Source organism: Hypomesus nipponensis, chromosome 3, assembly GCF_054491055.1.
Source record: "Hypomesus nipponensis isolate SF chromosome 3, ASM5449105v1, whole genome shotgun sequence".
NCBI lineage: Eukaryota > Metazoa > Chordata > Actinopteri > Osmeriformes > Osmeridae > Hypomesus > Hypomesus nipponensis.
Genome location: NC_140363.1, coordinates 14251990 through 14358642, shown reverse-complemented (window position 1 = coordinate 14358642; position 106653 = coordinate 14251990). Strand labels below are relative to the sequence as shown.

The 106653-nt window shown below is 46.4% G+C and overlaps 8 protein-coding genes across 15 annotated transcripts in view; 4 read left to right on the top strand and 4 right to left on the bottom strand.

The window, feature by feature from the left end:
* The first annotated feature begins 4321 nt into the window (after positions 1-4321).
* eml1 (EMAP like 1) lies at positions 4322-39775 on the top strand. Of its 5 annotated transcripts, none has more exons than XM_084677813.1 (23): positions 4322-4477; positions 21449-21631; positions 22944-23076; positions 25767-25898; positions 26402-26430; positions 27251-27277; positions 29872-30001; positions 30490-30639; positions 32605-32674; positions 32955-33065; positions 33266-33361; positions 33484-33618; positions 34239-34338; positions 34655-34806; positions 34957-35082; positions 35199-35330; positions 35850-35917; positions 36085-36173; positions 36326-36423; positions 36684-36771; positions 36892-36987; positions 37131-37261; positions 37437-39775. In XM_084677813.1, exons 1-23 carry the CDS (start codon positions 4450-4452, stop codon positions 37560-37562), a joined length of 2430 nt encoding a protein of 809 aa, XP_084533939.1. In that variant the 5' UTR covers positions 4322-4449; the 3' UTR covers positions 37563-39775. The 5 variants fall into 5 exon arrangements, with proteins under 5 accessions (XP_084533939.1, XP_084533919.1, XP_084533912.1 ...); XM_084677793.1 differs by lacking the exon at positions 4322-4477 and adding an exon at positions 10634-11193 and having other exon boundaries at positions 32958-33065; XM_084677786.1 differs by lacking the exon at positions 4322-4477 and adding an exon at positions 10634-11193.
* A 286-nt stretch (positions 39776-40061) lies between these two features.
* Positions 40062-63479, top strand: evla (Enah/Vasp-like a). Of its 2 annotated transcripts, XM_084677832.1 has the most exons (14): positions 40062-40393; positions 51579-51747; positions 52159-52339; positions 57473-57530; positions 58038-58102; positions 58928-59809; positions 60044-60321; positions 60655-60773; positions 60905-60932; positions 61080-61116; positions 61254-61314; positions 61519-61576; positions 61710-61767; positions 62269-63479. In XM_084677832.1, exons 1-14 carry the CDS (start codon positions 40389-40391, stop codon positions 62304-62306), a joined length of 2037 nt encoding a protein of 678 aa, XP_084533958.1. In that variant the 5' UTR covers positions 40062-40388; the 3' UTR covers positions 62307-63479. The 2 variants fall into 2 exon arrangements, with proteins under 2 accessions (XP_084533958.1, XP_084533967.1); XM_084677841.1 differs by lacking the exons at positions 40062-40393; positions 51579-51747; positions 52159-52339 and adding an exon at positions 53121-53563.
* degs2 (delta(4)-desaturase, sphingolipid 2) lies at positions 62865-69130 on the bottom strand. The gene is made up of 3 exons (XM_084678028.1): positions 68401-69130; positions 65127-65869; positions 62865-64555 (listed from the first exon to the last, which is right to left on the bottom strand). Exons 1-3 carry the CDS (start codon positions 68480-68482, stop codon positions 64415-64417), a joined length of 966 nt encoding a protein of 321 aa, XP_084534154.1. The 5' UTR covers positions 68483-69130; the 3' UTR covers positions 62865-64414.
* A 1066-nt stretch (positions 69131-70196) lies between these two features.
* yy1a (YY1 transcription factor a) lies at positions 70197-74872 on the top strand. Its single transcript, XM_084678016.1, has 5 exons — positions 70197-70807; positions 72052-72202; positions 72484-72544; positions 73189-73347; positions 73601-74872. Exons 1-5 carry the CDS (start codon positions 70309-70311, stop codon positions 73781-73783), a joined length of 1053 nt encoding a protein of 350 aa, XP_084534142.1. The 5' UTR covers positions 70197-70308; the 3' UTR covers positions 73784-74872.
* Positions 74873-75081: 209 nt separating this feature from the next.
* Positions 75082-80962, bottom strand: tpp1 (tripeptidyl peptidase I). Its single transcript, XM_084677908.1, has 13 exons — positions 80641-80962; positions 80212-80283; positions 79825-79964; positions 79577-79727; positions 79238-79359; positions 78774-78952; positions 78330-78528; positions 78036-78224; positions 77399-77471; positions 77115-77235; positions 76736-76894; positions 76300-76425; positions 75082-76104 (listed from the first exon to the last, which is right to left on the bottom strand). Exons 1-13 carry the CDS (start codon positions 80652-80654, stop codon positions 75964-75966), a joined length of 1686 nt encoding a protein of 561 aa, XP_084534034.1. The 5' UTR covers positions 80655-80962; the 3' UTR covers positions 75082-75963.
* Positions 80963-81095: 133 nt separating this feature from the next.
* On the bottom strand, positions 81096-88220 carry mis18bp1 (MIS18 binding protein 1). 2 transcript variants are annotated; one of them, XM_084677740.1, is made up of 17 exons: positions 88101-88220; positions 86802-87816; positions 86519-86656; positions 85837-86144; positions 85660-85733; positions 85360-85481; positions 85100-85190; positions 84862-84968; positions 84564-84733; positions 84318-84390; positions 83049-84228; positions 82793-82965; positions 82418-82554; positions 82050-82195; positions 81793-81877; positions 81429-81483; positions 81096-81343 (listed from the first exon to the last, which is right to left on the bottom strand). In XM_084677740.1, the coding sequence occupies exons 2-17, from the start codon at positions 87694-87696 to the stop codon at positions 81246-81248; spliced, it is 3852 nt and encodes a 1283-aa protein (XP_084533866.1). In that variant the 5' UTR covers positions 87697-87816; positions 88101-88220; the 3' UTR covers positions 81096-81245. The 2 variants fall into 2 exon arrangements, with proteins under 2 accessions (XP_084533866.1, XP_084533874.1); XM_084677748.1 differs by having other exon boundaries at positions 86802-87925; positions 88101-88117.
* On the top strand, positions 88174-91209 carry LOC146299926 (uncharacterized). Of its 2 annotated transcripts, none has more exons than XM_084677971.1 (4): positions 88174-88988; positions 89151-89357; positions 90082-90301; positions 90626-91209. In XM_084677971.1, the coding sequence occupies exons 1-4, from the start codon at positions 88325-88327 to the stop codon at positions 90831-90833; spliced, it is 1299 nt and encodes a 432-aa protein (XP_084534097.1). In that variant the 5' UTR covers positions 88174-88324; the 3' UTR covers positions 90834-91209. The 2 variants fall into 2 exon arrangements, with proteins under 2 accessions (XP_084534097.1, XP_084534090.1); XM_084677964.1 differs by having other exon boundaries at positions 89148-89357.
* Positions 91210-100540: 9331 nt separating this feature from the next.
* Positions 100541-106653, bottom strand: part of mdga2a (MAM domain containing glycosylphosphatidylinositol anchor 2a) — a 51892-nt gene continuing 45779 nt past the window's right edge. The window contains exons 12-17 of the mRNA XM_084678053.1: positions 105550-105570; positions 104965-105120; positions 104180-104344; positions 103161-103291; positions 102611-102710; positions 100541-102525 (exon numbers count right to left, since the gene is read on the bottom strand). Of these exons, the coding sequence (XP_084534179.1) occupies positions 102437-102525; positions 102611-102710; positions 103161-103291; positions 104180-104344; positions 104965-105120; positions 105550-105570 (662 nt within the window). The 3' untranslated portion in view covers positions 100541-102436. The remainder of the gene's footprint in view (positions 102526-102610; positions 102711-103160; positions 103292-104179; positions 104345-104964; positions 105121-105549; positions 105571-106653) is intronic.

Below are 106653 nucleotides of genomic sequence, written 5' to 3'. Positions count from 1 at the left end.
TTCACTAACCCCTTATGGAAAAGCAGATTTGAGGGGGGGGATGAAGTTAAATAGGACCTCCTCTTGTTTGGCGGGGGGGGGGGGGGAGAGAGGGTTGGTCAAAGGTTGAAGGAGAGAGACGGAGCAAGGAGAAGTGAGAGAGTGGGCGGTTGAGGAGGACTAGGGTGTAAGAGAGGATGACAGACACCTCTGAAAATGAGGGGGAGGGTTGTTAATATGCATGATCCCCCCCACCCCCACCCCGCCCCCAGCTCATACCTCCTATCTCCATCTCCATCTCTGTTTCTTTAGTTTCTAGTTTCACTTCACTTGTCTCCAGTGTTGGGATTTCTGACCTCCATCTGGAAGGGATCTGTTCAGGAAAACAAGCCCTCTGCAGTTTAGGACCAGCGTGGAAGGGCAGCTATGGACCCGCAGAGAGGGGCGACTGGGGGCATGGCAGCCCACTGTTTGGCTACATTACAGTAACGAAGATTGACGTTATGTGTTGGTGTGTAAGGCTTGGTTACATTGTACATTACAATACTACAGCATTGTGGTGAACCTGCAGTGAGGTTCTATTTGTTAAAAGTCCTGTATATAACCTCAACTTAAAGGTTTACACCTCCTAGTCTCTCTCTCCCTCTCTTTCTCACATATGGTTAAAAGCTAACAGTTGACCTTTGTCATGGCTGTCCACTCAAGTCATGCCCACATCCCTCTGTTACGAGATCCCCACATGCTCTCTCTCATTCTCTCTCTCACGCACACACATCAGAGTCTCAGCTGGATCAGCTTTCCTTTTGAAGCTTCCCCCCCCCCCAACACTGACTCCCCAACCCCACCACAATCCATCATACTGGGGCTCCGTCAGTCCAGCCCCCTCCACACCATGGCCTTCCACCGCTCTCCTGTCTCCACTTCTTTCCCCTTTTTCTCCACTCTGGTCCCATATCAGACACGCGTGCACACACACTCACACACACACATTCACACACACACGTATACACACACACACACTCACACACAGAGTTCTTGTAAATCATGCTGATCCTCCTGCTCTTTTTACTGGCCAGGTCCTGGGGGTAAGGCTGGGCTGGGGAGGGGGGGAGAGGGGGACGAGAGAGAGAGAAAGTGTGTGGTGTGTGTCTGCAGGGTTGAGGGGGACTAGGTTACCTCTGTAGTAGTTCAAATCAAAGACACAGCCTTTTGTTGTGGCTTCAAGTCTCCAGGGTGCTTTCTGGTTAAACCCGCCCCCCCCTCCCCCACCCGCCTATCCCTTCTCTCCAGTCCCCTCCTCCCTCCCTCCCTCCGTCCCTCCCTCCCCCCTCCCTCCGTCCCTCCCCCCTCCCTGCCTGGGGACAGTCAGCAGGGAGGCAGCCTGGCCCCTGTGTGTAACAGCCCCTCTGCTCCCTGCCTCTTCATCTGTGTTTGCCTCATCTGGAGATGTCCTGACCTGGCTCTGACCTTTGACTGCCACGGACTGTGTTTCATCTCAGGCACCCACGATGCCAAGTAACACCTGGAGCCCCAAACGCAAGCTGCAAAGCATTGCAACATCCCCTGAGTTCAGCCCCATTCACTCGTGTTGTGCTTTCCGTTGCTTTCTATTTGACTGTTTTGCACTCACACGCACACATACACAGCAACGTGCAGTTATGTGTTTATTTGGCTTGTTCTAAGGCTTGTTAAAGCTATTAACCGGGGGAGCTGTGAAACGACTCTCTTCTTGTCCCTAATGAGGGGTTTGCCTCAGAGGTAGTAAAACAGTTATGGCCTCATTCTGGGGCTGTTGGTTTGTGCTCCATTAGTACTTCATTATGTCCACATACAGGGGGCGGCTGCCAGGGTCATTACCATAGACCCAGTGACCCACTGCTGCTGTGGTGAGATGGTGGTAGGTCAACTAGATGGCCCGGTTTGGTATCTACAGGCAGGGTGGTGCTACCTACTTAGAGCTACTAATCGATTCCCACAAAAACAAGGATGAAACACATAGTGTTGTAGAACTTACATTTATTAATTTAGCAGACGCTTTTATCCAAAGCGACTTCCAAAAGAGAGTTTACAAAAGTGCATAGGTCACTGATCATAACAACGAGATATCCCCAAACATTGCGGGTAGCCAAAACATGAAGCATACATTGTGAAAACTAAATAAGTCCAAAAGGGAAGAGCATGTAGTTGAACAAGTTACAATTAAACAATTTAACAACATGAACCTAAAAAGTGCAAGGGTGTACCTGTGGGGGAAAAAAAGCAAGCAACAAAAATATATTACTCAGCAAGTACAATAGTTTTAAGTCAGTTACAACTAACCAACAAGAGCAACAAGACTTGAAACCTGCATGCCTGTTAGAGATTTTGGCCAGCATATTTCTTGTATACAAAGACAATTACTGCTATTCTGTGTTAGGTACATTTAATTGTTTTGCTGGCTGGGTTGCTCCAGCAGAAACAACCTCCTCGTTTAATTTGCACTGCATCATCTAATAACTGGGATATTTGGTTTTATGAGCAAATTCTGCCTAAATAAGGGTACTGGTTTGGGTTTAGGACTCCATTACCTCAGAGAGGAGAAATCTCTTGCGATCTGGTCCAAATGTTTGAGTCAGCAGAGAAGTCTGGGAGTACCTGTACTAGGCTGTTAAGAGTGGGAGTCATTAAAACGGCATCTCCTTCTCGCCTCTCATCCATCTTGCCCCACTTTTCTCTTCTTCAATCTCTCCACTACCCTCCTTCCACCTCCCCCACCACCCTCCCCCCTTTTCTCCACTCCCCTATCCTCTTTTCCTCTCAACTATCCAACTCCATAAAGCCTTCACTCCCCCCCGGTGTGTATATGTGGTCTGTGGTCTGAGAAACAGGTCGAAAAATATGCGTTGAGAAGACCTGCAGGGTGACAGGTATAAGTTACAGAAATACAAGCAACTCACAAGCAAAAGCAGAAGAGACTATAGTCTCAGACTATACACTTTTATATAAACTCTTTCAGGATCACTGTAAATGACTAAAGATGATTACGTAGTTATTTATCGAATAATATAGATGTCTTCACGTTGGCAAATGTGTATTGGTCGATTTCTGGCACTTTTACAAAACACATTTTAGTGAGATCAACAGTCTTTTAATTGTAACTTCTCAGTAACTCTTTACTTTGATTTGTTTAAAACTGCACTGCTCATCAATACATCTGGGGGGTCAGATGGCTGAGCAGTTAGGCAGTCGGGCTATCAATCAGAAGGTTGTTGGTTCGATTTCCAGCCTTGCAAAATGTTGTCGTGTCCTTGGGCAAGGCACTTCACCTTACTTGTTTTGGGGAGAATGTCCCTGTATTTACTGTAAGTCTGCTAAATGACTAAATGTCAATGTAATCTCTGTAAGATACACATCTTTTTGACAGCCTTCAGAGGACACCAATGCAGTAAACACTTTGGAGCCATGTCATGACCTACCTTAGCAACGCACAACCACACTTTGCTTCTAAATCACTGCTACAAATGTAGCTTTGTCGCCCTCTTCAGGGTAAAAGTTGAAAACAGTGAAACTGTCATGACTCCAAATAAGAAAAGTGTCCAGATTCGTGTGAAGGGATGACATCAGTACTCAAAACAATATTTTGAAGTTTAACTCCTTAATTAAGCAGGTACAGTGGGGTCACATGTTCTGACGGCTGCTACTTGTCAGATATGTGACCTCTGTGGTACTGGCTCTGTGATGACTCCAAATAAGAAAACGTGTCCAGATTAAGAAAATGTTTCTGAAAGGTTGAAAAAAAAGGTTGATGTTTTTATTATTATGTATTTTTAGTTTGTGCTTTTTTTCACACAATAAATCACTTGCTCGGCCCTTAGGTAGGTAAAATAGGCTTAAACCTAAAAGTATGGGAGGGCTATCAACAAATATACCCCCCAATTACCATCTGTTTCTGTTTGATTGGCATACTCAGTGTCCTGTTGGATAAGAGAGCCTGACCCACTGGCAGCCTCATGGTGTCCATTCCTCAGTCTGACAGAGAGAGAGAGACAGAGAGAGAGAGAGAGGGGGGGGGGGAGACATAGGCAGACAGAGAGAGAGAGAGAGAGAGAGAGAGAGGGGGGGGAGACATAGGCAGAGAGAGAGAGAGGGGGGGAGACATAGGTAGAGAGAGAGAGAGAGAGGCGGGGGGGAGAGAGAGAGAGAGAGAGGGAGACAGAGAGAGATAGGCAGAGAGAGAGAGAGAGACAGAGAGAGAGAGGGAGAGAGAGAGAGAGAGAGAGATAGATAGAGAGAGAGAGAGAGAGAGAGAGAGAGAGAGAGAGAAGGAGAGAGAGAGAGAGAGAGAGAGAGAGAGAGAGAGAGAGAGAGAGAGAGAGAGAGAGAGTTGTGAGTAAGAGGAGCTGCACATTCACACTCTGACAGGGAGAGAAGAAGAGAAGAAGCTGCGGCCAGTTTGTCTGCTGAGGAATCTTCAGCCCCTCTACCCTGACCATGTCGGACTGTGAGGGGATGCCCATGGGTAAGTGTGTTTTGTGTGAGTGTGTGTGTGTGTCAGAGAGGGACTCTTTATGCATCCAATTATTTCCCAAGTCGTCTGGGACAGCTCAGCCTGCAAGTCTCCAGACTGAGAGAAGGGCTCCTTGTGGCCTTATATGGACACTTCGTTGTTTGAGAAACTTTGTTGTTTGAGAAACTAGACCTAGACATTTTTCATATTTAAATAGTTGTATGATATGTATGCGAATGTGTGTTCATGAGTGAAAGAAAGAGAGAGAGAGGAGTGGGGGGTGGCAGAGATACTAGTTGAAAGTACATATGCATGGCTGTGTGTGATTGAATTGATGTTGGATTTGGTTTCACTCTAGGAGGATATGGTTTCACTAACCGGAGATCAGCGACAACTTACAATCAGCTCTTCACTGTTACGAATGTTACATTGCTGTGTGTGTGTGTGTGTTTACTTGTGTAAGTATGTGCAGGGTTATTTCCCACCAGTGGAGCCAAGTCCAAAGAAGAGCTGAAACACCAACAATCAGATATAAATAGCTCCATTCCCTTCTCACTCAGTTGCAGGACTGTAGTGCAGAGTAGCCTGAGGCTGGGTCAGGCTCTCCCCTGACCATCTGTACTCAAGGAGGACCATCCAGTTAGCCCACAGTCAGCCTGTCTCCACACAGCCTCCAGTCTCTCATAGTCTACTCTCTGGTCTCTCCATATACCCCACAGTCTGCAGTCTCTCATAGTCTACTCTCTGGTCTCTCCATATACCCCACAGTCTGCAGTCTCTCATAGTCTACTCTCTGGTCTCTCCATATACCCCACAGTCTGCAGTCTCTCATAGTCTACTCTCTGGTCTCTCCATATACCCCACAGTCTGCAGTCTCTCATAGTCTACTCTCTGGTCTCTCCATATACCCCACAGTCTGCAGTCTCTCATAGTCTACTCTCTGGTCTCTCCATATACCCCACAGTCTGCAGTCTCTCATAGTCTACTCTCTGGTCTCTCCATATACCCCACAGTCTGCAGTCTCTCATAGTCTACTCTCTGGTCTCTCCATATACCCCACAGTCTGCAGTCTCTCATAGTCTACTCTCTGGTCTCTCCATATAGCCCAGTCTTTAGTTTCTCCACACAGCCCACACTGCATTCTGTTGTCTGCTATGCGTAGCTCATGGCATGGCAGAGGGGTCATAGTGTTGAGAATTTCTATTCTGAATCCCCATAGACACAAGTGACAGTGACAGGAGCTGTATTCTCTGCAGGCCACAGACAAACAGACCGACAGACCGACAGACCGGCAGGGCAATTTTCTAAATAGTTGTTTTATAAAGAGAATAAATCGATTTTTAAACAGTGTAAAAGATCGATATGATATATATTTTTTACAAATCCCAAGAGGATCGTTTATGTGTCAACATGGAGATCCCAACTGTTTGGTCTCAAACATGTGCAACCACTCCAGACCACCAGATGTCAGCATTGATCTATGTTCATCTAACTCAGCCCCATCCCCTATTGAGGGAGGTGGCTTATGTGTGGCCTCATTGTCGGAATGTGAGAGGTTAAAGATGTGCATCTCCAAAGTCTAAGTCGAGCTGACATCAGAATGAGGCCACAGGGCAGGTCATGAGGAAGAGGTGGAGGAGGCAGAGGAGAGGGAGTTGTGGGAAAAGGGCGGTCAAGTTTCTGTAGAAAGAATGGAGGGCAAGAAAGAAGAGGAGGGAGATTAAGGGAAGAAAAGAAGAAGGGTAGGAGAAGGTGGACTGTTGGTTGTCAGGAGAGGGAGAGGGTTGCATCCAGAGTGAAGGGATGAGGACGGGAGGAAGATTAAGATTTGAAACAGGAGGAGGAGGGTGGGTGAGATAGAAATGGAGTTCAGCTCGATGGTGATCTGTCAGCTGTAACTAAGATGTATGATGTGTTTGATAAGAGCTGGCAGTCCTGACAATGTCACAGATAGACATTTGTAAAGCCATGCACACACACACACACACACCCACACACACACATAATAATAATAATACAGCCGAGCCCAATACTAAGAGGGTAAAAATGTGGCGTCACTCAGAACAGAATATTGACCACATGACGGCTGCATGATTGGAGCTGTCATGCCCTCCATGGTGGATATGGAGGTGCCATGAGGACTGAGTCACCGTGACTCTACAGATCAGCCAGACTGCGATTTGCATGTTGGGGGATGTGAAGTGTGTTGTATAAGACATGTATGTGTGTATGATCACGTGTGTGCACGCGTTTGAAATATGTAGGTAACGCGCGCCTGTGTGTGTGTGCAACCGTGTAGATAATACGAAATGTAGTGTGTGAAGTTCAGTGGAGCAGTCAGTTGTGATTAATGTGGTTGTGGGTTGGAAGACTGGGAAACATGGCAGCTTGTTCTGCTTCAGGAAGCCCAGGCACTCTCATGCCTACATCAGCACACACTGTGATGGATTCTACTCATTATACACCGTATGTAGAACATCCACTCTTCAGAACCTCCTTCCAGGTGAATAGATTGTGTGCTGGTCAGGTGTACTGTAGGTGGGGGCTAGGTAGGGAGACTGATTGTCGAATAGTATCTAAACTCTCCTCATCCACGTGAGAGAGTGTGTGTTTGAGCATGTGTGTGAGCTTGCATATGTTCAACTCCCAGCTGCAGCTCAGGTTGGCTTAGGAGAGCTAATCCACACCCAGGTGACCTCATCAGGACCAGGGATGAAGGGGTACATCCACAGGCTTGTTTCAGGAGCCTTTCATGAGCAGTATTCCAGGTCTGAGCGTGGAGATCTGGTCTGCTGCCACAGTAGGTGATGTAAACCCAAGCAGCTCTGAGTTTCTGTCTGTGAACTCAAGTTCAAGAAGAGAAGCAGCCCAATGCTTCTGCTGGCTGGTAATGAGCCTATTTGTCGTGCTGCCACCACAGGATTACAGCTATTCTTATCTCTCTCTCTCTCTCTCTCTCTCTCTCTCTCTCTCTCTCTCTCTCTCTCTCTCTCTCTCTCTCTCTCTCTCTCTCTCTCTCTCTCTCTCTCTCTCTCTCTCTCTCTCTCTCTCTCTCTGTCTTTCTCTCTCTCTCTCTCTCTCTCTCTCTCTCTCTCTCTCTCTCTCTCTCTCTCTCTCTCAGACCTGACAAGTGTTTGATGGTTGTGTAATAAGAGCAATGAATGTTTCTGTAACTCTGATTCACTTAACCTTGAATTATTATGAAAGAACAATGTACTAGCTGTACCTCAATGTGTTTTATGACACGCACACACACACACACTAAGCCTGGCGGTGGTTTCATTCCCACGTAATGCTATTACAGACCATGACGGGAGACCCAACCAAAACACGGAGGGTGACCCAGATTCATAAAGCAGAGAAAACCTGCTGTGGTTCTACCATGAGCTGTGACTCAAACTATCAAACATTAGCGTACAGACCTACCATAGTTAGACTGCCAGGCAGCAGCATACAGACCTACCATAGTCAGACTGCCAAACAATAATGTTCAGATCTACCATACTTAGACCAGCAGGCAGTAAAAGAGGAACGACTGTTTATAGCTGTCAAGAATGCCTTGGTGATTTCATTGTCTACCAAGGTTTTGATAGGTTTCCTCCTGACAGACTTACAAATGTTCTGTTTGAGTTGTGGACCATAGCCAGTAACTGCTTGAATCATACGGAAGCCCAGACAACCCAGAACAACAGCCCCGGTCCAGCCAAGCCAATGTCAGATCATAGAGGATTAGATCCAGTTAGACAGCGAGGTCTCTCTACTTTGAATTGAGTTCAGGCCTCAGATGGGGTCTATTTCCGCCAGGCTGGACAGTGGTGCGTGGGGACTGGAGTGTGAGGAGGGCCAGAGGGATATCCTTAGACCAGCATGGACCCACCCTCTGTGTCAGGTTCCCCTCTGATGTGTGAGTGTGTGTGTGAGTGTGTGTGTGTGTGTGAGTGTGTGTGTGTGTGTGAGTGTGTGTGTCTGTGTGAGTGTGTGTGTGTGTGTCTGTGTGAGTGTGTGTGTGTGTGTGTGTGCTGGACCGCAGCCAGGGGTGACAGAGAACAATAGGGAGACTAATGGGGTTTTGGGGGGAGAGGGGAGGGTGGGAGGGGGGAGGGGGGAGGGGGGAGGGGGAGAGGGGAGGGTGGGAGGGGGGAGGGGGGAGGGGGAGAGGGGTGAAGGGAGAGGGGAGAAGGGAGAGGGGAGAGGGGAGAGGGGAGAGGGGAGAGGGGAGAGGGGAGAGGGGAGAGGGGAGAGGGGAGAGGGGAGAGGGGAGAGGGGAGAGGGGAGAGGGGAGAGGGGAGAGGGGAGAGGGAGTCGGGGGGGGGGTGGGGGGGAGTAGAGGGAGGGGTTAAAGTCCTCCCAGCTGCCACCCGTCGAGGGCTAGATGACGAGGGGTAGTAGGACACACATGCAAATATATACCCATGGACACACACACACACTCTCCCTCCCTTCCTCCTCTTCTTCTCCAGCCCAATCTAGATCACCAATCTGCCTCCACAGAGGACTAAGTTTACAATAGCCTCTAATCTGAGCCGAGATAGACAATCCACTGTTATGACTGCTATGCATGCACCCAGAGAAACAGTCAATAACACCTCTGATGTTTAACTCTAACATTCCTGTTCAGAACCGAAACATTTATTTTCACAGCCAATACGTTGCGGGAACAACAACACGTCGGTGCACATTTTGATCATATTTGCAATAGTTAGGCTACATAACTGGAAGGATAAGACCTGAGATGGGTTTTAAATAGCTCATCGCTGTCTCTCTGCCCCGCATTCTGTCTGAGAGAGAGAAAGGGAGGGAGGGAGGGAGGAAAAGAGAGAACGAGAACTCCACCAATCTTTAGTCACCTATTAGGAGGATGCTCAGACACACTGACTGACAGACAACACCGGCCTTGATGAATGACAAAGCGCATGAATGAATGAATGAATGAACAAATGAATGAATGAATGAGGACCCTACTACAGATTAGGCAGGCAATGTCTTCATGTTTACAGACATAGGAGGATCTCTCCTCCTTCTGTGTTGGAACCGGCATCATTAGAGCTCGTCTTTGTCTGGGGCTCTCAGTACATTTCCTTTTGTCAGAGGGTAGCAAGGGAGCAGACAGACGAGTGTGTGGATGTGAAGAACAGAGATGTGTGTGTGTGTGTGTGTGTGTTGGGGGGATAGTGTGTATGGCCCATGTTGTATGCATTTTATTTTTCCGTGCCAGCCACAGTCATGAATAATGTATGCATGTTCTCCCCTCTGACGTCGGCCCCAGACCCACAGACACATTTAGAGATCCACACCCCTTTATCTCTCTCCATCCCATCCCACTCCCTCCCTCACTTTCTCTTACTCTCTCTCCCCGTCCCTCCCCCAACTTCATGCTCAGCACTCTCCCTCTCTCTGTCTTTCTTCCTTCCTCCATCCCCTCCCCCTCGTTCCATATGAACATCCCTCTTCCTCCCTCCTCTTTCTCTCTTTTTCTTTACCACCCTCCTCCTTCCCTCCCCTCGATTTTTTCTTTCTCTCTTGCAATGTTGCCCCTCCATCCCTCTCTCAGTCTCTCCCTCCCTCAGGTTGTAGCAGTGTGCTGTAGGACAGATAAGACAGAGAATAATTATGTTGAGTTTCAGCACCTCTGCTTCCCCTGCTTCCAGCCCTAATGTGGAGCTGTGTATACATACACCCCGACCTTCTCTCTTTCTCTCCCCCCCCCCTGCTATCTCTCTATTCCCCCATTCCTTCTCTCTGTCTTTCTAATATGTTAGCCTTCTCCCTTTCAGCTTGAACAAGTTCCGCTATCTTCTTTCCATAGTCTTTCATCTTTCCATTTTCGTTGACATTTATAAAACATTTTGTAACCAGTCTGAGCCTCCCCTGCCTCTTGTTTTCCTCTCTCAAACTCTCTCTCTTTTCTGGGCGATCTGAGTGCCTTGTTTTTATCCCCTCTTCCCACTCCTCCTCCTCTCCTCTCTTGGCAGGCGAGGGAAATGGGGAGGATCTGTGTATAGAAACAAGCCCCACCCCCTAATCTCTCATTGGTCCAGAAGTAGTGACAGGGAGGGGCTGGGGTATGCTAGGCTGTCCTAGGCATTATCCAAACACTCACATGCATACACCCTCACCGCCGCCACACACACACACACACACGTAGAAAAACACACAGACTCTCTGTGACGGAGCTGCTCTTCACACTCAAGCCTGTAAAGCTGTTTTGCTGGGGGAGATCAGGGCGGTTTAACGCTGCACAGCTGCCACTGAGCACATAGACGAGCCACAGAGAGGACAGACAGAGGAAGAGAGGGATCAAAAAGGAGGAGAAAGAAGGAGGAGGAGGAGGAATACCGTCCACAGAACTTCTCCCAGCGCCCCTCATCCCAATTCTTTCTTTCTTTTGTGCTTTTTTTTTCTTTTTGTCAGTTCATTCCACCGGACTTGAGGCTCATTTAAACAGGAGAGGGGGGGCCCCGGGTTCACATGACGGAATGGGAGTGCGTGGGTTGTCATGGTAACTGACACCGTGGGTCTGACCCGCGAACGGGGGAGCGCCTCTTCCGTGTAGCGAGAAACGAAAGTAACGGGGGAGCCACGGGAGCGAGAGAAAGAGGGAGAGAAGGAAAGGAGGAGCAAAGGAGTGGAGGGGAGAAGCGTGGCGGAGTGGAGAGCGAGGATGGAGGACGGCTTCTCCAGCTACAGCAGCCTCTATGATACCTCCTCGCTGCTGCAGTTCTGTAACGGTAAACTCCTCTTCATCTTCATCATCGTCATCGGCATCATCATCCTCACACAGTGTATGTGGGCTTGACATGTCATCGTAGCTGTCTGGTTAAACTTTGAATCAAGTAGTTGTAGCTGCTTCTTGGGATTAGTGTGTGTGTATGTTGCTCTAGAATAAGTGAATTTTGTGTCTGACTCAGAGGATTGAGCTAATGCAGCTCAAAGGTCTCAGGGAGAAAATCACATTCCATCTGAACAGTTCAACGGATTCAGTATAGTTCATAACATTTAGCTTCAGTACAGGATGGTATAGAGTTAACTCTGCCCCCAGCTATCTGTAAAGGTGGATCACATTCAGCTGGTTGAGCCGGGCTATATTTGTGTATTTGTCTCTCTCAGGAGATGAGGGATAACATCAGTGTAGGATGGTGGTAGGGTAAATGATGGTGGAGGAGTAAAGGAGGGTGCTTAAAAGTGTGTGAGTGTTCCTCAGAGCATGCAGAGAAGACGTGACAGAGCAGAATCTGGGTCAGAACGTGTCAGCGCTGTAGGGAGAGGCTCCAGCCAGCAGGACGGATGACAAACACACAGAGATGCAGGATAAACACTCTGCACTGCTGGGCTCGGCTTTAGAATGGAGTCCAGCTTTAATGTTTATATGGTTTTGTCCTTGTGTGTGTGTGTGTGTGTGTGTGTGAGAGAGAGGTGTGTGTGTTTCCTGTAAAACATGTTTTTGTGGAACATCCTGATGGTTATCAGCTAAAGGGAGGCCTGAAGACTGGAGAGACAGGCTGGGATCCTGGAGAGACTAGAGAGAGAGAGAGAGAGAGAGAGACTAGAGAGAGAGAGAGAGAGAGAGAGGGGGGAGAGAGAGAGAGAGAGAGAGAGAGAGGGGGAGAGAGAGACAGAAAGAAATAGAGAGAGAGGGAGAGAGACGAGAGAGAGAGAGAGAGAGAGGGGGGGGAGAGAGAGAGAGAGAGAGAGGGGGGGGGGGAGAGAGAGACAGAAAGAAATAGAGAGAGAGGGAGAGAGACGAGAGAGAGAGAGAGAGAGAGAGAGAGAGAGAGAGAGAGAGAGAGAGAGAGAGAGAGAGAGAGAGAGAGAGAGAGAGAGAGAGAGAGAGAGAGAGAGAGAGAGAGAGAGAGAGAGAGAGAGAGGGAGAGAGAGAGAGAGAGAGAGTGACTAAAGAAAGAGTGAGAGGAATAGGGAAGAGAAGAAGAGAGGGACAGGGAGTGGGAGAAAGCAAGATACGAGAAAGGGATGGATGACGAATCACTGTCCAACTCTATCAATCAACATCTCATATCAGCAGCCCCTGATGTTTGCCAGGATAGGGGGACAGCATCCTGATCCCCCCCCCAGCTCCTCTCACACCACTGGCAGCACTACAGAAAACACAGTTATACTATTAACATATTATTATTAGTAGTACTATAATATTAACATGAATATGAGATCCACACTGGTTATCTGTGTCTGTCCTGAGAGGTCAACAGATGTTCAGTTAAAATGAGTCCGGTGACTTGGTAGCATGATGGAGGGCTAGCCAAGTACTTAACATGCATGGCTTACTGACTGCTGCAGCCGGTCTGCTGTCAAGTTAGGTAAGGTAAAGGTGAGGTTCGGTGAGGCTTGGTAAAGTTAGCTGAGCTTAGGTAAACTTGACCAGACCCTCTGTCTCCTTCGCTTCTCTGTAGCCGTGGTGCTTTGAGGGCGGTGAGGGACCTGGAGTCAAGGTCGTACATCTTTAGTGGCTCCAGTATCTGATTCAGGAAGTGTCACTTGCTGTTAAAGCTGCTCAATCAAATAGCTGAATGTCTCTGATGGTAAGGGTTGAGGGCTGTGTGGAGGCTGGAGAGCCAAGGTGGGGCTTGTAAATCAGTCTGGTAATGTTACTCCAGGCTGACCTGGGATGATGTAAGAGTTGTTGATGTTTCCTCCAACAAGGCAGCCGGTGAAACAAGACAAACTAGACTGGAACTGTCCTGTTGCCTGGGACTCTCCATTTCTTTCTCTCTGACACACATTCACACACACACACACACACACACACACACGCACGCACACACACACACACACACACACACACACACACACACACACACACACACACACACACACACACACACACACACACACGCACGCACACACACACACACAACACAGACAGATTGGTTTAAATGAAGGGGCATGCACAGAGTAGGCTGATTGTTCCGATAGAGTTGCTAACTGGGTGAGGGTTAGTTAGTGTTCTGACTGTGGGCCACTATGACATCATCAGCCCGCTGCCACGGCTGCACGCGCCCAGATGAGCGGAACACTCCTGCAGGCTGAGATGATGTCATGCGTTTCAGAAGGCTGTGTGTGTATGTGTGTGTGTTTGTATGTGTGTGTGTGTGTGTATAGTCAGCCAGGCAAACTAATGGAGAAAGAGTGGGTCAGCTGCAGTACTAGCCCTGGCCTGTCCCTCAGGAGACAAGCTATTAGACCTCACTGATAACATCACTATGGGAAAGGAAGCTCTTTCCAGCTGAATTGGTTTAACTGTGTTTTAACATCCCAGGACCTCTTCAGAGATCCTCCTAATGAAGACTGATTATTGAGGCATATTTGGCTACGCCTAAGATGATGTCATCCTGATGGTGTCAGTTATAGCTTTTTACTAAGAGGAAAATAGCCAATATAGGAATCTGTATCGTTTTAACACATAGCCCATTGATCATTTACCAGCAGATTTAGACCGTTAATGTTGTTATCCATCAATAGACACATTAGGTTTACAGAGCAGTATTACAGGCCTGCAGAACAGTGCAGCGTACCAAGACCGCTGACTCAGTGTTGGGGATCTCAGTAGTACTCTGACTGAAAGAGGAGCAGCCCCTTTCAGCCTGATAGCCCCTGGCAGACGCCCGCCAGTTAACCTGACACGTTACAGAGGTGCCCCTGGATTGAACCAGACAGTCTGCTCATCCGCCCTCCCCACAGCCCTGCCCTCTGATGGGGCTGGTGGCACCAGGCTCTCCCCTGTGCCTTCTCATCCCCCAGCCACCGCCGCCACTACCGCCACCGCCACCGCCACCACTGCCTCCGAAACCCTAGCCCACACCTCTAACACCCTCCGCCTCCCTCTCCCCTCCTCCCTCCTCCCTCCCACCTGACCAACCCTTGTTGCTTTGTTAACTTCAACTCTCACTGCACCCCCCCCCCCACCCCCCCGGTATCCCGTGCCAGGAAAAGGGGGGAGAGTTGTGGGTTTTGTCCGTGTTAGGATGCCGGGGAGGGGAGCGCCTCTCCCTCCCCCACGGCGGTTTCTAAAGCCTTATTAATGAAGGCACATGCAGAGGGATTAGGATTAAAGCCCTGCTCACGTTACCCACTCAAAACAAACTAACACAGGAGGGAGGGGGGTGGGAATGGAGGGGGCTAGTGTGCCTTCCTGTGTGTGCGCACTGGGCAGGCCCGTGTCTGGGCCCGGCTTCTGCTGTGGGTGCCGTGTGACCCGGCGTGCTCTCTGGCGTCTGAGCCGTCACGTTGCTGCACCGCTCTCTGGGCCGGGCGAGCTGGGGGCAACAGGAAATGGAGCCCCAGACCACTGCGTTCCCAGCAAGCTTCCCTCATTACTCCGGCTAGCCGTAGCTAATAAAACCCACATTGATGCCGACCTGCTTGACAGCAGTAGAAGATCGTTTCCCCCCCGTGCCCCACTCTTCCTCCTCTCCTCCACATCTTTTCCCCTCTTCTCCGTTGCGCTCCTCCTCTCCTCTAACCCACCCCCCTCCCTGCCCCCAGCTGTTCCAGTAACAGTAATTGTTGTGTGTTTGTGCATGCTTACTGTGTGTCTCTGTGTGTGTGTGTGTCACCCATCGATCTGGTGTGATAACTCATCTGACACTGCTGATTCATTTAGAAGATCTCATTGATTTCCTTTTGGTTGTGTTTGACTGTGAGCACGACCCCTCCCTGTATCTTTCTCTCTCTCATTCTCATTCTCTCGTTGTATCATTCATTCGGACACAGACAGGCAGACACAGGCAGACACAAGCAGACACAGGCAGACACAGACAGGCAAACAGGCAGACAGGCAGACAGGCAGACAGACACAGACGGACAGACGGACAGACGGACAGACGGACAGACGGACAGACGGACAGACGGACAGACGGACAGACGGACAGACGGACAGACGGACAGACAGACAGACAGATAGGCGGACGGACAGACGGACTCGGCCTCGGACACAGACAGACAGCCTCGGACGAATAGGCAGACGTACGGTGCGTAGCCACGGTGGCTGTTATGCTTCCCTGTCATGGTGTCCTTCCTTATCCTCTCTGCTCTTGTGCTGCTTCGCTGATAAGTCCTCCTCATCATTCCTGTTCTCTCGTTCCATTGTGGTGAACACAGTCTGACAGCCTTCAACCCTCCTGGGGACTTCAAGACTTTCTGTGTGTGTGTGTCTGTGTGTGTTTGTGTGTCTTTGTGTGTCTGTGTGTGTTTGTGTGTCTGTGTGTGTGTGTGTTTGTGTGTCTGTGTGTGTGTTTGTGTATATGTGTGTGTGTTTGTGTATATGTGTACTGTGATGTCCACAGCTATAAGGCTTCACCATCAGAGAGTGTCCTTGTGAATGCTCTTATGTAATTACTTTGGTTCAGTCAGATGAGTTTCCAGCCTTGCACACTACGAAATTATTGAGCATGTATCAGCTGTAGCTAGTTACATAATCTAACGGGGTTATTCCATCACTGTGTGCAACAACTTTGACACAGATGCACTGTTTGGAACTATGCTGGTGTCACAGCTTGGCAACAAGGCTGAAGTTTTTTATTCCACTGGTGACAGAGACGCTTTGCTGTGGTTAGCAATGACTTAGTAAATATTGACCCTTTCGCTACACATTGATTCTGAATCCAAATTGCGATGTTTTCGACCATAAAGGTGATGTGTTTGTACCTAGACAGTCATTCAAGTGGACTGATGGGTTGAGGTCTGTCATTGCGTGTTCCATATTACATTATTTAGCAGCAGCTATGAACTGGAAGGAAGTGTGTTCCTCTTTCTCGTCTCTCTCTCTCTCTCTCTCTCTCTCTCTCTCTCTCTCTCTCTGTCTCTCTCTCTTCTCTCTCGACTGGCACAGATTCAGCCTCATCACATGACCCACAAACACAGTCAGCCATGCAGAGCCCCGGAAGTCCTGAGCTAAATATATCTGAATATATGTCTGAAATACATAGCAAATACTTGTTTGGAGACAAATGTGTGTTTGTGTGTGTGTGTATGAATGTATTTGTGTGTGTGTTAGCCTTTAGGGTGTGTGTGACAGTGTGTGAGGTAGAGATAGGAAGGTCAAGCGAAACAAGCAGGGAGGAATTCAGCTGCATGGATCCTTGAACAGGCTTGTGTGTGTGTGTGCTGGAGCTGTGAGGTTCACTAGGGTAAGAGGAAAGGGTCATAAATCATGAAACTCAGCTGGGTTGTGAAGAGTCTGTTGTTGTTATGGAGTTAACCTTGAGGAAGAATTCTGAATTCCTCAAGAGGCCTCTGAATATCAGAGCATTAATTCTCCGAAGTAGAGAACCAGATCCCTTTTAATGAGAACAAGAGACACAGAGCTGACAGGATGAATCAAATGCAGTGTTTGAAATTCAAACATGCGAATGCCTTAAGGGTGACCAGTTAGTGAATATCCACGTTTTAAGCCAATTTTTTTTACAATTAATTTAACCGCATGACAAGGTGATCAGTGTGTGTAGTGATCTGTTCTCATAATGTTACTCTAACTCATTAATGTTTTAACATGTTCTCTTTCTTGGAGAAATGATTGTATAGATCTGACAGAAATAGATGGTTTTGTTAGATTGTCGATCAAAGGAGGGAAAGCAGGGGTTTCCGAGCGGGGAAGTAGAGCGCCCTGGTGGGATGTCATGAATTCTCTGGAGTCCTGGAGATCAGGCAGGCAGGAGCTTAATTGGGTGGTTTCAACTTCACCTCCTGGACTACAGCTGGAGGAGGAGGAGCGAATAGGATGACAGCCTGGCTAATCAGATGGAGGGAGAATGAGAGGGAATTCCCTCCAGGTGTTTGAGATAAAACTAACCTAAGTAAAGAAAGAGCTTCATCTCATTATGTGGCTCATATATTTATTTATTTATTTATTCATGTATGTATGTATTATTGACAAATATATTTATGTAGGATTTTCGTTGTCTATGTATTTATTGGCAGCAAAAGGAATGTCTAGAAGCATTGTTCTGGCATTGTTCTGTGAACAGGGTTAGTTTGATGCTGATGGGGTCATGAGAACATATTAACCCAGGTGCCGTTCCCATCGTTGCATCAGCAAAACACTGGCATTGCTACATCCGCACAAACAAACACTGTGAATAGGTTTGTAATGTTGTGTAAAATGTGAATGAAGAGAGATTTTGCACTGGAAAGGTGTTTATATAAGCAGCTCCATCTGAGATCATGTTGACTCAGGTTGACTTCGATGTACGCCCATGTTCAGCAAGAAACGGATATGAAATGATGAGAATGTCTGTTGAAGCTGGCAGTGGTGGTCCAGTTCTGCACAGCTGGATACACAGCTGTGTCCACGGTCACATGGCCTCAGCCGGTCCCCAGTATCTGCCTGCAACATTGGGACAGTCTGGTATTCATATCCAGGTCTACGAAGCTGTGTATCATGGAGGCTCACACAGACCAGTCTCTGTGAACAAAGCTGCAATCATCAGTTCAGTTTTTTCTTCTTCCTGTTTTCCAGATGTATGACATCTGATCTGGCCCGTGTGTACAGCTGGCCTCATCCACTCTGGGTTCAGAACAGAATTTCTGCTATTGTTCTGTGTATCACACTGAGCCGGGTCCCATGCTATGTAAATCACACTAACAACAACACCAGGACTGGCTGGAACAAGCGTCCCGCCCCTTTTTCCTTCAGGCCCGTTATTGGTAGACAAAGCCTGGTTCTGTTAGGAGAAAAGGTTACTATTGGTGGACAAAGGCTGGTATTGTGAGGAGAAAGGTTGCCATTGGTGGACAAAGCCTGGTATTGTGAGGGGAAAGGTCTGTGTGGCTTTGTGTCTAAGAAAAGGGACTGGAGCCAACATCTGTGAGTTACGGTTGCTGTGTTCTTTTCTTCTGAGGAGGCAAGGCAGTTTGTGTCCCTTGCCGCCCTGCACCACCAGGGTGGTGTTGGTGTGATGGTCTGCACGACCCGTTCCCCTCCCACACAGATAAGTGGTGAGTCAGCGGAAAGCTTCAGCCCCTGCTCAGCTGTTAGGGCGAGGCTCGTGGAGAGGGAGGGAATCAGCTCCCTGGGAGGGGATGGAGGGAGGAGGATGAAGAGGAGGGAGGGAGGGAAGGAGGGGATGGAGAGGAGAGAGAGGAGGGAGGGAGGGAGGGAGGGAGGGAGGGAGGGAGGGAGGGAGGGAGGGAGGGAGGGAGGGAGGGAGGGAGGGAGGGAGGGAGGGAGGGAGGGAGGGAGGGAGGGAGGGAGGGAGGGAGGGAGGGAGGGAGGGAGGGAGGGAGGGGGGAGGTTGATGTGGCCGCAGGCCTCATTGTCAGTGTGAGGAATAAGCTCTGGAGAGCTCTCGGCTGGACTGTCAGAGGGTGAGGCTCAGAGAGAGAGAGGGAGAAAGAGAGAGAGTGGGTGTGTGATTCTGTGTGGCTATAACTGGTTGACCCCTCACTGACCTCAGGAAGGATGAAACTGACAATGTCAGTTTTTTTAAATCTCATTGCTTCTCCTCTCCTCTCCTCTCCTCCTGTCTTCTCTTCTCTCTCTTTACCCACCACACACACCTCAGCTGTAGGGGTACGCCGAGGCAGAGTGAGTCAGCTAGACAGCGGCTCTGTGGAGTTAGAGAGCGTTTCATGTGTTATTCATGAGGTGGCAGGGAGGCACAAAGACATAAAGAGAGTCTCCTGTGCTTTGATCATGAAGCTGCCACATGCTGCATGCTTTCATCCCAGCCCTGCCACTGTCCTGCACCCGGAGAACAGAGGGGGAGGGTATGTGTGCATGTTTGTGAGTGTTGGTGAGCGTGTTTGTGTGTGTGAGTGTTCATTATACATATGTGTGGTAATGAGCTTGTAAAAGGGGGCAAAGGGTGTGTGGAGGGGTTAGGAGGAGAAAGCCTCATCTTCTTGTGTCTAGATAGGAATCTGACAAGACAGCCTTTTGTGATTGGCTGGCTGTCCGCTGAATCATGAGTCCATCTGGAGATTCGACAGGCCTTCTGGGAGAGACCTCCATCAGTGAAGATGAACAGAGAGACATGGAGGTGGAACAGGAGGCCGGGGAGATACCCTGTGGTGACAGGGTGAGGCAGGATATGATGACGGACGTGCTGTCAAAGAAGCACAAACACTTCCTGTTGACTTCCTGGAACTGAGGGGGCTGTTTGATAGGATTCCAGGAGTAACCACAGTAGAAGTATGCTTTGCAAAGCCTACACTCCTACACCTCGACTAGAATACGGGTGTCCATCTCTTTTGCTGTATCCAGGGGAGATGTCGGCCTTGTGATAGTGTTTTCAATTCTAGTGTTAGTGCTGTCTCTCGGTAGTCTGGTTGGAGAGCAGGGTTCCAGGCTCCATCCAGCAGCTTCTGTCTCAGACGTGTCAGGGCCTTTGTCTCCAGACAGCAGCTTCCTGTCTCCCTGACCTCCACGACCCCGGGCCAAGCAGCTTCTAAAGATCCAGAAGCTCCTCTTCACCTATAGTCTAACAGGAGTCCTAACTCGTATAGCGGTATCCTAACTCCGACCCATGGCCTCTAACGAAGTTCTTTGCTGAGCCTTGTGTGTGGCAGAAAGGTGGGGAGGATGAACGCCCCTCCCCCCTCGCCCCAACCCCCCGCCCCAGTAGAGCACTGGGCAGTAAGCCCCCCTCTGGTCTCCAGTGGAGCGTTGGTCTCTAGGGTACAGTAATGGCTGTAATCATTAACGGAGGATGCCAGATGAATATAAATCAGCGTGGAGGCCACGGGAACTCTCTAGGATTGTGTGTGTGTGAGTGTGTGTGTGTGAGAGAGAGAGAGAGATAGGAAGAGAGAAAGAGAGAGAGAATGGAGAGAGAGAGAGAGAGAGAGAGAGAGAGAGAGAGAGAGGGAGGGAGAGAGAGAGAGAGAGAGAGATAGAGAGAGAGAGAGAGAGAGAGAGAGAGAGAGAGAGAGAGAGAGAGAGAGAGAGAGAGAGAGAGAGAGAGAGAGAGAGAGAGAGAGAGGGGGGAGAGAGAGAGAGAGATAGATATAGAGAGAGAGAGAGAGAGAGAGAGAGAGAGAGAGAGAGAGAGAGAGAGAGAGAGAGAGAGAGAGAGAGAGAGAGAGAGAGAGAGAGAGAGAGAGAGAGAGAGAGAGAGAGAGGGAGAGAGAGAGACAGAGAGAGAGAGTGAAAGGGAGAGAGAGAGACAGAGAGAGAGAGTGCTGTCCCAGCCTCCCCTGGAACCTACTAGTGTGCTGTTTCTCACATTAACACATCCCCTCTCCAGCTTCTCCCAATATTCTCCTAATTATCCTTCTGCCTTTATTTACTCTATTTAATAACTTACTTTTAGCAGTTTCATTTCGGTGTTCATTTTGTCTGTGAAATTTAAATTAATGGAGATCACACATGATGCTGTTAAGTTTCCTCTCCAGACTCCAGAGCTTATCCCAGCTTAACCTTTACCAGGCTGTCTTGAATGAGGCTGGAACCTACATGATACAAACACTCATGTGGTTTTCCTTCATTAACAGCTGCATCCCCCCTAGACCCTCTCCTTACCCCTTTGAACACACACACACACACGCTGCATAATTCATCAGGCAGTTATTACAGGTCTCCAGAGAAACACAAAAGTAATTTGCATGCATATTTCATCATCCTTATCATGGTCATCACCAGGCGCGTGCCTCTGACATGACGTCGTGTGTGGGTCAGACCCTGGAGCTGACACACCGTAGCGGAAGCTTCCAGACTCCAGGACTGACGGGCAGAATATTACCATGATGAGACAAGCTCATAAATATAGAGCTGCATATAAACAGACACACAGACATAATAGTGAACAGATTTAACATATTGGGCTCATTGTTTCGGCGTGTGATGTGTGATGTGTGTATGTGTGTGAGTGAGCACATGTGTGTATCTAGATGACGGTGTCGTTTAGGCCTACGTAGCTGCTTTGCACCAGTAGAGCAGAGGGTCAGAATGATCCCTGTGTCCAAGTGTGTATGTGTGTATGTGGATGTTATTGAGTGTAAATCAATTTATGCGGCGTGTGTGTGTGTGTGCAGATGACAGCGCGTCTGCTACCAGCAGCATGGAGGTGACGGACCGCCTGGCCTCTCTGGAGCAGAGGGTTCAGATGCAGGAGGATGAGATCCAGCTGCTCAAGTCAGCCCTGGCCGACGTGGTGCGGAGGCTCAACACCTCAGAGGAGCAGCAGAACCTGCAGACACGCAGAGGGCCCACCAAAGGTAACACACACACACATGCTCACATACACGCACACAAGAACCCGGGACACACACAGACACACACATCTCTTTCTGGTCCTTTTTTTTGCCTTTCTCCTCTCTTTATCTCCCTCTGTCTCTGACTGTGTCTCCTACTGAACTCTCAGCTTCCTGGAGATGCCTCCACCTGGTCTCGTCTCTCCTCGTTCAGCCTCGTAACATAGATCTCCTCTCCTCTTTTACCTCATCCTTTTCCTCCTACTGCCCTCCTCCTCATCTTCTCCTCCTCCTCTTCCTCCTGACCTCCTCTTCTCCTCTTCTCCCTCTCCTGTCCTCCTCTCATGTGTTGGGTACGTGTGTGCGCTAGAGGTGGCAGGGATGAGAAAGTCCCCCTCAGCAGACGGCAATGCTGGGAAGACAGGTAGGCCACTTGACACAGGCTTCCTGCAAACACTCAACACTGAGCCTGGCCTGATCACTGCACCGTGGGGCGGCTGTGGCTCAGGGTCGTCGAGAGGGTCGTCCACCAATCGCAAGGTTGGAGGTTCGATCCTCGACTCCTTCAGGCCATGTGTCAAAGGGTCCCGAGCAAGACACTGCACCCCAAGTTGCTCCCGATGGGCAGGCTGGTGCCTCGCATGGCAGCTCTGCCCGCCCGCCGTCGCTGTGTGTCTGGTCCCTCTGTCATTGGCCTGAACCCTCACGTGTTGTCACACTTACACTCACTTTTGAGTGCACTGTAATCACTGCTGTTTCCTGTTCCTCTCCTCCACTCTTCCTCACCTTCTGGGCTTTTCTCCTCTGTGCCCTGCCTCTCTTCCCCTCTGCTCCTCCTTTGGTTCTTCTGTCAGTGCTGTCACATGTTTAGTCTCACTCAGCCCCTGGGAGACAGAGGCTGACTCATATTCTGTCTTGACACACACACACACACACACACAGACTCAGAATTCTCTCTGCACCACACTGTTTGATCTAATACTGCTGGGTCGTCTCCCGGTCGGTCCTGCCAAGATGCTGTAGTGTTTAGCCACAAACACACGCACACATACGCCTGCCAGCCAGCCAGCTAGCCAGCCAGGCAGCCAGGCAGCCAAGCTACGCCAGCTACTCAAACCATAACAGAACCTTGTCGCTTCATCTGCAGTAATAAATATTTCATGGCTGCTGTTTCTCCAGTTGCACATACAGGCCTCCTGTGCATCCCCAGGGCTGCTCTGCTGGCATCTGCTGCAGACGTCACCAACCACGTCGCAGCCAGCCGACTCGAGCTGCATTTCCGTGCATGTGCCAGACTCTCATGGTGCATCTTTGTGTGTGTGTTTGTGTCCTACAGCCAGACCAATGATACCTGCACTGCCCTTACGACCGACAGTCAACAATGGCACAGTCCTGCCAAAGAAAGGAGGCGGGACTCTGCCATCGCCCTCTGGTGGACGGAAGGACTCTGGCCCACCGTCCAATAAAAGGTGACGCTCCCTTAAAGCCCCTCCTCTCCGCAATGTCATCCTCTTCTCTCGTCAATGAACCACGGCTCACCTGACCTTTGCTTGTGTCAAGTCTCATTGTCGATAAATATGTGCGTCGACTCAGTTGAAGGGCCTCACGGGGCACAGCAGCAGTGTGGTTGTGGCTGCGTTCCCTCCTCCTCGACCTCCTTCATGACTGCCCCTGCACAGACAGAGCCTAGGCTGTTCAGAACATGCTGGAGCAACAACAGGACAGCACTGTCACACTGTCTCTGCTCTTCTGCTCTGGCATTTAGACTGGGGAGGCAGGGAGGGTTGTGTGTGTGTGTGTGTTGTAATGAGGGAAGCGCAGGTGATCCATCTTCTCTGTCAGAAGGACAATAGTAACCCATATCTGGTCACGGCCGGAATGGCATTATCATAATCAGACAGAGAGATGAGCTTATAGACTTTCTGAGAGAGCATGTGTGTGTGTGTATGTGTAGGGAGGTTAATAGTGAATACCTCCCTCTAGGCTGAATCAATATATGCAAGCTGATCCTTAGCAGACCCAAGGGCCAGGCTATCTTAGGGGCTGTGTCAATAGGAGTGCTCCTGACAGGAGATCACTATAGAGTCTGTATCCAACTCTCAAAATGCAAATAGCAGCTACTGCCTTCCCCATCTGCCACACCAAGCCTTCTTGCACTGGCTGTTGGACTGACTCGTGGCCGCTATTGAACAGACACTTGACCTCCCCCTCCTGCCTGTGTTACTGTCAGTGTAATCCTTCAAGAAGAGGACGTCTCCAGGGGTTTAAGGAAGCATCGGTACGTCTCTGTTGACCTTGGCAGCGGTTGTTTGTCTCTTTGGCTCTCATGTTGACCTCCTCTTGTTGGTCTTTCTCTCTCTCTCTCTCTCTCTCTCTCTCTCTCTCTCTCTCTGTCTCTCTCTCTCTCTCCCTCTCTCTCTTTTCCTTTGTCTCTGACCGTGTCTCCTGCACTCGACACAGAAAAACGTTTTCAGCTCTGCAAGGTTCTGTTTTGAATCGTAAATGGTTCTTTCCGACCTCAAACAGGATCCATATGGAGCTGTGAACATTTCCAGGGGGCTCCTCTTGTGTACACAGGCAGAGGGAATTCACATGTGTGTCACTTGTCCTGTATTTGTATGTCTATCCTTCCTTCTGTCCTGACTCACTCCTCTGCCTGGCTTTCTCCTGTTCCTGCCATCCTGTCTTCTGTCCCGTGTCTGTCCCGACGTCTGTTCTTGTCCAGTCTGTCCAGTCTGTCCTCCATGTCTGGCTCCACCAGACTTCTCTACGTCCCCCTCAGGTGAGAACAGCTGTGGTAAAGGTCAAAGCATGACATCCTCCTCTGTTTCCTCCTCTGTTTCCTCCTTCTCCCGCGTCCTCCCCTGAGTGAAAACTAAGTCATCCAGTCGTCAGTCAGCTCCTTCTCCTCCTCAGGCTCTGTGAGAGAACACACCCTGCAGGTCTCTGCTCCCTGCAGACCCCCACGCTGCAGGCCCCACTCCCTGCAGGTCTCTGCTCCCTGCAGACCCCCACGCTGCAGGCCCCACACCCTGCAGGCCCCACACCCTGCAGGTCTCTGCTCCCTGCAGACCCCCACGCTGCAGGCCCCACTCCCTGCAGGCCCCACACCCTGCAGGTCTCTGCTCCCTGCAGGCCTCCACACCCTGCAGGCCTCCACACCCTGCAGGTCTCCACACACTGCAGGCCCCACACCCTGCAGGCCCCGCACCCTGCAGGCCCCGCACCCTGCTGTCACTTGGTTTATTACGAAACTCATCAGCTCCTTCAGCAGTAACATGAGTGGCAGAGGAAGTATAAATCAATTTCTCTGGCGATACACAACAAACAACAATGTTGTTTTGTGTTTTGCTGTGAGGATTAGAGTCCCATCCGCATTAGCTTCTTAGTCATGTTTATTTACGCTGGGTTTATTTACTCTTGAGAACCAGTTCTTATTTACCACAACGGGCTGACAGAACACAGGTCCCCCCTGTGGTCCAGGGCCTACAACCTACAGTCATTGTCCACAGAGGTGCAGCTTAGCCTGGCATACCCCGATAAACAGCACCCCCCCCCCCCCCACACACACACATACATACACACCCACTCCCACAAACGCTTGTTTCAGGGGGATAGACAGAGAGAGTCAGGTCTGAATGGGCTCTGCTCACGTGGAAAGGATTAGACCTGAGCCTGCGAGCCAATGAAGTGCTGACGGGGGCCTTTCCTTTGTGGCAGGCATCTGACTGGGCAGCCCGTCCCCCCGTCCCCCCTAACGCTGCCACAGAGATGAGCACACCCCTCGCAGCAGGGGCACGAGATGAGATATGTTGCTCTATTCAAGTGTCTCTCTCACTCCATCCACGTTCTTTTTTAGTTTTCTCCCTCTGCCTCTCTTCCCTTTTCTGTCACTCTCATTTCTCTCTCGTCACCAATTTCTCGCCCTCCAACTGTGTATCTCGTCATTGGATTATAAGGATGGTCCAAACAGTGATATTGACTCAGTGACCTTGGAGACCGTGGGTGAAGTGAAAACGAGAGTGTTTTAACAAATAAAAGACTGTATGAAGGGATCTTTCTGTGGGGACAGTCCTCCAGCACATGCTGTATAGTTCCGTATGGAGGTTGCTCGGACATTGTGTGACGCTGTGTGATGCTGTGTTTCCCGCCTGCACAGCACCGTGCGGAGAGCCAACTCCAATGAGCACGTCGGTACGGGTACACGGAAGGACAACGGCGATGGCAAGAACAACCGGACACGTGCTGGATCCACTGGGAGCAACTCCAGCGGCAAGCGAGCCAGTGAAAGGTACAGTAACTCTGCTACCATGACAGACTGAGGTAGACTAACTCTGCAACCATGACAGACTGAGGTAGACTAACTCTGCTACCATAACAGACTGAGGTAGACTAACTCTGCTACCATAACAGACTGAGGTAGACTAACTCTGCTACCATAACAGACTGAGGTAGACTAACTCTGCTACTACGGCAGAGATGGAGAGGAGTATGGAGAGAGAGAGCATTAAGCTCACCTACATTTACATTTAGTCATTTAGCAGACGCTCTTATCCAGACCAACTTACAGTAAGTACAGGAACATTCCCCCGAGGCAAGTAGGGTGAAGTGCTTTGCCCAAGGACACAACATAATTTTTACTGCCGGGAATCGAACCAGCAACCTTCTGATGACTATCCCAATTCCCCAACCGCTCAGCCATCTGACCGCTCACCTAGGGTGCAGTATGTGATGATTGGTGCCAGACTGGACTGTCTGAAACACTGTTGACTCTCCATTCTCTGTCCCCTGCAGTAAGCCGAAGGAGCCAGTCTTCAGTACAGGTAAGCCAGTGTACTCTGTATTCATCCCAGTGTATTGCTGAAACAGGGCAATGCTCTTCCTGGTGCTGTGGTGTGCTTGACAACAGGTGGTGGCGTCATCACATGATAATGTTCCATCAACTTTGATCCTGTAGCCAATAACCAGCCACCCCTTCTTAGTTAACCAATCAGCATTGTCCTTCACCTTCTCACTGTCTTCCGTCATTCATCAACCATCCACTAAACCTTTTCTCATGATGATTCCAGTTTGAATATTTATTTTAAGTTTATTTCATTTTCTGTCTTATGTTTTGAATTGTTATTTTTTAAAGGAACATTGAGGGGCAGTTATCTAAAATTATCCAAGCTTGCTCCTCCTCCACACCCCCTGCCTGTGTCAGGGACTGTGTCAGTGACTGTGTCAGGGACTGTGGCAGGGCCTGTGGCAGACAGCAGGGGAGGTCACGATGTGAACCCGCCACAACTGTGACCAACAAGGTCCTACTAACATGTGACTCCACCACAGTGTGGTTCAGTTCGGTTCCTAGAACCAACACTGCCAGGGGGGAAGATGCACATATCCATGGCCGTATTTGGACACATTTACGTCTTATCGTATACATAATAGTGTATTCGATCACCTCAGACATCTCTCATGGTTTTTCTAAAGAGGAGATTACTAACAGGGACATACACTAGCCTGCGCCCCCTTCCCGCACTCCCACTACGGTAGATTCAATATGACACACCTGGAGAAAGTAGGGAGAAGTTCCATATCAGGGTGACCAGGAACGTATGTCCATGCTCACCTGGGCCTTCTGTCTCTCTCTCATCCGACAAGGGATGCGACGTGTCACCCACTGCAAAGGTAGGCTCCTGTCCCCTTGTCCCCTAACCCCCTCGCCTGGACAGCTCTCTGGACATGGTACCACTAATAGGCCTTAAACTGGTCCATATTCTGTCCTTCACTGCCCTCTATGGGCAAAAAGTAGTATCATAGTGCCACAAGTGAAAGATACACAGTAGTATGCAGATACACAGGACTGGTCCGAATTAGGATCTACACCTGGAGTCTATGGACCTCTGTTAGTTATCTTAGTTGTCCTGTGTAAATATCTGACATGGCCTTAGTGAACACAAATCCTATGCACAGAGAGCTGTTCTTTGACAAGGGTTGGAGTAGGGTGGACAAACCTGACTGTGTTCGTAACTCTACCCGGAACGCTAGACATTTGCACAAGTCGACTAACACACATACACACTCATACACACAGGCACACACACACACACTCATAAATACACACACACACACACATTTACACACACACACACACACACATTCCAAAACACTTTGAAAGGCTCTAATCCACACTGAGTGGCCTGGCCTGATTGTGCGTGTAGTTATTGATTGCAGTGTTGCTAGCCTACCTCAGCTTAAGCCCAAATTGCCACTCTCTCGTGTGTGTGTGTGTGTGTGTTTTTGTGTGCGTGTGTCTGTGTCTGTTTGTGTGTGTGTGTGCTTGTTTGCTAAGCCACAGCCCACTGCACCCAGCGCTTGGTCTCAGTCACCATAGAAACCACATAAAAGGTTTTCAATCCTTCCTCTTGTGTTCTTAGCGGCCTCCCTTCAGAACACCCAGATAGTTCTGACGAGGCTCTGATCCTCTAATCTCACTGGACCATTTGCACTACAAGGCTTCCTTATTTCCTAATTTTCAGCCTTCACAAGTGTCATCTGGAGAAACTATAAAAGATCCTTGTTTGGGAAAGAGTTTAAATCCATAGTAGTTTAACCTCAAAGTCCAGACTTTGTCCCCCCTACAGGGTCTTGAGGATGATAAAACCGGATAGATTGGGGTTGTTCATCTATTAAACTTTTGCGCAGCTTTTGCATTAGCCTGAGCACAGAGCCGTGGCGTGTTTTAACTTTGTGAAGCAACTGTGTTGAATATTTACGTCACAAAAGATTATGGAGCTGTTAAAATATCGATACTATAATTTGAATTTTTGATATTCAAATTAATAATTTAAAAAAAAATCTGTTTGTTATATACCAAAATCTTACTGACACCAAAAACTAATCATAAAACAGACAACAAAGACCTGGATTCAGTTCAAATCCCACCTGAACCCCCCTAGCCTGCAGCTTCTCTAGATGGCTCGTTTGGTGACTGTCTTTGCCTTGTTTCTACGTGGTAGTGCTGATAGCCGATGCAGCAGATGGTTTGTTTATTCCAGACATCTAACGTCAGTAACTCTGTTCTGCCAACCCCTTCTCCTTTCACCCATATGGCCCTCTCCAACTCCTCCTACTGTGTTCCTCTCCAGTCACAGTCCAGATCTATCTCAGTCGCCCCTCCAAGCGGGCAGGACCAGCAGACACGCCCAAATCATGCACTGTCACCGTTTCTGGCCGCCCCGCCCTTCCGACTCCGCCCGTGTCCAAAGCGGCCCCTTTGTCAGAAAAGGGCGGGGCTAAGGCACCAGTGAGGAAGCCTCCCACCTTCACCCTCCCCCTGAAGAAGTCTGCCAGCCAATCATCATATTCCCCTCTAGACACGCCCAGCTACCGTAGTCCAATCAAATCACCCAGCCAGTACTTCCAGATTTGCTACTGAGGCAAAGAGTCAGGACCAGCTAGATGGCAGATCAGGGGGGTATTCCATAAAGCAGGTTATGTGACATACCCGGGTAAGTTATCTCCCCAGCTGACAACCAGCATTGTAGCAACATTGCCAGTAGGTTGTTGCAACATTGTGAATCAGCTGGTGGGTTAACTTACCCGGATATGTTGCATAACCTGCTTTCTGGAATACCCCTCTGATTTCTGCTGTAATGCTTGGTGCTGTTTTGAAATGTGTCCAGGGAAGTCAGGATGAGACAGAGTTCTCTCCGTCAGCTGGGCCCTTCCCAACCTCTGTGCACTGTGGACTCTTCTAGCTAGGAATGTAAAAACACTTCTTCTTTACTTTTTGTCTCACGTTATCTTGTGTTTTTGGCATGTTTTGCTTGACAAACATCGGCATGTTACTTTTTAGTGATGTTGTTTATTGTTTGACTGTTTGATTGTTTTGTTCTTTCTCTTCTGCTGAACTTTACCATCCGTCAAGTCCTGTCTGTTCAAGCTCCGCAAAGCTTCTCAATAACACAGACTTCTCTTTGTTTTTCACTGTCATCAGAATGTATTTGAAATAACTAATAAAAAGCCTTTCCAAAGCTAATATTTCTTGACTGATCATCCTTTCATAACATCTCTTTTTTTGATGACTCCACATCCTGTTTTTCGTACTCTCTCATTCTTACTCATTCCTCTGCATCACCACTCACCGCTCTGTAAACCCCATTGTCTTCATCATTTCATACCTCGCACACAGAACTGAGCACTTTGAGAAGAGCCTGTTGGTGTTCATTAGGAGCCTGTACGCTTGGCTGTACTCTGAACGTGTGTTGTTATTCTTCTAGAGGAGGGTTATGTGAAAATGTACTTGAAGGGGCGCCCCATCACCATGTACCTGCCCAAGGATCAGCTGGACTCATACTGCCTGGAGGCCAAGGCTGAACTGCCGAGCAGGAAACTCAAACTGGACTGGGTGTATCCTTCCATACTGACTTGCAGCACGTGTGTGTGTGTGTGTGTGTGTGTGTGTCAGAGTGTGTGTGTCAGAGTGTGTGTGTGTCAGAGAGTTTGTGGGAGTGTGTGTCTGGGAGACCTGCATAGAATAAGGAAGTGAATGTTAACGTGCTTGCCAGTAAGTGAATGAATGTACACCATCATAGACATCAGAGCTACAGTTGTTCTGTTGTATGGTATTCTATTGAATGATTTGAGGAATATGGTCAATTGTCAAAGAAGTTTATTTATTTCAATCTATCTTTGTTAGTTATGTTGGTGTGGTCAGTGTGGTCAAATAAGTTACATTAAAGTATGATAGATACAGTATCAACATAGGAATGTACAGCATTGTTAACAGTGAACAGTTGGGATACAGTATACCGGCACATTTAGTAAATCCCGTATGGATGTATGTCCAGTCCATGTCCTTTGGTAGGAAAGTCTTTTCCTGAGCGTGGCGTGTTCAGGTATGGTTACCGTGGTCGCGACTGTCGTTCCAACCTGTACCTGCTGCCCACGGGGGAGACGGTTTACTTCATCGCCTCTGTGGTCGTCCTCTACAACGTGGACGAGCAGCTGCAGAGACACTACACCGCACACACCGATGACATCAAGTGGTGAGACACACACACACCTGTGACATCAAGTGGTGAGACACCACACTGCACACAGTGATGACATCAAGTGGTGAGACACACACACCTGTGACATCGACATCAAGTGGTGAGACAATCACAGGTTTCAGTGGATTAATCGTGATTAATTACATAGGCTATTACCGATTTTCCGAAATGAGTGTGCGTCTTTGGTTTTACGGTAGGCCGACCTTGATGCTCAAGTCACCCGTTGCCACTCGCAAAACTTTGGTGAACCCCTCGTCCTCAACAATATCCATCGGTCTACAGCTTTTTGCAATACATTCGGCAACTGTGCTAGTCACCTTGTCACAGGCAGACTTGGCCCTACGCTGTTCAGTGAGGGTGGTTTGGTGCATTGTACTTGAACTCCCCTCGCCGACCAACGCATGCTTCGCGTTGAGGTATAGATTCCTTTAGGCTGGTATTGCTTCGGTGAAACGATAACATTCGGTAATTTAGCATTCAGTCATTTAGCAGACGCTCTTATCCAGAGCGATAACGTCTTCCGAGAGTGTGAATATCACATTGGATGTTCCATCTTAGTTTTTTTGGAACACGAACTTCTCATCCAGAAGTTGCAGATTGGGTGGAATTGTGGTTATATTACGTTAAATGCAAAAAACAAAAATAACGAATTAATCGTGTAATTTAATCATAACGCGTTTACGCGTTATTTTTCACAGCCCTTGTAAAAATATAAATCTGAATCAGAATTCGGTTTATTTGCCATGTATGTTATACAAACACGGAATTTACTGTGGCAGGGAGGTACAAACACTAAACATATACAAATCTTAAATTAAGTAAAAGTACAAAAGTTTAACTATTCCTAAGAACTAAACAATCTAAGAATAAAACAATTTAAATATAAAATAAAATATATATACAAATAAGAATAAATATGAGCAGCATGAGTGGTTAACATAGTGCAATAGTGCAATCAGATACTGGGTTAAATAATGAAAACATGTTTGGGTCCAGGCCAATCAGTCTGGATTCCAACAGACTGCATTGTGAATGTGTCTACTGACAGTACAAGTGATACACACAATATTAAGATAATAGCCACTTAGTATATCATGATAGATCATAGCGCTGGTTTCTTACAGACAGGCTTTAAGTCAGACAAACAGTCAACTGGATACCAATTGACTTCTTGGTACGAGCATGCCCCTAACATCACACATAAATCACTGATCCGAAATGGAGGTACCCAGTATGTGGTGTTCAGATGATTTCCATCCACCCACATCCACCCTCTACTAGTTTTTTCCAGACCAATCCATGCAGGTTTGTCACATCTAATACGGCTGTTGATGAAGTCATTTTCCTCTGGGCTGTTTATGATCACCAGGTCTCCCCCTTCCCTCTGACAATACTCCTTGCCACTATTCCAGTTGCTACGCAATGGGCCCATATAGTAACAGCTGGAGCGAAACCTTTGCCATCCCTCAGGGCACGACGTCTTGGATCCCTGGATATCGTTAGATGGATCTCTGTTGTGGCTCAGACGCAGGATAATGTTGAGAGAAGCCTGGAGGATGCAGAGGACTACCAGGGTCCCTGCCACCATCCTGTACACTCTCCTCCCTGAGTGACGGGAAGACTCCCCTGGCTTCTGGCTGTCTGTCCTATGGTCAGGGACGTTTACATAGTCACCCATCTCTACGGCTGAAGCTCCAATCATAACTCTGTGTGGTTGTACAAGTCCCATTGAAGGTCTGGTCTAACTGCTGAAAAGGTTTTTCTTTTAAGTGCGCTTCTTTGAGAATTAAACTGTCATGAGCATTATGGTCATGATGACTCATGGTGAGTCATGGTGACTATCCAGCAAAGATGTCGTCATTTTGTCAGGTGTAATGTTTGTGTAATAGTGTAAAAATAATATGTCTCTCTCTATCTCTAATTTACTCTCTCTCTTTCAACCTGTTTCACAATCTCCAGCCTGGCTGTCCATCCTGATAAGATTACCATAGCAACAGGACAGGTGGCAGGTACCTCCTCTGAAGGCAAAGTAAGAATAATGTTCTGCATCTGTTCCTGTCTAAGACTCTCTTAAACTCTACCTCTCTAATACTCTACCTTTGTAATACTCTTCATACTCCATCTTTTGTCCTTACCTGTCTAATACCCTTCCTTTTGTCCTCCTGCGATCAATGCTTCCAGTTTTTTAACTGGTATTTCCTTAAAATGTATTTTGATGTCAGCATATAATTTACTGATGTTTTATTTCAATACTAACTTTAATAGACAGTAGAGTGTCCTCCCTGCTTACAGTGTGTGTGTCCGGTTAGCAGCTGCCTCCTCATGTACGTGTGTGGGACTCTGTGAGCCTGAATACCCTGCATGTGCTGGGGACAGGATTCTTCGACAGGGCCCTGGTCTGTCTGGCCTTCTCCAAGTCGGTACGCTACACATCCACACAGTCACACATTCACACAGTCACACATCCACACAGTCACACATCCACACAGTCACACATCCACACAGTCACACATTCACACAGTCACACATTCACACAGACAACCTTCAGTCCATCAAGCTAAGGACACCATTGATATGTTTCCGGATTGATCTTTATGTCTGTCTGTCTATCTGTCTGTAGAATGGAGGGAACAGCTTGTGTGTAGTAGATGACTCCAATGACCATGTGCTCTCTGTCTGGGATTGGCAGAGAGAGGAGCGGCAGGCCGAGGTCAAGGTAGGGCAACCTGAACCTAATATCAAGAAAAAAAAAGGGCTGATGAAATTTCCAGAAAACCTTACAATGTGTGTGTCAAATGAACATGACTCATGTATGCGTGTGCGTGCTTCCGGTCCTAGTGCTCCAACGAGGCAGTGTTTGCTGCAGACTTCCACCCCACGGACAGCAGCCTCCTGGTCACCTGTGGCAAGTCCCACCTGTGCTTCTGGACCCTGGAGAAAGGCAGCCTGGGGAAGAAGCAGGGCCTATTCGAGGTACGGCTCCCCTGCTCTCGTCTCACCACACCTGGGGTCTCATTTCTAAAACAGTGTGTGAGATTCATACTATAAAAGAATACGTTCGCACAAACGTATAAATGAGGCCCCCTGGTCATGTAGTCAGGAAATGGATGAGGAAGGAAGCGTCAGAAAGCACATTATTCTAGATTTTCCTGAACTTTCCCAAACTATTGGTGAATGAGCCAGAGATCCACTGAGGAAATCTGTGTGTTCTCACAGAATACGTGTGCCATCTGATTCTTCCAGCTCTATACCATCCTTGCATGATAAACTTACATCAATAATCCCAAGTGCTGGTGTGAATGAAAGGTATTGTTACGAGTAGTACTCATAGAGTGAAGTTTATTCCTTTAAGATAACTCTTTATTAATAACCAGGCAGGGACATTATGTGGACATTTTCAGTCCTCAGGCTTTGTGCCTACATGCTGAGTCATCTCTTCAGTTTCAGACTAGATTCAATTGTTCTTTATTGCCTGCCCTGGTAGAGATCATAAGACATGTGCGTTGCCTAGCTTTTGAACATGCTATCTGTTTTGTCTGTTTGTTCTCGAGTTTACAAAGTGTTTGATGTTTTGATATTTATGTTTCTTGCAGAAACAGGAGAAGCCCAAGTTTGTCTTGAGTGTGACTTTTTCAGAAAATGGAGACACCATAACTGGAGACTCCAGTGGTAACATTTTGGTGTGGGGGAAAGGTAATGAAACTGTGAGGATGACATGTGTGATGTTGACTCCTTAGGCTGATATTGACTCCTTAGGCTGCTCTTTGTGTGAATGTTGTCAGGAGGGTAGGGTTCATGACCTTGGTGTGTGTGTGTGTGCGTGTGTGTGTGTGTGTGTGTGTGTGTGTGTGTGTGTGTGTGTGGTGGTGGGAACGGGAACGGGAGGGGGGGGGGGACACTCCAGACCCTGTGATGAACAAATGCTTGCCCTCATCTTTATCAACAGTATTCTGTTACACCGCCCTCCCCCCCCCTCACTCTTTTCTTCCTCTCCCTCCCTTGCTGACAGGGACTAATCGTATCAGCCATGCAGTGCAGGGGGCTCATGAGGGCAGCATCTTTGCTCTGTGTATGATGAGGAACGGCACTCTGGTCTCTGGTGGAAAAGACCGGAAGCTTGTCTCCTGGGACGGAGCTTACCAGCAGATCCAGACTGTGGAGGTAAGGCTCTGGGCAAATTAGATTGAGATTACCTAGTTGCCCTTTCATCTTGTTGCCCTTTCTCATGGAGACTACTAATGTGTGGGCAAATATCCCTTGTGAAAGTCAATTTGTTATTGTGATAAAGTGAGGTGTGTTTGTGTCTGTGAGGTGCCAGAGCTGTTTGGGCCAGTCCGTACCGTGGCGGAGGGACGGGGGGAGAGCCTGCTCATAGGAACCACCAAGAACTTTGTCCTCCAGGGCAGTCTGGATGGGGAGTTCAGCCCAATAACACAGGTAGGCACAGAGCACCCACTGGGCTGCTAACCCTCACATGCTTAGAGCATTAAAGTCAATACATGAATATGTGTGGAGTCAGTGTGTCTGCTGAGCTCTCCTCTTCTCTCCTCCAGGGTCATACAGATGAGCTGTGGGGGTTGGCTGTCCACCCCTTGACTCATCACTTCCTCACTTGCGGCCATGACAGGCAGGTCAGCCTCTGGAATGCCTCTACCCATCAGCCCCTCTGGAACAAGACCATGGAGGTACGAAACACAGCAACGCCCCCTGGGGCCAAGTTTGAGTTTTACAACCATGAGCAGTGACATGCTTGCGTGTAAAAAGGGCTATACAAATACATTTGATTTGATTTGATTAGTGGCGATTCTAGACAAATCTTACTGGGGGGGCCAAGGGGGGGGGGGGCAGTGTTTAATCAGAGGGGCACTTAAAAAAAATAGGAACAAATGATATTCAAACATTATTTTTTTTATTTAGCTTTACAGTAAAATCATACACACGGCTTTGGCTCTCCCTCTTCCAACTCCTTAGCTCTCTCAATACCTTGATATATATCTCTCACTATAATAATTCAGTCAGCTAACGGGGGCCGCAGGGGGGCCAGGGACATTTGTAGGCCCCCGTGTAGAACCGCCCCTGCGATATTAGCTTCATCGTTTGTACTGATCAATATGCTGCTATTTTATTTTTATTGATTTTTTATTGATATTGATTGACAATCCTGACATGAAAATTGCCTATGTTTTTCTTGCTTCCTGTTCCAGGACGCTGCTCAGTCAGCAGCCTTCCACCCCTGTGGAGCTGTGGTCGCCATAGGAACGCAGACAGGCAGGTGAGAAAGACAAAGAAGAATCTCATCGTACACATTTGCACAGATATCAATAATTAAAACTTATTTTCAAAGTGCAGTGGCAGTTTTAGTATTAAACCTGAAATGGTAGTGTAGGTATCCCAAAATGTCGAGGAAGATTAGTATTGAGTTGTTGTCCAATCTCGTAGGTGGCTGGTGTTGGACACGGAGACTAAGGATCTAGTGACCGTCCACACGGATGGTAACGAGCAGCTGTCAGTCATACGCTACGCTCCAGGTCAGTCCCTGTGATGTAGAGAGAGGCTCCATGTACCAGACAGTACTCTGGTTCGTAGTTTTCAATGCAGTGAGACGATAAAAATAGTAGCCTACAGGAAATCAAGTTTATTTTGACTTTCAACCTTGTCTTTCCCCTGTGTTCACCTGCAGACGGCAACTTCCTGGCCATTGGGTCACATGACAACTACATTTACATCTACGCCGTGACTGACAGCGGCAGGAAGTACAGCCGGGTGGGAAAGTGCTCGGTGAGCGCTACTTACACACACACACACACACACACACACACACGCACACACGTAGACACACACACACCTCCTCAGTGTGTGTTCAGTGTTGTAGTACACTAACACCACTCTACAACCAGCTGAGTCAGACTGATGCAGTGTATCTGAAGACTCAGGTTACTGCAGGATTTAAGATGCTCACGTTGAAACCTAAAAACATAGATAAAAAGTGCAGATTGAGCCCATTAACTATCCCACCCTTCCACTTCCCGCCCCCCCAGGGCCACTCCAGTTTCATCACCCACCTGGACTGGTCGGACGACTCCCAGTACCTGGTGTCCAACTCTGGGGACTATGAGATCCTCTACTGTAAGTCTGCTCACTGAAATCCCGCTTAGCGACTCCTAATCAAGTACAGATACTGTGTTACTTACCTATGGGGACTTATGGGGTCTATTGGAAGTTGATCAAGTTTGTGTGTGTGTCCAGGGATCCCTTCGGTGTGTAAGCAGGTAGTGAGTGTGGAGACCACTAGAGACATTGTCTGGGCCACGTCCACCTGTACCCTGGGTTTCCAGGTCTTCGGTAAGCTACTTTCCTCTCTTCTTGTGTGTGACCTAGCACTTCTTCTTCTGGTCCTCAGAAAAAACATATCTGGACTTATGAACAACAAGTTTTGACTTAAAATGTATTAAAAACATTCTGCCTCATGTCCTGGTGCTGTTTAGGGCTGTGGCCTGACGGTTCAGATGGGACAGACATCAATGCTGTCTGCCGGTCCAATGAGAACAGACTACTGGCAACAGGAGATGACTTTGGCAAAGTCCACCTCTTCTCCTTCCCCTGCTCACAAGTCCGGGTAAGATACAGAGCCAAATGTCCATAATAGTCCGACACATTCCTAAAATGAGGGAGAGAGGGTCAAATTTAACTAATCGGTTGTATTTGTGTTTATTCTCTATTTTTCTTTGCAGTCATGGTCCACTTTCTGATCTAACATCTGTGAACTTTGTGATCTTCTGTGTCTTCCACAGGCTCCCAGCCATGTGTACAGTGGGCACAGCAGTCATGTGACCAACGTCAACTTCCTGTATGATGACAGCTGTCTGGTGTCGACAGGAGGGAAGGACATGAGTGTCATGCAGTGGAGGATCGTGTGATTGAATGGACTGAGAGCTGTAAATACTGGCAGCCTAAGAAATATACAGGCAGATAAACTGACAGGTGGACGGAATTACTGACTGACAAACAGACATCTTCAGACAGATTGACAAAGACTGACGGACAAGAAGACAGACAGACTGACAAGAATATAGACAGACTGACTGACAGACAAGAACATAGACTTGACAAACAGGAATATAGAAAGACATGAGTGACAGACAGAGAGACAGACAGACAGACTGACTGACAGTGGCACTTAGGGGCTTGGGTCATATCTATGTGTGGATCAAAGGCCTCTGCACTGAAATCCAGACAAGCTTGTTGTTGTTGTATGGGGTTGTTGGTCTGTTGGTGGGGCGAGGTGTGCTACTGTAAAGGGCCAGTGGTTTAGGAGTGTTGCTACTAGAGGAATGGTATAGGGTACATGCATCGGGCAGTATCTATCCACGCTTTTTTCTAACTGTTCTAAAACTCTGTCTACTTTTGTATTTCACTACTCAGGAAACCACAATGAACTTAGGAGTATAAGCTCTTCCCTGTCAAAGCTTGTCATGGCTTCTCTGTCTATTCCAACTGACACTCCTCTATAAAAAAAAAACACACATACACTTCTATTTCCTACTGTAAGTGTGCATGACTATAAATCTTAAGATAGTCAAATCATGTGAATTGGAAAACACACAGCACTGATTCTTGAGTAGAGAAATATTAAACATGATAATGGATTTCTCAGTATTTCATCATGGTGTGAATCTTGTAGACATCTGACAGGTCAACCCCCAGCGGTTGGTTGAAGCCAAACACTGATTGGGCCTTGTGAGATGCCTGGTACTCCTAACATTGTCTCTCTGCTGTTACCCACTAGCTATCTGGGACATTGCATGTTGTCCTCCCAGCCAATTATTTCAACTTCAGAAGCAGACTGTCATTTCCAAAAGCTCTTTAAAGGCAGAAGGAACATATTCAAGTCAAAATAACACAGTTAAATGTATTTACAAAAAACTGAAACCAAGCCAGTTGTTCTGCAAAAGGTCCCACTGGGATATAACCACAACCTCTAAGCTTTAAAGAGTACAATCTAGATCTCTTTCTGACTAAATACACTTGAAGCCCATCCAGACTAAATGGTTGTAATTGGTGTCACATCTGCATTTCCTCATTATAAAATGCATTATATTTTAAATATATAAAGCCCAAATGGCTGACCTGAGAGGCATGTAGGCCTATGATCCACAAAGCTTTCAGCTTCCAAATGTTTTTTTCTCAAATTACCTACCTATGTCACATCCTGAGTTCCCAGTTTTCCTATTTAATAACTTCCTGTATAGCTGTGTGCCAGTGTGTGTAAAATAAGTGTGAGTGAGTGTGAGGACCAGACCACTGTTAACAGTACTTGTTTGTTGCCAGGAGGTTGTCATGTTCATGAGCTGGGAAGGATCTTGCCCTTCCTGGGATGAATGGCATCTCTAATATCCTTTAGATAGCACTTCTGTAGGTCCAGAAAATAAGTCTACAGTGTAGTAGATTAGTATTTTTGATTTAACATAACTAATAACTTGACTGGTAACAAATGATGCCTAGTGATGTTCAGTATGATGAATTCCAAAGAGAACAAAACACTTCTAATTCTGTATTACTGTACCACAAAACTATGTCAACTAAGTAAACACCAAGTGGCCCACAGTTCCAGTATTGTGAATGCAATACTGAATGTTTTGGGTGAGATTTGTATCCAGTGCTTACCTTTTCCCTGGCATCTATATGAATAGAACAAGTGATGTACAGAAAGCTGAAAGTCAGACTCAAACTTAAATAATTCCCTCTGTCTGCTACTGTACCACTCTTAACCATGAAGTCGTCAATAGTTTCATGCCATGTTTGTTTGAAAATTATAAAGCATGCATACACACCTTAACATACCAACATAACACCTGTTCAGGTGTGTAAAACGTGACCACAATGACAATGTAACTCTGAAGGAATTGTTTTATTAACAGCTTTTTGTTTCTTTATAAATGATTTGGTTTGCTTTAGGGAGGATAAGTGAGATTCCTGCATAGTTGGCATGTATGCTCAGTTAGCACACAGGTCTATGGACAACGATATTGAACACTACGCCACGAAGACTGATCAAGGTCATCATGGTTGATCTGCGATTCTGATACCGTACAGCATTTGTTCGACAGTAAACTATGAGAGTGAAAATTCATTGCGTGTTTGTCTTCAATTGTCCAGAAATTGTGAGACACAGAGAGAGAGACTGAGAGAGAGAGATAGAGAGGGAGAGAGAAGAGAGAGAGAGAGAGAGAGAGAGAGAGAGAGAGAGAGAGAGAGAGAGAGAGAGAGAGAGAGAGAGAAAGAGAGACCAGGTGTTCGTGTTCGACGCAAGTGGGCAGCATTGGGCTATGGTCTCCCTCGCCTCACAGCGCTGATTCATTTCTCCTGTCTTCCCACCTCACCAAATCACCGCCGCTGATGAGAAGGAAATATGGCAACAGAGAGACGGATGTCAGCCAGAATTCACCATCCTCTAATTGAGACAACCACCACGACTATCATTTGAACATGGAATTAAGAATAGGCGCATGCAGGGAGAGAATACGGCGCGCCAAGCTTATTCGAGAGAAGGAGAAAAGCCTCGGAATCTCGCACAGCATCTCCGCTACAGACTGACACCGCGTTTACCATTTAGAAAAACACAATATAGAGGCAGTGTTTAATATCGCAGCGTATTATCTGGGGTTATTGTACAACATTTCTCTGAATAGAAAGTTGAAATATCGATATTTACCTCATCATCCCCTTGAAGAGAAGACAAGAAAATGAGGTAAGCGGCTTCTGCAGCGTGCATTGGATCGGCCCGACCGCGTCACTTGTAGGAAAGCGACATGATGCTGTCCTATGTTTCTTATTGAAGCGCATTTTTCAACATGAATCAACCATTAGAGACACAACATAATATGTACAATAGGTGTAGTTTTAGATAATGATCACACCATGCCACTCAACCTATGGCAAATTAAGCAGATCATTTTTGTCGGCACACGATCTTCGTGCTTTTCATGCCGTGTCTTCATCCTGCAAATCATCTTATAAGAGTTTTCAATTACATCGCTTTTTGTTCTATTGGGTGGTCTATAGGACCTTGCTATTGTCATGATAATATTATCATTCATTTAATTTGCCATTTGGGCTTACCTGATACTGAATGGTTAAATATGACTGATGTAGCAACAGCCCCTTGCATTGCAGAGGTGAGGGGGTGGGGCGACTAAGGCCTCTGATGACGCACATATGACCCTTTTGAGCATCTCACGCTGTCTATAGCCACACACACAATCACACTTTATAGAAAACATTTAAGAGTAGGCCCGTATCCTAAATAAACCCTGTCGTCATCTGGATATGTTATATTTTTAGGATTGTCTATCTGTCGTCAAGCGGTATAGCCTGAGTACATCGCTCAGAATTCTCTTGTGTCACTCAAACTGATTGATGCTTTGGTCTCTATCAGCCTGTGGGACTGTTGATTTACAGCTCAGGCTGTGCTCTGCGCTGTGGAAGGGAATGGAAATGTGGCCATTCCTCAGCCCTCACTGCTTTGGGTGGAAGACTGGGCTATTTGTGGGCACACGTAGCCCAGTCACATTCCCTCATACCAACTACAGGAGCTAATGTGTCTGTCTCTGTGTGGATCTGTGAGCTATCTTCATGTCTATTTGCTTCTGTATGTCATGACAAAGCTATGCTGTGATGTTTGTCCTCTCACACCAGCAATGTCATACCTGTATGTTCTGTAACTCAACAGACACATTTATCCCCCGGGCTGTGATTCATACGAGGCTGGAATGTTGCCTCTGTTTTTTTGGAAGCGTTCCGGGTGTCCTGTGTGTGTTTCCCAGAACTAAAGGGAAGTCCTAAATCTCGAGCGGGAGATGAGGTGACTGGCTGCGCGGCAGGAAACAGAGGAGCTGAACAGGATTTATTCACCTCCAGTGCATCCGTGCAGCCCCTTCACCTCCCTGAGAGCGGCTATTTATAGGCTGCTAGCATTAGCATTAGCCTTTTATCATGCTGCGATGAATCTGTATTCTCCCTGCCAGCTATCCTCCGGTCCAGCCATGGTGCAGGGGGAAGAAGGGAGGAAAAGAAGGGGTAGAAAGGCATAATGGAGAGAGTTAGAGAGAGAAAGAGTGGCATAGTGCGAGAGAGAGAGAGAGAGAGAGAGAGAGAGAGAGAGAGGGAGAGAGGGAGAGGTGTTGGAAGGTATCTCCTGAGAACTCTTAATGGAGGATGATTTCTGAAGCAGTTGCTGTGGTGACTCATCTCCCGTTCAAAGGTACAGCTGAGAAGGGGAACAGAGCAGGGTAGCTGAGCAGAGTAGCAGAGAGGACTCAAACAGAGCATGTTCTTCTGTTGTTTACATCATCTTCCTCACATGATACCCTGGCTTTAGTGCATACAGGTCATACGCTGTCATATACAGACTGTAGAACTGGCCTTATCAATCTAGCCCTGTGCAATACTTACTGTACGGTACTCTATATATTGCCATCACCTCATAACCCTTTGTCATATACATTGCTGTGTAATCATAATTAATGCAAATCTATATAAAGTAGAAGAGACATAATGGTTTCTAAAATATGTTCTAAATTGTTCATGCCAGTAATTCAGTCCATCTCAAAGAAGGCGGACAACTACTACAATCTAGTATAGTAGTAAGAAATGTTAGGAAGTTGTATGATGGTCCCACTAGTAATATTATTGTTAGTATTGCATAGGATTACTGGTCAGGGTGCACACTGATGCCATAGGCTGTTCTATAGTCTGCTGTTTCAGTTTAGAAATACCACATTTATACGTGTAAGAACAGTTATCCAATAGGCTTGTCAGATCATTTTGAGAGCGGTGGTAGCCAATGGCTTAGGCTCCTAAGGAGGGAAAACAAAAAACCCTCCAATCCCTAAAGAGGAGCAAGGTGACTAGAGTAAAGTGGCCACGTGAATCTCTCTCTCTCTCTCTCTCTCTCTCTCTCTCTCTTTCTGTCTTTCTGTCTCTCTCTCTCTCTGTATTTCCTTCTTGCAATTTACTCCTTCTTTTCTCTCTCTCTCTCTCTCTCTCTCTCTCTCTCTCTCTCTCTCTTACTCCTTCCCACTCTATCATTCCCTCCCTCCCTCCCTCCCTCCCTCCCTCCCTCCCTCCCTCCCTCCCTCCCTCCCTCCCTCCCTCCCTCCCTCCCTCCCTCCCTCCCTCCCTCCCTCCCTCCCTCCCTCCCTCCCTCCCTCCCTCCCTCCCTCCCACTCCTCTCTCTCTCTCTCTCTCTCTCTCTCTCTCTCTCTCTCTCTCTCTCTCTCTCTCTCTCTCTCTCTCTGGCTCCTCCTGTGCTGTAGCCACTGTTCTCTAGCTCCCTCTCACCCAGGGTTCTCCAGCAGATAGCCTTCGAGGCAGGATGTAGCTAAGTGGAGGTGAGCTCCGGTTCCATCCAATATGGCTCAACTGATCTTCAATCTCTGCTGCTTACTTTGACACCTAATCCTTATTCCCTTCACACCTCATCCTGAAGGACCCCGCTCCAAGTTGACCTGCACTGCAGCCATCTGCCAGTCAGAAATGTATTCCTTTGATGACTTCGGGTAAGGAAAGTGTTCTCGTACTCAGTCTGTTCCTCAGGGCTCTTCTCTTTTGGAGCCGTGTGTGTGTGTGTAACCTGGGAGAGGAGCAGGACAGGAATGTGTTCCGTATTCTTTTTAGCGTGAGCTCTTTAATCTTCCTGTTTATTCAGGACACAAACAAAGGTCATAAGAAACTTGTGGTTGTGTGGTTCTTCCAGCCTCATAGCAAACTAGAGTCCCTTTGTCTTCAGTTGTCTCTCTCTCTCTCTCTTTTCCTCACTCGCACCATCTTTCAAAGCTGTGTGACTTTAGACAGCTGTTACACCACTAAGGAATGATTGGTCAAATCTCCTCTGTCTTCTAAGAGATGAGTTTTCTGTGTGTGCGTGTGTGTAGTTTGTGTGTAGTGTGTGCATGTGGTGCTGTTTGGTTGTGGGAGAGGGATTGTTCCCATATCATACTGGTCTGTGTGTGTGTGTGTGTCTGTGTGTGTTTGTGGGGCTATACTAATCTTTGAGTGGTACAGTAGAGTGGGAATGCCCAAGGCGGAAGGATGGGTGTCCAGATAATATGTCCTGGGGATTAAAGGCTGAACATGGTGATTTGCTGCAGCTCAAATACAGATGTGGATCAGATCATAGGGCTTGTCCTGATGACATGGCATAAATACAACTGTACAAGTGATACAGGTATCACTCTAAATCGAGACTTCAGCCATTACAACTATGTGGTCACTGAGGTCAACGCTGAGCCAAGAAAGAGACGTAAACTAATGTCCCTCTGTGAGGAAGCAAGCTCCCCGAAGAAGTCACAACTTTGAAGTCTCTCTGCAGGAACCTTCGCAGACAGTCACCTTGGCGATGTGGAGATTCTTCTGCTTCTCAGCTTTCCTCGACGTGTTTTTTTTTCTCTCCTTTGCTGCTCTCCTCTCTCTCTCTGTGATCCTTCTCTCCTTGCAGCTGACCCTGTGACATCACACAGACACATTCTGTCAGCCCAACTCCCTAATGGGACTGTTCTTCTGAACACACTCAAAAAAATCTCCTGACGGATGTCTTTCCCTTTAAGGATAAGGATTAGTGACCAATAGGCAGAGACCAGAGCTGAAGAGGGGGGAGGGGTGCTAGTCATATAGACCTATAGACTCCTCCTCCACTCTATGTGGTGACTTCAAACACTCTAGAATCCCTCCGTAGCGTGTCCCGCATACTGTAAATGTTCCACTGGACCCCCCACCAGTGTGCAAAGCTCCAGGGCAGGGGAGAAAGCCTTGGCCTGAACCTGAATGTCACACTGAGCTATTTGGGTCTGGGTTTGGGTCTGAGTGGGTGTGGGTAATTCCTGCTGTCCCACTGGGTCGAGGCAGCTCTCTGCAGAGACCGACAGGCGGATGCTAACGAGGGATGACACCGGACCGGACGAGTGTCCTCTAAGCTCCGCCCATTCCAAGGAGACCAGAAGGAGTCATTTAACCAATTTGAATGTCCAGCTAGAGATGCTACCCTCAGTCCTCCTCACCCCTCATGACCCGGACTGTGTCAAAGTGGATTCTGTGACCACAGTCAGGATGGCGGATCTCCTACTGTTCGCAACAATCCTCAGTGTTGTGGACTTTTAGGTCGGTCAAAACAGAGCTGTGCGAAGTCTCCTCAAGTTTACACGACTACCCGAAATACTGGTTACATTTGTCGTGTGAAGATTCGAAACACAAGGGAGTCTGTGTGTATTTCTTGGTGTTTTCTTTGAGACATCAGTTGTTGGATGAGTACCTCCCTGTGTGAGAGATCTATCACGTGTATGACAGAATGACCTTTTTCATACAGACCTTAGTACACCAGATCACAGTCCTATTAGCTCTACTCCCCATTTCCCTGTCCAGTGTGTGTGTGTGCGTGTTTTTATCTATGTCTCTGCGTGTGTATGGCTCATGTGCCCTGCCTTTAGGGCATGGTCATCCAAATCAATGCGAACAAACCTAGCATGCTGGGTGGCCATGGCAACGGCTGGTTGGGTAGAAATTGTGGTGTGTTAGTGGGCCATCCCAGCACTGGATGAGGTTTACTGGACCAGCAGATCACTTGGTGTGAGTGTGTGTGTGTGTGTGTGTGTCAGTGTCAGGTCCTGATGCTGTTGTCTGACTGTTCCCCATAGGGGGGGGATTACCTCATTTCCTAAACCTAGCCCAACCCCCCACCCAGCTGTGATGGACACACACACACACAGATCAGTAATATGATCACCCCTCGTATCAGTCCATCTATCAGACAAGTCAATAACTTCATCTGTGCCGGTCGTGTCTGTCTAGATGAATCTGTCTGGTCGTCAGGATAACTGGGAGTACTCTATACTTCACCAGCCTCGACAATACTAGAGACACATCGTATTTACTTAAGGAAATCTTTCAGTTTTAAAAGCTTTTTGATCTCCAGTATGTGGTTCTTTTTGAACCCATCTGGTGTCATTGTTGTAAAGCTGCAGTTGAGGTAGGCTGCTGTTGATTCCTAAGCTGTAGTGTTGTGGCAGTAAGGAGTCCAGCAGGAAGGCTGCTACAGACCCACCTTCAGGATACACTTCTAAACTGTTCCTCATGAAAATGGACATGCAGCACTTCCAAGCTGTGAGGGTCTACCTGTCTCAAAGCGTCAGTGATTCCGGACTCTTCCACAGCCACATAGCTGCCAGGTTAGTAGTGATGCTACCTTAGCATTACCGGATCTCAATGTTTACTCCATGGTCAGTGGTTGTGTTTATTACAGTGACAGATCATTGGTACGGGTTGTGTTCACCAGAGAAGGACTAGAAAAATCGGAACCACTGGACCCACCTGTTCTAATCAATAAGGTACTTGGTAGATGGTAAATACAAAACACTAGTATTTCATGGTAACACCATGTCAATGTTTAGTAGCTCCACTTCTAGCGCTCTGATATTTTATCGGATGACGTTTCTGAGGAATTTCTACCTCCGGTGTGTTTTTTTCTGAGATCCCTCTCGGCCTTCTGAGCGTTGTGTGTCCAGTTGGCATGTGCTAGCTCGCCAGGGTGCTGAGTGGCGGAGTGCTCATGTTAGCTTAAGATAATGCAGGGCAAATCCTTCTGTGCTGCATGTTAGCGGCTCTAATAATCTGATCTCATCTGCTGGCCAAATGTTCAGGCAGTACGAGGATATTGTGTTGTGTCACACGCTGATGCTGTACAAAGGTTGTTCTTTACTTTTTCAACCAAACAATTGCAGTGTTGGCAGTAACTCCCAGTCTAATGCAAAGCCACCACAGAGAGAGTCCTGAAAAGTAGCTTTCAAATTCCAGGAATGGCCACCATCTCTCATATAGCAGTTTAACAAGTCAAGTTCCTACTTGTTCTTGGTCACTGTCGTGGTGACGTGACTGCAAGTCAAATCTCCAGCTTGCAGCACAGGATACTGAGGAGAGGGGACTTGTTTGTGGGCGCCAGAGCGAACATCTTTGTTCCGGCCGTCCTAGAATGGTTGTGTTGCTGTACCTCTGAATAGAAGTGCTCTGTGAGTAGCCATGTTTAATTCACACCACAGAAGAGCGCGCCGCTCCAGGCTACAGCCAGCCTTCCGCTCCAGTAGCCTGCCTCACCATGTCCCTGTGAAGAGATGCAGGGATGGAAGGACAGAAGGATGGAGAGATGAGGGAGAAGGTTTGCATTCCCCAGATGGAGGCCATAGGATGCAGAGATGTTCCCCTGTGTTGCGCTGGCTGTGTTGCTAGTTGTGACAATGTTCACCGCCCCATGCTGAATTCTGCATATTAGAAGTTAAAGAGTTTTCAAACCAGAGATGGTGTTTTACTGTGTCTGAAGAGAATTTGCTCAAGGGACAGTAGGAAGACTGAGCTCTATAGATTGGAAGATCTTAAAACCTCACAGCAACTATTTGCAATTTATATTGTAAATACCTGGGTTTAACTTCTTTATCTCAGCCAGGGTGGTTAAACTACAATGACCCAGAAGTTTCAACTGTTAGGCAAATTCACTTAATTTGTCAGTTGTTTTCAAATACATTTAGAGTAATTGATCAGTGTCATTGACCCAGGTCTGATATGTACCACATCAAAACGTAACCCGACGACTACTTTGGCCGTGATACGTAGGATCATTTAACTAAGAACATGAGCACATTAATCCTGCGGAGGGCACCAGGAGCTGAGCTGTTCTGCAGATTCAGGGTTCATGGTCGTGTTTGGGTGGCACTGCTACATTATACTCTACTCTTTGCTACTCTACTGTTAGATGGGTTAAGTGTTTCTGGGGGATGGTAGATGGTTGAAGCTTAGTAAAATGGATCATATTGTATTACTGCAGAAAAATGCATTAGCGTGAGAGAGGATGGATTTACCTCTGTCCTTTTAAGTCAGTTGTACGTTCTAAATCCTTGTTATTCAAGGCCATACCGTATTCTTGCAAGTATGAAAGTGGGCTATTTATACACACGCCTATCACCTACACACACCTATGGCTGTGAACGCACCCTGCACGTGTGTGTGTCTTCTCCAGCTATACTTTCTCTGTGTTTGAGATTAGCAGCCTGTAAGGGAGGCAAAGCTGGTTAATTTAGAATTTAAGACTGTGGTGAGGTAATGATCTGACTGCCTCATAGGCCTCTGTAATCCTTCTTAGAACACACACACACACACACACACACACACACACACACAGACGCTGTAGTGTGGTTATGGTCCTTCCCTAAAATGACTAGTCTTGCAAAATGGGAAACTCCACAGGGTATAATCCACTAGTCTCCTTCTGTTCCCCCTGCCATAGACTTACTCTCTAATAACAGAGGCCTGCTTCCACCTCTCCCTTATATCAGTCCTCCTCTTCTTACTCCTCCTTTTCATGTTCCTCGTTCTCCCCCTTCTCACCCCCCTGTTCTCCTCTCCTGCTGTATGCCTGCACGTGCCCTAATGACAGGACTCTCTACCTCCTCCTCCACCTCTTTATTATCTGCTCTCTCACTAAAATGTATCATTTACATCTCTCTCTGTTTTCTAATCTGGGTCTGTGCTAAGAATAGCCTGAGGCGCTGTTTTTGGTTGGGTTATACAATGAATACAAACCCACCACACCAGCATGTTTATGGGCTTGGTTTGTCATGGAATCATACAGATGCATTTTTGGCTGTTGATCCAGAGTTCAGCTAGGGTGGTTAGGCAGGCTACAAGTCTTAAAAGGAGTTGTATTACAACATAAAATTAGAACTATTATGAGGTCAACTTGAACTTGAAATTCATTGAGCCAGCAGTAGTAAACAGTCACCGTGGCAACAAAAGCTCTATAGAGTCTGGCCTGACTGGTTACCATGGAAACACCGACACATTCCCGGGCGTTTTTTGAGCACAGTAAAGTCTGACATCCTAACTTGTTCTGTATCAATACTGAACTGGATTTTAGACAGGGTTTTTACCTAGCCTTCCCAGTCTCTCTCTTCACACACACAAACACGCACGTTATGGTTGCGGGGGGTGGTCGGGCCAGCGGGCCTTCCTCTCCCAGCATCAGAAAGCACTCAGCTAATGGAGTGAGTGGCCTGGGAGGAAAACACACACACATCATATAACAGTGCAGGGTTGAAAGGGTGTGTGTCTGTGGAGGGATGTGTGTGTGTGTTCATGTTGAAGACCAGAACCTTGCTTATAATTCAAAAGGCTGGAGGCCTCCTTTCTACATCTCGCCCATGAGGCTTATTTGACATGGTTAAGCACTCAGTGTAGCAGAAGCCTCCATCGCTCCTCTCCCCTCCCTCATCTCTATACCTTTCTCCTCCATCTTTTCATCTCCCACATATTTCTCTCAGTACCCTCTCCTCTCCAGCATAACCTCAGCTAACTTTAGCCCAAGTAGCATAAGCACTTGTTAGTGTTAGGACAGCTAGCATTAGCTGTCTAAAGTGGCATTATCTCAGCCTCTGCATTCTCATAATAGAAGCTGCAAATTTAGAAGCACCTAATAACATGTCAAGTCATAGACAAGGAGAGCCCTGCTGTCAAGTCTTTCCAAAGCAGTGAGGCTTTATATCAGGACTGCCCAACCCTGTTCCTAGAGTACTACTGTTTTGTAGGTTCTCATTCCAGTGCACCTGATTATAAAATTGAACAGGTTGACAAGCTGACAAGCTGAACTATATTTGTAACAACTGGGTTTGGTGTGAAAAGCTACAGGAGGGTAGATCTCCAGGAGCAGATTTGGAGTAAAAACCTACAGGAAGGTAGATCTCCAGGAACAGGATTAGGGTGTAATCTACTGGAGGCTTGCCTTTCAGTAGCAGGGCTGGCCAGCTCTGCTCTGAGTGAAGAGGGGTTGTTTCTTTTGCAACTGTCACACACTGACCAGATCACCTAACTGACTCAGATGTGCTGAAGGGGATTATGAATTCTTCTTGTGATGCTTAATTTTGGAGATGTCTATTTTTTGAGAAATAAATATGTTATTGAAAGGGACAGTATCCTAAAGCTGTGGTTGAGCAGAGAACCATCTGCTGCTACGAACGTTAGGAGTTTTGCTGTGGGTTCATTTGTATCTCATGGGTCTTAAGTGGTGGTCAGTGGAGCAGACCAACTAGAAACATCCACACAGATGGCTAGCTCAACCCTTACGTGTGTATTAGCCACTGTCATATCCAAGCAATACACGCTCTACTTCTAGAAACATATGGCAGTGTAATTTGGTTGCATTCACTTTTTTATGTAGTGTTGGCCGTGGATAGCAGAGTGAAACGGGATGAAGAGGGAGGGGAGAGAAGGATGAAAACAGAGAGAGAGAGAGAGAGAGAGAGAGAGAGAGAGAGAGAGAGAGAGAGAGAAAAATAACGAAATAGAGTAAGAGAGAGGTGTATGTGAGCTGTGAGGCAGATTGCAGCACTGCAATCTATATTTAAGTAGTCCAAGTTTAGGTCTAAGTGGTAATGTCTGTTATGCAGTGATTGAGTAACATCAGGATACACGTCAAAAAGAGGCAGAAAAGAAGGGGGTGAAAGGTAGAGAGAGGAAATGAGGAAGGTGGAGTAGACAGAAAGCAGAAAGGGAGAGTTTTGGAGGAAATAGAGACCAATGAAGAGAGACCGTAAAACCCCAGAATCAGGCAGATGGTCTGTCAGTCCTCTCTCTCCCCCAACACACACTCCAGAAATAGGGCTGGTTTTGTAAGGAGAGCTGTTGATCTTTGTGTGTGTGTGTGTGTGTGTGTGTGTGTATGTGTGTCAAATGATATTCCCAACACCTCTTCACTGTAGTTGGTTCAGTCTGATGGTGGCAGTGTTCTGCTGAGAACATGGGGTGCAAGAAAACAAAAGAGAAAGAGGGTGGGGAGGATGGAAAAGGAGGAGGAGCAGAAGGAAAAGGAAGAGAGTGGGATGAGGGGAGTGACAAATATGATGGAGGAATAGAGGTTGAATGAGGAGGATGAAGGAGGGAGGAGGAGTATAAAGGAGGGAGGAAGAGTATGAAGGAGGGAGGAAGAGTATGAAGGAGGGAGGAAGAGTATGAAGGAGGGAGGAAGAGTATGAAGGAGGGAGGAGGGGTGGAGGGAGGGCAGAGGAGGATGAGGAGGATTGAATAGTCACATGTTGGCATTTGAATGTTAGTGTAGCCCTAAGGGTCTCCGATACAGCACACTGTGTGTTGGAAGCAGTGTTTCGACTTTTTGAATGGGAGATCTGTTTCTGATTTTAATTCTCTTTCCTCTCCTCCCCTTTCTTGTCCTCTCCTTTCTACTCCGATCTAAGAGATAAGGTCAACCCTCTCTGCTCTTACCAGGTCTGTGGTAAACGCTGATGGTTTTGACCTAATATGGTGTCATGGTTTTACCTTGCTTTGTAACCATAAATTGGGTCCTGTGACCCATCCCAAAAGTGTGTGGTTGTATAATCGTTTTTTTCCCTCTCAGCTGGGTGATTAGATATCTGTTTTACCTCACCATGTCATTATCATAGATTACCAACATATACACAAACATACCCACACCATCCCGCCCTGCTCTCTAACGTCTCTGAAATATGCAATTATGAGGCAGCAAAAAGAGCAGAAAGGAGCAAGGCATTTCCTCGGTTTAGAGGTTGTGGATAGGGAGCATATTTAGACACCCCTCCCTATCCTCACAACACCACAACATGTCAGATACTAGGACCTTTTGAAAGGTGTGGCTCAAATAGCTTCTACGTCCACTCATTAATCAGATACAGACACTTTTGTATGTATGTATGTACTTTCTAATGTAGCATCACATCCACATGCATTGAGAAATGTCAACCTTCATAAAAATTGCTACACCCTGTATTGACCTTGAACCCCCAACCAACCAACTACATGTCCAACAGACCGAGAATGCTTGACCCCTGACCTCTGACCTCTGACCCTGTGTGTTCTCTCCTTCCCAGTGAGCAGAGTATCTGCCAGGCACGGGCGTCCGTCATGGTGTACGATGACGCCAGTAAGAAGTGGGTGCCCATCAAGCCAGGCCAGCAGGGCTTCAGCAGGATCAACATCTACCACAACACGGCCAACAACACCTTCAGAGTGGTGGGGGTCAAGCTGCAGGACCAGCAGGTACGGAGCTCCACGCCATACGACCCCCCCCCCCATCCTGGGAAGAATATGATTTCCCCCCCCCCCCCCCAATAAATCACTGTAAACATAAGACATTTAAATAATATTAATAATATACATTTAACATTTTATAATGTGTTACAGCAGTCATTTTGGTGTCACCCTCAGGAATTTCTCTTGAAAAAATGTATTTGAATTGTCCCCCCCAAAATTGATAGCAGATTTTCGCCAGTGCCCCATGCACTCACCTGTAACACACCGCCACAATTCCATGTGGATGGAATGAATCATGAGCCCGATCCATTCTTAAACCACTCACACTCAGTCACATAGGCGTTTCCCTTTGTGCCGTTGGTCCAACAAAAAGTACATTAGGCTGGGGATTGGCCAGTGACTTGGTTTCATCTGCAGGTGGTGATCAACTACTCCATCGTGAAGGGTCTGAAGTACAACCAGGCCACGCCCACCTTCCACCAGTGGCGTGACGCCCGCCAGGTCTACGGCCTCAACTTCGCCAGCAAGGAGGAGGCCTCCACCTTCTCCAACGCCATGCTGTTCGCTCTCAACGTCCTCAGCTCTCCTGATGCCACAGGTGCCCTGGCTGATTTTGGTTTAGTTTTTTTTAGCATTTTTCTGTTGTATTTTGGTTTAATGCTGCATAGTGAAATGCATCAAAGTGAAGGCACTCTAGTTCTGGGGAAACCACATGGTATCTAATTATCCATTGATAACGGTTAATGGGTTGATTTGGCCTGCTATAGCGTGTTAGAGTGATTCTAATATAGGCTTGGTGAAATCGGTTTACAGTAGCTCCAGCCTGAGCTGGAGTTTGAGTTTTTGGGTCAAAAGGAATCATTTTAATGGATCCAAACAAATGATCTCACATGCTTGTTTCAGGACTCCCATCACCAGTCAGGTTTTTCTTGATTGTTTAGATTTCTGTATGGTTGCAGCATCTGCAATGGTGTGCGTGTGTGTTGAGTATTTGGTCTCAGGGTGCTCTAGCTCCCTCTGGTGGTCTGGATGCTGCATGGCGAACCTCCCTGGGTCACTGGTAGTTGTTGACATACAAACCAAACAGACTGGGCTGTAAAACAGATACATCGCTCTCAGGTGTGTCTGTGACAGCTTCCATTCTACCTACATAAATTTTGTCAGGCTCTGGCTGGCTGACTTATGACCCTACATCTTCTCTTGCTCAACCAGACAGCTTGGCCTCTCTGGTTACTGTCTGATGCTACTTATAAGCCATAAGGGGGTCGGGATGGGTGGGGGGACAGGAGGGGGTCCGGTGACAACCCCATTCCGGCCCATTCCTTTCCATCCTCGCATTCCCATTGGTGGACCCAGCCTGGCTAAAATACCCACGGAGCCAAAGTGTCCCAGAACGCCGCAGTCCCATCTCACATGGCGCTGCTCCTTTATTTGGGAACATCAGAGGCGAGACATGGGCCTCCTCACGCACTCCAGTGGTGCCTGTGTCTGTGGAAGGCAGGAGCTCTCTGTTACACACATACCTACCTGCTGGGCTCCTCTGCTGACTCATCAAGCCTCAACTCTGGCACCTAGTAGCCCGGCCCACTACCTGTCCAGACGTTTGCGTGCAGTACGTTCGTTCCCAGGCCTGCAGCAGCAACACAGACAAGACTCTAAGTTTCCTGGCTGGGAGCGGCAGTGTAGATAGGAACAGTAGGGAACTGTGGTTGAAGACTTCCAAAGAGAAGAGAGTCTGTAAACATGTTGACGCCACAGTTGTTGACTCCACAGATGTCACCGCGCACTCTGAGGAGGGTCTCCTCAGCTCGGATCAGCCTCAGTAAGTACTGGTCCCTCCGTGTGCCTGGTGTGTGCTCTGTGTCCCAGCAGTCCATGCAACAGGTCACGTCCCAGTCTGTGTATTCTCAAACAAATGGATGACCCAACAGCAGCACAATGCTGGAGGAGGAGGGAGGTCTTGTAATGGTGTTGCTACGGAAACTCCTGGTGTGTTGGCTGGTCTCCTAGCATCTCCGATAGAGGCTGGTTGGGGGGGGTTGCCTGACTGGACTGGGTGACTATCAGTTGTAACTGTTTGGAAATGAGGTCATCGCCATCTAATGTAAGTGTTTATGTGTGTATTTGTGTGTCCCGCAGAGCAGGTGTGTTAGTGTGTCTGGGGATCAGCCCGTCTACAGGTCCAATCATGCCTGCTCTCTTTCCCGCCTCCTCCTCCACTCCACCTCGCCATGGCAACTGCCAGGACCCCAGATGTTAGCTCAGAGCATCAGGCTCTCAGCTAATTGTCTCATTCACAAACACACACACACACACACACACACCTGCATACACACCCAGAGTCTTAAAGGAAAATAATTGGTGGTGAAGTGAATCAGGGTGTGGTGAAGTGAATCAGGGTGTGGTGAAGTGAATCAGGATGTGGTGAAGTGAATCAGGGTGTGGTTCATGCATGGTGGTTCAGGAAGTAGTTGATAGAAGGTGAGTAAAAGATTAACATGTAGTTGGCCTGCTGTTAAAATTGGTTATGATTTGCTTGAATAGAACGCATCAGGTTAATTTAAAGCTGACAGAAGGCAGTGGCTGTGTTATCAATTGAATTTTGGCGTTGTTTAAACAGTTCTTCTACCGGCTTTAGCTATGCTGTGTCAGAGAACACTGTGTATGCTTTAGCTATGCTGTGTCAGAGAACACTGTCTATGCTTTCGCTAGACGTGTGGTAAAATAATCTCTCAGCCCAACGAGTGGAGGAGATGATTATCATGTGTTAACAAGGGCGCTTCAGAGGAGCGTCAGGGAGAAAATGTCCCGAGGCTGCTGCAGTCTCAGCGCTGCCGGCCTGGAAAACAACGACTCCACTCTGTCTGAAGTCCACTGCAGAGGGGTGGAACACACATACACAACACACACATACGCAACACACACCCACACAACACACACCCACACAACACACAACCACACAACACACGCACGCACACACAAATATAAATGCAAACACAGATACATTACACACAGTTATTTATTACGAAACGGGAGGAGGAGGGGGGTAATATTGCCGGAGGGGGGTTGATGTTGCCTTTGTTTAATGATGCAATATTATACTTCCCCTTTTTATGAAAGAGCTCAGTGGAGAGGACTGAGGCTCTGCATGTACATGAGATCACGTTTATTCCTTGATGTTTATCCTGTTAGCACGAAGGAGCCGGAAAGGTCAGTGCTGCAGTATCTTCAGCAGGTATGCAGGTTGTGTAATGATCAGAACCCAGTTAACGCAGAAACTGCATGAGTCATTATTTCTGTGCAGAGCATGAAATGCGAGGGATGAAACAAGAAAAACATGTCAGCAAAGTGGCAAGCCTGATAATGACTTGATGTGGGAGCAAATTATTATGTGCCAGCCCTACTGTTAACACTGGCCTAGTTGAAGTGGAGTTACTGTAAACATCAGTATCCATGTATGTAAAGATGCCCACCCCCCCCTCCCTCCTCCCCCTCACCAAACACACCCAGAGGAACTAACACTTCAGAGTCACAGCCTGGCAACAGACACTGATCTTATTGGGGGCTATTCAGGACACGTGATAACCCAGTGGTGTCCCTTTTAATAGCTGCCTCAGAATAGAGCCTCTTCCCCTGCTACTGTAGGTGTTAGCCTGGGGCAGTTAGCCTGGGGCAGTTAGCCTGGGGCAGTTAGCCTGGGGCAGTTAGCCAGGGTTGTTAGTTGGGGCATTTAACCTGGGGCAGTTAGCCAGGTCTGTTAATTGGGGAATTTAGCCTGGGGCAGTTAGCCAGGGCTGTTTGTTGGGGCATTTAGCCTGGGGCAGTTAGCCAGGGCTGTTTGTTGGGGCATTTAGCCGGGGGCAGTTAGCCAGGGCTAAGATGGAGATCTAGGGGGCTGTGGGTGATGACAGTAGGGCAGACTGTGTATCAGACACAGTTCTGCTCCAACTAACACACAGAGACTCCTCATGTCAGATGAGCTATGATTGTCTCAGTGATGTCAGAGAAAACTGTCACACAGGCCTGCAGGCATGCCTGCTGACAAGACCAACAGACTGCTACACTGAAGAGAATCTGACTGAAAGAGGGGGAGAAAGGAGGGAAATGCCAGAGGACGGAGGGAAGGAGAGGGAGGGAGGGAAAGGGTTAGAGTAAGAAGAAGAGAGGGAGAGAAGGAGAGAGGGAAGGAGAGATGGCAGGAAGAAGAGAGAGAGGGAAGGAGAGAGGGAAGGAGAGATGGCAGGAAGAAGAGAGAGAGGGAAGGAGAGAGGGAAGGAGGGAAGGAGAGAGAGAAGGAGAGATGGCGGGAAGAAGAGAGAGAGGGAAGGAGCGAAGGAGAGAGAGAAAAAGGAGAGATGGCGGGAAGAAGAGAGAGAGGGAAGTAGAGAGAGAGAGGAAGGGACTGAGAGCGGGAAGGCAGCAGGAACTGACATATGATGCTGTGTCATAGGTGTGTTGTTGTCGGAAGGGGAAAGAGCAACATATCAAGTGGGGAAGGAGGGGGGGTAGGGCCACACGTCAGCCGGCACACATACCGTCTCACCTGACTTCAATTTATAGAATTACCAGGCTGTCAGTCAGACTGGAGGGGAGGGATATATAAGAGGTCTTTCTACAGTAAATCTCTTTCTCTCATTCCCGCTTTCTTATCTGGTATCTTTCTATCAGGTCCCACTCTCTCACTACCTGGTCTCTCTCTCTCTCCTTAGCTGGTCTCTCTCTCCCTACCTGGTCTCTCTCTCTCTCCTTAGCTGGTCTCTCTCTCCCTACCTGGTCTCTCTCTCTCTTTACCTGGTCTCTCTCTCCCTACCTGGTCTCTCTCTCTCTCCTTAGCTGGTCTCTCTCTCCCTACCTGGTCTCTCTCTCTCCTTAGCTGGTCTCTCTCTCCCTACCTGGTCTCTCTCTTTCTCCTTAGCTGGTCTCTCTCTCCCTACCTGGTCTCTCTCTCTCTTTACCTGGTCTCTCTCTCCCTACCTGGTCTCTCTCTCTCCTTAGCTGGTCTCTCTCTCCCTACCTGGTCTTTCTCTCTCCGTACCTGGTCTCTCTCTCGCCTTGCCTGGTCTCTCTCTCTCTTTACCTGGTCTCTCTCTCCTTGCCTGGTCTCTCTCCCTAGTGTCTCCCCTCTCTATCCCTACCTACGTACTCCCTCCCTCCCTCTCTAGCTGCTCTGTCATGAGCAGCAGTCTGATGTTCAGGGCTGTGGACAGGGTTTCACCCCAGCTGCCTCCTCACAGTTGTACAGGTTAGAATCACAGACTAACACGGACCAACACTAACAAGCCAGGTCCTACATCACAATCACACACTTGCTTGAATGCATTGTTTACTTCCACGTTTGGTGAGATTTTCTTGCGTCGAGTTTGATGTAGTGTTTGGCCGTCGAGCTGGGTTGTCTATCTGGTATCATTGCTCCTTGTACATACTTTCTACGATGAAGCTCTTATGAAGCACTTGCTCTAGGCTGTTCTAAGTCTGGGGGAGTCAAGGGAGTCAGGTGGCTGAGCGGTTAGGGAATCGGGCGAGTAATCGCTGGTTCGATTCCTGGCCGTTCCAAAAATGACATTGTGTCCTTGGGCAAGGCACTTCACCCTACTTGCCTCGGGGGGAATGTCCCTGTACTTTCTGTAAGTCGCTCTGGATAAGAGCGTCTGCTAAATGACTAAATGTAAAATGAGTTGAGTTACTGAGTTTCATCTTCTCTGCATCTGTGATCTTCTTTTCTTCTTCCCAGGTCCAGCTGTCTCCCGGCAGAATGGCCCTTCCATCGATGACCCTGACAGCCAGAGAAGGTAAGGTGACCCTCTCCACCATCGCCTTCCTGAGACCCGCAACACACAGACACAGTACATTTAGACCTCACACATTACAGGGAATACTCTGGAAAACACCAGAGACGAAGTCAGATGTACCATCACATCTCATAGACAGCATTTGATTGATAAATAACTTCTTTAAAAAGACTAACAAGCATCCTGATGATGACACAAACGTTCAAAAACTGAGCATAAAATACTGTTACATACTAGGTCTGGAAAAAGTATTTCTGAGGAATTGTGGTTAGATAACATTGGCCAGATTGTCTCTAGTGGCCAAAACTGGTACTATACCTTCTATGTGATGAAGTGACTAAGGCACATTCACAACAACAGTAACACATCCTCTACACTCTTTTGATACATTATGCAGTATGCACCTTCTTTCAGTAAAATAGAGTATCCAGTGTCTGCTCTTTATAATATCGAGTTTATACAATAATGAGTACAGAATGTTGACGTGTATTTTCTGTGTGTCTGCAGGCAGATGATGGAGCAACATCAGATGCAGGCGCACAAGGAGAGGGAGAGACGGACCTCAGGTTCAGGTGAGGCACACACACATACACACACACACAGACACACACACACACTTTTGCACGCAAACACTCAAACCCCCACACACAAACGACTCAGTCAATACATACACTGTCGTGTGTCAATAAAAATCAGACAACAGACTGTTTGCTTAACTAGAGTGCTTTAGCAAAGTTATCAATTTAGCTCCAGGTAACACACTCTCAGTGTCAACAGAAATTTTCAAAGTCCACAAAAGCCAATCTCAGTGGTTCCCAGCTGGCAAACAAACAATGCCACTGTAGCCCCTAGCAACCTTTCTTGGCGAGAGAAAGAATGACGCTCTCTACAAATTGGTCCTAAACAATTTCCTCACAGTAACACACACACACACACATACACAATCCCCCCCACACAGAGACACACACTCCTACACAAACACACAAACACACACACCTCCTGCTCCTCCATATATACACTCACTGGCCACTTGCTCCCGTCATCTTGCTGTGTCAGTGATCCTGGGGATGAGATGGAACATGCTGTCTGCTCCGCCAGACGGTCATGTTGCATTGGGCGTCTGTTCTCGGATCTTCTCTCAGTTCTGCTTCTCATTATTTACCAGGTCCGATTTTCCATCTCTGTTCAGTTGGATGGTTGATTTGTCATCTCACATTTTTCTCTTTTCTTTTTTTTCCTTTGTTCGTTGCTCGTTTTCCTCCTCGTCCTCGTGCGCTCCGATTCGTCCCCTCCTCCTCCCCCCCCCTCCTCCTGCTCCTCCTTTTGTCATCCGCCTGCTTGTGTCCTCCTGCTGGTCCTCCTCCACCGCCTCCCCCCCATCTCTCTGGGGGTTTTAGTCGTCTCCACGCTGCAGTATAAAGTGTCCTCCCCACCCCAGTCAGACACTCCCCCCGAGTACAGACACTATCGAGCCAGTACTCTCCCCCCCTCCTACGTCCGTGTGGCCTCCTCCTCCCCCTCCTCCTCCTCCTCCTCCTCTTCGTCCCAGGAGAAGGACGCGGGGGCGCAGCTCTCCTCCCAGCTCTCCAGCTCCCTGGCCTCCGCCTTCTCCCCCGTCCAGCCTGCCCTCCCAACCCAGGGCCGGCAGATCCGGCAGATCCCCCTCTCCCCGCCCACTGCCCACCGCCACCAGAGCCAGGCCCAGGAGCAGCCTGTGCTGCCTCCCAAACACGGCACCTGGTCCTCCTCACACATGTACGCCCCCATGCCCTCCGCCACCTCCTCTCCCCCAGTCATGAGAGCCATGCCCGTCAAACAGGGCCCTCCGCCCCAGTCCGTCCTCCCGGTGGCTCTCCCCCTGCCCCCTCTAACCAGCCGCATCAAAGCCCATCCGCTGGACACAGCCAGCCACCAGCACACACTCCCTTACCAACATTCGCTCTCCCATCAACACTCCCTACCCAATACTCATCATCATCCCCACCCCCACTCCAATGGGCAGCCTGAGGAGTACTATCATCCCCAGCACCAGCTCAGCCAGTACTGTGAGGCCGTTTCCCTGCCACCTCTGATAGGACAAACAGCCCCAGGTCCCGCCCCTGTCCCCCACCAGCCCCAATACCCTTCCACCTTTCACCCCCAGCCAGCCTATCAGAACACACCCCTCTACTCAGGCTCCTCCCCCTCACCTCCATCGTACCAAGGCATGTCTGAACCTCAGGCGTCACCCAAGAAGAGCCCCTCCCCCGTCTTTCAGCCGGCCATGCCGGCCAGCAGCAGTAAGTATGATCACAGAGGGGCTGCGTCAGTGTGTGTGTGTGTGTGTGTGTGTGTATGCACGCGCTCAACCCCTGGAACCAGTTCTACCACAGTGTTGAGACTGTCTCGATAACTCATCTTGTGCTAACATGGGTAAAGTGCCATGTTAACACCGTGAGAGAATCATGAACCTGCTGAACCTGTCATCCCCCGATATTAAGCAATCATGTCTTGCCTTGTTTCGCTTTCCCCAGGTCCTCCAGTTTCATCCGGCCACCCTTCCTCTTTGCCATTTGTGCCCCCCCCAGTTGCCCCCCCTGCCCCGGCTCCCATGGCTGGACCACCAGCCCCTCCTCCCCCACCAGGCCCCCCACCCCCGGGCCCCCCTCCCCCAGTTACAGTGCCCCCACCCATGCCTCCACCTCTGCCAGTTGGCGGGGGCCCGGGGGGGCCGGGAGGGCCTGGAAAGGAGCAGCAGCCCTCGGGTCTAGCAGCAGCGCTGGCTGGAGCCAAGCTACGGAAAGTCCAGAGGGTAAGCATTCAGTCTCCTACTACCACCAGCCCTCAGCGGTTCATCACTCTCTTGGAGGGATTTCAGTTCTCTGTTATCTGTCTAACTACGGTTAGAGTGTACTGTCTCTCAGCAACACAGAGGTCTATGTCTCTGGGGTTTTGCGAATTCTCTCTTGGATAGCTAATGAATACAACTGGTGTAGGAAAAATGGCTGACTCAGACGAGACTAGCACCGTCCTGAGGCCAATTAATCTCTTGAGACTCTTAACTCACATCTTGTGTCTACTGGTCATAGACCTGATTCTTGATCCTGGCCTGCTGTTTCATTCTGGTTCTGGTGTGTGTGGTCAGGATGAGAGTAGTCCTTCAGGGTCGGGCGCAGCCAAAAACGACGCCAACCGTTCAAGTGGTGGCAGTGGAGGAGGGGGTGAGGGGCTCATGCAGGAGATGAACGCCCTGCTAGCACGCAGGTGAGAGTCACATGACATACAACATATCACAATAAAACTAGCATCAGTAATCGACTTCATCATCCCATAATCCGCTTTTGACTGTTCTTTTACTACTTTGTTTTCCCTAACTGTCTGATTTTGTTATTTAGACGGAAAGCTTCCGAAAAACCTGATGAGGTGAGCCTCAGATATTTTTCTTTCAAAATGTAAAAAGTAGTCTATCCTAAGGGTTACAGATTACAATCAGGAGTCTTTATCGCTCATCTAGTGACTTGCATAAAAGTAATGCGTGACATACTAACTACATACCGTACACTCACACAGGATGACAACAATGCCAGAGGCCCTCAGAATTCCACGGGTACAGTCTCCAACACTTACTCACCTGCACAAGCACACATTACAAATGTTTCCTGTGTCCTATTGTTCAACCAAAACTATTTTGTGTCTATTTTTCGACCTCATTTTCTCTCTCTCTTCAACCCACTTCTTTCTCAGATGCTGTGAGGAAACCATGGGAGAGATCCAACTCTGCAGACAAGTCTTCTCTGGTCTCAAGGTCTGTACTAACCTGTCTATTTTCTAACTATCTATCTGTCTCTCTGTCGGTCTTGTCTGTCTGTGTGTCTTTTTTTTCTTTTTGTCTCCCTACCTGCCCAACTAAACCAGCTTTCCATCCATCCATCCGTTAGATGCAGGCCTATATCCACTCGTGACTCTTTCCCCCTCCCCCTTCCTCTTTCTTTATGCTTCTGTGGTGCAGGGTGAGGCCAGTCGGTAGCTCCAGTGAAGCTGACACTGAGTTTGACAGAATGAAACAGGTAGGAACTGGAATCTCTCTACACCAGCTCTGGGTCTATGGGAGAGATCATCATAACCTTTGTTGAACCTCAAATCTTGAACACAAACCCAAACCCATAACATTTAGAAGTGATTTTTTTTTTTTTGCAACAGGAAATCTTGGATGAAGTTGTACGTGAATTGCATAAAGTGAAGGATGAGATCATAAATGGTAAGAACAGAACCAAAACGTTAAAGGTTCATCTGATACGACATCTAAAGGTAATCCTATTGTCTTAGTTCTACACCTCAATGGACGTAGACAATGGAATCCTAGTGATGTTTACCCATAATGACGCCGTGAGGTCACAGTACCTTACAAACCAGGCCATTACTTATTCATACTCATCTGTCTCTGGGATCACAGAGAACTGCAAGGACAAGGACATCCTAACACAAACTCCTCCCCATTATGTCTGCCTTGCCTAGTGTCCTCACAAACAAGATCTAAAATGTACAATACACATACTTTTGTACCTTAGTATATTCATATTCTATGGTATAGCAATATATCTTCTTAAAAGTGTCCCACGTTTGGTAGAATGTCATATCCATGTATCTTAGCATATTTAGTGTGTGTACCGTGTGTGTACCGTGTTGTGATATTCTCTTTGACATGATGTGCCATGTAAGAACAGGCTACCATCTTCATGTCTCCTCTTCTTCTTTGCAGCCATCAGACAAGAAGTCGGTCGAATCGGCACAACATAATCTCTCTGAATGATGGAGGAGGAGGTGGTGAGCAGGAGGAGGGGCAGGAGCAGAAGAGGAAGTGAGGGATGAGGAGCATGAGGAGGATGAGGAGGATGTAGGATGAGGGTCAAAGGTAGCAGATGGGGCAGAGCTGAAAAGAGGAATGTCGCCTCAACATTTCTGTGAAGCCGTATGTGAACATTGACTGCGACGCCGTAGAAATGCCGTGTCGACATTCGAAGAGGAGAGCGGTGGAAGACAAAAGAAGAAGAGAAGCGAGAGAGTGAATTATAAACTGAAGGGAGGATGTACAGTGTGGATGGACAAACGGATGGATAGATTGATAGACGGCAGGAGGGACCGACGCTGGTGCGGAGTGTGGGTGTGTGTTCCTGTCTGTGCATCAAGAGACTCAGTCAGCCAGGTGTGGCACGCCACTGTCCTCTATCCGTTCCACGTCTTAAAAGAAAATATTTTGGTTTTTCTAAGTTTTTACCGTTTTATTATTTAAAGAACAACTGTGACGATGACGACCGTGACGATTACTTTATCCTCATGAATATTATTGAGGGAGAGAAACTTGCACACCATTTCCATCAGCCTTTTTCTATGATGTCTGATTTCCTGAACCCTGGGTGTACGATAATGATGAGCACACTTGCGGCCATGAGCTGACCTGCAGCTTCCACTAACCCCAAATGGGCATCTTGAAGCACTTTAAGATCCATCTGCTTTATCCATCTGCCTGGCAGCCGTGTCACGAGCGCTGGAGCTACGGGGGGGGGGGGGACAGTTCATGAAATAGAGCTGTACCTGGGCACAGACCACCTGACCCCGTCTAGCTGTTAAACTACATAGTCGCTCTCTAGACTCTATTCTTTGTGAACCTCTCAAGTATGCATGACGCTAATCTCTATCTGAATTTGTTTTTAATTGGTTATAAAAAAAAGGTGGTACGTTTACCCCAGTGGTTTGTTTATGTGGATATTTCCCTTTCTATTTAAAGATTGAAATTGAATTTGGTACTGTATGTGAAAATATTGAAAAAGTTTTGCTTTTGCAACAATGAAATACAAAATAAATCAATGGTTGTGTGAAGATGAAAACGTTTATTTGCAGGAGACCTTCTGCTCACTCGTATGTTCTGATGAAAAAAACAACAACTCTAAGTAAATGAATTGAAGAAACTGAGAGATCTGTGTACAGTATTGACTGGTGTGTTCTGTTCATCTTTAAATCTATTTGTGCAGGCATGTTATTCTGTAAAAAGACATGTATACTGAACACAGTAGTTCAAGGTAATAATTTAAAATATGTATCTCTTACAAAGACATATTCTCTGATGCCATCTCAGTGTTATTCAATTCTAACTCAAACTTTAGTACACTATCATCCAATATTGAATACAGTACATTGTAAAGACAAAATGACAGTGCTTCAAATCCAAACAGTTTGTCTCCCGGATGCAGTGACATCACTGTGATTCAACCAGAATGGAGCTTCACTGAAGAACTGTCTCTACTCACTGCCAAGTGAGTTTCACTGCAAGTTCACCTCAGCACCATTCAGTGGAAATGTAATTTAATGTAACGTATGAATTTAGCACACCTAACCTCTAGCTCTGCAGTCAAATGCTCTAACTGCGAGCTCTAACACTCCATGTCTTATAGAATTAGATAAGATTGGTTTAGGACTGTCTGATTGTATATTGTATTGGTCTGTTTCTCATTAATAAGAGTAACTTTTATAAGAGTAACACATTCTAACAGGTCCAACTAACCTAACACTTCCCTACATATTCTAATCACCTCTGTCACAATGCAGGCCAGTCCTGAAACTTATACACAGCATTATAACAAATGGACTCAAACAGGCTAAACAGGAAGCTTTCATGCGACTTAGGCCTGGGCCTGTATTAACGAATGCCTCACAATTAAAGAATACTGATCTAGGAACAGGTCAACATAATTTAAATCAATTGACAAGTGGTCGTCATTTAAGACACCTGATAGATAGGACATGTATTGTGCTAAGGAAGTCTTGACTGTGCCGGCTGGATGCTCCACTGTGTCAATCTCCATTGATAGAGAAGATTGGATGCTGGGTTGGTTGTGTTGAAATAGCAATTACTCCTTGACAAGCTTGTACTCCCTCTTGATCCTTGCATAGGGGCCAATGCTGTCATCAAACACAAAGTCCCACAACACCCTGGTCCAGGAACTGTGTTGCGGCAGCAAGTCATAGAACTCAGCAGCAATCTTTTTCACCTGGGGACACAAAGCAGGGACAGGGTTCAGAGGATGGTCACTATAACCGTAATCTAATTTCTCCTTTTTTTTGTTGCCATCGCTAGCTCTGTAGGTGTTCCCATGGGGATTGTCATGATTGTTTTTGAGATGGTACTTCTCAAATTTAAAGCCCTAAGGGTGATGTTCCTGGATACAGCTATCTTGGGTATGGGTGCCCAAGTTTACTGTTAATGTTACTGTTTTGTAACAGTGACATTATATTACCTAAGAGGTGAACATTGTTCCATCCCAATCTAAACTGGCAGTCATGGTTATAGAGTTAGTTATATTGGTCATTCTTGAGTGGCTACTCATCAACCGTTAATCAGTTACATAGTTTGCTCTTTAAAATCAATATTTGATGTTTGCCAATAGTGCTGCAAAGACACAAAAAAGGGTTGGTTTAAGTTAACAGACATTATGGGTGGGAGCAGGGGAATGTTTTTGCTGTGTGTAGTGTGTGGTAGTGTGCTCGTCAAAGGCAGATTGGTGTGTGTGTGTATGTACTGCTTACCTAAGGCAGATTGGTGTGTGTGTGTGTACTGCTCACCTGAGGCAGCCTACTGCCGGGAATGCTTGGGAAGTCATGGTGCTCCATGTGGTATCCAACATTGAAGGTGATGCAGTTGAGAGCACCATAGTACGAGTAGGTTTCATGGCCCTTCAGGAACATATAATGTTCTGCTATGAAATGTCCTGAGATGGGATGCAATCCCATACACAAGATCGACCCGGCGATGAGGTAGACGAGGGGCTTAACACCCCAAAAGTAGTAAAGCAGGAGGTCGGCAGATAACTGGACGGCAGCATTGAGAATCTCCAGCTGGCCGATGGGTTTGGGGTTGACCACTAGGGGGCGTATGGCGTAAAAAAAAGGCTGGAGGAAGAGCCAGAGCACTTTCCTCGGGGGGGTGCAGAAAAACCATCCCTCCAGAGAGGTGGGGATGTCCACATCCAGCCCGTCCCCTCCCAAGTAGCGGTGGTGGTCGACATGGTACTTCTTGAAGGAGGCGGAGTAAGGCAAGCCGATGGGCAGGTTGGCCCACATCGCAAACCAGCGGTTAAGACGCGCCAGCTTGTTTCCAAAGGCCACATTGTGGGAGATGTCATGAATGGCCAGCGTCAGGGAGTGGTTGATGCAGCCTCCGAATGCATAGGCCCAGAAGAAGACCCACTTCCAGGGCAGGTCGTGGATTAGGTAACAGGCCAGGAGCTGGGTCAGTACCATGCCAGACACAACCCACTTCAGCTGGGGGTCAGCACCCATCAAGGACTTGATCTCGGGATACTTGGCTGAGGAAAATAGACACAGAATATACAGATTAGTTGACCATGGTTATCTATCTATTTTAGGTTGTATTTCATGTCTTAAGGGCCAGGATGTTGGACCAAAACACATTAATGGCATGGAATGGATACAATTAAGTCAGGCAGGTGAATTTAAGGCCTCTATTACACAGACAGACAATAAAACAGGGCTACATTTGAATGTCTTGACCCGGAGAAGACACCGCTGGTAAATAATGTTGTTCAAGTTGTTTTGTTCACACATACAAATTACACAGGCACTGTCAAGGGAATCTTTCACCATGCATCACCATCACAACTGTATTTACCCCATGTCTTTAGAACTGCTCTTTCCATAGGGTGCAGTTTTATTATTGATGGGAACTGCATTTTCTTGTGGAAAAAGAACTTGTTCCTGTAGAGCCATATCCAAAAGTGTTGGACAGTATTTTTTTTATTATTTTGTCACATTTGTTTACTGGAAAACAATAATTTCATTTGTTTTAAAGGCTTTTATTGGCAAAACCATTCAATATATAAAAAGAGCCTCCTTTTAAAGCAATCAGTCTGCTCTTATAATCCAATCAGAATGATAAGAGTGATTTCACCAGACTTAGTTCTTGTTCCCACTTTCCCATGCGCTGATGATGTAATTAGTGAAATTATGTTAGCTGGTCAGTTTGTGCCAGGACCCAAAAACAATTAAGTGTTTTTTTTTGTGATTTAAAAGGCATTTGATCAATCTGCACAATAATCTAGAAACAATGTGAATCAACACCACAACAACTGAAGTAGCAAACTTTGCCAAATAGAAACTATGTCACTGCCAATACTCTTGGCCATGGCTGTACTATTTTATAACTTTAATAATCTGATGCATCAACTTGGCTAATACAGAGAACTTCTGCCTTGCTTTCCTGATGATACATATTTAGGTAAACACTGGATGATCAGGAGCAGGAAAATAGGTGTTCACTTGCTTGCATGTAAATGATGGCTTTCCCTGCTTTGACCTGTTTTGCATGTTATGTCCCATGCAAATACAGTTCAACTACAAGATTATCTTTTCAAAGGAGAATCCTTTTTTACGGATGCATCCCTTACACATGGCAAACCCTCATCTGGCAAGCTCATCCCAATGTAATTAATTTACATTCATTTGAAATCCATTGACGAACGACATCACAGACTAACCGTTTACAGCAGTGTGATGGACCTGACACACATTTTCTGTCTTTGACTGTCAGCAGAGATCAGCAGAGTAGAGATTACTTAGTAACCAGAGGTCATAAATGCAACAGAACTCTATGAGTGACCACATCTCTCTTCTTTCCGTAAACACACCCTTTACTGCTTTGTGACTTTCACACACCCTCAGGAAGGAATGACTGCTGGAGAACTACATTAATGTCAGTCTTACACCTCTTGTTGAACAGGCCTGCGGTGTCAGAGTGACATACGAGCAACAATGACATCTCAATAGATAACATCATATAAGAGAGCATAGTCAAGATAACGAATTTGATCAACAATAAGTTAGGCTACAGTCCATCGAATTCCAATTACAGATTACAAAATGTAACATCAGATGTCATTTTATTTCATTATATGATTCTAGGCCCTAACACATTAAATACACAACTACAGTCTCTTGATGGCACAGGCCAGAGATCAGAAAAACAGATGGCCTTAATAATTAAAGAGGCTGTGGTGTCAGGGAACCCATAACTTTTATAGGCTTCTTTCACATCAGAGAAGAAATACGTTGTGGAATTTGATGGGAAAAGCTCACATGTAAACATTTAGCAGAAAATCAAACAAAATCACCCTATAGAGTACATTCATACTAAATTGATGGGAAAGTTGATTACAGGCATTGATCACACACAGTAAACAAATCTGCTGTTTACAGCTAAAGTTAAGATTGAACAAATGCTAAATTCCCTATACCTGTCAAAAAATGTGGATGGCTGTCGTACCATTGTATACATGTGCGTTTATGAAGAGGGGAATGTTTCTAGTTACCAAGACAGGCTTAAGGGCTTGTCAACTGCACCTGCTATCAGCCTGTTGAGCACTATTGTTCTGCATGTCAGAGAAACTCTTAGCACTGACTCAGTTTACAGGTGGGGGTGTTCACCCAGTCAGCTGAGGTTTTTACATAATCTGGTTTTATAAGAGTGAAACCTGCTGGAATATTCCCCATCATGTTTCATCACCCCTATATTAAATGATCTTGTCACAAACTGATTTCAAACTTAAGTCCACCTGTCAAAACTTCAGTTCACAGCTTAACAGGCAAATGTAGAATTTCTCAAATAGCCTATGTTTTGTACTCAATAGATATACTTCTAAACGTGTCTTGTATCAACTGGCTAACCCTGTTGTAGACATGACAAGCGTCAACATACAAACTGGTAAAACCGGATACAACCATTTAGTGTTTGATACAATTTTCAAACATTCTGGCAACAAATCTTCACTTTCACCACAGAGAAAACGACTTGTTTTTTCAGTCGATTTGTCAGTTACTTTACCTAATATTTCCTTCCTCCTCGACGTGTGGGGTTGGTCGGTGTAAACCCATTCAAAATCCTCCCGTCCATCTGTCTTCCCCATGTCGGTACCTGTGGTGCTGAAGGAGCGGTGGTGGCGGCTGGGTGACTAGCTGTGTGTGACTGGCTCAACTACACACACTCATCCCGAGACACACCCACCAAAGGTAAAAGGTGTGTGAGGATCACATTCACGCTCCTCCTGCAAAGTCTGTGGAGGAGGTGACTAGTTTCGGTGAGACTGTTGCCACTCTCAGACTACTGAAACCTAGCTAGTTAAAAATGTGGGTACAGTGAGGGTAGTCCACGTTTGATTTTACTCATCAAATGGCCTAAATTATCCTACAAGATATAGGCTACTTATTCTTGTGACATTGTCAAATAAAATGGTTCAATAAATGTCACTGTATCTATCATAAAGGGTGACGTTTGCTGTAGCCTGTTGTAAAGGCTATAGCGAGAAAGTTATCCCTTATTTCTCAGCGTGAGAAATGGATGAAATGCGTGAGACTTGAGAGTCCTAGAAGGCCAACTGCAGTGGCTAAAACTAGCCAATTAGGGCTATTTGCTGCTGTTAGGTCCAGCCAAAACAATGCAGATGAACGAGATAGATAAGCAAATTAATGTAGCTTATAACCAGAACTCCACCATGCTAGCAACAGTAGCTTACTCATTGTAAACTTGACCTGTTAGGCCTATAGTTTCACAGATGGGAAGTACCGTAGATCTTTCTGGTATCAGAAGTCTACTTTACTTCACTATTAATTTTTTCTATCAACTTTGTAATTTCACTCCTTACATTTTTTTACTCAAATATATGTATATTGTACTTATTACATCATAAAACCAGGCTCGTCACTTACGTTTTAATCTGAATTTGGTGGCATGATAAATATTATTTGAGGGAAATTGTCGGTATCAAAAAGGATTCCTGGCGAATGCGCTGCGTATAGTTTGTATTATTCTTTTGTATTATGTTTTAATGTGATGTGACGTCCATTACAGGTAGCCTAGGTCTAGTAGTAATGGCTACTTTTTACTCAAGGCTATGTCAGAGCCCATACCTCTTTACTTTAGCTTCAGTGGTAAAGTGTAGTCAGAACTTCAACTTTTACCCGAGTCGTTTTAAACATGAGTATCTGTACTTCTACTTCAGTGAAGGATGTGTCTACTATTGTCATCTCTGATAGTTTTACAGAACTGCCGGGTGCAGGTATAGTCTATATTGGGGCTCTTGTTGTTATTATCAGTGACCTATGCACTTTGTAAAGCTCTCTCTTGGAAGTCGCTTTGGATAAATAGCTGCTAAATGAATAAATGTAAATGTATATGAATCCAAGTTTTGCTAAAACAGCATAATAAAAATAACAAAGATTTGTCACACACTTTATAATAAGATGGCAGGTTTTTTGTATTTTTTAAACAAACTATTTTAGCAATTTGCTTGCCCAGCTCATGAGGTCATGCTGAGGTCTAGCCAGAAGGCTACATTATCTCCCAACATGTACTTGAAAGCCACTGACACTGTGGTGCAACCTAGAGAGAACAAAATCACACCATTTAAATCGATTTACATTTAAATAGTTATCCATAGGATGGGTTAATATGGCATCCTATAATGGACGAACATACACACTATCCATTAGTGTACAAATACTCCTAATTCATGACAAAAAAAGGAAAGAGATATTTGTTATGTATATATTTAATGTAAAGTCTGGTTTGTTACTACTAGTGTACTCTCGCGAGAGCATGTAACTGGAGCCCAGTGGCGACGAGAGTAGACTAGAGTAGAGTTTGTGTTGTCGAAGAAGGAGGAAGGCAGCAAAGAAGAGGGGAAGACAGCAGTACAAAACATTGAAAGTGGGAGAAATAGACGGGGTTTTCGACATGGCATCAGGCGATACCCTGTACATAGAAACGGATGGATCGGAGATGCCTGCTGAGATAGTGGAGCTTCATGAAATAGAAGTGGAGACTATCGAGACAACAGTTGTTGGAGACGACGATGAACATCAGCCTATGATCGCTTTACAGCCTCTCGACACAGATGATCCACATTCGCTTCATCATCACCAAGAGGTTATTTTGGTGCAAACCCGAGAAGAGGTGGTGGGTGAAGATGATTCGGACCTACATGCGGACGACGGTTATGAGGATCAGATCCTTATCCCGGTACCGGCAGTAGAAGAGGACTACATCGAACAGACTCTGGTGACTGTAGCTGCGAAGAGCTCGACGGGGCGGATGAAGAAAGGGGGAAGCGGGAAGAGAGCGGGCAAAAAGAGCTATTTGGGTGGATCAGAAGCCAGTGGGAGAAAATGGGAGCAGAAACAGGTTCAGATAAAGACTTTGGAGGGAGAGTTTTCAGTCACGATGTGGGCATCGGGTAAGTTGAGAGGTGGTTGTGAATTCTTGCAAGCTGGGTACTCGCATTGTTCTCAGTGTTTGTGCCCTGTGTGACAGGGCCTCGAGCGGGCGTTGTCCTCCAACGAACGCATGTTGGATTTCTAATTGTTTAGAATTGAGAACAAGATACAGTCCATTCGAAATGTTTTTGTTTTTATGGGAAGCCATGTTTTATGTGTTGCTGGGCGCCGCCATGTTCCCCCGGTCCAGTATGGCCGCCCGAAAAAATGGCGTTGATTTGGCCGGGGAAGATGGCGGCGAGTGGGAGAGCGAGCGCGCTGCTGCTGGCTCCGGGACTAGGCCGCTGTGGCGCAGTTCTAGCATTGGGGCCTCCGAGTCTGAGGAGCGGGGGGAGGGTTGAGCTGTCACAATACTCGATGCCTTAGGACTTGCTCCCGTTAGCTTAGCCACGCCACGGTAGTTAACTGAGATAGCAGACCGATGACTCGTAAACTGATAGAATACACGATGCACCAGTTCAGTCGTTTGTTTTTAGAACTTGGAATGAAAAAAAGTCTTCACGTTCTTTTTCAAATTCACGTGATGAGCTTGAAACCGGCGGTGTAGTCAATCCGTTGATCTGAACGTTTAAACACGCTGTTTTGTCCGTCTAATCAATCAGTGAGGTTTCTACTGTTAGTTTCTAGTCATGGAGAAAACTCATGGGATGTATAATGCTTTCAAACAGCTTCCTATACATGATAAGCCTGATGTAAAGCTACAGCATTTATGGTATCAACAGACGTGCGTTAATTTATCAAATGCATTCTGCATTCACGTAGTTTATTACACTCAATTAGTGGTTTCTTGTTCTTGGTTTCTTGTTCTTGGTTTATACCACAATGTGTGATTTCCAATAAAGTCACGTATAAAACGATAGCAATAGGAAACCCTTGCAATGATTTATACTAGACACACCCCCTAAGACACTGTGCCAGTGGTGCTTACAGTGAATCCAACTCAAAATGACTAGAATAGGGCTGCTTTGCTCTGTTCATGGCTTTAGCTTTAGGTTTTCCAATCACAGTTTTAAATGAACCAAGTTTAGTTTATCTTCCAGATAACGGGAACAAAAACCACCGGCAATCATTTACTAGATACAAAGATATGGTCCATAATTCATATGATAGATGTGTATTATATTGTAATGTTTGCTCTCCTGTCTGTGTGTGCCTCTCTTTACCTCTTGGGCCCATTGTATCTTCCATTTTAATTTTCTCCTAGATGACAAGAAGGACATAGACCATGAGGAGCAGATAATCGGGGAGAACTCCCCTCCAGACTACTCAGAGTACATGACAGGGAAGAAGCTTCCCCCAGGAGGCATCCCAGGCATTGACCTGTCAGACCCCAAACAGCTGGCAGAGTTTGCCAGGTACATTACATTTAGTAATTTTTTAGTCATTTAGCATACGCTCTTACCCAGAATGACTTACTGTAGGTAAGATGGGACATGGATTGACTGATTCTTATTATTTATAGTGTAATATTTGTTATTTGTATGTTGCTTTGGATAAAAGCGTCTGGTAAACGAGTGAAATGTATAAGCGGGATACAACATTTTTATGACAATTTTCCATTTACATTATTCTGGGGGTACTAAGGTGTGAGGAATTATTATATTTTGTTTAATGGTGTATTATATCTGGCTCCCAGGATGAAACCACGGAAGATCAAAGAAGACGATGCTCCCAGGACGATAGCCTGTCCCCACAAAGTGAGTGTGTTTTCAATGTACAGGAACAAGGATTCCGAATGTTCATGTCCAAAACCTTATTGGAGTAAAGTAACATTGTGGGGTTTTGTTTTTTTCTATGGTTCCGGCCATGATCTAACAGCCTATGGATTAGTATAAAACAGTCCTGCATCAGAGGATCTGTGTGTAGGAATGGGCCCCTTCAAAAGAATTGAACTTTATCTGACAACACTTGTTGTTCAAAAATGCCACTAGGTGGCAGTATGTCAATGGGGGTGTGTGTGTGTTTTTGTTTTACATAATTTTATGATCGTTCTTTATATACAGTAATTTTTGGACTATAAAGGCGCACTGTTATATAAACCGCAGAAGCTAAATTGAATGATGTGTACATATATAAGCCACACTGGACTATAAGCCGCAGGTGTTTTAATGTTTGATTACCATATGTAAGGGTTCGTGCACAGAGGGGATGGTTGGGAAAGAGATGGCAGCTTTAGGAAGCTCCCATTTATCAGCCGTTAGCTGTAACAATCCATAGATTAGCCGCACCGTTATATAAGCCACAGGGCCAAAAAAATGGGACAAAAGGCACGGCTTATAGTCAGAAGATTACGGTAAATATGACTTAGAGGCTAAAATGTGTACTGTTTGTGTCTCCTCAGGGCTGCACAAAGATGTTCAGGGACAACTCAGCGATGAGGAAGCACCTGCACACACACGGTCCGCGGGTGCATGTGTGTGCTGAGTGCGGCAAGGCCTTTGTAGAGAGCTCCAAGTTAAAAAGACATCAGCTGGTTCACACCGGAGAGAAACCCTTCCAGGTCTGTCAGCCATCTCCCCATCTCCTTAAAGAGGAATCTCCGGATTCTCCAGTAGTAGCCAGCATATTGTTCTCTGTAGAGAAACAAAAAGAGTACAATTTGGTCTCTTCTCAAATTCAGCTTTTTGTTTTAGTCTATATGTGGTTTGAGCCACACGCACACCTGCCAGCTTTCTGAAGGCAACTTCAGATTGTCACCCCAACAGTACAGCCTGACTAGCCTAACTCTTTGTCTTCTCCTCTCCCCTCTGCAGTGCACGTTTGAAGGCTGTGGAAAGCGCTTTTCTCTGGACTTTAACTTGCGCACGCACGTGCGCATTCACACTGGTGACCGGCCGTATGTCTGCCCGTTTGACGGCTGCAACAAAAAGTTTGCTCAGTCTACCAACCTCAAGTCTCACATCCTCACACATGCCAAAGCTAAAAACAATCAGTGAGCCAGCCTTGGCAGAGACATGCCACTGCGCCCCTCTACCCCCCCACCACCCTCCATGCCCCACTACCACAGCATCGTCCTGTGACCTGTGTCCTCTTCAGAGATATGATGAAATTCCCCCTTTGTATCGTTTCTAGAAAAAAAAGTGTTTTATGAGAGAATGACCTTAAGACTTTTTGATATGTGTGGTGGTAATAATGAGGCACTCTTGAAATGACGCAGAACCCCCCCTCCCCCTCCCGCCCACCAAGCTCCCTGAGAGAAAAGATGACGGTTTCTTCTTGTGAAGATGTGAACGGAATTCTTGGATCTGAAAGATGACAACTTTCTTTATTTCTACTTCAGCCGAGAAGAGCCTAAAGTCTAGTCTAACCATCCATCAGCATAGTAAAATTTAATTAATTGCTTTTTAATTTTGTACTTTTCCTAAGTGTGCATATTGTACACTTCTTTTGGCATAAGCTTAGTGGTATTATGTATGTATATTTTTCCTTGAGAAGTGAAATCTGTGACGTCTCCTCATGGGGGAGATTTGGCAGTGGTTGTACCTCCTAATGTTTTACAGACAGTTGCTTTGGAGGGATATGGGGTGATCTCTACAGACCTTCATTTTGTATAATTGTAACGTACAGATATATCGGAATCATGTAGATAGTAGTAATGTGATTTACCTAGTGTTAACAGATTAATTAAAACCATTATTTTCCCATTGCACTGTCAGATGCAAAAAAAACAATCTGTCATGTCTGTTGATTACATCACACCCCCTTCTTTTCTGTTTAACTCAACCAGACATGGTGCTCAGTTGCATTGTGAGAATGTATTGTCCAACCTGCACTAACCCATGCTAATATTGACTTCCCCCACTTCATAAGGCCTATACAGAACCCAAGGGTCCCTAGCAAGCTCCTTCTAGGATGTGTGTTTCTGAGAATGCGATGTGTGTAGACTTCAGGTGTGGGTATGTGATAGATGATTAGACTTGTTCTGACGCCATTTTGAATGTGACACTTCCTCTGATCTGTTGGTTCTTGAAAGGGACTATTTCTATTGGCTCCCAAATCTGAATAAAGACATGGCTGATCTTAAAGACATTGGTTATGGTGACTGCATGTATAACAATGGAATTGCTATGGTGACATGCTTGACAGTTGGGATTTTATGAACATAGTTCTTTGTGGAGAAGACTTGTACGACTGACAAGATAAAGCAGATCCCAGATAGAAAATAGTAAACTTATAAATACAAGATAGCACCATGTATATTAGCAGGCTCAACACAAAAGATGAACACACTTGACAAAGTTGAAAATAATTGTATTCAGTGTTCACAATTCACATAAAAAGCAGTCTTTCACATAGTGCATGGTAATTTGTCTTAAAAAAAAAAAAAGTAAATCAGTGCAAAGATGCTGGTTGATTGACTAATGCTGAATAAATGTGTTGAGCGAATCAAAATTCACCAGGCAGTATTTGGTAGTTGGAACAACAATTGCACAACAGGACAACCTTCCTTTCTTATTGACCCACCAAACATAAAGTTCACATTCCACAGAATAAAAGGGTGTAACATGCATTAACATAATTATGTTAAAAAATCTGATATAGAAGTACCGTGATTCACGTAGGCTAGAATTGTGTCGCTGATATGAGACCAGAAATCTAAATCTTAAAGACAAAAGAAAATCTCCTTCGTGAGAATCACACAACCTGAGTAGAAGGATCCATGCTTGACTAAATCTGGTTAACGGTCTCACATAAATAAAAATGTTTGGGATAAACAAATTCTTCAGAGAATATAATATTGCATAAAGATACATTCAAGGTCCATGTTTGTGGAACCACCAGAACCTGTATTTTTCATACTCTGGAGGCAGTAGTCCTGTGTAGGGCAGGTCAAGAGAGGGGACATGTTTAACACAGCTGCAGACTGGCTGACAGCTGCAGTAACAGACTGGCATTCAACCCAAATTAACCCTCAAGTTCTGCCTGCTAAGCAATTGTTGATATCGGAAAATATCTGACGGGTAAGGTAACCAATAGGGTGGCAGTTAAACCTAGCCACTTGGAGAGCAAGTGAAAGCCAGGAATTGCCATCTTCCAAACATCTCAGATATACTACTGGTCTTAGTAGTTAATAGGGGATGACACAGCAGGACCCAATGTGCATTTGGCAGACAGTTCAGTCTTTCTCAAGGGCGGCCAGCAGGGGGGGGTAGTTGGGCGTTCCCCAGCCAGTGACGGGGTCCCAAGATGGGGCTGCACAGAAGCCCTTCCCCTGCACCTGCTCATCCAGGCAGCCCAGGTGACAGCCCTCGATGACCTGAGAGATGGGAGAGAGCAGTTTAGACAGACTACTTTATTCCCAATGTGGTGAGTGTCTGTATAGAAGTGGGACATCCCACACAAATACACACATTTTAAACTCCGGTACTATGTGGTGGAAAAGCAACTTAGGATGAGGATTCAGAGGCTTGTCTGACTGAAGAAGATTCTGCTTAATGATAATGATTCTTACGTCAAACAAACCCTGTCCCTTCAGCTGGTAGAGGCGAGGGTTGAGGAAGCCCAGAGCAGGAAGGCCCTTCTGCAGGCGCTGGTCATTAATCAGAGACAAAATTCCTCCCACCACAGGAGTGGAGGCCTGGAGACAAACACACAAAATATAATACCAGTAAATACCAGTTACATGGAACCTAGATATTAGTCCTGCCCAGGGCTGGTTCAGACTGGGCGATCTTCCTCCTGGATTCTCTCAAAAAGCCAAATGCAACCGTACCTCCTTCACTCCTCAAAAAAAAAAAAAAACATTCCAAAATGTCTGGTTGGGTAAAACCATGTAGAGATCTATACTTGCACCAGTCTATGCGTGATCCATTAGCTATTTTTCAAGGAAAGGAAGGTTGCATCTCAGAGAATTCAAACAGGAGCCTGGAGAGAAGCTTCCTGCTTACCGAGGTTCCAGACACCCAGGGGATCGGCACTCTGTTGGTGACCACCCAGTAGTTGTCAGACAGGGCGGCCAGATCGGGGTAGGCCCGCCCACTGGTGTTGAAGTAGGTCTGTGGGGGCAGGCCGGCCACACCCTTCAGGTAGCTCTGCACGGCACTGACCTGCAGGAGGACAGAGACACAGTAGAATAGGAGAAACACATACAGGGTTGGTGACCATCATGGTCAACATGCGCTTACACCAGCTAGTGAGGAAAACATAGAAACGCTGAAGTAACACCTACGTTTCACCTGAACTGGCCTGCCATAGGGCTGAGACTAAAAGTCAGTAGGCAATTATTTCATTTTTTCCAACTAAATGTTGCTTTGGTCAGGACTCTACCTGGTAGTCAGGCATGGTGAACACATTGCTGAATCCTCCTCCACTGATGTAGTCTGTCACCTCATAGGTCAGCTTGAACGGGTTCTTGAATGAGGTTCCACCCACTGTGGTCACATAGGGGCTACCAGACAACACAGAAACAGTACCACAGATAAACTAACAAGGATTTCTGGGAAACACTCAATCCTCAAATTTGAAAACTGGGAAAAAATCCCCTTCAAATCAAGAAACTCAATTTATAAAATACCAAACGTATTCCAGTGCTGTCCTAGTACAAGGCTCACCTAGAGGCAGGGAAGCTAGGTCTGAAGGAGTTTTGCCCCTTGGTCATGTGTCTGCAGCCAGCCCCACTATCACCTAGGACAAGAATAAACACGTTAACACAGCATCTAACAATTACAGCTTTGACTAAGTAACCCCAATGTCACAGAACATTTTATTTATTATTTACATATTTTATTTATTTATTCCACGTCAAGGTATAGATCCACCATATCACCCTGTAAACTAAATGCTGTAAAGTAAACATTTCACATTTTAAAGCCACATCTTTATCTGACCCCAAAGCATGCGTTTTCACACTAACTCAATGACGTTGCCATGGAGTTCGAGACCTTGTCTCCTACTAAAGTCCCCAGAGCGTCTGCATCGACTGCACACTGTCAGCCAAGTGGTGACATTTACAGATCCCGTTAAAAAGAACCACTCGCCCGTATGCCGTCCTTCGTCTACATGCACATTCAACCCCAATACTAGAACCGAGCAACTGTCCGTGGAAAGTATCCTTCCTTCCCATGTGCCCTTGTTTACACGATGCCCCAGATTTCACCATGACTGGTCAGCCGTCTCCTCGAGTTGCGAGGGGAGCCCATGGGAGGGAACACATGTCAGGGTTAAAGGGCCACGCAGGCTCTGTCTGACCTGAGGCGAACAGTATGGAGAGCCCCCTGACGCCAGCCTTCATAAACTCAGTGTTGATGCGGTTCATGTAGGCGGAGGACAGGCTGTCCTCGTCGTCTCCGTAGCTGATGGTGTGGACCCAGGGCAGAGAGGACATGTTGCTGAGCAACACCATCCACAGGAGAAACGGCTCCTGGGTCTCGTGGCGACCTGGGAGGAGAAGCGAAAGATCAGGATCATGAACTCATTTGAGTAAAAAGATTCAACGTTAAAAATAAAATTCCAAGAGAAAATCTTCTAGCTGTTAGACCGTACCGGGGTTGGTGAAGACCCAGGTGGAGATGTTGGCTCCAGTGCTCATGATGTACTCCACATCCAGACTGGCCTCCAGGCCTGCCTTGCCCCCACCCTGCTGGCCCACCACACGGTCCACTTTGGACAGGTGCTGGAAGCCATGCCCAAACATGGTCATAAACTCTGCCAGGTCAGCAGGATGGTAGTACTGCTCCAGAAACTGAGGGAGGAAAAGCACAATGATCAAATCCCATCTCATAAAAGGATTAATCAGTGACATTGCCTGACCCTTCCTAAGTGAGACTTTGGATGAGCGATAGAGCATTTGGTTGCAAATCAAGAGGTCGCAGGTTCAAATCCCTCATGACTGCATGTTGCTTTGGATAATATCATCCACAGAAATGAACACGTTATTTGTATTTATTCATTCAGACAGTGAATGAGGAGTTCCTGTACGAACAGTACCTGGGCCACAGCCTGGCTGTTGTTGGAAGCAGATCCCACGTCAGCAGCTGTGAGGTTGTAGCGGCTCCTCAGGATGCTGGGTGTCACTCCCAGATGGAACCCCTGCCCGGAGCGCCTCTTTTGGGCCAGGAACTCATTGAGGCCCTGCCCCTCGGGTGGGAAGCGGTGGAGCCCGCCCACTGTGAGAGAAAAGAATGTCACTGCACAGACACACCCTTAGTCAGGTCACAACCTGACCCATCTCTTTGATCCTATGAGACAGACACAAACAGTTCACCCGACCCAGCTATAAATAATAAGTAGTAAGGATTCATCATGCAAAAGCAAAGGATGTGTACATCTTAGGCTTCTCTTTGTGGATGAAAAGCAGATGTGATTGTGAGGCCTGGTTGTTAGCAGACAGCACCAGTGTGCCGACACCTTCAACTCACACCATCAGAGAAGGGCAGTGGTTCTGAGCTCACCAAAGTCCAGGTGGGGGTGAACGGTCGGGTGAACCTTGTACCGGGAGGGGGACCTCACCAGGGTCTGGCCATCTCTAGCGTAGCGGTGGAACTCACTTCCTGGAAGCAGCATCTCTGCCACCCTGGAAAAGGAGTCAACAATGAAGAAAGCCAGGGCATAGTCTGGACTTCAGGCCACCATCTTAACTAAGGTAAATGTGTTCAGGAAATCATGTTAGCTTGTAACACGTGTATGCTTACATATACATATCCTCTCTTTCAGTACCTCAATGAGGAACTAGAGTTAGCAGTTTTAGGTGGGAAAACGGCATCAGTGGCTATTTTAGAGAAGTTCCTTACCCAGCAGTCATGGTGCACTGGAGGAAGTCCCCAGTCTCAACAGTGAGACAGTCTCGGATTCCGTGCATCTGCAGCCAATTACGTACAACCTTGTGGGTCACCTGGGACGGGCGGACCAATGAGGCCACCTCTTCCAGAGTCAGGTGCTTCCCTATGAGTAACAGAGAAGTGAACGGCCTTTCATTATCTCAAATCTGAAAATTATGGTGTGTGATGGATGGAGCTTGAAGCATAAATATGCGCCTAACCGTATTGTGCTGAGTCAGGGTCCGACACAGCTCTGAGCTGCTGTTCCAGAAGGTCAACATTCTGCTGCTTCAAGGCAAAGGTCAGCTCCAAATGCTCATAGGGATCCACCTTGCCCACATGAGTCCATTCCTCTGGGATTCTGACAGAAACAGAACAAGTTGTTCCAGAGTCTACACACATAGCTTCAGATTTCAGTCATTTGCAAACCCCGACATATCCTTGGAGCCGTTATCTTACACTGTGTAATGAAATCACTAGATTTGGCCTATTGTAACAATGGCAGTGGTGCAAATGAAACAACAAATTTCATATATTTTGTTACTGATCTAATCGACCAAGGTCTCATATCTATTAATGTTCCACCAGTACCAGGCTTGAATGCTTACAAGATGTCTTGGTCAGCTTCGAGGTGCTCAGCTACAACGAACGAGCAGCAAATTAGTGCGCAGATGGATATTCTGGCATGTACAAACAAAGTGTTAAAATACAGAAGGTAGGGTTAGAAACCATCCATACAGAACATTCTCAAGGTTTGACCTCTAGTCTACATAAAGGATAACAAATACCAACATGCTTAAATGACACCCATATACACTGAGTGTATATGGGACATAATACATGACCACTGTTGCGTATAAATTACACTGGCACACTACAATGTCTCGATGTAAACAAAGACCCGACTCGACCCCGAAGTTTACTGGGTCATTTCATTAGCTTGTTGTTGTAGCTAGCAACTGGCATCTGTTAAAGTTTAGACTTGTACCCTAACGATAGCTCCACAACACCAAACTTTCAAGTCTTGTAACACTTACAAAATCTTCATCATGGAAACATGAATCTATTCCTTTCTCAGGAGTCGTTTATTTGAACCTTTGATTCAGACGCTATGCTAGTCCGTTTATTTTATGGTGGGTCGTCACATGACAGGAAAAAACCTCTGTCACGTGAGTAGGGAGGGTGTGCTCGTGACATTTAGCAAGAAGTTCTGTCTCGTGCAAATTTATTGAAACGGCCTTGATCATCAAAATAACTTAGATCTGATTCAGATTGGGATATGCAGTGATGTACGGAACAATAACATTTAGTTTTTAAAAGTACTAAATATACGTATTTGAAAAACAGCTCCACCTAGACATCTATCCATGTAGTATAGAACAAGAAACAAGGTGAAAAAAATATCAATGAGACATTTACAGACGGCTTATAGAAATCAAAAACATGACTAGCTGTCAGATGTGGATAAGATCAACTTGACAGCAAAAATCACTATAATAAAACAATTTTATTACAGCGCAAGTATTAGACAGAATACATTTTTAGTCATCAATCCCCAGATGATATGATCAGACACAATTAAAAAAATTGAAATACTGAGATTAAAAAGACAACAAAAGAGAATTGTAATTCATCTGTATGTTCAGTCATCATCAAAGTAGTAATCCTCTTCTTCACCTTCATCTGAAACTCGACTCTCATCCGGGAACATCTCCCTGATCACAAACGAATCATTCTCCTCTGAAACAAACAAACAGACAAGTCAATAATGAAGAAACCATTCAGGTTGGCATTCTAAATAAATGTTATTGTATTTGACACACACCTGGAATATCACATCTTTTCACAGCACGTTTTACTGGCGGAGTCGGTGTGAACTTCTGTGGATGAATAATTTGAGAAATAACTAGGAATTCAACACAATAGATGGAAGTCAGAATCAGAAAGGGATTTATTCGCCATGAACGTTTGCACAGACAAGGAATTTGCTTTGGCAGGAAGGTGCATACAATAAACATATAGTAATCTTAAATTTAAATATGTGGTCTAACAAAAGTAAAAAGGTCTTGTCTATTTTCATAGACACGTAAATATAAAATACATAATATATAGTTTTGATATACCAAGAACACCAGTATATCATAATCTGGTGGTATGCCTTACAATAATGGCTTTTTGTAAACTCATACCTTAGATGTGCGGACATATTTGTAGACCTTGGCTTGGCTTGTCTTCATCCTCTTCTGGAGCTGGTAGATGTACTTATCATCATTTCTAAAATAAAAAATTAAATAAAAAAAAGGATTAATATAAGCCCAGCATCCAAAAACCAGAAGATCCAGAACAGTGTTTCAAACACACCTCACCCTCAAACTGTTATAATGTCATTCGAGCAGAGCTGCCTGTGATTATGGGAGAGCTGCATGGAATTTGTAAAAATTCTCACTTGTTGACAGAGCCCATCATGCCAGGGGTGATGTGGAGACACTGCGGTGTCTTGACAGTGGGAAAGCTGGCTGAGCAGGGGGTCTGGGGGTCCTGGCCTGAAGACATGAACACACTGTCGGCCCAGCTGGGGGAAGCGGTGGGCAGCTGCGGAACGACAGAACAGACGTACACACATTTGAATGAGGCGGATATATACGGGAAATGCGAACACAGCATTCCCCTCGAGGTGTGTGATCTGTAACCCGGTGAGCTCAGAGACTTCTTGGCCGACAGCCGTCAACACACCCTGGTTGGAGTCTCTTAAATGTGTTCAGCAATGGAACAGGAGAAGGTGCTCTTACTGTAATAAAGGAGACCCCTGCCCACCTTGACTCGTTTGTTCTGCATGGGTGAACTGGTGAAGATGTCATCGTGGTCGTCTTTGGGCATGTGCTCCAGGAAGTTGCGTATTTGCTGCTTCCTCTTCAGAGTACCCACCTTGGCTGTGATCCGAGGTTCCACCACTACACAGGGAGACGACGTCATCAGAATTGCTCGTGAGGAACACGACGCCACACAAATGACAACTGAACAAACACTATGACAAGTGTCTTGTCAGATATACACAGATGATATGAGATACAGTCACATCTCAAAACCCCGCTTTGCACCTACCAAACACCTTTTGTCTTTTATTTCTCCCATTCCCTACATTATAAGATGCACTCAGCAGATGCAGGCTTGTATCTCGTCAAAGCCTACCTGGGTCCTTCTTTGCGGCTGCGCCCTCCTTCTTCCTGGGCTTGACAGAGGAGGCTGGGCAGCCTTTCTGTGCTGAATACTGCTCCTGACACTCCTCAGCGGACCTGGTACCCACCGCCATCGCTACGTTCAGCCAGAAACTACCCATGTGTTTGGGGAAGGAGGTCACCGTCCTGGGAAACACAAACACAGGAGTCATGCAGCTACTCTCGATGCGTCATCTCCCAAGAGGCGCTGTTGACGGTACGAGACTTACTCGCGCAGTCTTCGGAGTTCTGCCTCTGTCCACCTGTCGTCATCCTCCTCCTGAGGGTTTGCTGAGGCTCCAGCTCTGCTTTTCTTCACCCTGGTGCTCTGCTTGTCCACCTGGACCTTCTCCGGTGGTGACTTGGTTTTAGCCTTGGTCTTGTCCTTGGTGACGGCTTTTGGTTTCTGGCTCTTGGCCCTCTTACTCCTCAGCGACATGTCCTCGTCTTCAGAGAATTTGGATGAATGATTGGACAGGGACACCTGACTGCACTGGGTCTCGGAATCTGAATTCAGCACCCTGCTGTACTCTTTCCTGCTGCGGAGCTTTGTTGAAGTGAAATTGCCATCAGATTCAGTAGACGCCTCCAGGTCTCGACCCCTACGTCTCCTCCTGACAGCACAAGGGGCGCTGTGGTTGTGTGCGCGCCTCCCTGCCTCCCTCTTCTCCACCTGAGGCTGGAGCTCGGGTTCCGGCTTGTGCAGAGCTTGACTTCTTGGAGCAGTTTTTTTCTTGGCAACAACTTTTGGTTTCTGGCTGTTGCCCCTCTTACTCCTCAGCGACATGTCCTCGTCTTCAGAGAATTTGAATGACCGATTGGACAGGGACACCTGACTGCACTGGGTCTCGGAATCTGAATTTAGAACCCTGCTGTACTTGTTTCTGCTGCGGAGCGATGTTGAAGTAAGATTGCTCTCAGATTCAGACGGCACCTCCCTGAGGTCGTGACCCCTGCGGCTCCTCCTTAAGGCATCAGCTGTGCTCTGGCTGTGTGCACGCCTCCCCGCCTCCCTCTCTACATCCCGCTGCTCCGCCTGACCAGAATCACTCTTCTCTTTCTTCTTCTTCTGGTTGGTCCGTTTGCTGTGTGTGACATTGGGAGGTTCCGTCCGAACGCTCTGGGGCTTCCTCGTCGCTCCGGAGGGTCTGGAATCTTCCTCGCTGCTCTGTCTGCCAGCGTTGCGCTGGGAGCGACGCTGGGGTGGGGCAATGGATTGGGACGCTTCGTCTGGGTGAAGGACAACTTCAGGCGTCTGAGGGGGCAGACTGAAGACCCGCGGTTGAAGGTTGCAGCCTTGAGAAGTGTTGGTGTGAGAGGGTTCCTTCTCAGGGTTAGATCTGGAGCGCTGAGGCCTGTGGGCCATCTTCACCTTCCTCACTAGGACCTGATCCTCTTGATCACTGGAGTCTGAAGGGCACACACACACAACAGTATCTTACACATGCACAAAACACACTAAACAAACAACATCACACAACACACAAATGTGGACCTACCATCTGGAGAGGGGAGGAACACTTTGGCAGGTTTTTTGGCCTTCTTCTCTTTGGCCACAGTTGTGTTTACACTCTGAGTCAACAGGGACATGAACATCATCATCATCACAACTCATGACAGGGAAACCTGGAAGTCAGAAGATGACTCCCTCACACAGCGATTTTGTCAAACTAGTACTACAGATCAATATCTTTACCATCCTTCCAAGACACATGTCAGACGTAAAACACTATAAAAAGCCTTACCGGTTCACAGATGGACGTTTCGTAACCTTGGAGCACAGTAACGTTCATGTTTGCATCCAGTATGATCCGCCCCCCCTTCCAGTACTCTAGGGGGGGTTTGATCAGCCGGCCACTACGCGACACCTTAGCTCCTCCGGTCATATCGTGGGTGCTGGTAGGACAAACTGGAACTGGGAGGGGCGGAAGAAGGAAGATGAAATGAGGAACAGAGGACCCAGGTTGAAGTGTATGAGGGACTGGATTGTTACAGCAGGGAACCAGTCTGGACTGATGATGATCGGTCTCATCTGAAAGTCACCTGACTTTGGGGTCCTGGCTTTCTGAGGTCTGGCAGACCTGGGCGTGGCAGAAAGGCTGATTGATCTCGGAGTCTTGGTCTGGCCTCTGGTGTTGTCTGAACCCAAACTATAGACACCATCCAATCAGTTACATCCACACACAGTTGATATACCTAACAAGTGAAGACAATCACCCAAATGTGTGTAGGAAAATAATATATTTACTATTCAATGCAACCTTGTAATACTGTGACTTACTGTTGAGATTCAGATAGGAACTGATCAAAGTACATCTTCCATTTCAGGGGAAAGCCAAACATAAACTTCTTCTGCAGCCATCTTGGTAATACTGATGGAGAACATTGGAAATGGACAGAGTCAGCATGTGTAACAACACAATATACAGCATGCTGCAATGGACTATGAACACACAGCGTTTCCAATCATTTATTTAGAGTCGGCTATGTACAGTGTTTGCTATATACTGTATATAGCCTGTGTGCAAGTGTGTGCCGTACTGGTGGTTCTGTCCAGAGCCATCTTGCCCACCAAGACGTAGGTGTTTCCGGAAACAGTCTTCACCACGTTACTGGAGACCCTCTCAGTGATTACGTTACTATGCCACTGCATGTTGTTATCCCTGACAAGAGCACACAAGACAATATGCGTATAGATCAAAAGTGTAGCTGGGTTATGATCGACGTCAAACGAAAGATAAACAGCCACTGTTTATCAGACCATGAGTGGCATGAAATACCACTGCAATTATTACACAAAATATCGTCCCATGTGTAATAGCCCTTAAATGACCTGCCTACCTGCGGAGTCCGTCTACAAACAGGCCACGCCCGTTGAAGCTCAGGAGCCACTCCTTCAGGTGGATCCCTTCCACCTGTCAGAAGAAACACAGAGGACATTGAGGGCTTTATCACATGTACACATTCAAGCCAAAACGATTTCGGGCCAACCGGAGAGATGAAGCTGTCTCTGTTTACATCGCTATCCTGCCAGTGTCTCCTCCCTGCGGCCTCTGCTATGCCCTTGGACAGGAACAGTGCTTGGCATTTCTTCGGGATGGATATCCTAGGGGAGGCGTGAAGCAGTGGGTCGTCCACCAGTGCTGGGCGGGGGGCCAGCGGCCCCTCGTCTATGTCAGACTCATACTGGCTGTCTACCACACCCACACTGGAGGGAGCGGTGAAGGCAGTGCCTGCAATGCTGCTAGTGGCGTCCACACTGGTGTCCTCATCTGTTTCCTGGGGGATAGGGGTGGAGCTGGACCGGCAACGCAATGCACCATTGCCTAAGAACAGATAAGGAGAGACAGGGAGAAGAAGGGAATCTATCATGTAATCATTGAGCAAACACTTTTATCCAAACGGATGTACAGAGGGCAATTTGAACCTGCAAACTCTTGATTTGCAGTCAATTGCTCTACCACTAAGTTACAACCTTCTCTATCTTTAATGAACGAAAGTCCTGATGTCCCATTATATCTTAGCATCTCAGAGTAGGATTGTTAAGCTAAACTAAGATCAGTGCAGCCTTCTGAATAGCTTTTACATAAACAGAGAGGACCGCTGGTAGAGCGGACCCTAGGTTGCCTTTCCAGGTCTAAGATGTTTTAATAAAACACAAGCCTATGTTCCACACTTCATGTTATTGTTCCACCCTCACCTCTTCTCCTGGGCTCCTGGGTGCTGCTGCTGACTATGCAGGTTCCCATCTGCTCCTTCTGCCTCTGCCGCGCCTTCATTGAAGCAAACATCTTAGCTGGAGAGCCCACAAAAGGGAGCTTATGCAAAGCAAAGGGTTCTGGGGAGATGACACAGTTGTGTTAGAGTATTTGAGACTTTTTTTGGTTCAATAGTAGATGCACATGCCAGAGACCTCTCCACTGTTGATATCCAGACAGTACATTGTAATATGTGAAATGAGAGTTTTAGAAAAAACATCTTACCACTGGAGCTCCAGCATGTGGTTTGTGTATGCCCATTTTCCATAATATTAACGTCTTCAGATAGACCTCCTGCATGGTTACCAAAGGATTTAAAACTTGGAGGTTGTACCTTCGCCGGCGTCGCGCTGCAGGATGCGCTGAAGACGTCCCCCTCCAGGGCTGGCCCCTGCTGTTCAATGGAGCTAGCCAGGGGGCGTGCCTTCATAGGCGATGCCCCCAGTATCTGCTTCCTTGGGGACAATCTGTTGACAGTCTTGAACACTCTCCCCATATCCTTACCAGGGGAGGAAAGGGGAAGGTCTTTAGAGCTAAAGTTTGTGAACGGAAGGGAGAAGGCTTTTGGGGGGGAACTAGTTGGTGAGAGGGTGAGGGTCTCAGCCTCATAGGGGTAGAATGAGGCACTCTGGTTCTCTTTCAGCTCAGCTATAGTCCATGGATGCTGCCTCTTCCTGGGAGAAAGAAGCCCTCCATCTTGGGTCTCCCTGTCTCTAGAACAAAGCTTGCTCTCAGTCTCCTTACACATCTGCTCTTTCAGCACTTTAGCCTTCAGCCTGGCAAAGGCCTTGGCTGGGGATTCAAACGGTGGCCTGTGACTGAAACTGCTCTGTGTTTTGAGGGGGGGATAGAGCACAGGGTCCCCACACACGAGTGAGTGGTCATCAGCCATAGTAGAGCTAAGAGGGTACATGACGCCCTGGCCTATGGAGGTGTTGCCTCTGTTCACAAAGCCCACGGGTGGGTTGTTTATCTGGCCATTGTACATGGCCTTGGTTGACATGCAAACATTGTTGTTAGGTGTTAGAAGAACATAAGAGGTGTTCATGTCTTTGGGTGCAGGGTCAAAATAGGTGGGTTTGTTGTTTTGGCCAGTGCTATGGTTTGAATGTGAAAACATCGTTCTTCTGTGGCAACTGTGGTTTTGATTAGATCGACCTGGTTGTATTACGTCCCTAACGTTGGCATTTTTTCGTTGTCTTCGTTAAATCCATAATCCACTGAAGTTTGTCTGATGTACCTGGTCCAAATGTAAGAGAGGGCATGAGCACTTTCCTACTGTTAACAATGAAGGTTCCCAGGCCATTTGTCAGCAAGATACTAGCTTAGCTAGCAAGTTAGCTGGTTAGCTGTTGGTTACAGGGAATAGGTAACGGTGACTTCTTTATCTAATCTTTAATAATAACAATATAGCTAGTAAGTACTAAGTGATCATTCGCTGTGTAAAACCGTATTTCAATGTAAAACGGTAACTTGACTTTTAAAAAGAAATAGTGATGTATTTGGAAAATGTATGGAACTTACCCCTCAACTCCCGCCTACAAATTTTGAATTTAGTGCCATTCTACTTCCTCTTGCATCATATCCGCTACAACATCCGGGTCTAGCAAAAGTTTTAAAGCATGGAAAGGACCATATACTAGATTTGTTTTCTCAAAGACGAGGAATATATTTGCTTTATCTGCAATCATAACACATATGCTTGCGAATGACTTGGCACGCTTTTTTATGATTCAGTTCGTATCGTTATGCCACCACTTGGAGCATCTCAACTCCCTCCAGAGGTATGGGTTCACGTGTTCAGATTGCTGTCAAAATCGGACAAGCTGAGCGTTCGTTCATGCTGCAAGTCTTTTAAACGCCTAGTAGACCACTGGTCCCTGTGGAGAAATGAAACGGTTGTGCTGAAGAAACTCTGCGCCTACAGCCCGGAGTTCTGGAATATACTTCGGCGCCGAAAGACCAGCAGTGTGGTGGTGCGAAGTGCAAGTTTCAAAGACTGGAAACAGCTACGTAGTTGTCTTCCAACACTAGCCACCATCGTCATAGAGGACGGATTCGTAAAGGAAATAAATGAGATTTTAAATGGATTTCCAGATTTGAGGAGCTTGTCCATAAGGCGTTGCCGTTTCACTCGAGCATATGATCGCATGACTACCCCCCTACAGTTGACCCATTTCACTGTGTGTGAAGTCTGTGCCCAAAGGTCTGAAATCGTTAATGTGGTGACCACGTTTAGCAATCTGACATCTTTGTCCTATCACATGCAACGCTTCCCTATACCAAAGGACACATTCCATGACATCCTCACTCATCTGCCTCACTTAAAGCACTTGTCTCTGAGAATGGGAAGAATGTTTGGCACTCTACCAGATGACTACTTATGTCCTGGAAAACAAAGAGAGTCCTCAGGTGACACACAGTTTGTACAAACCAAAGTCAAACCTTTGCCTCTAGTAATTTATCTGAACACAAGTACCCTAAGATTTGTTGTTAAAACTCTGTATACATTCTACAATACAATCCACATGCTAACTAATGCTGAGCTTGTTTTATTCGCCCTGGATCCAGAAGACAGACCCCAAATGGGACCAGCCCTGACCAGCTTAGAGATCCTGGACTACACTGATCCCACTCTCTCCCAGAATGCCTTTGTGGGGCTGGCATCTTTGCGGAGCCTAGCAGTGTTCTACAATGCTTGTGTTGTGGACAATTATGAAGACAGAAGGCAGGCTACGTGGTTGACCTCTCTGCCTGGCCTGACCTCCCTGAGCATCATCGGTGAGTTGTTTGCTGGAGTGTTTGAGAAACGTGATGGAGGCTACCTGGTTGACCTTGTGCTGACTGTTGGAAAAATTGAAGATGTAACACATTTATCCTATATAAGAATGATTCTGTGTTCAGCATTCCTTGTGTGTAGAGAGGCCTACCCCCAAATCTGAACTTTGGGTAACACGAGGCATACGTAAACAAGCTGACCTAGGCTGACCATTATCTTACTAGAGGTGCAATAACTAACCTTATCTGTGTTGAGTGAATCATATGGTCAAGCCTAGGGTCAGAGAACTCTAAGTTTCCATGCACACAGATCTATGCAAGGAGCCAATGAAGAAGAGCCATGGAACATTTGCATGCCTTTGTCTTAACCAATGACTGTAAAGAGGGCTTGTGCTTAAATAGCTAGCTAGCACAACATGCTAGCAGACAAACTTTGTAGCACAATGGCGTGTGATGTTTTTGTCTCCTTGTGGGCCGGCCGCAAGCAATAAACTTTCTTAAACTTGTTCACTGACTGACAATGTGCAATGCTTGATAGATTAATATTTCTGACACTGACACTGCTCCCTTCTGTCCTCTGTTTAGCATGCCTGCACATCAGGGTAGGAGAATGGCTTTGGAGGGTCAAATGGCCAAATGAACCAGAGAAATCTGTAACGTCTTGTATGGGGGCTACATTGTATCTTTTAGTGTCTGGGTCTTTATCTGTAGGGTTGTTGTCTTGCAGACGGCCCGGATGTACAGAAATATGGCGACTCAGTCCCGGGCAGTTTGACCAGCCTGACCTTACGAGTGAAGGTGGAGACAGTGGACCTGCAAACTCTGGCTACCCGTGTCCCAGATCTCACCTACCTCCATCTGGAACCACGAGGCTACAGTAACAGTTATGGCAACATCATCAGAACCATCCCCAAACTGTTCCCCAAGCTGAGGACACTCAAAATTCGGTGAAGTGATGTTACGTTACATTGAATTAATTTAACTGATGCTCTTATCCAAACCGACGTACAAATAGTGCATATTGAAAGTTCTGCAGAAGTTTGTTGTTCTGCAGTATTTCAGTGGTCAGACTTAATGAACAGTCTGTATTCACTGGCCGACAATAGTGCAGCAATAACATCTCAGTTGCTTAAATACAGTGTAACATTAAGATCTTGTTGTTTTTGTTTTAAGATGATCTTAAGGGCTCTTTGCACAAATGGTCTTAGTCCCACTTCTACTTACATCGTTGTGTCTTTTCACTGGGCTCCATGTCGTCCTTGCTCCTTTAGACACCAGTGGGTGCCAGAGAGTGACCTTGTCAGCCTGCAGCAGCTGCAACATCTGGAGCGCCTTGAGATTCTGGACAGCCTGGCTCAGCCCAGTCCACTGCTGCTGGCTGTGATTCAGAGACTACAGACCATGACCCGCCACAGGATCCAGGTGGTTCACTCCCCCCCGCCGCCAAATGTCCTGACTTGCGACTGCGCTCAACTGTAAATCATGACTAATGATTGAAATACAAACAGGATATATGTTTTAGATATTCTTTGTGGAAGAAATATATTTATTTGTAATATAATGTGCTTGACTTGCACATGTGTATGCGGTGTTTGTTCCTTCAACATCAAGCTGTCTTACACTGAATGCCCCCTAGAGAGCAGCAAACACGTTTGAGAGGAAGACTTGTCTGTTTGTGGTGCTTTGAGTCAAGATACACACATCTCTCAAACTGCATCTAATCAGGAGCTTGGAGGCACAGTTAATATATTCCTGCACACATCCCTCTTCAGTGTAAACTGGCCATTTCCCAATAAACAAGACGGTTGGTGGTAAAGTATAAATAAATGCCTGTGCTTCTCCCTTTTGCCATTAACAGGTCTCTGTATTTTTCGCCTAACAAATCCTTGTTGACGATGCACATTGTGCTGACCTGCTTTTCTACAGGAACACACCAAGCACTCTGCAGAGTTCAGACCTCTCACAGCCATCTCACTGCAGTGGGTGGGAGTGCCTAAGACTAAATGTCTTCACAACATGATGAGGTTGTCTGGTGAGAGGCAGGATGAACATATACCCCTGCAGCTGATAAATAAAAGTATCAGGGTCACACACACCTACATGCTGCTTTCATATCCCTGTGTGAAAAGCATGTCAGGTCCTCTGGAGGCTGAAGCTAAACAGGAGTTCCACCGCACCATGAGAGCTGGTAGGTGTGATGAGACGAGTGTGGCTGATATGAAGCGTGGAGACAACCTAGCTTCCCTGAGTGCTACTTACCCACATTTGACACACACAGTTTTTGGTGTTGTGGTATATTTTTTTCCAGTGTTTTGTCTACAATAATGAAATTGTTTATTGCTTTCACAAAACCTGTTTTGAACCTTTTGAACTTTTACATACATTCTCTCAAAAACCAATTTGAGGCTAGATGAAATGCACTCACAACTGAAAAACATTTCCCTTGAGTGGAGACGTCTTTCTTTCAAATCATCTCATCCCCCATCTCTATCTACCTTTTAATGTTCTCTCTGATCTGGCCATCCTTTGAGTGTGCTATTGCTACTGAAAGATTGGGCTTTTAATTCTTGGTGGTTAAAATCTGCATGACAACCCAACACTAAATTATTAGCCAGATATAATTTCTATTGCTTTACAGCAATGTAATATTTATCTCTTCCTTTATGTTGTCTATTGTATATACACAAGTCCCGATATCTATTAAATTGTCTTGGTCCACTACACATCCCAGTGATGTATTGTGCAGGAGAAAGAAACAATGACTCAGAGACCAACACATTATTTAGCAGCGTGAGCCAAGGTTTAGAGTAGATATCTGCAGTTTCTTATGAAAAGATTCAGTAGAAAGAATTGCTACAGTGCACCTTTTTTTAGGGGTATTTTAAAATTCCTGTGGGGAGCACATTGACTCTTTTGCATGAATACTTCAGCAGGGAACTTCAGCCATAGAGGTTGGAAAGGTACAGTCCATCGATCATCCTTCTGACTAATAGGGAAGGGATCCTCTGTCTACATTAATGTATTGGATCATTAGTGGACTGTTTTGGTCAAGCTCAGTGCTATACTTGGTGAACACATAAGATTGAAAATGTACACACATAAAAGGACGTCTGCTTTGCAATACATTGATTACACATTTTAAAAATCTGTACCCAGAAGAGAGATATACAGTAACAAGCTAAACAACTGAGTTATGGACATTAAGGATAAGCTGTGGTCTGTTAGTATGTGTGCTGCTGTGTTGGAGGATGTATAGAGACTGTCCCCATTGCTGACAGAATAATTTCTCTCTTCTTATGAATAGAAGCTGGAGAGCCATGATAAAATAACAATGGAGTTTTAATAGGTTCATTACAGGTGCTCCTGCATTGCAGCAGTCTTTGTTATTCAGCCTCTTGATCCTTTTATCACTACTGCGGCCCTCAGTGTGTCCTTGGTGAGTGAATGAGACAACGGAGATTGCGGTGGATGGCAGGTGAGGGAAGGGATGAGAGAGAGAGATAGACAAGGAGTGAAAGAATGAGTGAGGGGAGGGATGAGAGATATAGTGAAGGTTGACAGGTGAGGGTATAGATAGTGGCCTCTTCTGTACATGATATGACATCATTCCCATTGGAGGAGCTTGTTCTCTGTTACTGAGAAGACAGTATGCTCTTGGGTATTGTGAAGAAGAAGAAGCCATCTGACAGATATTTCTTTCACTCGCTACAGTGACGCCAACCCTATCTGGACAACCGATCTATAGATGACAAAGTACAAAACGGTTATGGTTATCTCTTTTTTGACTTTCCTTAATTCGCTCTTCCTTTCTTTTTCGCAGTTAAAATCTCCTTTTTTCCTCCCCCCTCTTTCCTTTTCCCGCTCTCCCTCTCTTCTTCTCCTTCCCTCTGTCTCTATTACAGGATGTCTGACGAGCCTGGCTCAGCTCCAGCACCCTGGAATCCCATGGGGTCCTTGGAACGTTTCATATGAGTCCACATAGTAATTACTGCATTGTGCAATTTAATCATTTCATGAGTGCGGTCAGTTTGGCAAAACGCCAATTCAATTAACTAGATACTACATATGTCACTGTCTCCTTGTCCAATATAGTAGAAAGATTGGATTACCAAGCCAGAAGCCAGTTTTCTGTGTGCTTTCTTAATTCTGAGCAATCAAAGAACGTCAAAAGTTACATTTTCTTTCATTAATGTTTTTGTGATGCTGTATGGAGTAACATATTCCATTGGAAATTGTCTTTCCTGAAGTTTCTTATTAATGGTAAGAGGGTATTCTACTATTTGCATAACAATCAGAGCTTTTAAGCTTAAAACTCAGAATTGTGTTTAAACCTATTGAACTCAATTCGCTCTTAAGGTTGCCTGGAACATCAAAGGATCTCTTTACCAGAATGCTTAAGGCAATTGTGCAAAATCATTCACAGATTGTCTGGTGAAGGTTGGGAGAATAGGGGAAAGTTCCCAGCATACCAAGAAAGAGCATTTCTTTTTTATAAGTAGCTCAAAGCGGTGCAGAAATACAATAAATAAATGATCTTCTCTCTGAACTCAGGTTCTAATGGTCTAATCCTTAGAGAGACCACAGAGAAACAGACAGATTTCATAATTCACTTCTTCATGATTAAACCAGCTCTCCATTCCATACAGATGTTTCTTAATCACATTTGATGTCTCTGTTCCAAATCTATAATTCATATGTAATCTAAAGAAGTACTAAAGGCACAGGTAGGACCGTTTGGAATCTAATTTGGGCTTTGAAATGAGAACGGCATTACAATCACTCAGAGCTCAGAGGCAAGAAGCAGTCTTCCTTCCTTGTTGAGGTAAGTCTGGTTTTCTATGAGAGATCATCACCACATTGAAGCATCAGAAGATCAAAGACCTCAGGGATGCATATGTTATCCGGTCTGCTGATAACATGGAGAGACAGTAGTCCAGACTGATGACTGTGGTTGGAGTTAGAGAGGACCTAGTGTGCAGACGGTCCTCCATGTCCTCTGCTGGGCAACTCAGGCTGTGGAAGGTCAAAGGTCAAGACCACACCTGGAGAGTTCTAAACACTCCTAAACCCCACATTCACTCAGTGTCAATGGCAGTGCATGTCATACTTCACATGTCATATTCCTCTTTCTTTGTCTCTATCTTTCTCTCTCTCTCTCTCTTACACACACAAAGTAGGATGAATAGGGTTACTGGATACAATCTCACCGGTGCCCGTTCTGTATTATGACTATAATAAAAGGTTAGTGTGCATGACACCAATGATGCTGGCCAAAGGCTGGCTTTGTGAGTGAACTGCCCCACTATCATCCCATGACATTTACATTTATGCATACTTTTATCCAAAGCGGCTTCCAAAAGAGAGCTTTACAAAAGTGCATAGGTTACTGATCATAACAACGAGATAGCCCCAAACATTGCGGGCAACGAAAACATGAAGCATACATTGTGAAAACTAAATTGGTCCCAAAGGGAAGAACCATAAGATCATGTAGTTAAACAAGATACAATTAAACACCATGAACCTCAAAAAGTGTACCTGCGGAAAAAAAATAATAAATTACACAGCAAATACAATAGTTTTAAGTCAGTTACAACTAACCAACAAGAGCAAAAAGTCTCTCAATAAGAGTCATTGTGATCCTGGAGGAAACATCAGGTCCTGGAGGAAACATCAGGTCATCTGCTATCACCTGCTCCTCAGCTCTGAGACTGTCCAGAACCATCAGGACTCCCTTCTGGAGGCACGTAGTAGCCGTGTCTAACGAACAACAGAGACATTTGTTGTTCCCACTTGTTTTTCAAAGTGTAGCTTTACAAAAGTGCAAGAGTGTTAAAATCTGACGCAAAAAAGACATGCTGCATGTTCTTAAACCAGCTTCTGTCGCTGAACCAGGCATTAGATGGTGAGACCCTTTTATGTTCGAGAGCGAGACAGGGCAAGTTCATTTTTCCTACTGAGAAGGAGGGGCATGAAAACAGAGGAGGCAGGAGGTGGAAAGGTTAACCAGGTATTACTGTAAACCTCCAGGAGTGGAGGCAGGAGGGGAGGTGCTGCTTGGGGGGGTGGGGAGTCGAGCAGCCTGGGGGTGAGTCTGTGGAGGACAGGGGTAAATGTAGAGGTGGGTACCTGTGTGTGTGTGTGGAGGAACTTTACTTCTGAAGTTAATTGGGATAAATAGTCAGTAGCGAGGTGGGCGTGGGTTCCACTTATCTCCCCAATGCAGGTGTCGGGCTCTTCTCTGATTGGCCGCCTGTGGACAGGGATTCTATCCCAGAGACACAGATTAAATTTGCTGCTTGTTTCAGCGGAGCCTGCAGAGAATGTTCTAGATTTGTAAAAACATGCATGTAGCCGTGAATTTCTTAGAGGACTGCTTAATGCTACAGTAAACCTACCTGCAGGGAGCTCATTTGCAATCGCTTGCTGATTATCCACAAATGGGATAGTTGCTTTCAGTCACAAAGGAGAGAGAAGATGAAGTCCGAAGAGAGCCTTGGCCTGTTACTTTATTGTAATCGTCTTCATTATCATCATCACCACCATCATCTCTATCATACATCTGCCAACAACCATAACTCCCTCTCTCTCTCTCTCTCTCTCTCTCTCTCTCTCTCTCTCTCTCTCTCTCTCTCTATCTCTCTCTCTCTCTCTCTCTCTCTCTCTCTCTCTCTCTCTCTCTCTCTCTCTCTCACTCTCTCACTCTCTCACTCTCTCTCTCTCTCTCTCTCTCTCTCTCTCTCCCTCTCTCCCCCACACAGATGAAAGAGAGCATGCTGAGCACTCAGGGGTAATTACTTTATAAGCAGCACAGCATATGGGACCATCAGGGCCATCAGGACCATCAGGGAAGCATGCTAGGGCCCCAATACAACCTACTTCCCTGCCTCCCACCTTCCTGCCTCCTCCCTACCTCGCTGCCTTTGAAGCTGTGCCATGCATGCAGAGTGTGCTGCAATCAGTGTGCTGACGAGTGTGAGGGCCCCAAAGGCAGGTTTTCAAGATGGAGGCACCAAAATAATCACAGCGCACCTCAGTCTTATAGAGCTGCGAACCGCCAAGCAGGGGGAAGGATTGCACGCGCAAACATTTCAATCAGCAGTTTGACAGAAGAGACACCAAATGAAGCAAACCATCACATACTGTATGCAGTACAATTACTGTAATGAGTGCTTTCACATCATCAAGCTATTGAACTTGCACGGATTGCGCCAGAGAGCACAGACAATTTGAGAAAAACGAGAATTCAAGCGGACCTTGGCTGAATATAACCTCATCATCATCATTATCCCTCTCACTATCTCCCGAAGATTCTCATAAGCTGAGTTAATAGCATTGACCAGCCAGGCAGCTGGGGTTGTGTTAATACTGATTATGAACATGGGTAGTAATGACAGCCTGATCTATTGATCTATTGATCTGAAGCCAGTTTGCATAGCAGAACATTACTCTCCATTAGGAAACCTCACATTCTCATTAATATTCTTGTGGTGAGCATCTCTTAAGGTTGAGAGAAGAGACTGAAGCACAAAGGTCTCGTGCAGCTCGATTATCCTCCACAGTGACCTTACATGTTGAGAGACCTACGACAGTACCAAGCGCTTTACTGGTATAGAGGACCAGGTCATTTACTGGTTCTGTTAGAACATCTACACCTGCAATCACACAATGGCATCTGTGTTGGCATGGCAACTCAGTTTTATTCTACAGAAGAAGAACACTGCCACTGTGTAGGGTGTTTTGTGCCAACATTCTGACTCACATGGCTGTGTGTTTCCCCTCCTCCTTCCTCTCCTACACTCCATCCCTCCTTTCCCTCCTCTATCCTCTGTTCTTCAGATGGTATTTTCCAGCAGTGTAGCGCTTCATGGCCTTTCCCCCTGTTGTCACTCGCATGTTGTTCCCTGGTATGCAGGGTGGCAGCGTGGCAGGGTCACTGGGACACCAGCTCTTCTGATATTTTCCGTTTTTCACGCAGATTAACCCTGAGGGGCAGGATGAAAGGAGGACCAGGCTGCGACCGACCCCCACACACACACAAACACACCAACTGTTTCTCTGTGAGGGTCAGAGATCACAGCCAAGCAGAGCTGCCCCATACAGAGACCAGAGAGTATAGTTCAAGTCCCTGCGTTTGAAAACTGCCTTTGTGTTTCATTTGATCTTTTTCAAAGCAGTGTCACACTTGGTCCCACTACACTCCATCATATTGTGTGGATTAAACGTGGTGTCTGTTAATCCGCCCTCGCACAGCAGTCTGAGCGGCTGATGACCCAGCACAGGCCAGAGGAGACAAACAAAGAGACGGAGAGAGTCACCAAAGGATTCAGAGGGTTGGAAAGAGATGGAAGAAAAGACAGAGAGAGAGAGGAAGAGGGAGAGAAAGAGAGATGTAGAAAGACAGAGAGAGAGGAAGAGGGAGAGAAAGAGAGATGTAGAAAGACAGAGAGAGAGGAAGAGGGAGAGAAAGAGAGATGTAGAAAGACAGAGAGAGAGAGAGACTGCTGGAGTATGAAACAGAGGCTTGGCTGCGATGTCCCTGGAGATGGGACGGTTGAGGAGGGATCACAGGAGACCCACATCACAAGACTGACGTCTCATTTAACACACACACACGTGTCTACACACACACACTGTACGCACGCATACACGCAAGCCCAGTTTTGAAGTAATCTCCAGTCACACTTCAAAGCTCAATGCAATCTCAAGTTGGAGGGCCAGAGCAGATCCCTTGGTACCTAGTCTGTAGGTCTCTATTAATGCAGATATACACCGACAAAGATTCCTCTCAGTGACGCAACATGGAACAAGAGTACGAGTTGAACCTCTCTTTTACAGTCATCAGGATATCTGCAGTATCATTGCCTGTCCACTCACCGGAGGATCTCCACTTAAAATTCAATACCATGGTCAAACTCTGATGCACTTAACACACACTCACAGAGCTTATTGGAAATCCATTACAGCATGATGTACGGTGGCCTATTAGGCCCACAGGTATGTATCACCCATCCTGGGCTTTCTCTGAGTAAACATGGAAGAGGGAGACGCTCGATGGTAATTCCATTATAAGGATCTTGTTTTGGGAAAGTGGTAAGTGGAGGAGGTAGAGGAAGAAGGGAGGAAAGGAGAAGTTGGTGGGGGAGTGGGAAAGGGAGCAATAGGAGTAGAGTAGTACAGGAGGAAAATGAGAAACAGGTGGCTTAAGAAGGAAGGATGGGTAGAAAGGGGAGAACAAGGAGAGAGAGAAGAGGAAAAGGGCCGGGGAGGAGGAAGATGAGAAGCGGGAGTGTGAGAGGGAGGAGTAGAGAGAGAGTGTCCGGAGAAGGACAAGGAGTTAGTAAAGGAGTAGATAATTAGCCTTCAGTGTTTTGTATTGAGGTGTAAAGAATCTATTTCGGGTTGTCATGGAGACAAAGGGTCCTACTGCTTCCATACAGTAGTAAACATGGTAGAGGTGATCTATGTTCCGGTCAGTAAAAATGCCCTTTTTGTCTGCTTAGAAATTGCATGCACACGCACACACACAAACACACCTGATTATCATCTTGCACATAAGACTCAGAATGAAAGTTTTGGAGTGTATTCGTTTATGTTAATGCATTGTTTTCACTAGGGAAGTCGAAACCAAGAGAGAGAACGATAGAAAGGTCTATTGCAGTTAATTATACAGTCTTTATAAAAAATATCTTTCTGGTTCATTTTGATAAAGTTCTATTACTGGGGGTTTTTCTACTTAAAGAAATGGTTACTCCAATGAATACACTGATTTTGTTCCCAGGAGAGCAACTGCATTAGGGCCTGTTGGAGTCTGCTCTGTGATAGAATCTATGGGCTTGCTGCTGGGGTGGAAACGTCTGTTGGCTTGCCTAAGCTCAGTGGTGTTTTTGCCTGGAGGTTGAAATCAACATACATAAAAACACCATGAAATGACTCTAACATAATCAGTTTGCTGGTGGTAGTTATGTAAAATGGCAGAAAAGGCCATAGGGAGAGAAACAAAAGGAGAGGAGGGAATAGGAGAGAGGAAAGGAGTCAATAGGAGAGAGGAGAACATAGGAGAGAAGAGGATAGGAAAGAAGAGAGGATAGGATAGGACAGAGATGAGGGTAGGAGAAAGGAGAGAAGTTTTATGTTTCTATAATTAAAGCTCTAAAATCACAGAATGTTGAAGATCAGATTCTGAACTTTTATATAAATAGAAGGTTATAAACCTTGATGTGGGCAGAAACATACAATGATTAAAAAAGTAATGACACATGCTCAAATTGATGTAACCATAAAGTTATTTCGCCTAAGGAAGTGAAAGATTATTATTTTTATTAAACAGTTTCTTTTAACTGCAGTGACAAATATTTAGACTTGAAGTCAAATTAATTGGGGTCCTTGTGTTTGTGTTGTCTTGTGCTTTTCGTATGAATATATACCCAAACATTGGTAATTCACCTTTTCTTAACAGGGTATGTACCAAATATATGATATCATAATAGCAATAGTCTATTATTTTCATAATAACTATTCAATCAAAAGTATAGGTAAAAACAAAACAGAATATTGTTCACAGAAAAAAAAGAACTTTGATAGTGTAGGAGCAATTATAAGATAGATTTTACATTAGCTGTTTAAACCCGCTGGTTAAGGTTTCTCGTGGTCTCAGGTCGTTCCCAAGTTGTCAGTCTCTGTAAAAGTAGAGTTATACTCTGAGTACTAAAATAACTCTGAGAGAAACGCAATCGGCTCACACAGGGGAGCATTGGATTGGATTACCTACAGTCTAATGATAGCCCAGGTAAGAGTCCTTCCAGTCAATCAATCAGATGTGATGGTCACCTCAGTCCAGATCCAGGTCCAGGAAATGGGAACTGCAGACTGGCCCAAGGCCGTACAGTCTGTCCATTTGTTTCTTTGTATGTTTGTCTGAATGTCTGAGCACTTAGCTCCAGATCTCCAGGTCAGTCACGCTGACCAAGCTTGGCCTCAGCAGTTTTTCTTATGCAATGCTTGCAACATGGTTCTCCGCTCCAGCACCAAGGTCCACTGCGGGGCCCTGACAGCAGGGGTTCGTGGCCGTGATGACGGTTCTTCGAGGGGCGAGACGGACACAGGTCCATGCGTGGTTCTGGTGTTGAGAGACGCCCTCCCTCCCCGCCCACCCCCCCCACCCCCTCCCCCCACCCCACGGTTGATCTCCCGACAGCTGCAGAGCTGTATGGTGCCTGACCCACCCAGACGGATGTTACAGCGTGTCTGAAGGCACTTGGTTACCTGGCAGAGGGCAGCTCTTATTTCCACTCCGCTGGCTGTTAAACAATAGGATGTTAAGATGCTGGAACATTGCTCGTTCAGCTGCACACTAAGTAACCTTCAAATAGACTGAAGTGATTCAGTCTGGTGCCACAGTATCGTGATCGATGGGTCAAACTCATACTGGGAGACAGATGGAGAGAGGGGGAGAGCAAAAGGAGGAGGGGAGAGAGGTAATAAATGAGAGAAGTAAAGAAAGAGAGCGAGCGAGCAAGAGATGGCAAAAGAGGGCGTTGACATTCAAGGTTCTGTTTTTTCATTCGCAACTCTATGTGCTTAATGGTGCCGTGTTGATACCCAAAAGTTACTGACTAGTAGTCGAGAGAGAGCAAACAAAAAACTGCATTCCAACCTACAGTATAAGTGACCCGTTACACTGTTGAATACCCTTCTCACAGGACTCTGAAGCATTATCATGTCATCTAATGACACAGTGCAGGAGGGACAGCAAGCTCAGACTGACTTTTCCACAACATCACAGCCCTGTATGAGACCCTGGGCAAGATACCAGAAGAGATGTGTGTGTATGTGTGTGCGTGTGTGTGTGTGTACGTGTGTGTGTCTAATGGGGGCTGAAGTGGCAAACACAGCCTGTCCGATCCAGGGATGCAGAGAGGAACAGCTAGAAGAAGTCATCTGGTCGTGTTGATGAGAACACATTCTGATTGGTTAAGGACAGGACGTAGAAGGTCATATGCCCGTACAGTACATGTGTTGGTGTGCCTAGGGTTCAGCCTTGAAGTCCCAGGCCTCATACACACACACCAAGACCATCCAGACAACACCACACACAACAGAGTATAGCTGGACTGAGGCTAGAATAATACAACCCGGTATAGCAGTGTACAGTACAGACCAGAACACTATGGTGAGTCCTGATGGTAAGTATACACATGGTACTCTAGTGGTAGAGTTCTTACCAAACCATCTCACAATTAGATTGCACATTTGAATAAAGCCAACTGCAAACAACATCACATGTCAAATATACAAAGTAAATAAATACAAATAGAAACATAAAAAATGATAATTTTACATACTGAGCTACAGATTTGAATGCTGTTATCCAGAAAGCAATGGAGTAGCCTGCGGGTGAAGAGAAAGTAAACAAGTATATTGTTGTTGTTGTTGTTGGTAGTGGTGGTGGTGATCTATGTTTATCTGGTTGTGTCCTGAGGCAGCCCTGAGGCTGAGGTTGGGAAGTCAGAACACAGAGAAATAATAAGAACTGTCTCTGCTATCCTGATAAGGAGGGCTTTGGGTCAACATCCTTTTCGACATCCTTATCACTTTGCATTAAGTTGATTTTGACTCAGACCCATTCATTTGTCTTCTTAAATGATGTTATTAATGAATGGCCAAATGAAGAAACAAAAACCCAAAACAAACAATGACAATAATATGTTCTTGACTCCTTGTGCTTTACAAAAATATACTGTAATTTGTTTCCGTAAGTGTCCTTGTTTTCCGTAGATGTCGCTCACAAACGGCCCCACCCTCAGCACCACCTCCCCCTCCCCCTCCGTCACCCACACCACCCAGAGCAGGCCGCTGCCTCGAGTCAGAGTTGATCTCGTCTCCGTGGGCCTCCTCTGGCCTGCTCCTCCCACAGTCCCTCAGTCTGACTGAATCTTTGGTAGAAAGGGGAGGGAGGGGCTGTTGTGAGGAGGGGGCCTAGGTTGTGGAGTCCAAACCTGCAGAGTCTTCCATGGGGGGGTGGGTGAGGTCAGAGTGGGGTAGGGGCGTGAAAGTCTGGATGTGTCCTGGGGGGAAGAGGGTCACCTCTGACAGCCAATCACAAACAGAGTCAGGGTGACACCCAGCTGCCATATATGGGGTGCTGTAGGAGGGGCAAAGGACCTCAGGTCTGAATGGGGGAGAAACAGAATTAAAACCAGAATCGATGTCAGAATTATTGGTGCTATTGCACATTCCATATTCCGTTTACTTACTGATAGGGGGCGGGTCTTTACACTCTCCTTCCTCTATGGTGACATCATCGATGGCAATATCCCCCTCGATGCCCGCCCCGCGAACTCCTTCTACAACCAACTACAGGAACAAGACGGATGAAGCGTTTCAAGGTTGTTATCATAGTTTTACCAAAACATACAAAAATAGCAATGTTGCTTTTGAACAGTTCTACAAAAGCCATTAGTTAACAACAGATTATGATTTGTTTGTTTATTAAATAATTTGTTTGTATCCCGCAAACACAAATTAGTTCAGCCACTGGACTGGGACTGGACTGTTGCCAAGCAACACAAACGTATTCCTCCTGACTAGCGACTACAGTCATTAATGTAAGCAGAGTGATACGTATTCATTTAACAGTCCCAGTTCTGTTATTGTTAAATATAATACTTGGTCCGAAATAACTGTTGTATAAGAATCTTCCTCATAATTTGTAATATCTCTCTGCTTTAGGTAGTATTGGTGTTGTCATAACGTAGAAGCAGCAATAACAACAGTAGGAGTGTCCGGGCAACCTGGCCCGCCCACCTGGAAAGATGCGGTTGGGTGGATGTTGATTTTAGCCTGCCTCCAGCTGTCGCCTTGGTGACCGCGCAGGCTCCACACGGAGCTCTCCGAAGGGGGCTGGGTCTTCTGACGCAGGTACACATTCAAAGCCCCTGGAGACAGCATCATCATCATCACCCTCATTGTTATCAAGAAACAGAGGAGACTCTGAGATAAAGATGTATAACAGTGGGAGAGCCTAGAGAGGATAGGATGTGTCTGGATTGGCATCTTCCTGGAGCATGTGCAGGAGGTCAGGGGGTCATGTGCGTGGCAAGGGCCGTTGGCTGAGGACGGACTCGTGAGAACAGGCAAAGGGGGTGGGGCTTAGGCCCCTGGGTCCAGTGGGGCCAATCACTTGCTGACGGAGGATCAGAGGGTGATTTGTTTTGGAGAGGGCGGAACAAAACAGGCACGCATAGAGGTATGCGTGTTTTCTAAGTACGGGATAAATGTGTGTTTGTGTGACAAAAGATGATGAGAGTTTGTGAGTGTGTGTGTGTGAAAACAAGTTTGTTTGTGGGCATATATGTGGGTGTGTGATAATGATAAACATGTTTGTTGTTGGTGTGTGCACATATGCGTGTTTGATTTTTGTCTGGAAACACTGAGTGGTCAAACTAGGATAGCTTCTGACACCTCAGAGTTGATGTGTGATAATAAGGTGTCGGGTGAGAAAAGGACAGAACCTAGGGTGAAAGAGAAAGCCGCCTATCTACTCACCAGAGTGCAGCTCCACATACATATGGAAACTATATATGCTATTCTTCATTCTTCCCTACATTTTGGATATAGCTAAAATGAACTACGAAATAATGAATGAAAGACTACAAAATGTCAACATTCTAAATTTAAAATGGCAATTTCACACTGCCGCGCAAATACGACCAGACAAACAAATCTTTAAGCCAATAATCACGTAAAAAAAGAATCTTTGGCGCCTACGACTTTTGCACAGTACTGTGGACGTGCATGCAGGATGTGCGCGTAGAAGACCTTACCTATGTGCTTGCCATTCATGTGGTAGTAGAAGGCGAAGCAGTAGGAGGGGAGAGCCGTCACGGTGCCGTAGGGGCTCTTGGACGCCACGTTGAAAGACGGGGTCACCAAGCGAGCCTTGTCCCCCTCCAGGCGAGGCCGGGACGTCTCAATGTACATGTAGAAACCTGACGGTCCGGCAGCCGGTACACATCCATTACACGAACACAACGTGAACAATGTAAGCGTAAACATGACTATTAAAAAGCCTTGACACAGCCACAAAAAAAAAAAACAGTGTCAGGATCTCTTTTTCTACACTGAGAGATTTTGAAAGGGAGCTGGAGACGGAGACACTCCCTGGCTTCGTCTGAACGCCCTGGATAATTAAAAGTCGTCGATTATTGATGCCCCTCTCAATCTCAGCACACCGTCAAATGCTTCAGCTAAATATCCCCCCATGGGCCCAGGTCTGTTAATTGGCTTATTCTAATGGCCTGGGAGGGGACTGGAGGAGAACTGTGGGAGGGAGGGACTTTATTATTTTTATTTTCCTTTTCAAAAGAAAAGCTGCTCCTCAGCTTCCATTGGTCGTCTGAGATTGACAGGTGCTGACAGCCAATCATAATTCACAAAGATGGTACCTTCCCCCTGAGGGGAAACCACGCACACTGTCCCTACAGTAGAGCAAGATATCTCAGTCACCTCTCCCTCCCTCTCTCTCTCCCTCTCTGTTCCTATCTCTCTTTTCATGCGTACATTACAAGTGTGCGTGTGATTGCCTGTGTGTGTGTGTGTGTGTGTTAACCTTGCTTGGAGCCACTGCGGTCACTGCTAGGCCCAGTGTTGGGGGTGTACTTGGTGTCTCTGGTGGCAGCACTATGGCGTGTCCAGTCAAACTCATCAGTCTTATCCTGGGTGAACATGCACACCGCCTCGTCCTCGAAACCACACTGGAATTCTCCTGCACATGACATTAAACACACATACAAAGTTAGGTACATCTCATGTTATGTATTTTCCAAATTGACTGCCACTAAACTGTAACATTTTCAGCCTAATCGTAACACTTTGTAATGCATTGCCAACTTCATCTTACAGCAGCAATACTGCATGTTAAAGGTATTGAAGGACAGGAAAAGTAATTAATCATGTACACCACAGTAAAGTTCTTTCTGACCTTAACAATCTGTTCATTACAGTTAATGTAACATTAATGAGTTGTTTATGGCAGACATTAAACATCTGACTCATCATAAACTTCTTTCTGCTCTGTCTCTGTTTGGTGTTAAGTCAGGACAGCTGTGCATGATGGGTAATAAAATGTTTACGCTTCAATCTGCCTGAGGGAGAAAAAAGGAAGGGATGAAGGGAGGAGGAGATGGATACTTACTCAGATGAGGGTTGACAGGAGCTGAAAGACAAAAGAGGGATACATCTGAGAAAAGAGCTGAAACTTCCAGAATAACTGAGTCTTATAGGGACAGTTAACCTCTGCAGACAGCAAGGAGCAGTCAGACAGACAAGCATAGAAACACAGGGAACAGCAGTGTGCTGGATAGTGACCAGACCTTCAGATAGGACCAGACCTACAGATAGGACCAGACCTACAGATAGGACCAGACCTACAGATAGGACCAGACCTACAGATAGGACCAGACCTACAGATAGGACCAGACCTTCAGATAGGACCAGACCTTCAGATAGGACCAGACCTACAGATAGGACCAGACCTTCAGATAGGACCAGACCTACAGATAGGACCAGACCTACAGATAGGACCAGACCTACAGATAGGACCAGACCTACAGATAGGACCAGACCTACAGATAGGACCAGACCTTCAGATAGGACCAGACCTACAGATAGGACCAGAATATTAAAGCAGGAGAACCAAAACAACAGCTGTTCAAAAAGACAAACAATTCCAGAAATGAAAGAGAGAGAGAGAGAGTGAGAGAAAAGTAAGCGAGGTGCAGAGAGAGAGATAAATAGAGGCAGAGATAAAGTGGTCCAATTGCTAAAATCTCAATGAATTAAATAAAAAATCAAGCTTTAAGCCGTCTACAGTTCGCTACATCTCATCTGTATGAAATTATTGTCATTTTAGCAGTGGCAGTGCAATGCTGGAGCGTGGGTGTTTGTTGTAAATATTGTCAGATGTTAATGATTTGTCCATATTGTTGTTGTTTTTTTCCCTAAAGCTGCAATCTAGTAGGCAATTATGCATTGGAGTTTCCATCCCCCTCCTTACTAAAGCAGCCAGCTGTTCCCTGCGAGGGAGGGAGGGGAGGGAAGGCAAGGGAGAGGAGGGAGGTTGTCTTGGTTGAGGAGAACAGATGTTCCATATTTGGCAACACACTCTGCATTAGCTGATAAGTGACAGACTCTGGGTGCTCTTTGAGCCCATTGCACCACAGAGCAAGAGGAGGAGAGGGGGTTGGAGAGAAAGTGGAGAAGGAAAAGGAGGTGAAGGAAGAACGACACTGGTTTTGAG

Bases quoted from the DNA above. Each gene is read 5' to 3' on its own strand.
- evla (XM_084677832.1), top strand. The intron at 52,340-57,472 runs GTGCCCTGGCTG...TCTTCTTCCCAG, and splicing joins CAGCTCTCCTGATGCCACAG to GTCCAGCTGTCTCCCGGCAG. The intron at 61,768-62,268 runs GTAAGAACAGAA...TCTTCTTTGCAG, and splicing joins GAAGGATGAGATCATAAATG to CCATCAGACAAGAAGTCGGT.
- yy1a (XM_084678016.1), top strand. From the start codon at position 70,309: ATGGCATCAGGCGATACCCTGTACATAGAAACGGATGGATCGGAGATG. The intron at 70,808-72,051 runs GTAAGTTGAGAG...ATTTTCTCCTAG, and splicing joins AGTCACGATGTGGGCATCGG to ATGACAAGAAGGACATAGAC. The intron at 72,203-72,483 runs GTACATTACATT...TCTGGCTCCCAG, and splicing joins CAGCTGGCAGAGTTTGCCAG to GATGAAACCACGGAAGATCA.
- degs2 (XM_084678028.1), bottom strand. From the start codon at position 68,482: ATGGGGAAGACAGATGGACGGGAGGATTTTGAATGGGTTTACACCGAC. The intron at 65,870-68,400 runs GTAAAGTAACTG...TATTTTCCTCAG, and splicing joins GAGGAGGAAGGAAATATTAG to CCAAGTATCCCGAGATCAAG. The intron at 64,556-65,126 runs GTGAGCAGTACA...TTGTGTCCCCAG, and splicing joins CCGGCAGTAGGCTGCCTCAG to GTGAAAAAGATTGCTGCTGA.
- tpp1 (XM_084677908.1), bottom strand. The intron at 79,360-79,576 runs GTAAGGAACTTC...CTCCTTTTCCAG, and splicing joins CAGTGCACCATGACTGCTGG to GGTGGCAGAGATGCTGCTTC. The intron at 76,895-77,114 runs GTAGAGTCCTGA...GTCCTCCTGCAG, and splicing joins TCACCATGCCTGACTACCAG to GTCAGTGCCGTGCAGAGCTA.
- mis18bp1 (XM_084677740.1), bottom strand. From the start codon at position 87,696: ATGTTTTCACATTCAAACCATAGCACTGGCCAAAACAACAAACCCACC. The intron at 85,734-85,836 runs GTAAACAGAGAC...TTCTTCTGACAG, and splicing joins GACACTGGCAGGATAGCGAT to GTGGAAGGGATCCACCTGAA. The intron at 82,966-83,048 runs GTAAGTCTCGTA...TGTGTTTCCCAG, and splicing joins GAACTCCGAAGACTGCGCGA to GACGGTGACCTCCTTCCCCA.
- eml1 (XM_084677786.1), top strand. From the start codon at position 11,127: ATGGAGGACGGCTTCTCCAGCTACAGCAGCCTCTATGATACCTCCTCG. The intron at 11,194-21,448 runs GTAAACTCCTCT...GTGTGTGTGCAG, and splicing joins GCTGCTGCAGTTCTGTAACG to ATGACAGCGCGTCTGCTACC. The intron at 36,988-37,130 runs GTAAGCTACTTT...GGTGCTGTTTAG, and splicing joins CCTGGGTTTCCAGGTCTTCG to GGCTGTGGCCTGACGGTTCA.
- LOC146299926 (XM_084677964.1), top strand. From the start codon at position 88,325: ATGCCACCACTTGGAGCATCTCAACTCCCTCCAGAGGTATGGGTTCAC. The intron at 88,989-89,147 runs GTGACACACAGT...CCCTGGATCCAG, and splicing joins AAAACAAAGAGAGTCCTCAG to AAGACAGACCCCAAATGGGA. The intron at 90,302-90,625 runs GTGAAGTGATGT...TTGCTCCTTTAG, and splicing joins CTGAGGACACTCAAAATTCG to ACACCAGTGGGTGCCAGAGA.